This window comes from Lagenorhynchus albirostris, chromosome 9, assembly GCF_949774975.1.
Source record: "Lagenorhynchus albirostris chromosome 9, mLagAlb1.1, whole genome shotgun sequence".
Lineage (NCBI taxonomy): Eukaryota > Metazoa > Chordata > Mammalia > Artiodactyla > Delphinidae > Lagenorhynchus > Lagenorhynchus albirostris.
The window spans coordinates 100,762,522-100,884,417 of record NC_083103.1 but is presented as its reverse complement, the minus strand read 5'-3'; the positions used below and the strand labels follow the sequence as shown (position 1 = coordinate 100,884,417).

Here is a 121,896-nt window from a genome sequence, read left to right as displayed (position 1 = left end):
ACGTATCCTTTCGGACCATGTTTTTCTCCAGATACATGCCCAGGAATGGGATTGCAGGATCATAAGGTGGTTTTATTTTTAGTTTTTTAAGGAACCTCCATACTGTTCTCCATAGTGGCTGTATCAATTTCCATTCCCACCAACAGTGCAAGAGGGTTCCCTTTTCTCCACATCCTCTCCAGCATATATTGTTTGTGGATTTTTTGATGATGGGCATTCTGACTGGTGTGAGGAGATATCTCATCAGTTTCTCATCTTCATAACTGCCTGACACGGTTATCATGTGGGTAAATGGTTGTGAACACACCAGGCTCAGGGCTTGACACCTAACCCAGTGGCTCCCGACAGAGGTGATCTTCCCCCCAGAATAAAGTGCCCAATAAAACATATCTTTATCTTTTTATCTGCTAAATCTGGCAACCTTACCGCTGGGGACATGGGCTTGCCTTAGAGATATTTGGGTTGTCACAACTGGATGACTGGGGGCTACTGGCGTCTGGTGGGTAGAGGCCAGGGACACTGCTAAGTGTCCCATTATGCACAGGATGGCATCCACGACAAAGAGTTGTCTGCTCCATCAGAAAGAGAAAAACGAATATCGTATAACATCACTTATATATGGATCTAGGAAAATGGTACAGATGAACTTATTTGCAAAGCAGAAATAGAGACACAGACGTAGAGAACAAACTTATGGTTACCAAGGGGGAAAGGGGGGGTGGGATGAGTTGGGAGATTGGGATTGACATATATACACTACTACGTATAAAATAGATAACTAATGAGAACCTGCTGTATAGCACAGGGAACTCTGCTCAGTGCTCTGTGGTGACCTAAATGGGAAGGAAATTCAAAAAGAGGGGATATATGTATACATATAATTGATTCACTTTGCTATACAGCAGAAACTAACAGAACATTGTAAAGCAATTATAATCCAATAAATTTTTTTTTAAAAAAGAGTTATCTGCTTTAAAATATCCACTGGTGCTCAGGTTGAGAAATTCTGACGTAAGTAGCACCCAAGAAACCTGAGTTAGATGAACAGGTCATGAGGCAACGGCGCATTTTCTGGAGCAGGACCTCCACTGGTGTGGCTGTAAATCACCCTGGGACCAGCTCTTTAGGTTTTTCTGCTTTTCTTGAAAGGAAGAGTTTGGACAATTGTGTTTTAAGTAACTGAACGAACAGACTGAGGCTGAGTGGTACCAGGGCTGGGAGTCCCGTGCAAGAAGCAGGACCAAAGAAATCAACTATGAATCCAAGGAGCCTCAGAGACAACACAAAGCCAGCTCTGAGGTAAGAGGAAGGTGAGCCTGCATGAGAAGAGGCACCAGGGCCCAGCCGATGGTCACAGCAAGGCCACTGAGAGCAGGTGTCAGTGACTCCTGGATTGTGGAGAGGGAACCATACTCACACCTTACCGTTGACAGTAATAGTAATGGCATAGCTAACACTTGTACTGCGCTCTCTGTTCTAAGTCTCACAACAGCCTAGGGGGTAAGTACTATTATGATCCCCATTTTGCAGATACAGACCACAGGTAATTTGCCCAGGGCCCCGTCCTAGTAAGAGCCAGGATTTTAACAGAGGTAGCGTCTGAGGCTGGTCCAGCCGGGGAGCTGGTCTGCTGTGAGACTTCGCTGTCTTGCTGCACGGGAGTCAAGCCCTCGACTAAATGCCCTTGTGTCTGCTGAGGCCGCTGAGTGGTGCCCAGGCTGTGTCTGTACTTAGGGCTTTGGGTCCCCTACAGACAGCTAGAGGGCAAAGGGAAGACGGGGAGAGAGTCACCAGCCTGGTTTTGCCCATCAGAGCTCGTGTCTTTCACTGAACATAGGCAGTCTCCCCAACTTCCTAGGCCGAGGTGTGTGGGGGGGTGGTGTTTGCTGTATCCAGAGCTGCCTTCCTCATAGCATGCGTCTCGGGGTGGTGGTAGCGTCTTGTGCACTGCTGTGGGTACACAAAGGGCAGAAAGTCAGCAAACCAGACCATCCAGTGAGGGGGAAGATCAAGCCTCTCGCTCCCAGAAATCTTGGACCACTTTCAATTTGGCTTTCAACTCGCTGCAAAATAAATGTTTTGTGTTACAAGGACACGGAGATACTATCTCATCAGCCCTAGTTTAGCAGCACTAGTTTAGCAGCACCTCTGCCAACCTCTCACTCGACGTTTGGCAGGGGAAGGAGCGTGGAGAAAAACAGGACCAGGTTCTGTTTGCAAAACATTTTCATCAGTCAAAAAACTGCCAGGGTGGTGAATATTAAATAAACCCTGACTCACAGAGACGGATACCTTGCTTTACTTTGCTGACCGGCTGGGTAACAGAGTTAGGTTATTTTAGGAGTGACAGCGCTAACATTCTGCAGACTTCTCAGAACGGCTCTGGCTTTTTCTGAACAAAGAACAATCCACAAAAACGCCCATGGTTTTGCAATGCACAGGAGTCTGTTTACAGGACCGCAGGCTCAGGCCCTTTCCTTGGTCAAAAGGGACCCGGTGAGATCACCCATTTAATTGCCTTCCACCTACAGGTGGGGCTGGGTGGCCTGAAGGTCTTCTGCCAGCAGACTTAGTGAGAGTGTGGCCCAAGTGTCAGGCCCTTACAGTGAGTTCCCTACGGGCCAGTCCTGTTTTTTTTCCACTGCAGGATTTATAAGTGGGTTTGAAATGAGAGCACAGTGTTGCTTGGCCAGGAATAAAGATTTTCATTGTGTTTCAGTCACTAACCTAAGACACCATCATACAAGCCAGGCTCCGCGGTCCCCAACTTGAGCTAGTCCTGGAGTCAAAGTTCATCCAAGAACAATAATAATAATAGTATAACCCAAACTTACACTTACTACGTGCAAGGCATTGTTCTAATTCTCACAAAACCAGGCAGGAGGTAATCTTTGTACTGTCATTTTGCAGAGAAGAGCTTTCCTATTTTCTTTATTAAGTTAGGAGAGGCTCCCATCCTACCCTTTAGCTTCTCTTCAGATCTGCAGGTTATCTCCCTCATTCCGCACATGAACAAGATCTGCTGTTAGCCTTGAAACAGTCCAACCCAGCTCTTTCTGTGGTTCTCTCCCCAAGAACCATTTCTTTCTTGCTCTAACCCCATAACCTCAGTCTCCATCATAACCACTGAATGTTTGTTTCTGTGCTGCCTTGCCTGACTTTCTCATTGTTTTGGAGACACATTTAAAAGGTTTTAGAGCATAGGGGCAAAGTGTGTGGATTCTGAAGTTAGCCGCTCGGGTTTGAATCCAGCTCTGTCCTCTCTAGCTGTGTCACCTTGGGCAAGTTACTCAGCCTCTCTGAGCCTTGGTTTCCTCATCTATAAAGCAGGAATAATATGCTTATTTCACAGGAATAGTAAATGAGTGCTATCGAACTGTGCCTGGCACATAATAGGTACTACCTAAGTGTAATGCTATCTGGCCAAAAGAGACTAAGTGTCTCAAGGGCAGAGATGCTACCGTGTCTTTCTATAAGTGGCAAGTGAGTGATGAACAAGTAGAAAAAGCTTGATAAGCATTTGCCTGGGTCTTTATCTGCTCAAAGAAATGGTGAGAAGATACATGTATCTTCCTGGGAACCCCTCCCAGGAAAGCAGCAAAATAGGAAGTAAAACAAAGAAGTGTAGAAACGACATCTTTCTTGATAGTGTCTTGTAGGTGCTTAGTAAACGTCATTGAATAACTTCATTAACTTAATCAGCAAACTGATTAAAATTGAGAACTATGGCAGTTTCAGTGTTTAAAGGTAGAGAGAGAAATAAAGGAAAAGAGGGAAGCAGAGGGATGATGATAGATTTTATCTCCTTCGTACCTTTGGCTCGCTTTGCCAAGTGCTTGTTAAGCTCAGCACCTTCTGAACCACCTCTAGGGCAGCCGTGGGGTGGAACCATGCACTGATCCAGGCTCGAGAGGAAGCTTGGCGCTGAATCTCCAAACTGTGGCTGCTACTGTTGATAGAAAAAGAAGGTAGAGAATGACCACCTTCCTGGTGACTCCGGACAGGTGACAGGGCTCACCGACAGGAAGCCAGACGGTTGAACATCCCAGAGACGTCCTGAAATGTTTCCCGTGTTACAGGATGGTGAAACCAGCCCCTGGGCCTAGAAGGGGCCCTCAGGATTACGTGCCTCATGATCAGGAGTGAAAGACGCTGACGCGGGGAGAGAAAGGTAAACAGGCACTTTTAGAGCAGTGTGCCGTCTCTGAGCCATCCTCATGCATGGAGGCAGGGGCCTGGACCTGATGGGCACGTATAGTCCCCAGAGGCCTGGCTCCTGATGGCTGGTTAAAAAGAGAATGATCTCACTGTGGGAAAACGTCCTGGAGTCCTGACATTTTGTGTGGGTCTGGTTTATTTGGGGGCTTAAGTCTCAAGGCCCGCACCTCCATTCCTCCCTTCTTTCCTTCTTCAACAGGTCCCACAGCCCTCCTCCTCCAGCGTTTGTAAAGAATGTTAAGCACAGTCCTTTAATCAAGGTGGAAGCCCTTTGTGAAGGGGCCCAAGAAAAGTTGGGCTCCAGGAGGGGCTAACTGCAGAGTTGAGCTTTTTTTTTTTGCGGTACGCGGGCCTCTCACTGTTGTGGCCTCTCCCGTTGCGGAGCACAGGCTCCGGATGCGCAGGCTCAGCGGTCATGGCTCACGGGCCCAGCCACTCTGCGGCATGTGGGATCCTCCTGGACCGGGGCACGAACCCGTGTCCCCTGCATCGGCAGGTGGACTCTCAACCACTGCACCACCAGGGAAGCCCCAGACTTGACCTTTTGACAAATCCATGAAATGAATAGAGAGGAGTGGGCAAAGAGGTGTTCCTGAGTGCAGGTGAGGTCTGAGACGGACCGGAGGGGCCTGTGATGTGCTCTTCCAAAGGTCTTCTCGTGCCCCCTCCCAATCTGGGACCAGGTCGGGGGGGGGTTTGCTAATTTCAGCCCCTTACACACTGCTGGTCACCAGGGAGCTTGCTGGCTGTGGGGCAAGCAGAGAAAGGGTACTGGGCCTGAAGCGTAGGCAGCACAGAGCCAGACGTGTGCTGTGATCTGGATGGTGGAGACAGAAGATCCCCTAGAGCCAGAATATCTCCCTAGGTGTCTGCTGCTGCACCTGAGAGTCTGACTGCCCGGGATCCCAGGGTCCCAATTATAAAGCTGCTGTCAGTTATTGACCCCTTAGATTGAATTAGCCTGAAAACATGCTGAGAAGCCCATGGCCAGTTTACATGGGCATCTTGAAGAAGCCTGCAGAAAATCTGTCTCTTTCTCCATCACACTCCCCTCATTAACAAGGCGGTCCCTGGTGCAAGGAGGCGAGGGGCAGTGAGTAAGAACACGGTATAAATTGTTCTCCATCCCTGCCGCCCCTCATAAACTTCCCTCACTTGGGTACCTAGCTCCCAGGGGCTGTCTGCCTACTTGCTTCCCTCCCTTTCGGGCATAAATGTGAATGTGAAGGCTGAATCCAAAACTCGGGGGTGGGGGGCCTTCTCCAGTCTCCTATCTCTGTCCCAAGTGGCCAGAGTCCCAGGCTCTCCTCTCCTGGTGTCCTTTCTCTGCCCGGGCCCTGGTCCGCATCTCTCTAGCCCCCAGGGATAAGGTGATAAGGCTGAGATCGTAATGCAGAGTCAGAAACAAAGAGTTTCCATTTCTCCCGGGAAATGTGGTACCCAGAACCTCCAGGACAGGATAGACAGTAATTGGCGAGCAGCAGGTGGTAAATGAGCTGGACAGGATGTGATCAAGGGAAAGGATGGGACAAAGATGTGAGAACGTGGGGAAGCATAGTGGCCGGCACCAGACCTGCGGCTAGGGGAGACATAAGGACTCTTAGAGAGCTCTGTTCAGAACCGTGTGTCAGCACCGACGCGCTCTGTAAGTACCTTTAACCAACCTAGAGAAGAGAAACACTTGGTTATGTAGGGCACAAGCAAGGTTAAGGATAATGATTCATGAGCTCGCCTTGTCTTTCTATATATGTATGTGTTTATTTGGTTAACAAGCACCATAGAATGCTTGCCATGTGCCAAACTTACCTCAACCTTATAACGGTCTTCTAAATTTATGTCGTTTATGGATACCTGTTAATATGAAGAGCAAGGATTATCCTTATGACTAATCTGTGAATCATCAGAACACAGACCATTAATTCATGTGTGCTCAATCTTTCACTGCTCGTGTAGCATGATAGTCGTTCACAGCTAAAGCAGTGAGAGAAAACTTTAGACTGTAGGAGGAGAATTCACCATGATTTTTTACCATGATGATGATGATGATGATAAAAATAATAATAGTAGCTATTTTAAATTATTGATTATGCTTTTACTATTTATTATTTCTGAGCCCAGTTCTTTGTATGCATTATTTCACTTAATCCTCACCGCAGTCATAGAAAACAGGTACCATTATTACTGTTTCACAGATGAGAAAACTGATGCACAAAACATAAGTAATTTGTCCAAGAGGGAAGTTAGTTTTCATAACATTCTTTGCTGCTGATACAAGAAATATTGATAATTGATAAGGAACGTCTAAAGCGAGCTGGTGAGTAATAAGAGCCATCAGTACAGCACACGTATTCTGTGCTGGCCACAACACAAGGTACGTTATACACTTTAAATCCTTGAAACCACCGGGCAGCGTATGGTATCTTTATACCTCTTTGGCTGATGGGGAAACTCACCTGACTTTACACAGTGTGTGGACCAAAGGGCTAAACAGAAGACCTCCAGCATCTCCAGAGATGAGCCCAGTCAGAGCTGCCTTGGGTGTTAGAGATCCCGTCCCGAGGATTTGGAAAACCACATCCTTCAAGCAGCAGCTAAGACATCATGCCAAAATCTTTTTGTTCCGACCCATACTAGAGCTGTTAAAGTTGCCAGATTCTGCTCTAACAACACCAGCCCCTTAGAGACCTTGACATACTGTAGCTCATTTTTTTTCCTCTCTGGGAGGAAGAAAGGAAATTCTACCATAGAGATTAAGTGATTGGCCCAAGTTCACACAGCAGACAGTAGGCTAATGAGGGACCTGGGAATAAATCACACTGGACAGGTTTCCCATTCCTCAGTCCAGTGCTTTCCTATGAGGCCATCCAGCCCCAAATAGCTCATTCGTTAGCTGCTGCCCTTTGCAAATATCCCCAACCCCTCATCATTCCCTCTCAGGACTTTTGCTTTCTTTCAAGTCTCCGATGGGGCCCCTTTGCCGCCTGTAACTGAATGGCATGGAAGGTGGCATCCTATCTGTTCAGCCCTGACCTCTGTTACAGACCTGTCTTCTCTTTCCTGTAAAACGATCTCCACATTCTTTGCTAGTGCAAAGGAGATGTGTAAAGTCATTTTCTCCCGACCTGGTGTGTGGGTAAATTAATCTGGCATCACAAACCCAGTCACAGAGTTAGTTGATCTGTGTGTAATGGGTTTAGGCAGTGGGTCTCCAGAGCTTAGCCTGTTCAGCATAAAAAAGGCCATAGAAATCTCTCTCTCCGTGAAATCCTCTTGCACACAATTCAGGAAATGTACAAGACAGTGAGAATACAGTCAACCTATTGGAATTTCTTTTTGAAGAAAAAAATATCTCGCAGAGGAAAACCGTTGATTACCAACCTCTGAGCCTTGGTAGGGGAGTTACCCTGCAGTCATTAGACGTGAAATTCTAAAGGCTTGGGGGAGGGTCAGCTCACTTAATAACATGTCAATATTAAATTACATCGTAAATAATCAGAACTTCCTGCATATTTAATGGAAACTTTGTTGTATAAATTTGGAAACCATCCAAAGGGAGACAAGCGACTTTTGTTATTGTTTAGCCCTCTGGGCCCAACTTATTGTGGGATTTCGTTGTTGTTTTGAACTTTGGAACCTTTAGCAGAGAGAAAGGCCCTAAACCAATTGACTTTTAGATGATCATTTTTCCTTCCCTCTTTTGCTTTAAATTGGTTCATGTTTTTTCTTATGTATATAAGATCCAATAAAATCCAAAGCCATGACCAACATCAAAACATGTGAAATCACTGTTTAGTTTGAAAACCTTCAACAGACTGAGCCAGCTTGGTGATAACCAACTCCGACCAAACTTGCTCTCCCTAAAAGGGAAATTCCTTGACATTTGCCATGTCTATTAGGTCATTTCTAGCCCAAGAATATTTGAGAGGCTCATAATATTGATTTGGATTGGTATCAAATCCAACCAATAAGGTTTGATTTTCTACCATAAACTACAATACAAATATAAAATTCGTTACTCTTATGACCCAAAGAATAAAGTCTCAAGTTCATGATACAATTCAATCCCTCCCCATGTGCCCCAACTTTTCTACTAACTCCACCTCCCACTGTTGCTATGCACCACTCTGCTCTAATCCCCTGGGCCACTCTGTCCAGAGCCTTCCTTCCACCTGCCATTCTGCCCTCACAGCTTTGCTCCCCTGTGCCCCCCACTCCTCATTGGGAACCCTCCCCATTTCCCTACTTCTCTCTGAGTCTTCCCCAGCTTCCAGGATGAGGTCAAGTTCTCCTTCCTTCTTAAAGCCTTTCTACTTCCACTTCAACTGAGAGTTCTTTTTGTAGTCTCCGTTTTCTGAGATCCTACTATGTGTCAGGTACTATGCTAGGAATTTGACGTGGGTTATCTCATCTAAGCCTTGAAAGGAGGGTATTATTTTCATATCAAATTTTTGTGTTTTGTCTAATAATGAACTCCTGGGGTTTTTAAAAAATAAATTTATTTATTTATTTATTTTTGGCTGTGTTGGTTCTTTGTTGCTGCTCACGGGCTTTCTCTAGTTGCAGCGAGCTGGGGCTACTCTTCTTTGCGGTGCGCGGGCTTCTCACTGCAGTGGCTTCTCTTGTTGCGGAGCACAGGCTCTAGGCGCGCCGGCTTCAGTAGTTGTGGCTCGCGGGCTTCAGTAGTTGTGACACACAGGCTTAGTTGCTCCGCGGCATGTGGGATCTTCCGGACCAGGGCTCAAACCCGTGTCCCCTGCATTGGCAGGTAAACTTTTAACCACTGCGCCATCAGGGAAGTCCCACCTGGGTTGTTTTTAATCTGTTATAAGCAATGCTGCAGTAAATGACTTTCACATCAGCCTTTCACATGTGTGCAAGAGTGCCTGCAGGATAGATTTAGAGGCTGGGACTGCTGGATCAAAGGGTGAAAGAGTGCTAAATTTTTATAAATGTCCTCAAATTTTCTTGCCTGGAGATTGTGCCATTTTTTATTCTTACCGTCAATGTGTGAAACTACAACACAGGTCTCACTATACCTGTTTTATATATGAGGAAACCGAGGCACAGAAAATGCAAGCTCATGTAGTTAATGATACTCACGTTGGACTGCAAACTTGTGCTCTGGTGCATGCTGCTCATTTGGTATTTATCAAATAGTTATTTGTATGTAATTTATTTCATGCAGACATAGGCTTAATCCTTCTAAAGCTTTATGTAAATTCCTTAGGTTCAGAGACTCTCTGGTACACAGAGATTGAGACAACGAAGTCAATCCCAGGTGGGAGTGAGGGAGAAGGTGGACGGGGAGGAAAAGCTGGGAGACAAGTGCAAGGGGACGTGTTACCACGCTGGCCGCTGCTTTCTGACATGTCACAAGAGATACAGCTGGTCACTCACCAGGCATTCCAGCTTGGCCATGAGAGGTGTCTCCGGAGGAGATGTACTGAAAGACCACGCCTCTGAACAGGGCACGGCAGAGAAGGAACCTTCCTGTGGGGCTCCTGCTGTGTTCTCCTCACAATCGTGGGGGAGATAACACACCTGCACTTTTGGGTTCAATCACTTGGCTCTCTCAGCAAATGCAGGGAAGCCACATCCCAAGCTGTGCAGTGTCCAGGAATGGTGGGAGGTGCGCTGAGTGGGTCACTGAGGTGGCCGAGGGTCCTAGGGACAGTGCGGCCAAGGGAGCCTCAGGAGGCCCTCAGGTTTGTTTAATCCAGGTATTTTCTTATATCTCTTTATATATATATATATGATTAAACATATATTATTATACATATAAGATTATATATATAATCTAAGTTAAATGGCAAATAATTTTATTGGTGATGTACATTTAGAAATTGAAGATGTACAAAAAGTGCTATAAGTGATAGCTGTTTTAAAATTAATTATTTTTTATTGGAGTATAGTTGATTTACAATGTTGTGTTAGTTTCTGCTGTACAGCAAAGTGAGTCAGTTATACATGTACATATATTCGCTCTTTTTTAGATTCTTTTCCCATATAGGATATTGAGAGTATCGAGTAGAGTTCCCTGTGCTATACAGTAGGTTCTTATTAGTTATCTATTTTATATATTTTAGTGTGTCTATGTCAATCCTAATCTCCCAGTTCATCCCTCCCCCCTCCCCCTTGGTAATCATAAGTTTGTTTTCTACATCTGCAACTTAACTTACAAATTAATTAACTTAATTTGTAAGTTAATTAATTACAAACTTAATTTCTGTTTTGTAAATAGGTTCATTTGTACCTTTTTTTAGATTCCACATATAAGTGATACCATATATTTGTCTTTCTCTGACTTACTTCACTTAGTATGATAATCTCTAGGTCCACCCATGTCAATGCAAATGGCATTATTTTGTTCTTTCCTATGGCTGAGTAATATTCCATTGTATATATGTACCACCTCTTCTTTATCCATTCATCCGTTGATGGACATTTAGGTTGCTTCCATGTCCTGGCCTTATGCCTCTTTAATTCAGTGCTTTACATCTAAAAGGTGCTCAATAAAAGTTTTTTAATTGATAAATTCATTTGAAGTGATATTAATACAAATAAATATTCCTGTTATGGGGAGACATTAGTAATCAAGAGTCCAGCCTCTAGAGCCAGACTACCTGACACTGACTAGCTGTGTGATCTTTGTCAGGACACCTCGGGTTTCTTGGCCGCCCATATTCTCATTTGTAATATGGAACTAATGCTTAAAATGATAATTGGCATACAGCTAGTACCATAAAATCATTAACTATTATTCTAGCTAATTTTATTTAGTGTTTGCCATGTTCCAAGTACTAAGTGCTTCATCGTATCATCTCAATTAATCCTCCCAGCAACGCTATGAAAGTATCAAGTGGGTATATAAGGTATTAGTAGCATCCCTATTTTACTAATGGTGAAATCAAGACTCCAAGAGCTTAAGTAACTTGACCAAGTCAAATGAGGTGGTGTCAGAATTTGATTCAGGTCTGTTTCATTCAACTGTCTATTGTGTTATTCTTGGAGAACCAGTTTTAACATTTATTTTGTATTAGAAAAGCACCCGATTCAGGCCTAAAATTCATTGAATGTACATCTGTGTCACTTAGCAACCTTCCCAGCTAGTCACTATGGACTTGGGCTTATGGTATTTCTCTTAACAACCTCTAGGTCTCTTCAATGTCTGACCATCTCTCAAGGCCCAATGTCCCCTTATCCCATAAATTCTGATGACCTTAAACCTCTATACCACTTCATCCACCAGCATCCATTAGCGTGCTGGACCTAATAGTTACCTGGAACTATTCCACTTCGGAAATTGGGGATCGTAACTAAAGACCTCCTGGCTTTTTCACTCCTCAATCCTGAAACAAGGGCCCTTTAACCTCATAGAAATCTACTTTTATTCAACTTTTCATTTTATCCCAGTCTATCATTCCAGCTCAGAGCCTAGATTCTATGATTGATGATTTAAATTATTTTCTTACTAATACTGTGTATTAATCTCCTTCTTGCACATTCTCCAGCACAACTCCAAATCTGGATCAGTGTTATGCTTTCCCCTCACACCTAAGTGGTTAAATTTTGATAGAGAAAGTCACACAACCATGTAGACTCTGTCACTACAAATTCATGATCTCCAACCTCAGCCAGGCCCTCAGCATCACTCATCAATCCTGTGACTGCTTTTCAACTTTCATTTTCCAACTCTTGTTTTTCCTAATGACTATTCCAAACCCTCACCCACTTTCCCCAAGCGTCCTTTTCAAGTCCCACACCTTGAGTCCCGTAAACAACTTTCCCTCCAAATTCACCAGGATAATTGGGGGCTTTATATATCGGAGTTTTAGAGATCTATCCTTGGCCACAACTTTCTAGAATTCCACATTCTTCCTGAGGCTTCATTTCTGCTTTCACGGTATAAAAACTACTCTATGCTGATGACTTTCAAATCTAATACCTCCAGCTTGGACTTTTCCACCTAGTGGACACCTGTACTTGGAGGGTCCATGGGCACCTCAAATTCAAAAGTGTCAAAATTAAACACATCATTGTTCCCCTAAAATCCTTCTCTTATTCAGGGCATGACTCTCTTCCTGGCTACTGTGGGGGTAAGGAGATGGCCACCACCCTCTCAAGATAGAAGGCTTATGTCATCCTTGAGTCCTCTCTCTTCCTTACCTTCCACATGCAATCACGTTCCAAGTCCAGCCAAGATTCCCTCTTGTTTCTAGAATTTCCCTTCTCTTCTCTGACCTTGTTATGGTTGTCCTAGTTCAGTCTCTTGATCCAATTGGACTATCTGGATTCTTCAGAAGCTTCCACATTTTTTTATCTCAGGCTTGGCTCCCTTAAACCTGTCCTTTTTGTTATTTTTATTTTTTGGCCATGTCATGAGGCATGTGGGATCTTAGTTCCCCGACCAGGGATCGAACTTGCATCCCCTGCATTGTAGGCACAGAGTTTTAACCACCGGGCTGCCAGGGAAGTCCCTTAAATCTGTCCTTATGGCTGCTGCTAGGTGATATCTCTAAATATAAACCTGGCCATATCACACTCCCACTTAAAACTGTGCATTGACTCCCCATTGCCTACAGGATCGAGTCCCAACTTCTTGGAATGACACGCATAGCCTTCCGTGATCTGGCTTCAGCTTCTTCCTGCAGTGCCTTCCCTTACCAATCCCTACTTGGCCTCTCACATTTCAACCACAAAGAAGAGTTTGCAGTCCCTCTGAGCTGTCTTGTTTCTTGCCTCTGTTCCTTTGTTCATAATGTCCCCTCTGCCTAGATGGTCCTTCCACTCCTTCACCTGTACCTGGTTAACCCCTACTACCCTTTAAGGCTTAGTTCATGGGTCACTTCCTTTGGGAAGTCTTTCTTGACACGCTGCCGTCCACTCCCCCCAAACTCTAGCCTGGGTTGGCCACACTGCCCCTGTGCTCCCACATCTGCCTGTTCATTGCACTGAAGACGTCTCAATGTACTTATCCATCGATGTATCAGTATCACAATTAGATTGTGAGTTCTTTGAAGCTTGGGACTGTGCCATATTTCTCTATGTACCTTTTTGCCTAGCGGTGGCATAGAGTAGGTGCTCAATAAGGTTCTAAAATATTACTTTACACTTATAAGTGAACAAGTAAGTGAATGATTCATTAATGAAAAACTATTTGCCCCTGAAATGAATACTCCACTTTACAAGCAAGGCAGCAAGGCAGTAATCAGTATCCACAGCATCATGATTATTTCTCAGGTCTGATTATGAGTAACAATAGGCATAGTGATATTCAACTGCCACTGTGAGACTTGGGGGTGCCCAGAATCAATTGGGCCCCAAGAGAGGACCCTAGAAGGGTCTGTAGTGGAACTGCTGTGGTAGGGGACAGCTAGGATTCTTACAGATCGCCACAAGAAACCTGCAAGACTTCCATCCCATTCACACAAAACTCTCAGTTCAGATAAACTTTCAATGTTTTTCCTTCAATGTTTCCAGGACATTTTATTTACTGATTGAAAAATCATTTAATATACCTTAAGTTAATAACACACAGACTCAGTTTGAATAAGTAAAAATGGAACAATAGAGAACAAACAAGTAGAGTTCTTTTTTTCCCTCCTATACTGAATTTCTTAGGACCTTATACTTTCATAAAGACCCTGGATGTAGCTAAAGCAAAAAACTAAACTGTCTGAACATCACCACACTTTCAGAGCCTTTGCTTGTGAAATTCAAGTAAGAAGGTAAGGAGTTCTGTCATTTTTCTCCTGACGTTCAGTACTGAGTGTTTTTGAATTCCAAGTATCATTAGAGCTCTTTCTGTAGTTAAATAGTAAGTAATGATGATGATGGTAAAAAAATAAACTAACTGCTAATAATTATAATTATTAGTAGTAGTATATAGAAGTCACAGTCCCCAAATGTCCATGCAGTGGCAGGTGCTTTCCACTAAGTATCATATTTATGTTTCACAACAACCTTTTAAACAGAAATTATTTCTCCCTTTTCTGTTTGAACAACTGAAATTCAGTGAGATCAGATCACTTGGGGCACATCCAAAGGACGAGTTGGGAAGACTCTGGGGCCAAAGGTCATGCTGCTTGCACCAGGCGACAATGAGCCTCTCCTAGTCTCTGAGAAGTTTTGTTACCTGCCTGCGCGTATGTGAATGCAGGGCGGGTGTGATGGGAATCAGAGGAAACTGCCTAAGAATCCAAACACTGAAAGTGGTTTAAAAGCGAAGGTACCAAAAGCGGGAGGCTGGAACCACAAAGCAGATACTAGGTACGAGCCAAGTGAATGGATGGACCGGCTGGCTTCGCACACTACTTAGGTGGAGGGGTGAGGGGCCGGGCCTGGGCGGGGAAACAGGGGAACGTGTAGACCAGTAGTGGACCCGCCCCAAATGCCGCCTCTCCCGGGGAAGTAAAGATGAGGGGAAAGGGAATGAAGGCATTATGGGAAACTCCGGGAATTGCTAAGGCAGCTCATCCTCACGCATCCTAAACCAAAGCAGAGACTGACTTCTCCTTTCCTGGGGGAGCTCTCTCGTAGAGCAAGCAGGAGGGGGACTGGTAGAAGGACCTGCACAGAGCGCCCCCCCCTGCCCGTTGGTACGGCCCATCTCCCCCCACATGCCGCTGATCTGGCAGGCTGCGCGCGCACCCTCCGGCGGGGCGCGGGCCGTCGGGGAGCTGCGGCCTCCGCCGCCGGGTTCCCTCCTCCACCTCTTCGCGTGCTCCTCACTGGCCCAGCGCACGCCGGGTTACGCGCCCGCGCGCCTTGGAGGGGAGGAGCGCGACCGCGGGGGCGCGCCCCGGTGACTCCGCCCCCACCCCCCCACCCCGGGCGCCCCTCCCCTGAGTCCCGGGTGCCCGGCTCGCGCGGCTCGGTGCGAGGAGACTGGGACCCCGCGCCGCCCGCCCCCACGCCCCCGCCCCGGCGTGCGAGGCGCCGCGCCCTCCCGCTGCCCTGCCCGGTGCATGGAGGGGCCCGTTCGGATCGCAGCCGCCGCTGCCGCCGTAGCCGCCGCCAGCGCGCGGGGGATGACCTGGGGGTGGCTTTCGGAGCCGGCTGCCGCGCAGGAGGTCTTAGCCAGCCCTGCTTAGAGGTGCGGGGGTGGGGTCCCACCTAAGGGTGGGCGGGAGGGGTGGCCTGGGGACACCGGGCTTGGGCGCCACGAGGCTTGGGAGCTGGAGGTCCGGGGGCGGGTTGGCCGGAGTGCCCGGGAGGGCGTGGGGGTCCAGGCTGCGTGCGGGGTCTGGGGAGGGCAGCTGACGGATGCGCAGTGGGGAGCGCCTACGTCCCCCGTCCTCGGGAACTCTGAGCCACCTCGTGGGAAGAGGCGGGGTGAGGTGTCAGTGACACGATTAAATCTGTTTGACAATGATCCGCTGAGGCAGGTGAGATGCAGCATAGCCGGGAGCACGGGGCGCCGGCACGTTTTCCCAAGGGAGCGGGGTCCCTCGCCTCTCTCAACCTCCATCCCCGCAGAGCGCCCGCGAGAGACAGTGATTTATGTGTAAGGAGAATCAAGAGAAATTTCCTGCGCAATGTTTCTCTGCCTTCACAGACTTGGTGACTTCCCAGCCCCAGGGAGCGTATTTTTCCTTCTCCTCTGTATAGCTTTCTGTGGATTGCATTATCATTTGCTAAATACATTACAGCTCGCTATTTATTTCACTCTGCAGCTTCCAGACCTTTGTTGCATTCTCTCCACATCTAGGAATTTCAGTAATAAATCACCGAGGGGGCTAGAGAGGCTCTCTCGCCTTTCCCTTCATTGTTCTCCCAACCCCACCAAATCAGGTGGAAGGCTCTCCAAAAGGAGCTTTCTCCAGAATGCCTGCCTTTCCCAGTCCAGACTCCAGAGGGTGGCAGGTGCCTTAAGGGCAGGCTGCTTTCCAGTTGAGATCTAGAATTGAGGGAACCTCATTAACAGAACCTCTGTGTCCTGAATCAGACACCTTGAGAAACAGAAGATAGGACTAAAAGGTAACATGAGGTTTAGTCTCAGGCCAGTGGCCAGTAAAGATGAAAGAGGCCAATTCTGATTCCATGCCTCACTGATGCCACAACCCACAGATTCTCCAGCTGACTTTTGGAATACCTAGTGGACAGTGTCTGCTAGGAAAGGGTGGGGAAGGGGCTGGAGAATGAAATGGATTTATTCTCAGTATAATTCTAAACGTTCTATTACATTTCATAGCTCATTTTTGGGAGGTAGTCTATTTTAGCTGAAAATGCGGGGGTAGTTCAACTTTTAGGACAAGATGAAAGAAAACTCCAGAAAACTGTAAAATTTAAGTGAGTGCTTAGCTAGAAAGCATTCTTAGGAACCCAGAGAGGCACCAAATACTGTAGTTTCTGTTTTGCACATGTTGAAATGAACTGCCTCATACTTGAAGTTATATGAGAAGGATGGAGAGAAACAGTTTCATTTTGTAAAGGCGTTTCCTGGGTGTGTGTTTGGCAGTGTGTGGAGCAGACACATTTATATTTCTATAAAAAACACACAAGTGTATATTGTTTAACTTTCATGCAAAAACTCGGATATGGTATTTGGGAAATCTGTCTTCGTTTGAATAGTTCAGTCAACCAGGAAAATCAGTTACTAGAGGTACCATGCTATTGTTTGTGTAGTAACTCACTTGCGATGCTTTGATTGATTGCCATGGTTCTCATCAACCTCCTCTTCTGTGGAAAGTACTTAAACAGCTCTGACTCTCAAGCCGGGAAGTACAGAGAACCCTTAGGACTTGGAGCATACTGATCTAGCTTGTGTCGGTTGGCTTCTAAGTCAATGTTACTCCTTGCCTTCTTTGCAGGTGGTTTGACTGTGCATGGGAGGAATTAAGTTCACTTTAAGGTAGGACTTCCCCCACCTCTGCCCCCATCTGCAAGGTGTATATAAAGAGGAAGGCTTTATGTTGGATTAAGAACTTCTGCCATAGGGCTGGGCTCTAAAAAGGTCAGGTAAAACCTGTTGACTAGCTCTTGTGCTTTCTTCTTATTTTTCCTCTTCGCCTGTGTGCTTTCATGACTTTCTGGATGATTTCATTTATGGTTTTGTCAAAATGTAAGTTGAAGTAAGATGTGTCTTCTCTAGAAATGTTTCTTATGCAGGCATTTAGACTAGAAATTGGTATTGTTTCTAAGTAAAATCCTGGAGCAATGCTTTCAGGAATTAAACATTATTGTAGTGAAATCAGGCTGGAGATAGGAAATTAAAACTAATTAAGTGAAAAATCTGTTATTTTTAACACATCGTTATGTTAGCCACTGCCTTGTGATTAGCATTTGTACTATGAAGGAGTGCAGATAAGGCAACACATCTCAAGAGAAGATGAGCTGTCTAGAGATAGTCTTTCTTTAGATATGTGATCTTACTACTTAATAGAAACTAATTAGATTAGAAAGGGAATTTGGGGTCTGGTTGCTAAATAGATTGCTCCGAAGGACTTGATTTTACTGTGGTTTTTGATGGGTGCTTTTTTCAAGAAATTTTGTTAACTTGAATTAGAGAATGCTTTATTGTTTTTATTGAAATTTTATATTGTATGTAGACATTTCATTGATTTATAAACATTCCATTTATACATTTTTGTTGTGGATATGGTACTAACTCATTTTCAAGAGAACGGGGAGGAGGGCTTTACTTGATTCTTTTCAATTGCGATTAAGCGATGGTATATGGAATATACTTAATGTTACTTTAAAAATATTGGATTACAATTCAATGAAAAACTGGTTGTTTTTTTTTGTTTTTGTTTTAATCCTTCAAGTTTTCCCTCATTGTTTGTGCTCTTTCCCCCATTGTCAGGCTTAAAACATACAGTATCGTTGTCATCTGTCCCCTGAATAATGGTCCTGAGGTGATATTATTAATGTGGCTTTTTAAAATCAAACTAATTATACTTGCCTAAAAGAGCCACATGTGTGTGATTCTAGCTGCCTGGTGCCTTTTGAGAGCCCTGGAGACAAGCTAGTGAATAGAGCTGAAAATTCATTCTGTATTTGATTAAATGGGACAGACTTGCTACTCCTTACCCCAGCAGGGGCGATGAGATCTCTTGATCCCCGAAGCGGCTCCAAGACCCTGGGAATTCCATTAGCGAGCACCTGAGGAATTTCTGCCCTGCAGTGCCTTTTTTGTATGTGTGTATGTGCGTGTGTGGAAAGGGAGGGGAGCCGAGTGGTGAGGGGGGGAGGGTGGCGGGTGGGCGGAGAGAGGCTACATTAGAAGACTCCATATGTTAGCAGATCTAAAATCAAGACAGGACTTAGCAGCGTATCTTGTAAGAGAAGAGCCCAACCCAAAGGCAGATTGCTGGTCAGGACTTTTCTTACGAGCACGACTGTGGTGATGTGTCTTTACCCTGAAGTGCACGCCGCTGTAAGTACAGAAAGTCACTTTTCTGCTTTGCCTCCGAAGCACAAGCATATACACGTTGCAGCCTTGGTAAGTTTTCTCTGAATGATCTTTTGATAAATATGTAAAATCGTGTTACATTTAGGTCTTGCCTGTCAGGGCTGCTTTTATTGTTTTAATAACTTTTCAACCGAGAGGAAAATCAGCCTTTTCTATGAAGCAAAGTATTTTGCAGAGATGAAATGCTTGTTTGAATAGGCATATTTGAGTTTGCTCTTTTGTTTTTATATGACTTTTCTTGTGTTTTTGTAACATTATTATTACAGAATTTAAATTCATTTAGGGTATCTATCTTTTCTGTTGTCTTTTGAAGAATTCTTTCTGATTGCTAGTATTTCTTAAGGCATCGCTTCGCAGACTTGCCAGCAGCCGTGCGTAAATGAAAATATCTCTACCAAAAATATTCTGTAAAATCTTTGGAGCAAAATTTCTGAGAAACATCAGCGTGTCTTCCTCTCCCTGCCCCACCTCCCCTGCCCCTGAATACTTTCTGGATACAGACATTCTTCAGAATATGAGCCCAGTTTGATTCTTGTGTACTTTTCAAGGAAGAGCAGTTCTGAATCTTGGATGGTCTAGTTAATTGATTTTCCTCTTCTGAGAATAGTTAAAAATGAATGTGAATTCCAGTGCTTGTAGTTTTCAACTAGTGCAGAGTGCAGTAGCCTATTTGATGGTTAATTTGATGTATTTTGTTTCTGATTAAAATCATCTTGTGTGTCACAGTTCCCTCCATCCTATTCCCGTGTAGTCCTCTACCAAATTCTCCTTACAATACTAAGTGTTTAGAAAATAAAGAAGCCTTTGAGAGAATATTTAATTTTCTTCCCACCTTCATCCTGGGCTTGCCTTCTAGTAGTATGGCCAGATTGAAAGAACTCTGGAATGAATGGGAGTAAACACTAAAGTTAGCATTGGGCCTGCCTCGGTTCACAGTTGTTCAGGCACTTTGCTGTGTGATGTATTTTGATGGCCAGAGATAACAAAGAGCTACCCCAAAGCACATTTTGTTCTGCTACGTATCAGTTGGAATGTGAGTCAGGACTTCAGTTCTTGAGAACCAGTGATGTGCTTTTAACCATAGAATTAAGGAACTGTGAAGTTCCTTACATCTTACTTGAGAGGGGCAAAAACACACAGGTTATGTTACTGAACTTAGATATATTCTGCTTACGTTTTGTTACAAAATTTTTATATTGCGCTAATGTAAACATATAGCTTGCTTTTCAGCTATTCTTGACATAGACTAGCGCATCTCTTTTTATCCGTGTGAGCTGGGGCAGTGATCTTGACCTAAACCTTGGGTTCCTCATCGCTGAAATGAGGATAACCATAGTATCTGTTACCGCTGTTGTGTGGATTTCGTGAGATACTGAAAGTAAAGTGCTTGGCACATTATAAAACCCCTATGATTGCTAGCTGCTGCTACTTTAAGTAACTCCTCCTGTACATGTTAGTCTGTTACTTTGATCCAGAAATGATTTCTTTTGAAGATTAAATAATGAGGAATTCTCTGAAGTTAGTAATAGTGTGGGCACGTGGAACTGCTATAGTTTCAGTATGCTACAGTTCTCTTCATTTTGCAATTGAAACTTAAAAGGCACTTGGAAACAATATGTTGCAATTTTTTTTCCTGATTGAGGTATAATAGAAAAATGTACACAAGTGTACAGTTAATGTATACTCAGTGAGCAGCCAGATGAAGTGTCTATATGCACATGTGTGGTAACCATTAGCCAGATCGAGATGTAGAACATTTCCTTCATTGTGGAAGGCTCCCTGGTGCCCCTTCCCAGACTAGCCCACCACCCCCAGCAGACGACAGCCCTTTGGACCAGTCTCACCATACGTGAGTTTTGCCTGTTCCCGAACTTTATAAAAATAGACTCATACTATAAATACTCTTTTATATCTGGTTTCTCGCACTGCTCGTTACGTCGAAGACCCATCTCTGTTACTGTGTACGGTAGGAATTTATGCTTTTAAAATTGTTTTAGCATCTTTTGCCTGTTTTGAAATTCATAGTAGTTCATTTTGTTGGCACATTGGGCATGTGGTCATTGAGAAAACAAGAAAATAACAACATTTCTTCCTAAATTATTAGAAAATCAGATCCCAGTCACTATCTTAGAAAAATAACCATGACCTTCTTTTTATACATAAAGTTGGGTTGAAGGTAATATAATTACCTTCAGTGACAGTTCCATAAACCAAATCTTTTGATAACTGCGTTCATTTTGTGTGTGTGTGTGTGTGTGTGTTTTTAGAAGCGAAGGGTGGGAGCCTCGAAAGAGAGAAGGACCACCTAAGGTAGCTTATAACCTTCATGCTTAGGATTTAACACTTAGAATGGTAGAGAAGTAACCACTAGCTCAGCAATAAGTGTAATATTCCCTAAGAAGAAAACAAAACAACACGGTGTGTTCTGGAAAAAAAAAATCCACCAATAATGTAAGAAAATGGAGCAAGGATGTTGTTATCCTACAGGAAAATTTTGAAGAATGGGACCTTACGTTTATATCAGGAAGAAGAATTTTGGCTACTAACTTTCTGAACGGTTGCTGTCAAGCTGTGCTTATATGTTTGGAATTTCTGTTTGTATTGTTGGGATTCTCTGATATGCTAAATAAAATTTATTTCACTAAACAATGAAACAAGAATACAAGGTGGTATCGATGAATCCGAAGTGTGTTTTTTGTTTTTCACTTTGAAAGGGGCTGCGGTTGAGGTTAAGAGCTTTGCCATCATCATATTTCTGTTCTTGGAAATGTTGATGAAGGATTTTCTGGATGTTCTGCTTGAAGCCACTTCTCTCGTTGGAGACATTGTCTTTTTCAGCATTTGTAATTTTATTAAATCTTATTATTCATAGCTCCTTGACACAAGGTCATTCTTCACATACAGCCATGTGCAGGGTGGGTTCCTCTGGACTCCAGAGGGGGCAAGTTGTTCCCTTGTCTCTTAATTCAGAGCACCAGTGGCCAAGACTTCAATGGGGGTGGGAGGGGTGAAAGAGTAATATGAGATTCATCTTTTGTCCCAGAGGGGCACTCCAAAGATGCAGGTTTTGTTTCAAAAGAAGGAAGCACTGTTGACAAATAAAGCTGCCTCATGTTTGGAAAATGCTCCTTTGAAGGGGCATGAGGTCCTTATTACTAGATGTGTTGTAGTGGCATTTGCAAAAGATGGCGCAGTAAGAATCTCTTCCTTGGGTGAGAGTTGGGACCACGTGACCTCCGAGGGCCTTTGCCTTTTGAGTCCACTAAACAGGCTCTTGTGGGGGAGCTGTACTACTTAACCACCGCATACCCAGGGTTCCCTTGCTGCAGTTTCATTCCCCTGAGGTCAACTGCAGTCCAAAAATACTAAACGGAAAGTTCCAGAAAGAAATGATTTATAAGTTTTAAGTTGTGCACTGTTCTCAGTAGTGTAATGAAATCCCGTGCCATCCCTCCCGAGGTCCCCAAACCTTCAACATTGTTCTGCTCCTTACATCCAGCCATTCACTTCGTCCTGGCTCGGTGATCCAGGATCACCTGAAGCCGATGATACTGCTGACGTATCATCAGAAGGTCAATAGTAGCCTAACTACGTCACAATGTCGACGTCACTCACCTCACTTCATCTCATCCGGTGGGTGTTTTGTCATCTCACAGCATCATCATCATCATAAGAAGGGTGATTACAGTATAATAAGATATTTTGAGAGAGGGAGATCACATTCCTGTAACTTTCTTTTAGTTTTTACTTTATTATTTTTTCATGTAACTTTTATTACAGCATGTTGTTAAAATTGTTTTATTGTTACTCTTTTACTGTGCCTAACTTATAAATTAAACTTTATCATAGATATGTATGTGTTGGAAAAAAAACGTAGTATAAATAGGGTTCAGTACTATCCACAGCTTCAGATATCCACTGGGGGTCTTGGAATGCATCCCCTGTGGATAAGCGGGGGACTACCGTACCTAATTTTGGAGGGAGAAAATGTGTAAAAAAAGTTCCAAACGACCACTGGATAAATAAATTTTCTCAAATTTTCCCTAGTTTAAAGTTGAGGAATGCCTCTTCTTGTTGACCCTTTTCACATTAAATGTAATTTAGTTTATCACTAACAAGTAAATGTCAGATATTCTTTCTTTTTTACCTGAAGAGAGAACAGGGACCTTTCCAATATTCTATCAGTATCAGAAGTGAGAACACTTTACAAGTTTAGTATTTGCTACCTTTTTAGGTAGGTACACACCTGAATTTACTTGAAGGCCCTCTGTTGGCCGAGTTATTTATGCACTCCTACAGCAAATTATTTGTAAAGTAAAAATAAATAAATGTATGTCTTGTCTCTCTACCTTCTCTCCTCCACCCCAATTTTTCCACACTTGAATTTCAAGAGAGAAATAACTCACGGGGGGAGAAAGGCTGATACGCGTGACTTATCCAAGCAACAGAGCTGTATTCAGGACCTTTTCTGGAGTCCATAGTTATTTACTGTAACCAAGGTACACATCTTGTGTCTTTAGATATATGTTAATAATTTATGTTAATAATTGCTGTTTAGAATGATTGAAGGGAGTATAGAATCCTGAGTCACCAAAATAATATTTTGTCTATTTTATGAAGCAGAAAAGTATAGTGAGTTTTGTCTGTTTTGTATTACATGACGTATACCCATACAACCGTCTAAAGCCTCTTGTAACCTCTAAGTGGCTCTCTCTTTTCTCTGTCACCATTACCTTACCCTTCCAACTTCCTTTTCGAATTTTGGGAAGGGGATCAGAGAAGGTGAGACAAAATGTGAGACAAAAGAAATACCTTCGTGACTCTTTATTAGAGTACTGCCACCTCACCTCCCTTGTCTCCACTCTTGGTTTTCCCCACTTGCACATCATCCATTTTTCTCCATTTTGTCAGAGTAATGATCTTTCAAAAACATAAGGCTGATCAGGTGACTGCTCTCCTTAACATCAGTTTCTTCAAAGGCCCTGACTCCCTTATTAAAACCCAGGTCTTGAATAGGGCACACAGGGGTCTTTACCGACCTGGTGCTTCTGCCGTCCTCCACCTACCCTGCATGCCTTGAATATACCTTGCTTTTTCTCTTGCAGGCTGGGAACATGTCTCTCGTGGTGATGATGTTGTGTCATCATTTTGTACGTGTCTGTCTCATCCTTATCTTAATCCCTAAGGACAGACAATGGGATTTTCCCTTGTATGTATCTCCTCTCACCCCTTTCCTTGCATTATGCCTAACAAATACTAAACCCAAATGTCCCAAACGTATGAGTCCTAAAGTAGGGCTTCTCAAACTTTAATGTGCATTTGAATTTCTTGGGGCGGGGGTGGGAGGGATGTTAAGATGCAGATTTTGATTTCGTAGGTTGTGGGTGAATCCCAAGATTCTCCCTCTCTGACAAGATTCCACATCATGTTGATGACACTGGGTGGACCACACTGAACAGCGAGTTGCTAAACTGTCATCTCTAGACCCATGAATGATTTCAACACACAATTCTGCTCTTATAAAGCAGAAACTAACGCACCATTGTAAAGCAATTATACTCCAATAAAGATGTTAAAAAAAAAATACAGTGAAATCAGTGACTCTGCATGTCAAGTTCAGGCGTATCACAGCTTCAAGTAATGAAGGTTAAAAAAGCTTTAGATAAAGAAAAAAATAGTTAAATATTGAAGATACTAGGACATCTATTGTCACATTATTGCTGGAATGCTGGCCAAACATCTTACATATTTAAAATGCATATTTTCATTCTGTGCTATATTAGTTTGTGCCCAGAGAGCTGATGTCATGTTTCATCTGTTTTTTAAATATGCAGTATTAGAGGAGTTTTCCTGGATATCTAGGTATTAAAAAATGCATTCTGCCTTCTCTCTCTTGCCAGGGGAATTTCTGACAGTTATTGGCTTTTTAGGTATCAGAATAACAGCAATTAGTATTTTCTATTTTACTATCATTTGAAGTCTGTTTAGTGAGTAATTGTACACACTGTCTGATTGGAGGTGAAATTGGCAAGGGGGATGAATGTCTAATGGATAAAATACTACTTTTAATCAGGCCGTGAAATTACTGTAGTGACATCAGAATTTGGCAGCCTCTTTTATTACAATAAAAAGAAAGATAGCATCCTAAGCTAGGGATAAGATTTTTCTTGCCCATTTATTTTGGCTTATTTTCATGGTTTGGGCCTCAGGGCGTGTGTGCAACAAAATAGCACAGTGAATAACAGGCAATAAGAAGGAGTGAACATAGTTTCAGCTGGAACAGATGTACTGTTTAATCACTCATCTCTATTTCAGTCAACTTCCTCCCAGATTGGTGAGTATGAGGTTGTGAGAGTGGGTATGAGGAATCCCCATCTATGAAGTGGAGTTAAGCTTCATTACTTGGGTTGGTGTTACATAGCTTGCAATATATTGAAAAAGTTTGTTAATTGGCTGTTAAAATGGTCACGTGAGGGGGACTGTCTAAATGTGATTATGAATGGGGTTGTACTGTTTTGTAAATGGTCATGTGATTATGAATGGGGTTGTACAGTTTTGTAAGAAAGGTGCTATTTATTCCTCTTTATAAACACCAGTAAAGTAACATTGTTTGATTTAAACCAGTGTTTCCTCTTGGCCTGTTCACTCCTGTTGTGAAATTAGGCTAATTAGGCTTTTAGAGATTGCCATGATTTAATGAAAACTCATGCACCAGGATTTCAATTTGGTTTCCACGCATCTGGGGGGTTGTTCCAGTAGATCTTGGGACTGCTAAATCCTGAGAAGATATTTTTATGATTCTTAACAGATTATTAAAACTCCTGAGTGGAACCACACTGGTCTTACCATTGTGTTGTGCCCATAATTTACCTTTTGGGCTCTTCTTACTGTGATCACTTTTTTAAACAAGGCCATTTTATTGTTTCTTCCATTAAGTCTTAGATGTTCTTCCAAAATGAAATTTTAAGATTTGTCCTACAGTAAGGAGGATTATAGTACTGATGGGTTAAAGTAGATTTTAAACCTAATTCTGCATATTTACTTCAACTGAATAACATATCTTCAAGTCATATTATGATCTGATTAGAATTGGTTCTGATCGCTAAGTCGTTTCTTTTGATTTCTATCTGTTGACTATTAGGCACACTTCCTTTACTATGGCTGAGTCCTTTTTGAGATTAAAACAAATACAAATAGATCAAACTTCTACCCTGAGTTCCTAATTCCAAGCTCTAGTCATTAAGTTATTCATGTTTTGACTGTAGACCTATATAAGCTCTTTCATATAATTTTCATCATACATTTTAGAGCTAAAGATTTTTTTTTAACCCCATGGCTAACTAAAGCCAATTTTGAGTCATTCTAAGATGGGTTGTTAACTGTGGTCTCCTAGTAGGATAGGAAACGAAATTGTCATTATTTGTTATTCCTTTTGTGTTTAAGGATGCATTTTTAAAGAGCTATTGTCACAGTGGTTAGGTCTTAAAATAATTACACATTTGTCACTGTGACAGCAGCCGCGGTGGGGTTTTTCATGATACAGTACAGCTTGTGCAGAGATTTGATATCCATTTTTTGCATCAAATACATTTTAGCTCAGGGATTTGACTAGATACATCTTAATAATGTTAATAAGAGTCTTATAGCTAACTCCCAAAGTGGATTTCTAAATGTGAGCCTGGTAAGTTCAGGCTATATCCCACCCCACAGGAAAATAACAGTAGAAATTGTTTTAAAGAAAAATTGTCAGTGTTTTACTTCTTTTGGGATTTCTCTTCCAGATAGGTAGATTATTAGGAAAAAGATAAGGAAACAATTGGCCTTGTAGAACCAAGACTTTAACCCTTGATCAGATCCATGTTTTCTCAGCGGGGTGTTGTACACATACACAGAATACTTAATTAGTTGTGACTGTAGATGTCAGCTGGTCATGGAATCAAATTAACAGGCACCACATATTAAACTTCCAAGGCCTTCAACGACTAAGAATGAGAGACTGAGTTTTTCATTTGTGCAATTAAGAATTTTTTTCCCCCTTCATGTTGGAATGTGAGTTTTCTGGAAAAAGAATCCCTTCACTTGACATTTCCTAGGCAAACAGAGTCCCCACTCGCTTGTAAAAGCCCTTTCTAATTCACTGAGAAATACTAGCATCTTTTGTGCCTGACTCACCTAGAGGGATTGTACTACAGGTATACTTGGGCAATTTAACGATAAATAATATGGTGACAAAGGAGTGAAGTATTGCTTAGGCAAAGCAGGGCCCTTGTCTGTTTGAGTGCCCTGCAGACTTATCAGAATGATGCTTCCAGAGGATTGGGAAAGGAAACACTGTCCTGTCTGGCATTGCATGCACAGACAGGCACAGAAGGAACCAGGACCCTCCCCATGCTCACTCGGCTCCTAGCTGAGGAGTTGCTAGTTCAGTTACAACTCCTGTCTTGTGGTTCTTTTTATTCCATATACGAAATAATTTCCTCCTATCCTTTATTTCTAATTGTCATCATTTCTTAAATAATATTTTAGAGTCCTTTGTACTTTGCAGAGTGTTTTACAAGTTTTTTTTTTCTGTTTACAATAATGTATGAACGGTAAAATTTTCATGAGAATGGAAATCATGAAGACAATAATGATTGAGCATTGGTTTCACATACAAGAGTTTTAATGTAATTCAAAGTTGGGTGATGTTCAAAATATCTCTGCCTAATATTTGAAACTATAATCTTTCTTTTCAAGCTTTTTTTTAAAGTATCTATTTATTAAATGGCTGCGTTGGGTCTTAGTTGCAGCACGCGGGATCTTTCGTTGAGGCGCACAGGTTCTTCGTTGCAGTGTGAGGGCTTCTCTCTAGTTGTGGCATGCGGGCTTAGTTGCCCCATGGCATGTGGGATCTTAGTTCTCTGACCAGCTATTGAACCGGTGTCCCCTGCATTGCAAGATGGATTCTTAACACTGGACCTCCAGGGAAGTCCCTTTCTTTTTTAAGCTTAATTTAAGTTATAATTGCACATTCTTGAATTCTAAGGTTTTTGTTTTTGGCCACATCGTGTGGCTTGTGGGATCTTAGTTCTGCCACCAGGGATCGAACCCAGGCCCAGAACAGTAAAAGCATCGAGTCCTAACCACTGGACCACCAGGGAATTCTCTCTTTTGTTTTGTTTTTGTCTTTGACATTTGTAAACCACAAACTCTGCATTCTAGATTCTATTGACCTAATGGAAGATATTGAGATAGTGAATTTTGCCCAAGGTAAAATTGACTCCCAGATGTCTTGTATTTTTAAACCCTTTCCTCTTTAAAGAGGTCTTTTCATTTTTTTTTTTCTAGCCACAAGGATCCTTGCTTTCTAATACATTTCTTTAAGGCTGGTACTTGATGCTTAGAAATTCTTTAATAGTATATTCCAGCTGAAAGTGAAGTTTGAAAGCCCTTTCGAATTGTGTGACAGTAAGGAAAATAGCAAAGGGGGCTTTTTAGAAGTAAATCTCATTTTACATTTGTGTCTTTGCTCGTGGAATAAATATAAAATCAAATTGAACGCAGTTTCTCTTAACATTTGTTCCACGGTGCCCCTGTGTCCAAAGCATGACAGATGATGTCAACACTTAATCTGACTTTCTTGGATATGTTAGAAAATGAATACAAGCTTTGCAACTTTAAGTGATTCCTCTAGTCTCGCTTTTGTCAATCGTTAGCTATTTCTTTTTCATTTTATATCATTGTATCATATTGGCTACAACAAATGTTAATGCTACAGCATTTAAAGATAGCTCATGTGTTCTTTCAGTGTAGATCAAAATAGTCATTAGCTGTTTAATGAGATAGTTTAAAAGTAGTTTTGACGACCAGATTGAGAAGGAAAGAAAGAAAAATAATATTCTTAAAGGCAAATCTTGCCCCTCCTCTTGGGCTGGAGTGAAGGCTGAGTTGTAAGAGTGCAGAGTCCAGCGCGCAGTAAGAGGTGTGAGGCTGTTTATTTTCACTCTGGAGATGTATATACTACAGAAGGAAAACTCTGGCCTTGCTTAACCTAAGCAAGTCATTACTTATCTACGATCTGGCAAGCAATTTGATTAAGGTTGACACAGCTCATATAATATCAGAGCCAGGCTCTCCTGATGATTGATGAGGCCTGTCTGTAAGTTTTTTTTTTTTTTTTGAAAGGAGAAAAACAGAACAAGAACGAATACTGTTCAGATCTCTAATTGCCACGTATAAGCCAAGTCTATAATGTAGTTTTATCTGTAGTGGTTAATATGTATTAATTTGTATGCTGTTTTTAATGTTATAATGAAATGGCTTTAAAATAATATTTTTAGGTCAGCAGGTTAATTTAGCTTCTACAGGATTAAATTCTTGAAATTTTAGAGATCTTGCTTCATATCGTAACGTCTTTCTTATGGTTTTCTTTGATGTAATATATTCTTTTTTACAAAATTTATTTTAAATTTATTTATTTTTTTGGCTGCGTCGGGTCTTAGTTGTGGCTCGTGGGATCTTTGTTGCGGCGTGCAGGCTTCTCTCTAGTTGAGGCATGCGGGCTCAGTAGTTGTGGCGTGCGGGCTTAGTTGCCCAGTGGCATGTGGGATCTTCGTTCCCTGACCAGGGATCGAACCTGCATCCCCTGGGGAATTCTTAACCACTGGACCTCCAGGGAGGTCCCGGATGTTATATATTCTTTAGTCTAGTGGAATTTTTAACCTGTAAGGAATTTTCCTTTTTATTTTCTAATGAAATTGAGTTATTTGCAAATCTTTGGCTTTAACCTAAGGCATTTCAACCCCCCGCTTTCTCACTATACAGTCATGATTTGGACACTTGTAATAGCATATCATTGAGTGTTGCTGCTGACCTTTGCTACGTTATTTGTTCCTTATCTTATTCTCATTACCATCAGATAGATTCTGTGTGTGACTGGAATGTGCCAAATGTTCTTGGCAACACTTTAAATCATTAGTCTACATATAGTGCTGCGTCCAACCAAAGAAGATAATTTCTTGTTTTTTTATCATTCATACGCTACTTAGTAGAAATGGGTATAGGACCCAGAAGAACTCTCTCCGCCTTATTATTTTTTTTTATTTTTTATTTTTTGCGGTACGCGGGCCTCTCACTGTTGTGGCCTCTCCCGTTGCGGAGCACAGGCTCCGGACGCGCAGGCTCAGCGGCCATGGCTCACGGGCTCAGCCGCTCCGCGGCATGTGGGATCTTCCCGGACCGGGGCACGAACCCGTGTCCCCTGCATCGGCAGGCGGACTCCCAACCACTGCGCCACCAGGGAAGCCCTCTCCGCCTTATTTTAAGTAAATTGAGCATAAGGAATTTCCAGATTAGTGAAACGATTGAGTTGAGAATGAATTAGTTTTCTGTAAGTGGATTTTCTTAACCTGGGAGTTTTCAGGCTGTGGATCATACAGGTTTAGACTGGGGTAAACTCTGGAGTCAGAGTGCCTGGCGTCAAAGCCAGACTCCACCGTCTTCTAGTGACATAGCCTCTGTGTGCCTTAGTTTCCTCATCTGTATGCCTTCGTTTCCTCATCTGTATAATGGGAATGGCACCTCATTAGGCTCTGGGATCACCTCAGTGAGTCCTCACAGAGTGATTGGCACTTGGTAGGTGCTTCTTGAATGTGAGCGGTTGCTGTTGCTGCTTCCATGGCTGTTATGTTAGCAATAGTGACAAAATATTATAGCGATGTAGCTGAATTAGACACTGTCAAATATAAAATGAGGAGAGATTAAACTTTGTGGGGCTCTATGTGTGGCAGTAAACTAGAATTGATTATATGTTGTTGTTCTTGAGTTGGTTAGGACTTGGCTCCCATCACAGAGACTGGTTAGGTTAGGTGACTAATGTAATAGCTGCTGGGGGCACCTTTGGATGAATTCCCATATCCCCAAACAGCTGAATACCATCTTAACTTTCTTGCCCTAAATTTCAATTTTGTTTCTTTGAGATCTCCCCTTTCTCCTTCTCATCTCCCTAGACTCAATAGAAACATACTTTAGTACCAGGAAAATAAAATTTATTTTTAGGCATGAGATGTACTTCATACCTAGACTTACTGACATAAGTTTGCTTTTCTTCTTAAAAGCAAGGGATATTTGTTATTGGAACCCTTTGATAACTCTTCTTGATAATTTTCCACCAAAAGTACAAATGTTGCTATCTATGGGAAATCCCAGTGCTTTCTAGAATTTTGATATATATGTACTTAAATAACGAGTTTGACTCTTACGTCTGTTCTTCCACTTTTCCTATTTTTTCTCTTGGGCTTAGGTATGGTCAGAGCAGGTAAACACTTAACTGGGATTGGTAGCCTTGAAGACCGCCAATAAAGTACCATTCCCACGTTGTTTCAAAAGAAGAAAAAGAATAGATATGGGATCATCAGGTGCCAATCTTTGACTTGGAGAAAGGCCAGTTCTGCATACCTCCAGCTCCACGCCAGCCACTCCCCGGTGTGTTTCTCACTGGCCAGGATAAGCCCTCAAGTGACTGTTGAAGATTGAGATGTAGCAGTGGAGGGGGATCCAAAGAACTGGAGCCAGGAGTTGTGGAATCAGAACATGACAAGTGGGGCTGCATGCACCCCTTTCCAGCTGACTGTTGGCTTTTTGTCCTGCAGTTCCTTTCTGTCATCAGCAGTGACAGTAATAATGCTTCAGGAAGGAGATGTTTGTCTTAGTTTTTCGTTGTTGTTGTTGTTTTAAATATTTTTTAAGGTAAGTTTTGAGAATTCATCTGTTTCTTCTACCCTACAGGTTGGCCTCATTATTGCGTTTTTAACACTGGAATCTGGGTTTTCAGTACAGTAATTTTTGTAGCAATCATGAGCATGTTTGCAGGAGAAAACATTGTACCGCCACTCTAAAATGCACAGGTTTTTAAGATATTCCATCTGGGGCCTATAAAATAGAGAATAAAGCTTGGTTGAATTGCATTTATGAGTTTTCTTAAAGTAGTGGTCTTGGTGGCTATGGAATTGGGTAGCATTTACAAGATTCTTTTAAACTTTTTGATTTTGGGGAATGTGAATCTAGTATTTGAAACTATAATTCTTGTCCTGTCACACCCGTTCTCAGTTGAGATTTGCAGAGATGTGTGTGATCAAGGAAATAGCTTTGCGTTTGATTAGTCAACATCATGTCTTAACCGAGATGATAATGTCCTATATTTTGTTAAAAAGGGATAAACACTAAAACTTGAATAATGTGTGACTTCTTCAAAGGGAAAAATTCTCATAAACCCCAATGTTGATGAAATAATTTTATTATGAATCTCATTTAATTATTTACAAATAAACTAGATGCAGACTTTTTATAAAACTAAATTTTCAAATTGTGACAAAATCAATATAATTCAGAAATGTTAAATCTTAAAAAAATTTTTTTTTATGTTGTCAGTATTGAGTTTAATAGTAGGAAGATATTTTTGCTTATTTCATATTTCACATGTCTGTTTGATTTGATTCTTTTTTTTTTAAAACATCTTTATTGGAGTATAATTGCTTTACATTGTTGTGTTAGTTTGTGCTGTATAACAAAGTGAATCAGCTATACGTACACATATATCCCCATATCCCCTCCCTCTTGCTTCTCCCTCCCACCCTCCCTATCCCACTCCTCTAGGTGGTCACAAGGCACCGAGGTGGTCTCCCTATGCTATGCGGTTGCTTCCCACTAGCTATCTGTTTTACATTTGGTAGTGTATATATGTCAGTGCCACTCTCTCACTTTGTCCCAGCTTACCCTTCCCCCTCCCGGTGTCCTCAAGTCCATTCTCTACGTCTGCGTCTATACTCCTGTATTGCCCCTAGGGTCTTCAGAACTTTTTTTTTTTTTTTTTTAGATTCCATATATATGTGTTAGCATATGGTATTTCTTTTTCTCTTTCTGACTTACTTCACTCTGTATGACAGACTCTAGGACCATCCACCTCACTAAAAATAACTCAATTTCGTTTCTTTTTATGGCTGAGTAATATTCCATGGTATATATGTGCCACATCTTCTTTATCTATTCATCTGTCGATGGACTCTTAGGTTGCTTCCATGTCCTGGCTATTGTAAATAGAGCTGCAATGAACGTTGTGGTACATGACACTTTTTGAATTATGGTTTTCTCAGGGTATATGCCCAGTAGTGGGATTGCTGGGTCATATGGTAGTTCTATTTTTTGTCTTTTAGGAACCCCCATACTGTTCTCCATAGTGGCTGTATCAATTTACATTCCCACCAACAGTGCAAGAGGGTTCCCTTTTCTCCACACCCTCTCCAGCATTTATTGTTTGTAGATTTTTTGATGATGGCCATTCTGACTGCTGTGAGGTGATACCTCATTGTAGTTTTGATTTGCATTTCTCTAATGATTAGTGGTGTTGAGCATCCTTTCATGTGTTTGTTGGCAGTCTGTATATCTTCTTTGAAGAAATGTCTATGTAGATCTTCTGCCCATTTTTGGATTGGGTTGTTTGTTTTTCTGATATTGAGCTGCACGAGCTGCTTGTATATTTTGGAGATTAATCCTTTGTTCATTGCTTCGTTTGCAAATATTTTCTCCCATTCTGAAGGTTGTCTTTTTCTCTTGTTTCTGGTTTCCTTTGCTGTGCAAAAGCTGTTAAGTTTCATTAGGTCCCATTTGTTTATTTTTGTTTTTATTTCCATTTCTCTAGGAGGTGGGTCGAAAAGGATCTTGCTGTGATTTATGTCATAGAGTATTCTGCTTGTGTTTTCCTCTAAGAGTATTATAGTGTCTGGCCTTACATTTAGGTCTTTAGTCCATTTTTTAAAAATTAATTTATTTTATGTATTTATTTTGGCTGTGTTGGGTTTTTTGTTGCTATGCGCAGGCTTTCTCTAATTGGGGCGAGCGGGGGCTACTCTTAGTTGTGGTGCATGGGCTTCTCATTGTGGTGGCTTCTTTTGTTGCAGAGCATGGGCTCTAGGTGTGGGGGCTACAGTAGTTGTGGCTCGCGGGCTCTAGAGCACAGGCTCAGTAGTTGTGGCGCATGGGCTTAGTTGCTCTGAGGCATGTGGGATCTTTCTGGACCAGGGCTCGAACCCATGTCCCCAGCATTGGCAGGCAGATTCTTAACCACTGCATCACCAGGGAAGCCCTCTTTAATCCATTATGAATTTATTTTTGTGTATGGTGTTAGGGAGTGTTCTAATTTCATTCTTTTACATGTAGCTGTCCAGTTTTCCCAGCACCACTTATTGAAGAGGCTGTCTTTTCTCCATTATATAGTCTTGCCTCCTTTATCAAAGATAAGGTGACCATATGTGCATGGGTTTATCTCTGGGCTTTCTATCCTGTTCCATTGATCTATATTTCTGTCTTTGTGCCAGTACCATACTGTCTTGATTACTGTACTTTGTAGTATAGTCTGAAGTCAGGGAGCCTGATTCCTCCAGCTCCGTTTTTCGTTCTCAAGATTGCTTTGGCCATTCGGGGTCTTTTGTGTTTCCATACAGATTGTGAAATTTTTTGTTCTAGTTCTTTGAAAAATGCCATTGGTAGTTTGATAGGGATTGCATTGAATCTGTAGATTGCTTTGGGTAGTAGAGTCATTTTCACAATGTTGAGTCTTTCAATCCAAGAACATGGTATATCTCTCCATCTGTTTGTATCATCTTTAATTTCTTTCATCAGTGTTTTATAGTTTTCTACATATAGGTCTTTTGTCTCCTTAGGTAGGTTTATTCCTAGGTATTTTATTCTTTTTGTTGCAATGGTAAATGGGAGCGTTTCCTTAATTTCTCTTTCAGATTTTTCATCATTAGTGTATAGGAATGCCAGAGATTTCTGTGCATTAATTTTGTATCCTGCTACTTTACCCAATTAGCTGTAGTAGTTGTCTGGTAGCATATTTAGGATTCTCTGTTTAATATCATGTCATCTGCAGACAGTGACAGTTTTACTTCTTCTTTTCCAAAATGGATTCCTTTTGTTTCCTTTTCTTCTCTGATTGCTGTGGCTAAAACTTCCAAACCTATGTTGAATTATAGTGGTGAGAGTGGACAACCTTGTCTTGTTCCTGATCTTAGAGGAAATGGTTTCAGTTTTTCACCATTGAGAACGATGTTGGCTGTGGGCTTGTCATATATGACCTTTATTATTTTGATGTAAGTTCCCTCTATGCCTACTTTTTGGAGAGTTTTTACCATAAATGGGTGTTGAATTTTGTCGAAGGCTTTTTCTGCATCTATTGAGTTGATCATACGGTTTTTCCCCTTCAGTTTGTTAATATGGTGTATCACATTGATTGATTTGCATATATTGAAGAATCCTTGCATTCCTGGGGTAAACCCCACTTGATCATGGTGTATGATCCTTTTAATGTGCTGTTGGATTCTGTTTGCTAGTATTTTGTTGAGGATTTTTGCATCTATGTTCATCAGTGATATTGGCCTATAGTTTTCTTTCTTTGTGACATCTTTGTCTGGTTTTGGTATCAGGGTGATGGTGGCCTCATAGAATGAGTTTGGGAGTGTTCCTCCCTCTGCTTTATTTTGGAAGAGTTTGAGAAGGGTAGGTCTTATCTCTTCTCTAAATGTTTGATAGCATTCGCCTGTGAAGCCATCTGGTCCTGGGCTTTTGTTTGTTGGAAGATTTTTAATCACAGTTTCAATTTCAGTGCTTGTGATTGGTCTGTTTATATTTTCTATTTCTTCCTTGTTCAGTCTCGGAAGGTTGTGCTTTTCTAAGAATTTGTCCATCTCTTCCAGGTTGTCCATTTTATTGGCATATAGTCGCTTGTAGTAATCTCTCATGATCCTTTGTATTTCTGCAGTATCAGTTGTTACTTCTCGTTTTTCATTTCTAATTCTGTTGATTTGAGTCTTCTCCCTTTTTTTCTTGATGAGTCTGGCTAATGGTTTAGCAATTTTGTTTATCTTCTCAGAGAACCAGCTTTTAGTTTTATTGATCTTTGCTATCGTTTCCTTCATTTCTTTTTCATTTATCTCTGATCTGATCTTTATGATTTCTTTCCTTCTGCTAACTTTGGGGTGTTTTTGTTCTTCTTTCTCTAATTGCTTTAGGTGTAAGGTTAGGTTGTTTATTTGAGATTTTTCTTGTTTCTTGAGGGGGGATTCTATTGCTATAAAATTCCCTCTTCGAACTGCTTTTGCTGCATCCCATAGGTTTTGGGTCGTCGTTTCTTCATTGTCATTTTTTTCTAGGTATTTCTTGATTTCCTCTTTGATTTCTTCAGTGATCTCTTGGTTAGTTAGTAGTGTATTGCTTAGCATCCATGTCTTTGTATTTTTTACAGTTTTTTTCCTGTAATTGATATCTCATCTCATAGCGTTGTGGTCGGAAAAGATACATGATATGATTTCAATTTTCTTAGATTCACCAAGGCTTGATTTGTGACCCAAGATATGATCTATCCTGGAGAATGTTCCATGAGCACTTGAGAAGAAAGTGTATTCTGTTGTATTTGGATGGAATGTCCTATAAATATCAATTAAGTCCATCTTGTTTAATGTGTCATTTAAAGCTTGTGTTTCCTTATTTATTTTCATTTTGGTTGATCTGTCCATTGGTGAAAATGGGGTGTTGAAGTCCCCTACTATTATTGTGTTACTGTCGATTTCCCCTTTTATGGCTGTTAGCATTTGCCTTATGTATTGAGGTGCTCCTATGCTGGGTACATAAATATTTACAGTTGTTATATCTTCTTGGATTGATCCCTTGATCATTATGTAGTGTCCTTCTTTGTCTCTTCTAATAGTCTTTATTTTAAAGTCTATTTTGTCTGATATGAGAATTGCTACTCCAGCTTTCTTTTGATTTCCATTTGCATGGAATATCTTTTTCCATCCCCTCACTTTCAGTCTGTATGTGTCCCTAGGTCTGAAGTGGGTCTCTCGTAGGCAGTATATATATGGGTCTTGTTTTTGTATCCATTCAGCCAGTCTGTGTCTTTTGATTGGAGCATTTAATCCATTTATATTTAAGGTAATTATCGATATGTATGTTCCTATTACCATTTTCTTAATTGTTTTGCGTTTGTTATTGTAGGTCTTTTCCTTCTCTTGTGTTTCCTGCCTAGAGAAGTTCCTCTAGCATTTGTTGTAAAGCTGGTTTGGTGGTGCTGAATTCTCTTAGCTTTTTTTTTGTTTGTTTTTGCAGTACGCGGGCCTCTCACCACTGTGGCCTCTCCTGTTGCAGAGCACAGGCTCTGGACGCGCAGGCTCAGCGGCCATGGCTCATGGGCCTAGCCACTCCGTGGCATGTGGGGTCCTCCCAGGCCGGGGCACGAACCCGTGTCCCCTGCATTGGCAGGCGGACTCCCAACCACTGCGCCACCAGGGAAGCCCTCTCTTAGCTTTTGCTTGTCTCTAAAGTTTTTAATTTCTCCGTCAAATCTGAATGAGATCTTTGCTGGGTAGAGTTATCTTGGTTGTAGGTTTTTCCCTTTCATCACTTTAAATATGTCCTGCCACTCCCTTCTGGCTTGCAGAGTTTCTGCTCAGAGATCAGCTGTTAACCTTATGGGAATTCCCGTTTATATTATTTGTTGTTTTTCCTTTGCTGCTTTTAATATTTTTTCTTTGTATTTAATTTTTGATAGTTTGCTTAATATGTGTCTTGGCATGTTTCTCCTTGGATTTATCCTGTATGGGACTCTCTGCGCTTCCTGAACTTGATTGACTTTTTCCTTTCCCATATTAGGGAAGTTTTCAACTATAATCTCTTCAAATATTTTCTCAGTCCCTTTCTTTTTCTCTTCTTCTTCTGGGACCCCTATAATTTGAATGTTGGTGCATTTAATGTTGTCCCAGAGGTCTCTGAGCTTGTCCTCAATTCTCTTCATTCTTTTTTCTTTATTCTGCTCTGCGGTAGTTATTTCCACTATTCTATCTTTCAAGTCACTTATCCGTTCTTCTGCCCCAGTTATTCTGCTATTGATTCCTTCTAGAGAATTTTTAATTTCATTTATTGTGTTGTTCATCATTGTTTGTTTGCTCTTTAGTTCTTCTAGGTCCTTGTTAAACATTTTTTGTATTTTCTCCATTCTATTTCCAAGATTTTGGATCATCTTTACTATCATTACTCTGAATTCTTTTTCAGGTAGACTGCCTATTTCCTCTTCATTTCTTTGGTCTGGTTGGTTTTTACCTTGCTTCTTCATCTGCCGCATATTTCTCTGTCTTCTCATTTTGCTTAACTTACTGTGTTTGGGGTCTCCTTTTCACAGCCTGCAGGTTCGTGGTTCCCGTTGTTTTTGGTGTCTGCCCCCAGTGGGTAAGGTTGTTTCAGTGTAAGCTTCCTGGTGGAGGGGACTGGTATGTGTGTTCTGGTGGATTAGGATGGTTCTTCTATTTCTGGTGGGCAGGACTGCGTCTGGTGGTGTATTTTGGGTTGTCTGTGAACTTATTATGATTTTAGGCAGCTCCTATGCTAATGGGTGGGGTTGTGTTCCTGTCTTGCTAGTTGTTTGGCATGGGGTGTCCAGCACTGGATCTTGCTTGTCGTTGAGTGAAGCTGGTTCTTAGTATTGAGATGGAGATCAGTGGGAGAGCTCTCGCCAATTGATATTAAGTGGGGCTGGGAGGTCTCTGGTGGTCCAGTGGTTAGGACTCGGCGCTTTCACTGCCAGGGCCCAGGTTCAGTCCCTGGTCAGGGAACTAAGATCCTGCAAGCCTTGTGGTGCAGGCAAAAAAAAAAAAAAAGACAGATGTTTGGTAAGATGCATATATATATGTATATATGTATGTATGTATGTATGTATCTGTATTATATCTATCTATAAATGTATGTATTTCTACACAAAGCAATTTTCTGCCTAGTGAAAGCAAGAGGCAAGGGTGGCAAAGAGTTTCAGAATTCTTTGGCAAGGTTTTTCACACTGCATGTAGAGACCTGCTTCCTAAAATCATTTCCCAATGACCTGGGATTACCACTGGGAATGTATCATTACTCTCTTGTGCTGGGACAAAAAGGTGACTGAGACGTACTGGCTAAAACATTTGAATATTTCTCTGGTAGCTCGGATTTCAATACTTGTACAATATTTTTAATATCCTAATTTTATTATTAGTTATCCTAAAGACAAACTTATTTATTTGTGTGAATAAATTAGCAAGTTGATATTGCCTGATACTGACAGGGAATGACTAATCTACCTGACGTGTATGTATAAATCAAATCAGCGTTGCGGCAGGTTGCTTTAAAAAATGTATGTGGTTTTCCTTAGGTATTTATTTACCAAATTCTGGACCTAAGAAAAAGTGTTGACAAGATGTGAGACAGATTGACTTGATGGTTTTACGGAAATTTATAAACCTCTTTGTGGTTTGACCCAGTTAATTCGGCCAGTACTCTTTAAGTATATTTGAACTGTTTCCTAGAGAGTTATCTTCCTATTTAGAAATAGCATTGTGTGGTAGGATTTTGGTTACATGATTTTGACTATACAAAAGTTCATATCCCATTGCAGGAAACATGACTATGTACTATTAAAAACCTGATATTTTAGTCTGTAACACCGATCTCTGTCATAAGTGTGTGAAGAGAGTCTGCTGTATTTGTTTTAGCTACAAATCCTTGTGGCGGTCCTAAAAGTAAGATTTCCATTTACCCCCTGTTTAGAGTGCTTAAGATGAATATTTTGCTGACTACCGAGTCACTGCTGTTGGTGAGCAAAGTAACAGGGCTTCCAGTGTTAGCTCTAGTACCTTTTTTTCCTCTTAGATTTAAAAGGACCTCTTGATAACATGCATTATTTGAACTCTTTTCATTTTTGTGTATGGCTTTTCTGTACTGCTACATCATGTACTTTGATAGTCATTTGGCCTCAGTACCTGTCAAATTGTATGTTATATAACTATTAGCTATTGATTTTTAAAAATTGACGTCACAAAAGGTAAGTAAATGAGTGTTCGCTTCTGTAGAAGGCCAAATAAACTCAGTGGACAGATCATAAAGCTTTAGTGCTGATTCTCTTCAACATCTGTTTTAGAGTGTTAGACCGTTCCAATCATTTCTCTTTTGGTTTCCTAGAATGTTTTTAAACATATTAAATTAGTAGTGTGTTAAGACATGTCGTAATTCCTAGGAACTGTTGCTGCGTTTCTCTCAGTGTACGTTTATTCATTTATCGACATTCATTAAGCACTCATTTTGTGCAGGATACTTGCCAGGTGTTGGATATACAGCAGTGAGCAAAGTAGACACGGTTCCCTTCCCTCACGGAACTGACAAACTAGTGTTTAATCCAGGTCTGGTAGAAATTTTTTACATTTATGTCTTAAGTCTTTAGATATAAATATCTAGCCTAGTTCTTTTTTTTCACAGTATAATGCATCAGGTAAAACCAAATTCTGTACTTTCTCTGCATGACTCCTCCTTGGCTACAATGTTTACTCAGGAGGAATCAGATTAAAATGAACATCAAGGCCGTTACTGTATGAGGAAAGAAGTACGTTTAAGAACGATCTACAGAGAAAGCAAGGGGACGACGGGAATTTTGTGAGTTGAATGTAGGGATGTATAGGACAAGGTTCCCGCCTCTGAAACAACAGTTTCCCAATAAGTTCTAAAAGTTTGGCCTGTTTTGGAGAGGAGTGTTAATAAGGAAAAGTAGGGGTGGCACTGGGAGCAGGGGGTCTTTTTGAGTGGCAGAAACCTGTCAGTACTACGAAGAGTGAAAACACTCCTTTTGGGAAATTTGTTGGTTGTCATTCAGGATGAAAAGCTAAGGGATATCTACATTTAATGCTCCATTAAGGGACATGTGATTCAGCCTATTTTGTAACCAAATGTTGGTGATGACCTGTTATAACATAATCTACTGATTTAAGACAGTGAAAACTTAAGTCTTTAGATTGTTTCTCAACATTGCTCTTCAAACCAACGTGGTTTATAATGTTATATTTGTTTGGAGTAAAACGAGAAACAGCCAACCAAAAGACATGTAGTGATTACTTCCCAAAGCTAAATTTATTCTGAAATCACTTTTTGGCCTACGTTTTGTTCTGATCCAGTGAAACTATGATCGTAGATGGTAGTTCTTCTTTTCCTTTCTTTCTTTTTTTTTTTTTTTAACTTGGTAAATGCTCGGCACTCTTACATGGGACATCCTGGTGTTTGTTTTATTTTTAGATATTCCTGGTTATTGAAATTGAAAAGTCTGGGAACCATTGCTGTAGATTAAATTTAGTAAACTATCAGTGTACAATTATCCAAATTGGATATGGCTTCTTTGCTGTGTCTCATGCTAGATGTTTTTCCATCTGTAAGATTTATGCCCACGTGTTTAGGATGCATCAGTATTGAGTAGGATTCTCTCTCTGACCACAGCCTTAAAAGTTGACTTTTTATCCTTCCCCAACAGAAATGGAAAGGCCTCACTTAGTTTGACGTGTACCTTCATTGTTCCGTATACGGAGGTCAGGAGGCAAACACCTAAAAAGTCTCTCTCTCTATAAAAGCTGCTTTTTAGATGTTTTATTAGTCCTACTGTTGGTTATTTTAATTAGTAGTATGTTTTATTTGTACCCTGAGGCTGTTCAAGCAAAGAATGTAATTCAAATAAACAAAATAATATCTGATGTTTTGGAACACCCACACCTGCCATCTGGGCCTTTCCTCTTAAGTCCTTACTCAGGTTGGCAGGGAAGCTGGGAAGAGAAAAAGAAGACGATTATGTGGAGTTATGAAGCGTTTTAAATGTAAGTTCTTGGAAAGCTTGATGACGAAGTAGTTTTCAAATTGCCATCGCTGTTTGCTTCGTAACCAATGGTTCTTTGCTAAGGTAAACCCTGAGTTTTCGTGAGAAGGCCTGTCTTTTCCATTATGTACATGTTTTCTAGCAGTGGTTCAAGAATTCTGTGAAAACCTCACAGATAATTTGACTGTAAGATGGTGGGTGACCCTTTCACACAGCAGGAAGGTTTGCTAGGGAAATTTCTCTAGTTTCTTTACCTGAAAACAAAGTAAAGGGGCCGCGTCTCCAAGTTCTTACAATGAAATCGTAAACTAGTCTCCTGCTTCTTTTTCAACTTGGCTTTTTTTTTTTTTTTTTTTTAATAAGAGTGAACACGAACAGTCTGTTTTTTTGCTTTCAACCTGGAGTGCTGAACTATATGCTTTTGCCTTAATTTTTAGAGCTGAAATTTTGTTGATTTTGGATACCTTTGCTGTTTTTACTCCCCCTTTCCTCTTTCATTAGTTCAGTCATTTTGGGAGTCTGCCAAAGATGAAGCAAAACTAATGTGAGAGGTGCATACAAGCTTTTAAGTGATTTTTCATTTAAACACAGCACTTGTAAAATGTGTGTCATAGAATCCTGAAGCTGGGGAAAAAATTGTGGGTGTTTTTTTCTCCCCACTTGCAGACAGAACCTAAGCCACATTAAATTAGTAAATGTTCTAACTGACTAACATTCTCTAGGAGAAAGAAATACATCACTGTAGACCACCAGCTATTAATTTTAAAAAAATATATTTAAAATATACTTATTAAATATTTTAAAATACGTTATTTAAAAAATTCAGACTCCTGTCACTTTTGGAAACTTTTTTGTACCTCAAAAAAGTTTTAAATGCTATTGTTTATATGCAGTTCAAGAGTTAAAGATTCAGAGATTAAGAAATGAGACCTGGTCTGGTCTCTGTTATCTTATTCTACTTCTATGTTATCTCCCCTCCACCCAGCTACCTTGAATATATGTACTCAATATATTTTTGTGGTATAAATGAACAAGAAACTGCTTTTTGTGTTTTTAGACTACAGCTTCCAACTCCACTCATAATTTGTCTTAGAAAAAGGGTTGAATGAAGAGATTTTAGAAAATTAAGCCAAGGCACTCTTATACTTTTAAGCCCTAAATTAATCATCTTCATTATGTAAAGAATAAAGCACTCTTTACTTTTAAGTAAATCCACAGCACTCTTATACTTTTAAGCCCTAAATTAATCATCTTCATTATGTAAAGAATAAAGTTTTAACTCTCTTCTGAATCTCACCAACAAAACAAAAACTCCTCAAGTTGTGCATAGGAGCCAATAAGTCCTTAAAATTCCAGCTTACAAGGTACATGGATGTATCAACATATAACATGTATTCTACAAATGTCAGCTATGACATGAATAGTGTGATATGAAGTATTTAAGAAATGTATCAGAACTTAAATATTCAAATGAGAATTGTGTCTTTAAAGAAGTCCGTCTCTTCAGGAAGCTGTATATTTAATCTCACGTTGCTGTTATTGTACTGAGTAATTTGAGGTTCTTTTGGAATTATCTTTACTTCTTACGGCACTTTAAAAAAACTTTTGGTGTTCTTGAGTTTTTTGGAAATAACCATTAATGAATTCATTGGGTGATGCTGATAGAGTTAAGACTATGTGGGGTTAAAAATCAGGTGTAATTATAACCTAATGAGATTATTTTTATACCTTGTTTATACATGGACACTGAAAATGATTAACAAAGGATTTTCAGAAAAGTTTTGCAAAGAGGAGCATCGTTAGAATAAGTTCATCTGTCTTCCCGTTTGGGTCTATCTGCTGCTACGGCGTTCCAGTGGTATCTGTGTGTATTGTATATGTGTGTGTGTGTCTCCTGTATCAGTGTGTCCTTGAATCCTTTCTTTAGACCATCCTGTTTACTGTTGCCCAATATAATGTCACGAAGCAGCTGCTCTTGCTTGATACACGTGCAGCCCAGCAGAGTTGTCCCAACAAGCTTTGCTTCATTTCTGGTGGACAGGCTGGACCCAATGCTAAAACTGCGTCTCAGGCTCTCCAGTCGGACTAAAACTTCATGCTATATTGTGCTGTGTTTAGAAAGATATCCCAGTCTTAACTGATCTCTTTTTCTGTTTTCACTTCATCAAGGCATTGTATCTTGATCATTTCTTTGATTTTATCTGTCTATCAAAGCTTCCGGGAATGCAAGTTTTCTTTCTACTGACCAATGTGCATTTTTACTTATTTTTAGGTTTCTCAATCTGTTTGTGGGGATTGCGTACTAACTGCACAGGAATCTGTGACTGGCTTGTGTGCCAACTTATGAACGTGTTTGAAGAGTCCCATTCTCAGTGCTTGGTGCACAGACACGGTGCTGTGACAGCTTTGATGAAGCCGTGTCTGACCTAATTCCCATCACCAGCTTGAACAAAGCAGGCCTCCTGAGAAATCTAGACCCCTTCAGTTAATTTATGCAGCCAAGTTTAAAGATGGAAGAGGTACTTGGAAACTAGTATCGCTATGTTCCAGGTCTCTAGGAAACTCATAATTCAGCAGGTCATATAATATAAAAATCATCCTGAAGGAGGTCCAGTGCTCAACCAGCATTGATTCAAGTTTGTTTGCAGCAAAGATATTTTTTCTTAGATTTCTAAATTTTTCTTATTTTGCTTTTTCCTCAGTGTTTGTATACATTAGAATATATTTCATGGAAACGAGTTTCTCCTTCAGTTCTTATTTCCTTGTTATGAAAATGCAATCTAAACCAAACCCCATGAGGGTGTCTTTCATCATGGCCTGGGAAAATTTGTTCCATTTGGTAAGGTCTGAGCAAGGCATTGGCCTTATTAACAACTCTATTAATTTTATTACCTAACACATCATCTAGAGCTCTTCTTTAAATGTCGGCACTTTCCTCCTCCTCATTCTCCATCAAAGGCGGTTAGCCAGGTGTCTGTCTGGATCTTTATAATATCACCCTGTTCAGGGTTAGCTGGTTCCTTGCAAACTTAAGATTTTGCATTTGGCATGTGTTTTGCGGTTCCCGTCGCTCTCTTATTTTTTCCCATGAAGCCAATTCCGATGACAAACCTGAACATCTACTGAGAGTTGGATTTGTGGCAAGTGTTGATTCTGTGATGCTTGCAGAGTAATCCCCTTGAAACTTGCTGTATTCTGTGTTTTTAATAATCTCTCCCAAGTCACTTTTTAGAATTTCACTGTCTGTAGGCAGCTGTGCTTTTAAATATTTGTAATGCTCCTGTACAGCTCACTGTGGATGCCAGAATTATCTTATCTCCGCAATTCTTGGTTTCCTGTGCTCTAGAAGCAGGAAGAAATAGCCTCTTTGAAAGACAGTGGAACAGGAACACTTGACTTTTTTTTTTTTAAACACACAAATATTGTGAATAGAACCCAACTGGCTCTCACTCAGACCCCTTCCCTTTCGGAGTGTAATTAAGACCACATTGACTCCTATTGCAGCTGGCAGCCCCTCACTGTTGCCTTTTTCTGCTTGTGACCTTTGATCTCTGTGACCTTTCCTGGGGTTAGTCCTAGGCCCTTTTCATTGTGTTGGAGCTGAAGTGGCTCATGTGGAGTTGATTATTTCTTTGCTCGTTTGGCCTTTTTTGGTGCCATAACTCCAAGTCACTTCCATTTTCTTCCTTGACTTTTGATGGTCCACAGTGAAAGGAAATGCTTCTGCAAGCAGCAGGATCAGTGTGCATGCTTGGCTGACTTAATTGAGACTCAGGAGAAGTGGGGGAAGGTTGTGAAGTCTGTAGGTGTCAACGTTTTAAAAAATGTTCAGCCTCCTGACTGCGTGATCCTTCCGAGCTCGTGAAGCGGGGACCGCCGAGAGTGCTGCATTTCTCACGGCAAGGAGGACTGAGTTCTGGTGAGAAGAGAGTTCTGCCAGTTGTTGACCTGGCCTGGGTGTTGGACATTCTGCAGCTCTACTTTCACAAGATATATACGTTCCTCGTCCTGCGTCCCAGCTATGAGGCAGGTCGGAGGACGCATCTTTGTCAGTTGCACATGACTGCTTGAAGGGATTCTCTAGTCTCTAAAAGCACCGAGAATAGCCCCCAGAGATGAACATGCTGACTCTTAGAGGGTGTATTTGTTGCCACCGAACTTAGGAAAGCACTTTCTTCCCTTCTCCTTTCCTCCGCCTCCACCTGCCCCTACCCACGCCTCCAGTCAGACCACTGAAGGATGCCTGCCAGCTGTTACTCTCATTTCTCGGGACCCCATGTGGGCAGCATGAAGACTGTCACTGATCAAAGGCTTTAGTGAAGGAATGCGTCTGGTTACCCTACACTGTGGTACCTTTGAAAGGTATATGGGTGTGAAATTCAGCGACATTTGGAAACTCATTTTTAGGAAGTCTGAGTGTCTGATTCCATCCCTAGAATATCATTTTCTGTCTTTTCCTTTTTGGTTACAAAAATCTTTTTTATTAGTAGTATTGATAATATGAGTTATTCTGAGTGAGGAATGGCTACCCCTTGAAAGGCGATTGTATTGTATTTTATTTTTAGGCTTCAGCTCGAGGCCCCTCCCCCGCAGGGATAACAGTTCCTCTGTGTGCAGACGCCTCCCTCATCTCTCCTAAGCACTCAGGCTTCTTTCCGCTTGCCTGCCAGGTCTTTCTTAGAGTGTCTCTTCTCTCCAACTCAGCTCATTAGCTCCACACCTTAAGATGCATCCTCTCCATTCTCTGCTACCCTCCAAACAGCAACAACAAACCACGGAGAGCCCTGCTGCGTCTGTGCGTTTCCTGTCTTAGGGAAGGCACGGCATCCACGAACTCGCTTGTCCAAATGAGAGATCTGGACAGCAGGTTTCATGCCTTTCTTTATGGCCGAAGCAGTAGGGAAACAGAAGTGGACAGACGATGGATTCCAAAGATGTCTAAGAGATGTATTCCTTCCCAATGCACATCATTCACTATCCAGGTCCTATTCAATTCTACCTCCTAAATATGGCTACACAAAAATTCACCAATTTTGATAAGTCTTTTTTTAAATGAACGCTGATATGACAGCTGTCACGTACAATCTAACAAAATTGTTTCGAATGAAGTTAAAGACAACTAAGTGTTACTAGAGCCACCTTATGGAAAAAACTGGATGAACCTTTTGGCCAACCCAATAGCTTTTAAATATGTCCATGTCTTAACACTTTTTAAATCTTTTACACTTATCCCCTGATATTTCTCTAGTACAGGTCCCCGTTCTCTTTCACAGCAGCCTCCTAACCCTCTTCAGTCATCCGCCACATTGCAGTGTAAATGATTTTTCAAAGGCACAAGTCTGATCTTGTCCCTGGCCTGCTTCAAAGCTGTTCATACTCCTCTCTCAGGAAAAAAGCCAAGCACCCTAACCTGATTTATTTTGTTCTTTATGCTCTAGCTTCTACTCACCTATGTGCCTTACCTGTCACCTGTCAATCCCGTCCTTACTCCCCTCTCCAGCCCATTCTTCCTTGCTCTCTGCCTCTGGTTCTGCACGCAGACTCTTCCTTCTGCTTGGAAGACGTCCCTCCCCTTGCTTGTCCTCCCTCCTCCCGAACTTCTCCACCTGATTCACCGAATCATCGTTGCCTCTGGGAAATCTTCTCAGCCGCTGAGTCTTGGTTGGATAACCCTTCTGTTTTCCCTGCAGCACCTGTACTTGCTTTATTCTGGGGCTCACCTATCCCTTCCTCACTTACGCACTTTAATTCCTGAAAACCTTTATTTCCTAAAAGCCTTGCTGCTGCTGCTTTCTTTTTCGCCATGCCCTGTGGCTTGCAGGATCTTAGTTCCCCGACCAGGGATTGAACCGGGGCCACGCGGATCTTAGTTCCCCGACCAGGGATTGAACCGGGGCCACGGCAGTGAAAGCACTGTGTCCTTACCACCGGCCCGCCAGGGAATTCCACTAAAAAGCCTCGCTTCTTAGTGAAAGCCATTTTCATTGATTTTGGTGGAAAAAAAAATCATGTGTTCCCTCCCAAACCAAGAGAGCTGCACTGCTTTCACAGATAGAAAAATAGATCAGCTAAGCAATAAAAACAAATTTGTGTAGGTGATAAACAATATTTTGAAAGTAAATGAATAGTTTGTTCCTAAATATATTGCAGTGATTTTATTGTCCTCAGCAAAGGAGAAAGAGAAGACTTGAGGGTGGTGACTGGTGAAGGAGGGCTGGTGAGGAAGTCCTTCAGAGGCGGGGGAGTCGGGAAGTGGACTTGGAGACAGGAAGTCTTCTAAAGGCATGTAGTTATCTTGCAGTCCCATGGCACTTAAAGTTACAGCACACAAAAGCACCTTATGGTGAAATAAAGGCTAAGCGGCGAAGTGTTCCACCAGTTGTGGAAATGATGCATCCCCGCTGGTGGGTGTGTCTTTGACCGAAGCTGTAACATCAAAGTTCCATTGTTTAGTTTCTGATTGAAAAAGTTATATAAATAAGTTTATACCAAATAAAAAGAAGCCATCTGCAACATGGAATAACTTCACAGGAGCCCCTGTGGCAAAACATTTAGTCATTCTGTTAGGTGAGGCTGTGTTTGAACAGCTTCTTTAGTTGTCACCTGTCCTCACCCGACTCAAAACCTCCTGAAGGCAGCTACGCTGCCTGTTTTCTCCCTGGCTGAGTTTCCAGCATAGCACAGCGCCTGACACGTAGTAGGCAGGCACTAAGTATTTGTTGAATGAAACATGAATTCCTCTGCTTTGAATTCTTCTAATGCTTTTTACTGTCTCATTTACTTATTATCATTTTCTTTATTCCAAAGTTAATTCAAGCCCTCTTTTCCTGATTAGGCTGCAGTATCCTTCAGTTCAGGAATTATACCTTCCTCATCTTCCTCATTTTTGTACCCTCCCAGGATCTTGCCCAGAGTAGATGCCCTACGTATGGAATTAATTGACTGGATGAATATTTCTTGGAAAAAGTAAGATTCTTTGAGAAATCTGTGCAGGAAATGTTTGCTTCTTAGCTAAATTATTCAAATATTCAGAATGAAGAAAACTTTGAGAGGAGATTTAAAGCTGGATGTGATTAAGGTCAAGGTGGTTCAATAGGTTAAAAAAAAGTATATATTGTGTTGGACTTCCATAACTGAAATTGTGCTGAATTAATCAGTACCTAATAAAAAAAATTAGACATGCTTTATTTTTTCTTTTGTTTAGTTATTTCGGAAAACTCATTTTTTCTCAACAATTGAGAAATAGGATGTTTTGAAATAGAGGGTTTGAAAGTAAGAATCAATCTTTTTTTTTTTTAAGAAGGAAATTACTATTTCATGAAGAAAACGATGCCTTTAAAAAAGAAAACTAAGTTAAAGAATTTTCTATTTTGAAGAACAGTACTGATCCCAAAGCTGAGTTTTTGTTCACAAATTAATCCCAGTTATTCCCTAAGCCTCAAAGAAAACTATAAGAAAGTCTGATATAGGAGTCTAGGGAGGGGATAGTTCAGAGAGACAGCTTTGATCATCCTTAGGAAAGCAAAGGCGTTCCTTTAAAAACAGAGGAATCAAATCTAGAAATTCAGGACTTTCCCCAAAGGATTATTCTGGCAGCATGTTGAAAAGGGGTTATAAAAGCATGAAGTTCACAACCTGAACAATAAGTTAAGTAAATGTTAGGGAACTATTTCCTTTCTTATTCTGAGACGAGGCATACCTTTAGCTTCCCTTTGCCGACAGAAATTCTCTTAAGCCTGGGATGGCTTAAAAGTACAGTTTGTAATGCAAGACAAATTGCCTTCTCTGTAGGCATGCAGGAAAGGCTTAGAGAAAGCCCTGTAACTCAGGAGATACCAGCTAGTCTTTAGGCCAGGACTCAAGGAGCAGCATTTGGGCCATATGAGAGTGGGGAGTGGGGAGGAGAATGGGTAAAAAAAAGATTTTTACCGCATGGAGGAAAGAGTTATCCCCTGATCCTGATTTGTAGGTTGAATGGGATACTACACTTAGCTGTTCTTTTTCTTGTTTTTTTTTTTTTTTTTGTACTCTGAAGAGACTGTACTACCAGGTGCTTTCTTGGGAGCAAAGTGACCACTGAGCATCTTCTCAGACACTTAAGTCAGCCACTCAAAACTGCAGTGAAAATAATGGATGTTGGCCTTTAACTTCCTCTGAGTATAGGAAGGAGGTAGAAGAACTTCCTCATGACCATGTTAATTCCTTCTGAGACCAGTGAGTTGGATAAGCCTTGATGGTTCTGTTTTTCACATGGGAAATTGATCAGGCCTTTGCCAGTGTCCAGTAGTAAGACAAGATCAAACCCAATTTAAAGTCCAAGTCCTTGAGTTATTTTACTACCTCTAGTAGTTTAGGGAAGTAGGGGTATATATATGCTTAATGGACACGGAAAGCAGTAAGGAAGAGAGGATAATGGTTGGGAATGAATGGTAACTTACTATTTTGAACGCCAGCAAATATTGCCAGAAAGCGTCTGTCAGCAGTTCTTGCGTACAAATTGCTTTTCAGACAAATACACGTTATAAATTAAAATCACACAGTATAACAACATCAACACACAACCCCTTAACTTACTTGAAGTGAATTTTGGGTAAAAAGCAGAGATTTTTGTGTCCATGGTGTTTTTTTGTAATTGAAAGTTCAGAGATGGACAAGGTTTGATCAGGGTAGCCTGCGGTGTCCATTATTGTTATTCTTTCTGCAGTTACTTTCATATAAATTTCGAATATTGTTAGAGAAACCCCTAACAGATTAGACAGTGAATGTTGCTTTATGCCCTATAAAATATTTTAATTAATTTCTCAAATTCATGTTTGATATCCACACTTCGCTTACCTCAGTGTAAGGAAATAAACAGTCTGCTGGTGAGCAGGGGTCCCCCCACGTGCTGGTGGCAGTTGATGGGGACCAACTTGTGCCTTGTTGCCATCTTTTTGGACGACAACCTCAACCATCTATATATTTAGTCTTAAAAATGTTTTTACTCCTTGGCCCAATAATTTCACTTTTAAAAGTCAGTTCTAAAGACATGCTTAGAAGAGTAGCTAAAGATTTATGGACAGAGATACTCACAGCAGTATTATCTGTAATAGCGAAAAAACCCCACAAAACCAAAAATATACATATGCACGCACATATAAAAAAGTGGAGCCTAACCAATAGGGAATGGCTAAGCAAATTAAGTGTTGATACATACATTCAATAAGTATCTATAGCTGTTACAAATTATGTTTATGAAAAATTTTAATAAACATGATCATTAGATGATAAATGAAAAAAGCAGGATTTAAAACTATATTCCATATATATTATGATCTTCAGTTATGTAAATATACACCATATGAAAAGGATTCGTTGAAAATGGATTGAGATATTGATGTGTTATCTTTAGGTGATAGAATTGTCATGCTTACTTGCCTTTTTTTTTGTACATTCATTCCACATTTTTATGCTAAATGTGTAATTTTCTTTGTCATTGAGTATTTGTAGAAACTTTCTGTTAACAATTTTCTACTTGATAAAATAGCATATTCACTGTAGAATATGTGAAAGAAAACCTTGAATATTTTGTTTAGAATATCACCTGGCATTATGTTAACCACATTGGATGCTTAAAAAAATATTCTAAATGAGAAAAACACTGCAGTCTGAAAAATGGCAATGTAATTTAAATCAGAATTCTGTTTTATCTGATATGATTTAAATCCAAATTCTGTTTTGAATTTTTACATGAGAATATTTGAATGGTACGTATGCTAGAACAGAGGTCAGACAGACCTTTTCTCTGCTGGCCACTGTTTCCAGATCAGAAAAGGAGGATGGGATAACAGTTTCTATGCAGAGGAAATTAGGGCTGTTTTCTCCCTTGCCAAGGTAAATTTTTGTGGGTAAGAAAGATGACATACGTGCTAAGGCCACTGATCTGTGTGTGAGAAGATGGCAGGAACCTTGTTCAGTTATGATAAACTTGGCCAAACAAATTGTTCATTTGCGAGCAATGCAGGGAAATGATACATATTTATATGTATGTGTATATAAATTAAAAATATATAAAATTTGTATATACTTATATACATTTATAGTATACACATATATTTATGTATAGATGTTAGATATGTATGTTAAAATATATTTTTTGTTTTCCAATAACTTAACTAGTCAAGTGGCAATAGCACTAATATTATTAAGAAGTTTCCTCTTTCGACAAATATAGTACTTTTGAAAGTGACATAGTATTGAATAACTTTCCAGCAGTGCTAATGCATATACCCTGATTTATACATCCTCTAACCCTCCTTACGGTCAGGGATGTTTGTTTGTGAGGTTGGACCTAGGTTGCTCTTGGTGGCTGTTGAATATAATTTCAAGCCACCTGACCCGTAGAGCAACAGAACCCAGGTTGTTGTCCTGAATATCACAATTTTCTAACAAGCTGAGCAGGCTTGCCACAGAGAAATATAAACCAAGTCAACAAATATTTAGTCAGTGACTGTGAGGGTCATAATTTCTTTCCAACCTCTCAGATCAACTGACAGCACGTTAACCTAATAGAAAGATAGGCACATTCCTGTGTGATAATATTTAGGTAGCAATAATGAGCTGTGATGTTTTAAAGGACAGCTGTAAAGTAACTCACTAGATCACGTGCTGGGGTTAAAGTTGACTCTGGAATTTGTTTCACTGCTTTTCAATAAATAAATAGTTGAGGAAAGATTTGGCAAAAGGAAGAAACTCTCTTCCTTGTCCTCAGGAAGGTGCCTCGTGTTAACAAGTTGTTTGAATGTTTACTCTGCCGTGACTGCCTAGCAATGGTGTGTCAGTTCTTACCCTTGAACCAAGGGAAGAATTCAAATAAACCAAAAAGGTTTTCACACAGCTGGCCCCTTCTGCCAGCGGGTGGTACCAGAGTATTTTCTCCCACTTTTAAAAGAGCTCAGCAAGGGCTTCCCTGGTGGCGCAGTGGTTGGGAGTCCGCCTGCTGATGCAGGGGACACGGGCTCGTGCCCCGGTCCGGGAAGATCCCACATGCTGCGGAGCCTGCGTGTCCGGAGCCTGTGCTCCGCAACGGGAGAGGCCGCAACAGTGAGAGGCCCGCGTACCGCAAAAAAAAAAAAAGAAAAAAAAAAAAAAGAGCTCAGCAAGAAAACATTTAAAAGGCATTCCTCGAACTGATAGTCCACGATGTAGATAAACTTGAGTTTGCAACTTGGAGATTTTGGAGCACCTGGTGTAGAGAAGTGAGCAGATCCTGGGAGATATTTGATTTCTTCAAAGCCATACTTACGGTGCCTTACTTTGTATTACTACCCAGTTTTATCGATGGTTAGAATTAACCTTTCTTGTCACAGATGAGTACACACGTAGAATTCTCATTTCTAAAATGTCATTAGTGTAACTCTGGCATTACATTTTGTTATATTCTGTAGTCAGATTCTGTGTCCTGGCCAAGCAGGAATGTAGGGGAGAATTTGTCGACACAATAACCACTCTTTGGATCTCTAGCCTAGCATGGTGCCTGGCATACAGTAGGTGCTTACTTTATGTTTGCTAATTTTTGAAATCATATATATGAATGCATAAGTGAATGAAAGAATAAAAATATAGCTAGGTTACACTGAATTCAGTAGAGATAACAGTTCTCATTAAATACTACTCTCTAAGGTACTTCTGGGAATTACGTTACCTTAAGGTATTCCTTTCATTTTAAGAAACATCAAGTGCCTCTTTTCTGCTAGGCATTAGAATTTGCAAAGTTGGATATGACATCATTCTTGCCTTCAAAGAGGACATAGTTATGTAACCAGGTAAATTGCAGAGCACAGTAGTGAGTGCAGTGGTAGACAGTGACCAAGGTGTAGGAGTAGCACAGAGAAGGAATGAACCATATCTGGAGGATGGCATGGACCTTGTGAATATTCCTAATTTATTCATCTTGTTTACTTTCCATCTCTCCCACAGAATGTAAGGTATACATTTTTGTCTGTTACTTATTTTTACTTACATATATATTTAAGTGCTCTATCTCCAGCTCTTAGAATAGTACCCATCATATAATAAAGATTCAGTAAATATTTGTTGCATGAATGAATAATTTTCCTTCCAAAAGGAATTTACCAATTATATTTCACCAACGAGATATTATAGTGATTTTTACGCACATCCTTACCAGTGCTGGGTTTTGTGAAACTTTTTTTAGCTTTGTAAATGTGTTATATTATCTCTATATTAAAAAAACACATAAACAAACATTTCCATGGCTGCCATCCATCCATCCCCAGCAATTCTCTCTGTTTTTCTGCTGCCCTTTTATAGCAAATCCTTGAAGGAGTTTTCTGTGCCTGTTTCTTCATTTCCTCCCTTCCCATCCTATCCTGAACTGATCAGACTTTTGTCCCTTCTCCACTGAAACCGTTCTTGCTATATCACCCATGGTCTTCTTCATGGCTTTCTGATGCCATCTTATCTTACTCTGTTTCTCAGCAGTGTTTGAGATGGGTTGATTACTCTCTTCTTCCAGAAATATTTTCCATTTTTCTCCCTAGATGCAACATGCCCCTGGATTTCTTCTTATTTTGTTGGCTACTTCTTCTTAGTCTCCATTATTACTTCTTTCTCCTCTATTCAGTGTCTAAAGGTTGGAGTATCTTTCCTCCTCTATCATATTTTCCTTAGTGCTCATCTAGCGCCAAGGCTTTAGTACATGTAACATCTGCATTTTCAGCTCTGACTTCTTCCCACAGCTCCAGACTCCTATATGCACCTGTCGACTAGTTACTGGTACTCGGATCCCTCACAGATCTCAGACTTTCCATGGCCAAAGCACAGCTGTTGAGCAGCCTCCTCTTCAGCCGTTTCCCCTGCTCGTCTTCCCCATTTCAGGAAGCAGAGCTTTTACTTATTCTGTTACACCAAAAACTAAGAGTTGTCTTTGATATAGCTCTTTCTCTCACACTTTTTTTTTTTTTTTGCGGTACGCAGGCCTCTTACTCTTGTGGCCTCTCCCGTTGCCGAGCACGGGCTCACGGGCCCAGCCGTTCCGCGGCATGTGGGATCCTCCCGGACCGGGGCACAAACCCGTGTCCCCTGCATCGGCAGGCGGACTCCCAACCACTGCGCCGCCAGGGAAGCCCTCTCGCACACTTTTTATCCAAACCTTCATCAGCTTGGTTTAAGCTTTAGTGTATGTTCTGAATCCGGTGATTCTCCTCAGCACCTCCACAGCTGACTCACTGGACTCACCCACCACGTGCTCATCTCTCTCCCCAGCGATCTCGTAACTTCCCACTTGGTCTCCCTCCTCCATCCCGGCCCCACTTCAGTCTAGTCTCCATCAGCCAGTGATCTCCTTAAAGCATAATGAGATCCCATCCCTCCCTTCTCTAAGTCCTCCAAGGGTCTGCCATCGCATTTAGAATAAATGCCAAAACCTTCAGCGTGGCCTTTGAAGCTGGGCAGGGTCTAGCCCGGCTTTCCTGTGTGCTCTCTACTTGGCTCATCCCACTCTCACCACAGCGGTCTTTGGATTTCTGCAGACAAACTCGATCCCCACACAGGCCTGCCCCTGGTATTCTCTGCACAATCCATGAGTCCCCCATCTGAAAAAAGGGAAGAAAACCAGGAGTACCTGACTCATAGGCTTGTCGTGAAGGTTCAGTTAATATATGAAAAGCACTGAGATGGCGTCTGGCTCGTACAAGCACTATATAAACGTTAGTTATTATTTTGTTGTTATTGTTTCTGTTTTAAGGAACATAGAGGAGGAATGCATCTGAGTTGTGTTGGGTTTTAGATGGTTGTGAGATGTACAAAGAAAGGCGCTAAAGGCCGTTATGTATTCATTTGGAACGATTGGTTCTGTGTAAAATAAGTGTCTTAGTATCTTGGAAGAATGAGCAGAATTTCTAACTTTAATTTAACGTCTAGAGATTAGCTTGTGAATTGGGAAGATGTGGATCATTGAATGCCTTGTATTTGACACACTCTATGTGGAGCTTTCAAAATAGAGGGCAGCCACTGTGTTCATAACTCGGGCTGGCTATTCAGATAAAAAATTCCAACTGTTTTTGTACTTTAGAATTTCTTCCTTTTTTTTTTTGATGTCTTTTAGTAAGCTAAGGCCTGGATTTTGCCCTGGAAGTCTGTCCTGCCCGCTTCTGCAATCTGGCGCTATGCATCCAGTTGCTGGACCCTTACAGACACTGCTGTATGTTACTCTCCCGATTCTGTGCTCTTCCGTGAGTCCAGGTAAGAGGAGAAGAATGGTAGTTTGGGCCTGAAGCTTTTCCTCATCTTAATCCTATGAAGAACTTCGACTTTAATGCTTCGACGATAGTGATGGTTTCCAAAGACGTTTCTAAGATTTGTTTGACCAGTGGAATGATTTTAAAACTGATTCATTAAGCAATTTAAGGATCTCTTAGGAGTGCTTCTGGGCACTCGCAGGCCTTCCCATCATTGTCCGTATAATTTATTCCTTTTGTTGTCTTGAAAATAAATATTTTCCGGACATGCTTTTTTTCAGTGAGGATATGTTACAAATCTCTGAATTTGGAAATTATGATAGGAATCAAATGCTGACTACACACCACCAAAGAGGAATTTTAGAATCCGTATGTAAGAGTACTCAACTTGGAGTGAGAGAACTTGGTTCAAATCCCAGGTCTCTCATGATCTTGCCTAATTTATTATCTAACTCTGGGTTACTAAAAAGCTTAAATGTGTTTATTATTAAATGTATATGTAAGCCTGAGGCTAATTCATGGCCCATATGCATTTCTTTTTATTTTAGATATGTGTGAAGATTTATATAGGAGTATATACAAATACGGTGATGTTTATTTATTAAGTAATATTTGTTTATTATCCTTGTTAAAAATACTGTATAACTATACTCGACTTAGTAAAGGAAAATTGATTTAGTGGTTTTTGTTTGTTTGTTTTTTGCGGTACGCGGGCCTCTCACTGCTGTGGCCTCTCCGTCGCGGAGCACAGGCTCCGGACGCGCAGACTCAGCGACCATGGCTCACGGGCCCAGCCGCTCCGCGGCATGTGGGATCCTCCCGGACCGGGGCACGAACACCGTGTCCCCCGCATCGGCAGGTGGACTCTCAACCACTGCGCCACCAGGGAAGCCCGATTTAGTGGGTTTATTTCTGGGGTTTTTTTTTTGGCTAAATAGCAACCTCAGATTCAGTCAAGGCATTTCCTTTCATCTTTATTTCTGGTAAAATATCCTATAATAGTAGATTCAGCAATTTATTATTTTTTTCTTTTAACTATTTTATTACACCAGATTATTAGTATCCCTGTCCCCCGCCCTCATTTTTGGGTGGAGGAGAGGAATCTGTTTTGATACTTGAACGCAAGAACCCCTGTCCCCCAAGTTACTGGAGGAATAGACATAACAAGTGAAACTATTCCAAACACCAAATAAAAATATGACGATTGATACCCCGTTTATCCTCATATCCCCAAAAGGATAGACTTTGTATTTCAGTGTGGCTTCCTAACTTTCTACTTCTGCGTTCTTAAAAGTTGAACATTACTTATATTAAAGGGAAGTAGTCAAATTATTTTGAGAAAATAATTTGCTCTTAAAGTCAAACCCTGTTGGTAATACGGAAGAGAATTCTTTTGATTTTGAAAGTCATCTTCTCTTTTTCAGATTCTTAATTTCCATTTTTAAAAAGCTACTTCATTAGAAGAGCGGTTTACCATTTCTCATTTATAGAATTAGTATTTTGTTTTATTTATATCATAAGGATTCTCATCTGTGCTGCCCCAACTGTTAAGTTCTCCATTGGTATGTTGCCTTCTTTCTTCCAAAATATAACAATGTTCCTAGAACTCTTACAAGCTCTAAGGACCGTAACGTATAAAGTAAGGGATTGCCTTTCGTTTTGTAGATTCAGATGAAGTATATTAAACTTGCTCTTCTTTCTCTCTCCCCTTGTCTCCTCTTCTCTCCCACTCCCCCCACCCCTTTGCACACGGGGACTGTTCCCTTGTAGACTTGGCACCTTATTTTATTTCTGAGCCATTGTCTGCCGTCCAGAAACTTGGTGGACCTGTAGTACTGCATTGTTCTGCTAAACCTGTGACTGCTCGTATCTCATGGTTGCATAATGGAAAAAGATTGGACAGAAATGTGGAACAGATTAAGGTTCACCAGGGGACGTTGACTATCCTTTCTCTTAACCCCTCCCTTTCGGGTTATTACCAGTGCATTGCCAACAATAGCATTGGCGCCGTTGTGAGTGGTCCTGCAACCATATCCACTGCAGGTGAGTCTGATTTTGTCCCTGTTGTAGATGCTTTTTTCCTGAAATTACTGTTAATACTTGCATTTTTTTGAGTACTTGGAGGAGAATGGGCTTTGGAGTGAGACACGTATGCGTTCTCATCCCAGCCTTGACACTTGCTGTTTGTTTAACCTGGGGGACGATACTTGAGCCTTGCTTAGTGTCTTCCTCTGTATCAAGGGATCTGGACATTATTTTGTGCAGCGTTAGGACAATTTTCTAACGTGAATCTGAATTTCTTTGTGAGTATTTAAAAGTCCTTAATATCAACAACAAAAAAAGCTGTTGTCCGCTTTGACAGTTATTTCATGCCATCCTTTATCTTTTTTGCACATCTAATTGTTTTATTTGCCTTGATTACAGAGTGATTTTCATTTCTTTAATTGAAACCAGGCTAAAGAAGTGGGGTAGAAAAATAACTGTAAGGAAAGGAATGTTGAGTATTGAACTTACGGAAAAATCTGGTATGTGTGGTTTTCTTAGTAAGTTTGAGCCATCTGCCTTTCAAACGGTGATGGCTTCCAGTAATGGAAAACGTCTTTGTGAGGGCACCCCTATTTACAGAACAAATCTGGATTCCCCAGGAGTAGTGAGTTTGTCATAACTGAGAAGAGTAAATGTTTTGGTAGAGCTGTGACCCGTGGACAGCTCCAAGCCACACACTGGAGGGCTGAATTCCTAGGGGCAGGCTGCAGAGTGCTTTCAGCACTGGCAATAATAAAGAGTCCTTCCATGCAGGCTCCAGCTGTAGTCAACTTAAACCGAGAGAAATTGGGACCTAGTTAGTATATTCAGGTAATTCAAACGATACACTGCTTTTTTTTTTTTTTTTGATATCCTAGGTTCATTCTTGGAAACCCTTTTATTGCCATGTGAGTAGCTACTAACAGAATAAGGATGCATAGGGAAAGTGAGTTTTGATGAGAGACTGGATTAAGAAGGATTTATCGTGGCAGAATGGGAACAATTAGGCTTTATAGTTCTCCCTAATGTTTCAAGAACAGTTTGCTTGCCTTGTAGTCTCCTGGAAGCATTGTCTTCTGGAAAAGAGTGCCATGACTAAGCCCCAGCTCTCAACCGTGCACCCCTACCCCAACTGCTTTCTAAGATAAAAAGACCCTGCTACTTTGGGAACTGGGATTAGCTGCCACAAATGGCCATGGTGCAGATGTTGTTTCTAGCTTTACAATTTCCTTTGGGAAAGAGAGTTCAAATTTACATTTATTGATTGATCTATCTACTTATTTACTTATTTCTTTTAGTTCTTGGTGATTTTGGTTCATCAACAAAGCATGTTATTACGGCAGAAGAAAAAAGTACTGGTTTCATTGGCTGCAAGGTACCAGATAGTAACCCCAAAGCTGAGGTGCGCTATAAAATCCGAGGAAAGTGGCTGAAACATTCCACAGGTGAGACCTCTTACGACAAGCCAATGGCACCCCGGGAACAAATGGGATTAACCAACTACCGTTAAGCTCTGTGTGCTAGGGGCTGTAGACACAAAAACACATAAGATATATTGTCTCTGCTGTTGGGAGTCAAGTGGAGTAGTTTAGACACATGGTTACAGTATGAAATAGAACATAGTATAGAAGACAGTACAGAAATGATTACAACCCCGCACCCCCAAGGCTCACTCCTTCAGCTCATTCAGGAATCTACCCAGATATCACTTCCTTTGAGAAGATCGCCCTCATGGCACTATCTGAAATGATGTGCTGTGTTGCTCTGTCCGCTTTATTCAGCTTCGTTTTCCGTAGCCCTGTGTCGTACGTATGACTGTCTGCTTGTTTGTCGTTTGTCCCTTTCTCTGCCGCCTTGTTCCTGCATCGGAGCACTGGCAGCATGAGTGCAGGGCTTGCTTTATCTGCTCGCTTCATTGTTGTATCACTTGTGCACAGGCCATTGTTGGCAGAAAATAGGGTCTCAGTACATATTGTTGAGAAGAAATGAATGAAGACGTGAATGACTACTGGGTGGTCAGTGCTGCAGGCAGGGGTTTGCCCAAAGTGGCAGCTGTGGTCGTTGTATCTTTGTCTAAATATGTTTCTTGTGCTGTGGTGTTCTCAGGGAGTGATCTGTTGCCTTGGGGCTCTGATGGGTTTGATTTTGTTACTGTAGTGCTGTTGACTTTTTTTGTTCTGCTTTGACTTTCCTTTTCCTTCATTTAATGAATTTTCCCCGATTGCTTATTTGCTGCTCATGTCACGTCTACATTTAAAGCATAACTATCAACCTTTGTTAGTCTTAACTTGTGTCCTTCATAAAGAGAGAGGCCTAACTGCATTCCCTTCCTTCCTCAGAGAATTACTTAATCCTTCCATCAGGGAATCTTCAGATTTTGAATGTATCTTTAGAGGACAAGGGATCATATAAATGTGCAGCTTTTAATCCTGTCACACATGAATTAAAAGTTGAACCCATTGGCCAAAAGCTCCTTGTGAGTCGTAAGTATTTGGGGGAATCGTGGTCACTGGGAAGAGTCCTCAGAAGCATTTCTCATAAAAAGTTGGGAAGCGGGAGTTCCTTTTTCTTTCAGATCCTGTTTGTTTATCATGAGAAAGTCTTTACATGCATAAGTGCATTATAGCATAGTACTGTATATGTTTTAAAAATATAATGACTTCTTAGAAGAGAATTTTGGTCAAGGTGACAGGATAGAATTCATGTGGAGAACTTTGCCCTTTGCTCAAATAAAAAGAAATTAGTGAGCAAATATCACTTTGTATCAGTGGTAATCAAATTGGTGGCTAACTGTGAATTACAAAAAAATATTTATCTGTTCTCTTTGAGATACGATAAGTTGTAGTAGCACCAATAGTCAAAGCATAGTTAAGTAACAGTCCACACACTTGTTGAGAAATTCAACATTTCCAAACTGCTAATTCAGGAGTAGCTCTAAAGGATCATGAAGTCTTTTAAATTTAATTCTCAACTGAAAATGATTTAGTTACCAAACAGGACCTCATAGTGTAAAGAAGAATAAATGGGAAGATGGGGAAGCTCACAGCTTTGCTAAGGAAGAGGGTGGAAGTGAATACATAAGAATAATGATTTTTAATTTTCCCTTCTTTCTCCAGGCCCTTCTTCAGATGACTTTCACATTCTTCACCCCGCCCTTTCACAGGCATTAGCTGTTCTCTCTCGTAGCCCTGTGACCCTGGAGTGTGTGGTAAGTGGGATCCCAGCTTCTCATGTGCACTGGCTGAAGGACGGTCAGGACGCTGTGCCGGGAAGCAAGTGGAGAAGGTTGTATTCGCATCTTGCCACGGACAGCATTGATCCGGCGGACTCCGGCAACTACTCCTGTGTGGTGGGAAACAAGTCTGGGGACACCAAACACGTGACTTACGTGGTGAATGTACTTGGTAAGATGTTACTTGTTAAGTGTTTTTTCAAGTCAGGCTATTTTTCTGGTCTAACTGATGTTTGAGTGTCTATTTGTGAGCCATACATGGAATAGAGACTACCTAGAAATAGCTACCCCAGTACCAAAATGAGCTTCATTTCTCTAAAGGACTGCTGGGTTGGGCAGTGTTTCTGGGTGGCACAGAGCGTTTCACCTGCGATGTTCTTGGGAACCTCACCCCCAACCTGGTTACACAATACAGTAAGTCCCCTACATACGAACCTTCAAGTTGCAAACTTTCAAAAATGCAGACGTGCGTTCGCATGTCTAATCACGTTAAGTTAGTTCACGTGTCTGGTGTACATTGTCACGTGTGTGCATCCTCTACAAGTGGCTGTGCTTTTGTGTACTGTACAGTACTGTATAGGGTACAGTAGTACAGTATCTTTATTTCAAGCCCAGGATGTCCTGAAGCAAGTGTAAAAGCAGTGGTGGTGTAGCTGGTTCTATACTATATAGCCGATTGTTAGTAGGGTTCCTAAGCTAACTTTGTTGGACTTATGAGCAAATTGAACTGACGAACGCACTCTCGGAATGGAACTGGTTCATATGTAGGGGACTTATTTACAGAGCTGGTTCTTCCTTCTTGATGACATGGAGGAAAGAGACTGGAATTCAACAGGATGCAAGATTCTGGGCTGTATCAGTGTGTAGTGTCCAGTAATTGTAACTAAGACAGAGTACTGACCAGAAAATGTCATCTCAAAAAGAAATCATTTCATTTTATTTTCCCTTTTGGAATGCTTTCACTATAGCTGGCTCATAAAATTTGTGTTATTTTCACCCATATTTCTATATATACTATTTATCTCAAAGCTATTCCTTTCTTCCAGCTACCTATCTCACTGTCATGTGTAGCAGCAAAAATGTTCTCCTTTATCAAAACAGATTTTCATGAAGACTGGAAAAAAAAAGTTTTCATAGTAAATATAGTTTTTGTAAAGCTTCTACACCTGTTTACGTGCAACAGTGGCCTGACATAGGTTACACTGGAATTAATACAAGTGTATGGCGAGTGGGCTTTAAATTTAATGCTAATTAGGACTAGATTAATATGCATAGTCATTTAATTTGGGCATATGTTACAAATGCCGATACATGATGTACTCTGTCCAGGTAATAAGTGACTTGATGCAGAAAGAAAAAGACAGATACCGTATGCTAACACATATATATGGAATTTAAGAAAAAAAAATGTTATAAAGAACCTAGGGGTAAGACAGGAGTCAAGACACAGACCTACTGGAGAACGGACTTGAGGATGTGGGGAGGGGGAAGGGTGAGCTGTGACAAAGCGAGAGAGAGGCATGGACATATATACACTAACAAACGTAAGGTAGATAGCTAGTGGGAAGCAGCCGCATAGCACAGGGAGATCAGCTCGGTGCTTTGTGACCACCTAGAGGGGTGGGATAGGAGGGTGGGAGGGAGGGAGACGCAAGAGGGAAGAGATATGGGAACATATGTATATGTATAACTGATTCACTTTGTTTTAAAGCAGAAACTAACACACCATTGTAAAGCAATTATACCCCAATAAAGATGTTAAAAAAAAAAAAAAGTGACTTGATGGATACTAAAGGAAAATTTTTGCCCAGAATACATGTAACCTCAAAGCAGAATTGAGCATAAAAAGAATTTAACTTCCAAATAAGCATTCTTCTGTTTTGGCTGTTGCGTAGTGTGAAATCCAGGGAAATGATTACTTTATTTCAAACAGATCACCTGGAACAAACGCTCAGAGAAGCCAAAGATTAGAAACTCTGCATGTATGTATGTGTGTGTGCATTTGTTGGGTTGGCGGAGGGTGGTTAAGTGGGAGGAGAGATCTATAAAAAGAGGCTATAATGTTTTAGTAACATATGGTTTATCCTATTGGAGGAAAGTAAATACATTTCTAATTTTTTCTTGATGACCATGGTGGATGGGAGAATGTGAGGAAATAATACAATTCGGTTTCAACTAGTTATTGAGGAGAGTTTGTATGACTCGTGTGATAATTTAAAAAGTACATCTTGAGGGCTAGACTTTAATTTATGTTTATTTTATTTTTTATTAATTTTTTACTAGAGTATAGTTGATTTACAATGTTGTGTTAGCTTCTGGTGTACAGCAAAGTGAATCAATTATACATACGCATGTAATCCACTCTTTTTTAGATTCTATTCCCATATAGGTCATTATAGAGTATTGAGTAGAGTTCCCTGTGCTATACAGTAGGTTCTCATTAGTTCTTATTCGTTTTATTTTTAGAACATGCTTCCATTTCTAAAGGACTGCAGGATCAGACAGTGTCTCTGGGTGCCACAGTGCAATTCACGTGTGAAGTTCATGGGAACCCAACCCCCAACCGTACCTGGTTTCACAACGCACGGCCCATTCGTCGTTCCCCACGACATCTAACTGTGGGAAATGGATTGAAAATCAGGGGTGTTACCATGGAAGATTCTGGGCTGTATCAGTGTGTAGCAGATAATGGGATTGGATTTACGCAGTCTACTGGGAGACTGGAAATTGAAAACGGTAGGCTTTTAGGTCATGTAATCATAGGAGATTTTACTTTACAGATGGGGTTTTGTTCTGGTTAAAAATTAAATCATTTTTACAAAAAAGGAAATAATCCTATCACCATAACAGAGCAGTGTTCATTTTCCGTGTTCCTTTCTAGTTGCAGGTAGGCATTTCCATGAAGAAGCAACCTTATTTAATCACGCTCATTTAAAAAAATTTTTTATAATATTTTTTCAACAGATACTGCATAGTTTTGAAAAGGCATAATTTTGAAAAGCACATGGTAAAAGTCTCACTCATGTTCCCCAGCCAGCCAGATTTCTCTTTAGAACTAACTAGTTTTATCATTTTCTTGAATATCCTTGTATGCATGTATATAATCAATTACATATAACATGTGAGCTTGTGTGCATTTAATAACAATGTCTGTTTTTTTTTTTGAACGTAAATGGTGGTAGCATTCATATAAATTACCTCGAAGTTTTTCTTAAAAATTTTTCCTTGAATTTTACCTTAAAAATTACCTTGAACTTTTCACTTCACACATATCTTGGACATCTTCTCATATGGTACATTAAAGAGTATTTTCATTTCTTTTTAAAAATGGCTGCTTAGTCTTCCGTTGTATAGTTGTGATGATTTGACTAGTACCTCATTGATGGCTGTTTCTAATCCTTCACTATTACAAGAAGTCTACAGTGGATGTCCTTCTACATAGATTATTTTGCACATGTGTGAACATCTCTAACATAAATTCCTAGAAATGAACTTGCTGAATAAAAGCATGTATGTCTTGGTAATTTTGATAGATATCACTGCTCTCCAAAATAGTTACTAGTTTACACTCCCACTAGCAATGTTTCCACATATCCTCACCAAGGTGTGGTGGTGTCAAAATTTCTGTTTAGTCTTTGCCAATCTGATAGGTTTTTAAAAAAGTACCTTTTGGGGCTTCCCTGGTGGCGCAGTGGTTGAGAGTTCGCCTGCCGATGCAGGGGACACGGGTTCGTGCCCCGGTCCGGGAAGATCCCACATGCCGCGGAGCGGCTGGGCCCGTGAGCCATAGCCACTGAGCCTGTGCTCTGCAACGGGAGAGGCCACAGCAGTGAGAGGCCCGTGTACCGCAAAAAAAAAAGTACCTTTTGATCTATATATTTTTTATTATTATGAATGAAGTTGGGCATCTCATCATGTGTTTATGAGCCATTTGAATTTGCTTTCCTGTGTATTGCCTGTTCATTGTCTTTTGCCCATTTTAAATTAGGTTGTTGGTCTTTTTTCTTATTTATAGGAGTTCTTTATATATTAGGGAAATTAATCTTTTGTCTGAGAGTTATAAATATTTCAAATTTCAACGAATCAGGATGATAGAGACCAATTCTCTGAACTTGGTGCAATTAATTTAGATGTTAATAACAAAAAATAATTTTTAAATGGCATGTATTTGGAAACTTAGAATTATATTTCTCAATAGCTGGGTCAAAAATCATAATGGAAATTTAAAATTCTTTCAATGATAATGAGTGTCAAATTGTGTGGGATATAGGAAAAAGGAACATAGAATTTATAGCCTTAAATGCTTATAAAAGAAAGCTAGTAAAACTGAAAATTAGTGAACTACGTAAAATAAGAGAATAGATTTAAAGAAAACAGAAGAAAGGAGATAATAAAGATATGGGCAGAAATCAATTAAATAGAAAATGAAGATAAAATAGGATCAGTAAAGATAAAGTTTAACTAAGGAGTTATTCCAGTAATCAATCAGAAAATTTAAAGTATTATTCATCCTATTTAATGAATAAAGGAGAAAAACAATATGATTATCTCCATAGAAGCAAAAAAAATCTGACATAATTCAGTATCTATGATAGACACTTTTAGGAAAACAGAAATAGAAGGAACTTTCTTAACTTGATAAAGAGTATCTAACAAAAACTCACAGGAAGCATTCCCTTTGAAATCTCTTTTAGTTGTCATCATAGTGGAGATTCGCATCAGTACAGAATGACAAGAAAAAGAAATGAAAGATGTAAGGGTAAGAGAGAAAGAAAACTCAGTCGTTATTCATTCACAGCTGCTATGGTTGTCAATATAGAGAATCCTCAATAGTTTGTTGGCAAATTGTTAGAAATAATAAAAGCTTTTAGCAAGGTGGCTGGATAAAGACCAATAAACAAGAATGTTGCCTTTCTATGTACGAGTGTATTAGCCAGGTTTCTCTAGAGAAACAAAACACAAGAGGATCTATAATATACACATAGGAGGAGATTTATTATAGAAACTGGCTCACACAGTTATGGAGGACAAGTCTGCCATCTACATACTGGAGAAGGAGGGAAGCCAATGGTGCAATTGAGCTGTGGGAGGAGGAGTGATGGTATAAGTCTCAATCTAAGTCCAAAAGCCAGAGGTCCAGGAGCACTGATGTCCAGTGTCCTAGGGCAGAAGAAAGATGGCTCAGCTCATAGAGAGAATTCGCCCTTCCTCTGCATTTTTGTTCTACTGAGGCCCTCAACGGATTGCATGGTGCCCACCCACATTGAGAGGGCCATCTGCTATACTCGGTTTACCAATTCAGATGCTAATTTCTTCTGGAAACACGCTCACAAACACAGCTAGTTATCTGGGCATCCCTTAGCCCAGTCAAGTTGACACAGAAAATTAACCATTACAATTAGCAACAGACAGAAAAAGTAATTTAAAAGACACTCTAAAAGAAGAAGAACAAGAAAGTGGGGACCTTGCTTTACCAGATATTAGAATATACACAAAAATCTATAGTAATTAAGACAGTGTTGTATTATTGGTGCAGGAACAGACAAATAGACTCTTGGAACAAGACAGAGACCACCAACAAGGATTTGCACTAAGGATTTGACTTAGGTGGCATTGCAGATCACCAAGGGGAGGATATCCATTTCAAGAGTTGATGTACGATAATTGCTTATCAAAATGGAGAAGAAATTAAATCTCTAACTCACATTGTACACAAAGACAAATTTCCAGTGGATTAAAGACCTATATATGAAAGGCAAAATGGCAAAGTTTTTGAAGAAAATATAGAATAATATCTATATGATCTGGGTAAAACTTTTCAACAAGACATTTGAGGCTAATTTTTAAGAAAAGATTGGTATGACTACATTAAAATTAAAGCATCCTTATTTTTTAAAGATACCATTAAAAATGAAAAGCAAAGCAATAAACTGAGAGAAGATACTAGTAACATATGTAACTAGCAAAAGAGCAGTACCTAGTACTTACAAAGAATTCAGAACCATTACAAAAAGGATAAAGGATCCGATAGAAAAATGGACAAAATGCACTTGACAGAGGAGGAAAAATGAGTGGCAGATAAATACGTGAAAAGATAGTCAACCTCATTAGTACTGAGGGAAATGCAGATTATGACCCATGAAAGCATTTTACACTTCTTAGATTAGTAAAAATTCAGAAATCTGATCATTGTTGATAGACTTCGTCAAACACAGGAAGTAGGACTGGAAAAGGAGAAAGATGTGCTGGAGAAAATGTCATTTGTAATCGATATTCCATTGTGAGATCACTTGAAAATACCGCCCCCCCCCAAAAAAAATACCTGAGACCAGAAGGAAAGAGTCGGTGCCACTTGTTTAGGAACAAAAATTTGTTCGTGTATTTGGTCAGAAATATGTTTGTCAACCGTAATTCAGAACAGGTTTTTCTCCCAGGATTTTTGGGATCAGATTTTTGCGCCCTGGAATTGACTGTCTTTTTGAAGGACTATTATTTAGTTTTATACTTCTTTACACCTTTTTCATGTTAAAGTCTGAGGTTTTGGCCTCACGTGTTCTGGATTTACAGTGGTCAGATGCGCTGAGCATGCAAACTGGAAAACTCTCTGTGGATTCCTTTATATACATTCCTTTCTTTCTGAAGGACAGGCAACCTATGTGGGAAATGTCTAGGAGCCCACACGATGAAAAATTCTACTTTTGATTGACTGCTTTACTTGGTGAAAGTTGAGAAGCGAACTAACAAGGAAGGAGATATCTTTGTTCTAATTGTGACTATGATCATTACTACTTGCTAACGACATTGCAAGCACTGTTCCTTCAGTGAATGCACATGTTCACCACACTGTTCTGCATGTAAAACACTGTTTAGAAACACACACATAAAAGATGTTTCTAAGACAGCTACTTGCGCACGACACAACATTTACGTAATAGGATGAAATTATTTTGCATTGTAGATACTATAATGTTCTTAATTTACGTGAATTACTTTTTTTAACAGACAGTGGACTCAAGCCTGTTATAATTACGGCACCAGCAAGTGCAGAGGTGGCCTCTGGAGGCTCCGTGACTTTCTCCTGCAATGCCTCCGGGGTGCCGGTTCCAGCCATTCGTTGGTACGGCAGGCATGGACTGATAACCAGCCATTTGTCTCAAGTTCTTAGATCTAAATCCCGGAAACCACACTTATCAAGACCTGGGGGTTCTGACCTGGAGCCTGTGTACTTCATCATGTCCCAGGCTGGCTCAAGCTCTCTGTATATTCAGGCTGTTACTCGGGAACACGCTGGGAAGTATACCTGCGAAGCTGCAAACGCACACGGCACCACACAGTCGGAAGCCGTCCTCACTGTTGGTGAGTTGCCATTAGTATCTTTTCCCAGGTGAATGGTTTCCTTTGACAGTAGGGGATAAAGCGATTTGAAGTAGATTTCAATGAGTGTAGCAACCTCTAAATATATATGTATTTACCAACAACAGTGAAATGTAGAATTGCATTTTTTGGTATTTGGTCTTATGCGAACCAGATGAACTTTGGTCTCCACTTCTGGTGGGTTTGTTAAGCTTGTAGTTGTTCTATAGGACACTTTCATTTGGGAGCAAGCCCAAGGTATGACCTCTTTGGGGCATTAATACTTTTGGTTTTCTAAGCTACAAATATCGTTGCAAATATTTTCAGGTGGGCCCTTAGTAAGGATAGTATTCAGTCTAAAGAGTTGGCTTTTATTGGGAATGTTGAGTCCTGTGTACTGTCAAACAACACCCATCTGTATATTTGCCTCAACCGTATTCAAAGTTATTGTTCTAATAGGGTGTATAATATAATATTCTTTTTTTTTTTTTTTTTTTTTGTGGTACGCGGGCCTCTCACTGTTGTGGCCTCTCCCATTGCGGAGCACAGGCTCCGGATGCGCAGGCCCAGTGGCCATGGCTCACGGGCCCAGCCGCTCCGCGGCATGTGGGATCTTCCCGGACCGGGGCACGAACCCGTGTCCCCTGCATCAGCAGGCGGACTGTCAACCACTGTGCCACCAGGGAAGCCCTAATATTCTTTATATTTTACTGATTTTGAGTGATGATGACTTAATTTGGAGTACTGGTATATAGAATATCAGTATTATTCAAATTAATTCAAATTTGACTTAATCCACATCCAAATCTTATATCAGGGGGCATTGGTGAGGGTGCCCCACTCATAGGGCTGGTGTGAAGATTCAAGGAGTCTGTACCTGTAAAGTGCTTAGAATGATGTCTGGAAGTAGAATGCCTTCAATAAATACTACGTATTAAGTTACAATTATTACCATCTAATTATTATTAAATTATAATTACCCCTTCTGGTAGTGTTTAGGGAAGAAGAAATCGTTACTGTTACTAGTAGACCTTAATAATCCTTAAATAATGAAGGTAGTTAAGTGTTGCATAAATTTATACACGCATATGGATGTGTATATGTATGTGTATGTGTGTGTTTATATATCTGTTCTGCTAAGCAAACATAGGAGTGGCTCTGCTCAATGTTGTTAGCCGTAAGACAGCTGTCATGCAGGCACTGCTTGGGTATCATTTGGCTGAAATGATTTTCTTTTAAATTTTTTATTTTTTAAAATTTATTTATTTATTTGGCTGTGTCGGGTCTTAGTTGCGGCCTGCGGGATCTTTCGTTGTGGCATGCGGGCTCTTCTTTGCCGCACGTAGGCTGCTCTCTATTTGTGGCGTGCAGGCTCCAGAATGCGTGGGCTCAGCAGGTGTGGCGCGCGGGCTCAGCAGGTGTGGCGCGCAGGCTCAGGTGCCCCGCGCCACGTGGGATCTTAGTTCCCCAAACAGGGATCGAACCTGCAGCGTCCCCTGCATTGGAGGGCAGATTCTTAACCACTGGACCCCCCTGAAGTGATTATTTTATGTAAATAAAGGGTAAAGGGAGCCATAGACATCACAGTCATAGCTGATGGAACTAGGTAAGTATCTAGTCGTCTAACTGCCTCACTTTATTTATTTATTTTTCAAATTTTATTTATTTATTATTTATTTATTTGGCTGTGTTGGGTCTTCGTTTCTGTGCGAGGGCTTTCTCTAGTTGTGGCAAGCGGGGACCACTCTTCATTGCAGTGCGCGGCCTTTCACTGTCGCAGCCTCTCTTGTTGCGGGGCACAGGCTCCAGACGCGCAGGCTCAGTAGTTGTGGCTCACGGGCTTAGTTGCTCCGTGGCATGTGGGATCTTCCCCTTCCCAGGGCTCGAACCCGTGTCCCCTGCATTGGCAGACAGATTCTCAAACACTGCGCCACCAGGGAAGCCCCTCACTTTAAATATGAGAAATCTGAAGCCCTTAGAAGATACATAACTTGTTTAGATTCGATCTTCCTAGATCTTTAAGATCCCCCTACTCCCAGGATTTTATGTCTTGATAAATACCATTTTTTATGTATAGTAACCCCATGAGCTACATCCTACCTGAGTGGTCCTTCGTTGCTTCTTTTACATGCTCTATAGTAATTACTGAAGTCTAGCTGAGTCTATTAAAGCTCAGAACAGCACATAACAACCCACTTCTTCCCATGGGAATCTGAGCTTATTATTAAATTCTAGCATGCTGGCAGCCTTTACTTTATTTGTTATGAAGGAGGGGGGGTAAGCAAGATGACTCTCTCCCCCACCTTTTTTTCTTTCCAGAGACCTTGGGTTTTTGAGGTCCTGGATGTACAAATATTTGTAGAGTGAGTTGTAACTTTTCAAAACTATAATGGGAGTTGGCCTGGGGTCCTAAATAGTTTAGGGTGGGGTTGCTGGTTTGAGTGGGCACAGTGGGAACAACTTTGGCAGATCTGGTTCCGTTCCCTGTTGAACTGGTTTCAACTCAGAGTCATTAATTCATAGACATTACCATAGTTATAGTACTTCGAAAGCCAGAGTTTTATCAATCTGTTTTCCAATTCAAAAAACATTCTACCTTAAAAAATGCTAGATGTCTCTCCTGACCATTTCACAGAGTTATTTTGAAGATAACTTGAGATCATGTATGTGAAGAACCTTTGGAAAGTACTGTGAAGGCCTTATGAATTGTATCTAGTATCTGTGAGTGCTCAAATTCTGTTATCTGGAATAGTAGAAGAAAATTAATTGAATTCCCGTTTTGATAAAAGTTATGGAAAAGTCTCATTGCAGCCTGAACACAAGTGGAATTTTGATACTTCTGCAGTAGACACAGGCTGTAGCATAACATTTTTTCTCACGCCTCTGTATAAACTGAGGCGTGTGGTATTCAAACTCTCCTACAGCCAAATACCACTTCCCGGTGGTGACCTGCCCAGAGGATCCATGAAACACTAATGATAAAAAGGTCCTTGTCCACTGCCCTAAGCCACAGCTAATTGCCTCTACTTGCTAGAGTCCATCTCTTCATTAACAGGCTCTCCACCACACCCTTCACATCCAGCCCACATTCTGACTCACTAGATAAACACGACTGTTCCAGGAGCAGTATTTGGAAGCTGTGTCAGTGACCTTAATTAGTTTTCTTCTCTATTATTTTCCCACTAGCTTCTTGTTTTCTTTGACAGAGGACGCTTCTGGGACACCTTTTCTCTCTTTCAAACAAACAGAGAACCAGAGAACCGATCTGCCACTGTTAGTCCTGTTTTTTGGTCGGTTCTCTGTGAAACTGCAGTAGCTCTCCTAATACACTCCCACCTTTCACCAGGAATCCGACTTCATTGTGGAAAAGAAACTCTGCCGTTGTTTCCTCAGCTCCCTTCCTCCACAAAAGTAGGAGACTTTTCATTGCCAGTATTAATAGTGCTTTAGAGGAACTAGGCTGTCAACCCTCGGGTTTTATTGTGCTGGAAGTTTGTTTTCATAAATTGCTCTCTCCTCACCATACGTGCTCACCCACGTCCCCTCCCTCTCCCTCCCTCCCCCTCTCCCCCTCTCCCTCCCCCCCCCATCACCCCTCTCCACAGCTAGCTTGGGCATCTATCTGTATGTGGCAGCACTACAGTAGGGGTGCCAGGCCTTCTTAAAGCTTAAGCCTGGAAGAGGGCAGCCTCTCTTGGGCCTGGCGTCAGTTAAAACGAGTCACAGGGCAGCTGGGATTCAGCGTGGGAGGGGACTGCTCAAGGGTGTGAATATTGAGATATCTTTGGAGACTAGCTACCCAGTAGGTAATAGCCTGACTCTTGACCTTTTCTTTACTATTTATTTTACTTTTTTCCCAAGGGAATGCATTACTCATTGTGTTTCGTTTACCAACTAGAGTTAAAGTTGTTCTCCAACTTAAAATCTTCTGAGGTTACACTAGCAAATTGCTGTTGTAAAAGAGGGAATGCTGGTGTCGAGCAAGGAAGAATGGCGTCCTTTCAGCTACTAAACTCCTGCATCATAGAACTGATTTTTCAGACAATTAATTTGCTCCTTCATGAATAAGAGATGGCTACTGGAGATTAGATGTTTCCATGAATCATAAATTGAAATGTTACCTACTTTAACTTCTAGGGCTCAAACCGTGCTGACAGTGTGTTAGATCACTGTATGAGAGACCCTGAAATAATGAATTTCTTCTATCTCCTCTTTTTCTTTCTCCCTTTCTCTGCAGTTCCTTTTGAAACAAATACAAAAGCAGAACTAGTCACACCTTCTGATCCCACTCAGAATGACAAAAGTGATGGTTCAGAAACTGGACTATTGAGCTCATTTCCATTGAAGGAACATTCCAGGGCTACAGAATCATCATCAGAGAAAAATGCTAGTGGTGCCTCTGTCCCCGATGCCCCCATCATTCTGAGCCCCCCACAGACGCACACACCAGATACGTACAACCTGGTCTGGAGGGCGGGGAAGGATGGCGGGCTGCCCATCAATGCCTATTTTGTGAAGTATCGAAAGGTAATGTCTTCTCATTTATCATCTTTCCCTTCCCACACCTTCACATCCTGTGTATAACACATGCTTATTATCTTTCACATTTGTGGAGTGGCAGGAAACAGGAGTGTCCCAGGATGATGAGTTTGGGAGAGAAATGCCAGCAATCATGCTGGATTTACCAGTCTTATAAAAGCAGTAAGAATGAAGTACAAATAATTTCCCCTCAAATTGGGATTCTAAGAACCCAGTAGCTTCTAGACATTTTTAATCAAATATTTTAACCCCTTGGGTATAAAATTCTATAAACCAATTTTTAAAAAGTAATTCCTTCCCTCTCTGAGATGGCAGAATGCAGTTTATTTAGTAAAAAAGCAGTTTCTTATTAGAAATAACTGTTTGAACAAAGTTGTCCCTTATAATCTCTGACAAATGTTTTCATTTCAAGTTCTCTTCTTAATTGTATTAAAACCTTACATTGTTTGGTCATTTATTATGATGAACCTTGATTGTCTCAGTTGATTTTTCAGATGATGTTTTTCATCCACAGTCTTCTATTAAAGCAAAATGAAAAAAAATCTCCCCTCTTTGTTTAATGAGACTAAATGAAATGGGAGGAGATGCACTCATATTTAAAATAATTTTCTATGTTCAAGACATTTTGGTATCCATCATTTAACAGTAATATTTTTTCTTTAGGTATTTTTTTATTGAAGTATAGTTGATTTACAATGTTGTGTTAACTACTGCTGTACAGCAAAGTGATTCAGTTATACCTATAGATACATCCTTTTTTTCATATTCTTTTCTATTATGGCTTATCACAGGATATTGGATATAGTTCTTTGTGCTATGCAGTAGGACCTTGTTGTTTATCCATCCTGTATATAAAAGCTTACATCTGCTAACCCTAGCCTCCCACTCCATCCCTCCCCTTATAGTAATATTTTTAATATCTGGAAAAATTAACATGGTGATATTTGAGAGTTTATTCACCGTTTGTAACCTGATGGTTCTAGATGCGGATAGTTTCACTTGTATTCTTATCCACGTGAAACTTCCCATGTAATGTTGGCTCTTGGTTCCATTAATCGAGACCCAACGGATTGGATCTCTTTCTGTTTCCTCGAGCTCACATTGAACAGTGTCAAGACATGAAGCAAGACTGTTGGAAATATATAATGAATAATTATATAATTTATAGACATACATAATATATATTTTGATTTATCATATATCATGCATAATATATACTATCATTAATACATGTTATTGTATACTTATTTAATTCTCCCATTAGCCCAGTAAGAAAGGAGCATTGTTTCCATTATAAGAAAAGGAAACAAACTGGGTGATCAAATAACTTGCTTGAGGCCGTAAGTTAGTGGCAGCTAATGGAGCAGGAATCTTTTCACAGTGAGAATCCCTAAGTTCTTGCTATAGGGCTCCTTCTATTTCTTAATGTGGAGAGGTGTTACATCTCTTTCACTTTTGATAGTGTATTACTTCCCAAAATTCATCTGGAATTGAATGATTTCTAGTTTTTATCTAGTTGGAATGGAAGATTCTTCTGCCCTGTATCTCGTTTTTTTTTAAAAAATGCCTTATTTTCCCTTGAGTAGCTGGAAGGTGGTGTTGGCGTGGTGGGAAGATGGCACACAGTTCGAGTCCCAGGAAGTGAAAATGAGCTCCATTTAACGGAACTGGAGCCGTCGAGTCTCTACGAAGTTTTGATGGTGGCAAGGAGTGCAGCAGGTGAAGGACAGCCTGCCATGCTCACCTTCCGAACCAGCAAAGGTGAATATAATCTTCCTTAAGTGGAAGGAGTTGGCTGTCTTGATGTCACTTTAATAATAAGTGTCTTTTGGGGTAGTAGAGATTCTTGTTTATAGTGCTACTAAATAAACCTTTTATAGTAACTTTCGAAGCCACGTTTGGATGGTTGTATTCTTCTATTCCATCCAGTATTTCACAGATATTTTTGAGGGCTTGTTATAGGTAAGACAGTAGGGTAGGTGACGCAGGGAAGATGAAGATGATCAAGACAAGATCCATCCTAATGGAGCTTCTGCTTTGTTAAGAAAGGTAACATATATGCATAAATACCAACTCAAGGCAAAATTTCAGTTCAGCTAATATTTACTGAATGGCTTCTCTGTGCCAGGCAATAAACAAAATAGACAATACTACTTTGCCCTCATGGAGCTTCCATTCTAGTTGGGAGAGATACGTTATAAGAACATTAGTAGGTGGTGAGTGTTAACAAGAGAAATAAATTAAGGGATGGGTATAGTATAGGAAGTCTATGAGATAGCAGTTGTCACAATTTGAGCAGGTGGCCAGAGAACTCCTCAATGAGTAGTTGACAGCAGAGCAGAACTTAAAGGAGGTGCGTGAAAACCATGTGGGTATCTAGGGCAAGAACATCCCAGTAGAGAGGATAGCATGTGCAAAGGCCCTGGGGTGGGTGTACTTGGTGTGCCCTAGGAACACTGAGGGGCCATAGTGATGGGAGTAAAGTACGTGGGGAGGGGAGAACGCTCAGGGAATTGGCAGAGTGGCCAAAGCACTAAGTAGGTTGTCCACCCTGCAAGGACACTGACTTTGAACCTGAGTGAGCCAGAAGCTTTGGAGGGTTTTGAGCAGAGTTGTGACACAATCTGTTGTGTGTTTCAATGGGACATACTGGCTGTAGGGTAAGGATAGGCTGGAGGAGGGCAAGGGAATAGGGAGAGAAACCAGATCTGACAAGGACTAGGAAAGACTTACAGGGAAGATGCCAGAGGATAGCCTTTCTGTGGGGTAGCTTGTGAGGGTAGCTTGATTGAAAAGATGCCATTGCAGGTTGGCCATAAATGAACAAAAAGACTTCAGTGAGCAGAGATGGGAACTGGAGAGAGGAGTATTCTTAGGGTGGCACAGTATTAAAAAGGAGTTCTGATGATTGAGAAGAAATTGTCTACTGGCTTTTGAAAAAGATCCTTTCGGACTTCCCTGCTGGTGCAGTGGTTAAGAATCCACCTGCCAATGCAGGAGACACAGGTTCAAGCCCTGGTCCGGGAAGATCCCACATGCTGCGGAGCAACTAAGCCTGTGCGCCACAACTGCTGAGCTCGTGTGCCACAACTACTGAAGCCTGCGCACCTAGAGCCTGTGCTGCACAACAAGAGAAGCCACTACACACCGCAACAAAGAGTAGCCCCCGCTCGCCGCAACTAGAGAAAGCCCGCGCCCAGCAACAAAGACCCAGTGGAGCCAAAAAAAAATTAATTAATTAATTAAAACAAAAAAAAAGAAAAAGACCCTTTCATCTAATTAGTGAGTCTGGCCTGAAAAATAATGAGTATTTCTTATTTGAAATGTATTTTGAGTTAACTTCCGTAATTAGTCCTTAGTTGTTTATAAAGTCTGACCTACAAATACTGAATAGTAAGTATGTATTTCAGTTTTAAAACAATCACCCAATTTCACTTTTTGCCTCTTGAAATTTTAAAACTTAACATGACAGCTTTCTCGTGAAGAAGCTTAACAGAAGCTCTTAAATAATGAATTTATGTGTCAGAATTAAGAAATATGTACAGTAAAAAGAAAAATGAGTGAATAGTTTGAAAACCTTCACTCTAGTCATTTGGCTTTTTCGCTTGTGTCATTTTCTCTATGTGTAAATTAAAGCTAGCCTGGTGAAGAAAGACACATTTTAGTTATAGGTACTACAAAAAGCCAAAGTAATTTTTAAAGTTAATTCCTCATATTAGCTAAGTAAGTACAATGTAGGTTTTAATTTTAGACACTGTAACGATAAGTTTATATATTTATATCTATATGCCAGGTGAGTTTCATAGTATCTTTTCTTATTTATACATAGATGCTTATATTATATTATATTATTATTGTATCTTTCTAGAGAAAACAACATCATCCAAAAACACTCAGGTCTCCTCTCCACCTGTCGGCATCCCTAAGCGCCCTGTTGTTTCAGAGGCTGCAGACAACTTTGGAGTGATACTCACAGATCCTTCCAGGCACAGTGGAGGTAAAGAGAAGACCCTTCATTTATTCATTTTGCTTGTTTTCAGATGTAACTGACCTGTTTCAGATTATTTGGGGGTGGAGTGGCACAGGGTGTTTGTTTACTATTCAGATTATATACTACCATACAGCTCTTTTAAGTTCTGTTTCAACCATTTTTTAAATGTCCTATATTCAGATCTTGGTAACCCAGTACAATGGTTTGTATTTAAACTCAAAATCAAAATGTTTTGGTACTAAGTTTTTATAACTCACAAAAGGAAGTTTTCTGTCTCCTCTTGGCAAGGAAACCAAATTTACATTTGAACTCTGAACATCTGACTTTTTAAAAAAAAATGATTTGTCAAAATGTATGATGGTACCTAGAGTAAGATTTAGTTTTTTTAATTGAATGGACTACATGGCATACTCAGCATTATTGTTATATCTTACAGTTTTTAGATGCCATAGCAGTAGAATTTTCAAAAGACTTCTCTTTAGTACTTAATCACACATGAATTCTACTGTTACAACATAATGTGCTTTTCGTGATCTAGGGAAGGCTTAACATTTTATTGCTGAGCTCTAAGAATTTTCAAGCTTCTCTTCCCTATTTTTATAGTCTTCCATGCATTGGTTTCAGACAAAAGCAAGCCACAACATTTGAACACCCCTCTGGAGCACCTCTGCATCTTCAATATCATGAGCTGCTTTTTCTTGAGTCCTTTTACTTCTGAGGAACCTTTCCGCTTCCTTAAGCAGATATAGGAGTGTCAACTTCATAGGTATAAAACTGACATCGGAAGAACAAAAACCTTATGACTTAACACATTGTACTAAATGCTGGAGCAGCAGAAATAAAATAAGTCTTGCCCTTGGAGAAGTTTACAGTATAGTGGATGTTACAGACAATTAAACCAATACCAATATAGTAGGGAAGACAGACAAATTAACCCACAACAGTGATTTTGATTCCACCCTTGTTGTTGTGAGGTCAAAAGAGAAATATCTAAATCACTCACTTGCTATGAAGGAGGCCCAGTGGTGATGAGAGGCGTCCTGATCTAAGCCTCAACGATAAGAATGTTACCGCTGGATGAAGAAATAGGAGACGGAGTTCTAGGCAGAGACCCCTCCTTGTGCAGAGACAGATGAATGACATGTTCTATTTCATTTAGAGATTCAGAGATCTTATTGAGCGTGACTGGTTGCTGTGTGAAGTGATGCTACAGTGGGGAGGTGGGTGGGTGCCGTATATGATGTACTTAAAAATTTAGTCTTTCCCCAGAAGCTATAAAGTAGCCTGAAGGATTTTAGAGACGGGATAGGAGGAGTGGCAGCAGGTAAGGCTTAGAAATAAAGATAGTGGCAGTGTGAGTGGAGAAGGAGGACACGGGTGAGAGATAAAGGGAGTTGAATCTACACTGAATGAGAGGAAGAACTATGGTGCCTTGGGCTTGGGCAACTTGGACCATTTACCAAGATAGGTAATAAGAATCTTTAGGTGAAGATGGTGGATTCTGTTCTGGAAATCATGAGTTTGGAGTTATCCAAGCAGAGATAACCATAAAGAAGTGATTTATTTAATCTTCACAACCTCCCTGTGAGGAAGGTAGCGTAACTATTTTACAAATGAGGACACTGAGACTCTCAAGGAGGTTATGCAGCTTGCCTAAGGTCATCCAGAAAGGTCATCGTCACGCACCATCCAGAAAGTGGTGGAACTGCTGTTCACAGTCAGATATTTGAACGCCAAGAGCAGTATTCTTTCTTCTATCTCCTAACAGTCACACACTATTTCTTTTAGGTATTGATGATATTCTCCTCAGTAGAGATTTTCCCCTAATAACTTTCTTTTTCTGTTTGGTCTGTGGTATTCTTTGATGAGTTTTAACCTCACGTGAATCAACATAGGAAGTTGTTTGGTTATCTGGTATTAAAAAAAAAAGAGGTTCACTAACACTTCTATTCATTCTGTTTCCATTGCTTTCTAACTTGAAAGGAATACAGTAAGTATCATGCCAAGTTGCCTGCTTTGAATATCTTCCTCTTTTTATCCATTAAGCAGTTTATTTTTAAAATGCCACAGTTTTCTCCATGCAGGTACCATATGCAACATTATTTTGTGCTTGTGTATTGGTAGTCAGATTGAAGAGGTGTTGAGACAGAGGGTTGTTGCTTGAGGCCAGGCCCAGGCTGGACAGAGACAGGGCTCCCGGAGTAATTCACCAGAGTAATGTAACCATGGCCCAGAGTTGGTCCTCCTTGTTTTAGCTCTAGAAACTTGATTGTTAGCATGCCAAAGGAGAGTTGGTCTCTTGAGAACCAGCTCACGCTTACAAAATTCACAGGTGATTAATGTAAACTGAAGTGGGCAGTTTAATGTCACTGTCATACAGACCAGATTGTTTCTATCTGCATCCTTTCCTTTAGGAACCAAATGGGAAGCCCCTTATAACCACAAGATTGCTTGGTCAGCAAGAAGTGTTAGGTACACGGTTTAAATGACTGATGAACTCACTGCTGAGGTTTCCACCTGCCACAGAACTGAAACCTTCCCATTTGGGGACTAGGACATACCCTCCCTTTGGCAGTGCTAACCGAAAACCGCCAGACATTAGCTCTCTGACCCCCTTTTCCTACAAGGTCATGTGCGTGATCACGTGGATTACCAGTTTCCTGATAGCACTTGTCTCTTTACTTAACTGCGCATCCTGCCTTCCTGCTTTCTCTCCTCCCATTTTTATTAGTATTGATATTATTGGTTAAGTTTTATCCCTATTTACTGCTTGCAGTCTGTTTTTTGGAGTAGCATTCCTACAAAAGTAATAGCTACATTACTGATTATTGATAGGCTACCATAGTAATAGCTAATATAATAATCTGTAGATCGTTTGCTGAATATGTTTTCTGTAGCTTGGATGGGTAAAGAAAAACATTTAAGTAACACATCATTTTGAAAATTTACCGTAAATTTTAACCACAGTCAGACTTGAAGCACCAGGGAATAATGACGTCTTCACTGTTTTAGCCAGGAATCCAAGATAGCATGGTCATAATGATCATACTCATTAACTTTCAATGTTTCAGAGCTAATTATCAAATTTATAAATTTTGGGGCTTCCCTGGTGGCGCCGTGGGAGAGGCCCGCGTGCCGCAAAAAAAAAAAAAAAGAATAAATTATTTCACTCTTTCTTCCTTCTGTGCTGTACTTGGAGATTTCATTGCCCATTAGCTTTTAACAGAGGACTGGAGGGTAGTCATAATACTGTTAACTCTGGAAAGAAGTTTGGTGAAGAGCCGTTAAGACAATGATGTTTGGGATTTATCCCTTGCAGTCCATTTGAGTCATTCTTGTCTCTGCTGCCGCGGGTTATTGAAATGAATGTTTCCATTTCCAGTCCCAGAGGCACCTGATCGGCCCACTATCTCCACTGCATCAGAGACGTCCGTCTATGTCACTTGGATTCCTCGGGCAAATGGGGGGTCTCCAATCACTGCCTTCAAGGTCGAATATAAACGGATGCGGACTAGCGATTGGCTGGTGGCAGCTGAAGACATTCCTCCTTCCAAACTCTCTGTGGAAGTGCGTAGTTTAGAGCCAGGTAGTGATATGCAAACATTTTCTTTTAAACTATCAGTGCTGACTTTAGATGCAAATTCTTAATAATCTCATATTCTTCTAATTGTTAAAGTAATATGAGCTTATTGTATAAAAATTTGAAAATAAAATATAAAAAGAGAATAGTCACCTGAAACCCACCCATCCAGAGATAACCATTGTTTATATTTTCTTGTATTTCTTTCTAGTCTTTTTTCCTTTCTAATACAAACCAGGATCGTGCCATAAATATTATCTTGTGACCCCTTTCCTCTATATTATATCATATGCATTTTCCAATATCATTAACAATTCTTCAGAAACTCAATTTTTAATAACTGTGTATCTACCAAGTAAGTACACCATGATTTTCTTAACCATTCATCATTTCTGGGCTTTAGATTATTTCTAACTGCGGATAAATAGAAACAGTGTTGTGGTGACATCTTTGTATGTGTGTGTGTGTGGGTCTGTTTTGCTGTGAATGAAGATTTTAAGAGAAAAATTGCTTATTTGACTAAAATCGATCTGATGATGCATCTGAGCATGGTTAGACCCATTGCTTTATTTGAAGCAGTGAAGACGAGACAACACTAACACCTCTTTGTTCTGTAAGTTTTGTTTCAGCAGCAGGGGATTCCCCCAGCCTCCCCAGTTTATGAAAGAAATTAAACTGTAAAAGAGAAAAGCAGTAATCACAAGTCAACTTTCTTTACTTTTATTTGTTTGGGTTTCATGACCATTTTTGTTGATGGACTTTTAAATGTACTTTAGTAGCAAATACCTGTGTTTGTCTAAACAGGCAACATGAGGAGCCCAGGAACATGTAGGTACAGTTGGGAGAAGATGGCAGTTTTAAATATGGGCAAAGCTAAGGAACATTTTACAGACAGAAAAGACTGTCTTCAGATGTCCAGGGGTTATTTTTGAGCTTTTAGGCAACTTGCTTTAGGAGTCTAATTTATTCTTTAGATTCAGATTTTCAGAAACTCACAATCCTTAGAGGTTTTTTTAAGTTCTTAATATCTAATCCAAACAGATACCTTCTGTTGTAGCTTAAATCTGCTCCCCTTATCCTATTATTAGCGGGAGCAGAGTGACATCTGCTATCACCCACACAGTGCCTCTTCACAAACGTATTCACCGTATTAAACTTCGCTTCAGTTGTTTCTTTCAAAGGGAAAAGAACCTAGTTTTGAGCACAGATACACCAGCTAGTCCTGTATTTGATGGGTATGACTTCAGAACAGGATGTTGAAAGAGTAACGTGCTCTTTCCCATTTTCTCCCTGCCCCGTTCCATGACGGACATCATCCGTCTCTCCCAGTGACTCCCAATAAGGTCTTGTAATCTTGAACACGCTCAGTGAACACATGCAATACCAGTGAATAGGAGTTGGCAACTGTGTTGAAATCTATTCACCATCTAGGCTTTCGAGGATGTTGTTGTTATTGTAGAGAGATACTTAAGCACAATTGTTGTATTTTGAATATTGTCCTTTCAGATGTCTTATTATAGCTTTAAAAAAATTATGGTTTTCTTCCCCCCCCCCAAAGGTTCAACATACAAATTTAGGGTCATTGCTGTCAACCATTATGGTGAGAGTTTTCGGAGTTCGGCCTCTCGTCCTTATCAGGTGGCTGGGTTCCCCAATCGTTTTTCTAACCGTCCAATAACTGGACCTCACATCGCATACACAGAAGCTGTCAGTGATACTCAGATCATGCTCAAGTGGACGGTAAGTAAAACATCTTCTCTAATGAGAAGAGTTTCTGACTTGGCCATGTTAATTTAATATCTTGTGACACAATACTATGAACGGCAAATTTTTGAACTTTCAAGTAAGGGGAAATTGAAGGGCACAGATATTTGTGTAAGAGCATATGTTATAAGAGGGGCAGGTTTAAAAATAAAATGATTGTCTCCTCAGCTCTCATCCAAGTGTTAACTTAATCGCCATTTCATGTTTTATTCCTTTGGAACCCAATGTACTTTTATGTCTTTGAACCTGGTGAGATATATTGCTTTATTTTTGTTTAGCCCTGCAGTAAGCTAAAATGCTCTTAATACCTCTGAATACCTTTAAATTAAATTTAAAATGGCCATCAAGGATGTTTGCAAAATGAAGCTAAAAAAATATTGCCACACAGATAAATAAATCTTAATGGATGTGGAAGTTATATTTATTTTTGTCTTTGACAAGTCTTTGCTTCTCTTTTCTAGTACATTCCATCAAGTAACAATAACACTCCCATTCAAGGATTTTATATCTATTACCGGCCAACAGATAGTGACAATGACAGTGATTACAAGAGGGATATTGTAGAAGGTAAGTTACAAGGACAAGTGGGAGTCCTAATAAAGGAGCTTTGGAGGGAGAGGGTTTATAAATATTATGAAAAACATTATCCCAGGTTAAGATAGAGTAAAAAAATGAATTGGTATATGTACTATTACTTTGAACTATTCCCAAAGAAAGATAATTTTTCCAATTTAGTGCAGTGGACCCTTGAAGAATGGGGGCGTTAATCCTCGTATAACTTACAGTCGGCCCTCCGTATTCAGGGTTCCTCCACATCTGCAGGTTCGACCCACCACAGGCTGTGTAGTAGTGTAGCATTTACTATGGAGTATCTGTGTAAAAGTGGACCCACGTTGTTCAAGGGTCAACTGTATATATACCGTCTTACATTTGCTTAAAGAAACAGTCAGTTACAAAAGAGTGGGGGAGATATGATTTGTCAGTAGTTCGTCTGAAAAAAATTTTTTCTGTTTTGTTTAAATGAATAGTGGCCTGAATATAAAAATCAATTACAACTTCTAGCTATATTAAAAAAAAAGAATGTCTCAGGCAACAGTTCCATTGAAGTCTGTCCTAGAAAGATCACATCTTGAGCGTGTTACCCATTTTTAGAAATGCTGAGAAGTTGAATATATGTAGAGAAGAAAACAGCTGAGAGCACAAAGCGTGTTGAAACTGCCTTTTGACTACATTTAAAATATAATCCAGGGACTTCCCTGGTGGTCCAGTGGTTAGGACTCCGCACTTGCACTGCCCAGGGCCCAGGTTCAACCCCTGGTTGGGGAATCCACAAGCTGCACTGCACAACCAAAAATAAAAATAATTAATTAATTAATTTAAAAAAAAGAAAGAAAGAAAAAGAAAATATAATCTGGAACTTTGCCTGTGGTCTGAGGGCCGCACGTGGTCTGGCTGGCGCCTGCCTCACCTCCACTATGTGTCACGCACTCTCCCTTTCTCACCGTGTCTTCCATCACGCATGGGCCTTCTTTCTGTCTCCTCGTGTGCACCAAGATCTTTCCTGCCTCGGGATCTTGGCACACGGCAGTTCCAGCTACCTCCCCCAAGGCTTCATCTAGGACCTCCACTTCTGTCTGTTGTGTGCTTGAATGTTCCTTGCTCAGAGATCCCCCTCCCGTTGACAGGAGATGCCCTTGTGATTTCTAACCATGCGCTTTGTGTTTACTTCATACAGTTTATCCTAGTTTAGTTGTGTGTATGTGTGTGTGTACGGAATTATTTGCTTAAAGTTTGTCTCCCCCACTAAATGTTAACCTCCTTGTGGGCAAAGGGCCTTCTTTCCCACAGCTGTGTCCCAAGTCCTACAGCGATGAGATGTTTGGTGTTTATTGAATGAAGGAATGAATGAATGCTTGGAGTCCAGAAAGAACAGTGGAGTGTCTGGGAATGATCAGATTGGAAAAACGACAATGAACCAGCAACAGGACAGCTGTCTCCAAGTATTTAAGGACTAGGATGTTTAAGAGGAACTCAACCTGTTGGGGTGGGAGAGGGGGGCTACAAGGGAATTTTTTGAAGAAGAACCCTCCAATACTGCATTTTTAACATGGTTCTCTCACAAAATAATAAGCTCCCTAATTTGGGAGGTGTTCAGTAGAAGCGGGGTGCCTGTTTCTCAGTGATATCTTGGAAGGGATTCTTAGTTTGGGAGGAAAGCTTCTTCCAAGGTCTTTTTTTCCCTCCAAGATTCTTCTTTTTTGAAATATTAATCTCCTAATGGATTGTGTCAGAAAATCGTCCCAGGCCAAGGTTTCTTTCCTCTGAATTCTTGACGTCAAATACTGCCACATAGTTTTTTGTTACAAGTAGTCTTATAATAAATTACTTTTAATATGCACCATCACATTTCTTGAAATATCGCAGCATTCCTTTTACTGTTTATCCAATGGAATTACTTTTGTAATATGATGAAAAATTTATTGTCTAAGTTTTAATACCCAGCATAGTTTTTGAATGAAAGAGTGATTGTTTCTCTTCTTAATCTGGAAAAGTAGGAAAGAAACGAGTCCCCCAAATCTGCTTTAGACGTTAAGAATTGGGGAAATGTGGAAAGATCATTGTTAGTGGCAAAAGGATTCTGTGAAGTTGAGATGGTAGCTGCCTTGAGGGAGCAGTGGCGGGAGGAAGCATGATGGGGATGGGGGAGCCAGGACCCCTCTCTCTCTTCGCCTGGGTGCTGGTCCCATGGCTGTGTTCTGCTCGTGAACATTCAGCTGTACAGTGATGGGTACTTTTCCATAGGCATATTTTACTTCATAAAAAAGCTGTTTAAAAAACGAAATGGAAAGAATTGTTAGTGACTGATCTACACTTTAGTCCTGGCTCGGTCTTCATCTTAGTTTATCTGGGTTAGGCGAGTGGGGCTCTCAGATTTTTTATTTTTAAAATCTTTTGAGAGAGGCTACACTTTTGTTAGAAAATCGTTGTAAACAAGGCAAATGTCAGTGAAATGAGCATCCCTCTCTGTCTCCATCTGTATCACTCTCTTCCCCACCCTTCTGGGTTTTACTCTAGAAACAATCCGCTGATAAAGAGTTTCTAAACTATATTCTCTAGTTAAATCTTTGAACTTTTGCAGACTTGAGTGATGTGACTGTTGAGTGTGGAACTGGGAAATTGCTCTAAAGAAGACTTTGTTTTCACTGCAAGCATCTGTACATGTGAGCTTTGCCTTGTGGTTCACAGAGAACTTGTTTATGACCGTAATAGATGGAGCCGTTAGATGTTTAAGTGGGCTTCACTGTGCTGTGTAATTCGCTCCTTCCTTATTTTCAAGTTTATGCACTTGAAATTCTTTTTGTGGCGGTTGGAAACTATTGGCTTGTTTTCCCAAAGCGAGGAGCAGGAGTATTTTTCCTTTGTACCTGAAGTTTTCTTTAAAGTTTTAGATTACTTATGTATATTGACTCAAAATTGTTTAAGCTTTGAAACACAGTTACATTGTTAAAGAATACAGTAAGAGAAGAGCAATTATATTAAGTTAGCCTATCTTCTGAATTAGGTTCCACGTTTAGATAAACTCAACGTTTCCAACATACCATGTTTTCGTGATGAATATTTTAATCTTGTAAATTAAGTTGAGTTCCAGGTAAATCAAACTATCAGTCATCCTGATCTTTAAGCCTGTGCTTTGGTTTTTTACCCTTTCTAAAATATTCTTGGAGAAAAATCTGCTTGCTAAGCAAAGGATATGCTGGTTGGTTGATTTTAAACCTAATAATGCACTTAGGTGTCTTATTCATCAGTGAGCCATAAAACTTTCTCTTTGCCGATATTTCCTGTAATTGGAATAATTACCATAACACGGGATGTTAATCTAACAAAATATGTATTACTTTATTCTCTCTTATTAGAAACATATCAGAAGTTTAGTTTAATTCCATTTTTTTACTAGTGCTACGAAAGGAAAACTTCAAATCTAGTGTAATAATTATTCAAGCGAATGGTGATAGGTGAGTGGAGGGCTGGGAAAGACCTAAAGATACGGAAAAAAGTTGAAGTCTTTTAGAAAAGATTTTGGAATTTAAAGATAGATCTGTTCCTATCTCAAGTAGATTTTGAGTCAAGTTTCTTTTAGGGTCCTCTTTACACTTATAAGTGGGGCATAGGATTCAGAATTCCTCACTTCTTGAGCTTTTCATAGTCCCTTGATCCTAAAACAAGCAGATTCTCTTCCTTCTAAAATATGGGGCTTATAAAATATGAACGAGGGGCTTTGTGTTGGTGTCCTGGAAGGGCGTCAGGGTGCTTCCGGGTCAAGGTGTTTTTGTCTGTGTTGACTTAGAAAGGATCCCAGAGCTATTGGTCCTGTCAGCCAAGTAGATATGACTTGTGTGCGTGGATTGGTTTGGTTTTGTTTTTCTTCCCCTTTAATCGACTCTTAAATCAGTTGGTGGTATAGTTGAGTTTCTAAGAAACAGTGGAAACAGGTTGAAGAGGTGTTTTCTAAGAAGGATTAAAAGTGCTTGAAGAGTTCATTGAATCTGGCAGAAGTGTCCCTGTTTATTAAAGTTTGTCACAGGTCCACAGAAGTAAAAACGGAGAGTCATTTATACTGGAGTGTTCAGTTTAAAAGCGTTTCTAAATGAAATGCTGGCTGCGCACCATGGATAACAGAATCATTCTGTTAGAGATGCTTGTGTGGTTTGGAGACCCTGGTGCAAAAGAAAAGAAATGGTGGGAGCGGTAGCCAAGAGTTTCCCATAGTAGACTTTGCTTTCTGACTGTTCTTGAATTCGGGCATTCATTTATATGTTGGATCATGTTGTGTCTATTACAGTGGAATTGAGAGTTTCATTGAGGCCTGTCTTGTAAGTGGTCACTTGTTCTGGGTTAGACACCGTTTTCTGACCTCATACGTGGCGTTGCTTTCTGGTTAGGTGGACAGAGTGATTGACTTGCTGGGCTGAAGTAGGGGATCAAAGGACTTGAGGTGGTTTTTTGTTTTGTTTTGTTTTACTTATGCATAAAATTAACATGTATTTTATGAAGGACTTACTACTAATTACTTGTAATGAATCAAAGTCTGCCCACACACAGGTAGAGCTTTAATTCAGTTTCTCTCTTCTCTTTACCATTTTTTCATGCCATGTAATAGAAATGCTATCTATCTGTTGTGCATTGCTAAAATATTTATATGAAGTACACTTTTATCGCACAAACTGACTATGTGCTGATGGCCGCTGCTCCAACCTCATTTCAAAATTACGAAGTGATTTTATTGACAGTGTTGCTTAGGTTGTGGGTTGTAAAGCTTATCTTTTATTTTTCCTTTCTAGGTTCAAAGCAGTGGCACATGATAGGCCACCTGCAGCCAGAAACCTCCTATGATATTAAAATGCAATGCTTCAATGAAGGAGGAGAGAGCGAGTTTAGTAACGTGATGATCTGTGAGACGAAAGGTAGGGGAGGGGTCAGAATTAGTGCTTTTCTCCCTGGGCAGAACTAGAATTCTGAACTCTGGATTATTCCTCCTGACTGTCGATATATTTACTAAAGAAACTTTGGACCATTTTTTAGGTGCATCCATTTAGACTGTCCCAACAGTCTAGCCTTCTGTCGGCTAGAGAACTTGCCTTAAGAATAGTTTACATAAAGGCTTCCCTGGTGGCGCAGTGGTTGAGAGTCCGCCTGCCGATGCAGGGGACACGGGTTCGTGCCCCGGTCCGGGAAGATCCCACGTGCTGCGGAGCGGCTGGGCCCGTGAGCCGTGGCCGCTGAGCCTGCACATCCGGAGCCTGTTGCTCCGCAACGGGAGAAGCCACAACAGTGAGAGACCCGCGTACTGCAAAAAAAAAAAGAATAGTTTACATAAGCGTTCATTGTATTCATTAACTTCTGTGTGACTCTGAGTAAGTCATTTCTTTTTTTTTCCTCCATGAAGGAACAGAAATATTTGCTGACTAATTATCTGAGACTGCTGTGAGAATTAGAATCCTTAAAAAAAAAGTATAAAGGTGTTTAAGGAAAAGCACTATGTACGTTTAAAGTGGTTTCTTGAATGACAGATACGTATAACACTACCTACTCGTTCAATGAAGCGTAGTAAAGTTCAGAATTAGTCGATAATTCTAAAGTGAAATTCTCAGCTCTGCCTGCAGACATAGATTAGCTGTAAAATATTACCATCGTTGAAAACAGAAGATACCACACTTGGATAATAGAAATAGCCAAAGTAGAAACAGGCTCAGAAAGATTGAATTATAAAGCTAAGACTCGGTTTCCTTGTTTAATTCTGAATCATGTGTCTTCCTGCTGCAAAACCCACATATTAAATTCACATTTAAACATATATACACACAGACCTGTAGACTTACCTTGAATTTCACTTGTTTAGCATATATTTGAGTACCTTTTTGTACTGAACACTGTGATATGTTCATGAGCATTTCTTACTTGCCTCCAGAGTGCTGTGAAACCTGGAGCAAAATTACATAAAAATGAAATTTCTCATCTCTGTTCCCAAGACATTTAAGAGTCTAGCCAGGCGGAACATAAAACACAGACAATAATGTGCTAACTGTGCTGTTTTTAAGTGTTATTAATTGACTTTGCTGGGGAATCAAAGGTTCTACCTACAGACTTTCAGATCAGTGAAAAACAAAAAACTTTAAAATGTTAACTGTTCATACTGAATGAGTTTCTAAAATGTGTTACACAGTCCCAGCCTGTTTAAGTAGAACATCTGATGCATGATTTCTCCTTTTAAAGAAATGACTCAGAGTTCTTGCTATGAACAGCAATTGTCTTATCTTTAGTAATTCAGTACATATTGGAGGCCAGCCTCTTTCCCCCACCCTTAAAGATCATAGACTGTCACGACTTTCCTTTCGTTCTCTGCTTTCTCTTTATGGTTTTCACCTCACATTGCTCATGTCATGCTCCTGCTGTCTCTTCTTATTCATGTTAATGGGACCGTGTCCCTCACCATCCACTGAAAAAGTTTCTGACATCAGGGAGAGGTTGGCAACTGGTCCTCAAGCTTGGTGGAATTTTGAATACATTAAGAGTAAATAAAGAGTGAATAAACCTGACGGACTTCCCTGAGTAATCATGGTATTTCATGTGCGATCTGTAACACCCATTTTTGTCTCAGAAACTTATTTGTTGTCTTTGGAATTGTCAGGGACCTTAGAATTGTATAATCCAACATACCACCCAAAGTAGAAATTTCCTACAGAGACTCTCTGCCAGGTATTCTTCCAGCTTTCAGTGATGGAGAGCTCTTTCCTTGGAAAGGCAGCCTCTCGTTGACTGATTTCCAGCCCTGTTCTGCAGAGTTGAAGTTGCTAGAAAAGAGAACCCCAATAGAATGTTTGTTGAAGTAGATTTTTTTAAAGACAAGAGAACCCCAATAGAATGTTTGTTGAAGTAGATTTTTTTAAAGTAGATTTTTTTTACACTCTGCTCCTGTAAGTTATTAGGATAACAGGAAGTATACTATAGTAACTAATAATAATGACAAAATGGATTGAACACTGCCCCGTGCCAGGCTCCATGCTGAGAGCTTTACTCTTCATGACAACCTATGATGGGGCTGTTATTATTATCTCTATTTTCCACCTGCAGAAACTGGTTCATGGAGGTCAAAGTCTTACAGCTAAGGATAAGTGATGGAACAGGTTAAAAACCTGGGCAGTCTGGTTCTAGAGATCCGGCCATCAACCACTATGCTCTCCTGCTTTTCTATGACAGTTAAAGCATCAAGGGCGTGTTATTTGGGGACAGAGAAAATGGGGTTTGTGTCCCACCATTATCCAGAGGACCAGTGAATTAGGGAAGAGCACTGCGTCTATGTGGACTCCAACATTTTTGGGTTTGGGAAGTTTAATATTATGTGTGAGGTTTTCGGAACTGTATAGAATTGTTCTAGTAGTCCAGAGTCATGTCTTCTAATATTATTCACAATCGAGAGACATAAAATATCTAATTGTGAGTCTCATTCAGCTCAAAGTATATCAGATCGAAAGGAGTTTTTGTCCCATCTGTAAGTTGAAATAGTTTTATGTCAACTCTTTGGGAGTCTTCTGCAAGTACAATTGAGCAGATAATCATATAGCAGCTTGGGTTAGACCAAGTGCATCTGTGTCTCTGATCTTATAATTTCTTTAGAATTCGTGACCTAAAACCTTGACATTAGATTTTTAAACTTTTGAGTCCTCTTTGTGACTCACTGGTGGTCAGATCATCTCAGTACCAAGCGTAAACAGACTGGCTTGGATTCCTAACCAGACCTCCTTCGGAGAGTAAACCATTTCATAGAGTCTGTCTTCACTCTGACATCATGTTATCCTGTATATTTCAACTAGTGAAACGGGTTCCTGGAGCTTCTGAGTACCCTGTCAAAGACCTGAGCACCCCTCCAAATTCTTCGGGGAGTGGAGGAAATGCTGGGCCTGCAAGCAGTCCCGCCAGAAGCAGTGACATGCTGTATCTGATCGTCGGCTGCGTTCTGGGTGTAATGGTGCTCATCCTCATGGCTTTCATTGCCATGTGCCTGTGGAAGAACCGCCAGCAGAATCCCATACAGAGTAAGTCATCCATCAGTGTCTCCTTCCCTTTTTCTAAAGATCAGTAGAGAAAGATTGTCAGAATAAATATTGATTTCTAACACGTTCACGTATGAGTGTCGTGGTATAAAACACATTCGATACTCTTCATTCAGTGGAGGTGACTTTAAAACAGTTCTAGCTGTAAACCAAAGTAAGTGGAGCATCAAATTAAATTGCCCAGGAGAAATAAACAACAAAGCCCAAACTAAGCAGGTCTCTATGTAAATAGCTGACTTAGTGCTGGGAAACTCTGGCTCTGTCGGACCACCAAAGAGGAGGAGGACTTGAAGCGTGAGCTTTGGAATTGCTGCAGGAGCCCCTTCATACGGGTCCAAATCTTGTCAGCGAGGAATGGAAAAGGCATGATGGAAAGGAGGGTAGTGAAGACTTTTCTAAGTTACTGTCCTGGGATGACACAGATGAAGGTACTACAGTCCTGATTCGGTACTTAATGTACTAAAACTTCTGCAGAGTGGCGTCCCCACCCGCAAACGTGTCCAGTAGTAGGAGTGTCCGAGCTGTCAGTGATGGTGCATTAGAACCCTGTTCCCTTTTCTTTCCCCATTTTTCTTCCCCTCACGTTCCTACCATTTCTCTTCCCTCAGCTATCATAAAAGAGCACAGTCAGATCAATCAGAGTCTTTAGTCTCTGCTGGGAGGAAGTATTTTGGTTTCCTCTTTGGCCCCAGGAGAAAGAGATGAGAAAAGAGCAGAGGAAGACCCCAGCCGTGACAGGCACTCGAGCAGCTCTTAGCCGGTTCCTGCCCGTGGTCCCTTTTTAGTGAACAGCTCGGGGTGGGGTGGGGCGGGGAAGGGGGGTAGAAAGTGATGTATTTTTATTGCCTTGGCGCCTTCCAGGAGATAGACAGGGAGAGAAGTGGTGGCGGTACCAGGCTGAAAGAGCTGGTCATCCCTTGATTGGGTCTTTTTCTAAATGGTTTTAATGTCATTGACTCTGAGTGTGTGAGAGTGCGCTGAACCATTAAAAGAAGAGTATTGATCTGGTTGTCTGAGCGAGATTAATCTGGCTAAAGTCATTTTCCTTTGTGACTTGATAACATGTTGAAAGATGGGAATTCATGACGGTAATGTTCATTCCGTCGTTCATTCAGAAGATACTCGTTGGCTCTCTCCTGTGTGCTCTGCACTGTGGTGGACAGTGCAGATATAATGCCCTCTCCTTATAGTTTAGTGGAGAAGAGAAGCAGGTATACTGATAATAACACACCTGTGATAATAACACACCTGTCATAGGAAGAGGAACACCTAGTCCAGTCTTGGCGCCTCCAATACCTGTGAAGAATCGATCGAAACTCTGACAACGAATCCTGTGCAGTTTAGATAATATACTTTCTAAAGGACATTTCACTTTGTCTAAATATATCTGGTAGGTGTGCCTCTGGGAATCAGATATTTGAGGTAGTTGTTGAAATGCTTTTAATATAAGGAAAGGGAATAATTAGCCTTTTGCCGTTGGTGCCTCAAAACTTCCAACTTGGCTGTAATAACCAAAGAACTATATGAATAGTGAATGTTTCCCCAACCCCATCCTTTTACTTAAAAGTGGTGTTTATTGCTTTTTGAAATATCCTACCTAAACTTATCCTGTCGTTGTACAATTTCTTTCAGCACTTGGAAGCACAGGGGAATTTAAACACCTTTTTGTCGTGTTGCCGTTACTTTGATAGTTTCAGCTTGCATAGTTTACTAATTCTGTTTTGAGTAATTTCTCTCTGGTTAATTTCTCCTCCCATTAAAAGAGTCATAACTAACTTACAGTTCCTGGCTGACTCCACCCTGTAAAGGAAATAACAGCAATAATTTTATTAAAGCATATCTCACAGGGAGGCTTTAAGCGAACACTTTTTTAGAGTATTTTATTTTAGTATAGTTATAGTTTATTAAGGGTTTAATTAATAAAACTTCCTAAGCAAGAAGAATTGTCCGTTTCCGTATCTTACCTTTTCTTTTTGTTGTTCTCTCTCAACAGAATATGACCCACCAGGCTATCTCTACCAAGGGTCAGATGTTACCGGGCAGATGGTGGAATACACCACTCTGCCTGGCACAAGCCGAATAAACAGAAATGTTCATGGAAGCTTCAGCAATGGCTGCTCCCATCTCCACCATAAGCTCCCCAGTGGAGTCAGCGGGAGCTTAAATGGAGGACTCTACTCTGGGCGCACGAGCTCTCTAACCAGGACACGTGTGGATTTTGAACATCCTCGTCATCTAGTGAATGTAAGAGACCCAATTATAAATAAAAGCGCCCCTGTGCCCCACGGTGCCAGGATACAAGAACAGGGCCAGCATGCGTGGTTTTTCCCAATATAGAAACCTCACAGGTTCACTGGAGTGGACGTAGCATGTATCACCGGCAGCCCCTTGATCCAGAGTCATGTTTGGAAGCTTTCTATTATCAGGCAGGAGTTATATTAATCAATCTGATTTATATTTTTTAATTATTTGGCACTGGAAGTACAGGACCAGTAGCAAACAGACTGGAAGTTATTCTTGCGATGAAGCGGAAATACCATTGAGCGTGGACCAAACCAAATACTTTAAATTTGATTTATTTAGAGCAAACTCTGAAAGCTCATATGCTTAGACGAGTCAGGCAGATCTTGAAACTGAGTGAAGCAAGTTGGGGATGGGACAGAAGCGGTGGAGGCGTGGGAGAGTTGTGCACTGTCTTAAAGCAAGGGCCCGGTTCAGCGCCCATTGTTTGTAGGCAGAGCTGAGGGCCCCGTGTGGCCTGGTCTTCTGATTTTTCACGACATCCGTAAATCTAGGTGAAATCACCAGATTTTTTTACACGTTGGCAACTAATTCCGGTTTTAGAAAGCGTTGCGTGGGCCATGCACAGCATGTCTGCAGGCCACCAGATTGTCACTTCTGACCCCCTGTGAGGTTTTTTTGATTTGTTTTGCCCCATGTGTATTTCTGTGGTTTACGTTTTACAATATTAGTATTCTCTAGCCACAAGGGGTGATAAACCTTTAAAACTACTATATTTCAGGGATAACCAGCTGATAGAGTTTAATTTTTGAAATGAGAGTAGAATGACGGACGTACTTTAGATTTGTGCTGGTGAAGGAGATTCTCTGCACTAGGCAGTTTGATTTATTACATTCTTTGGATGTGCATCCACATTATTTTTCAGTCAGATAATATGTTTAGTTGGTCGATTAGGCACTCGTTTACGTTTTTGTCATTGTTCTGATTACAGATATATTTGCCCATAACCCACAATGTGCTAAAGTTTGGAGGAGTTTAGAGAATTTTTTTTTTTTTATCTTCAACAGTAGTAAAGGTTTATTAAAATATTACCTTTGGACAACAAAACTATAATATATATTTGTATCTTAAAGCTAGAAATCTAATGGCTTTGCTGTGACCTAGCTTTAGTATGTCATAGAAAAAATATTCAATTTGCTTTAGTGCATCTCATTACCAAACGAGAATAATGATTTCATTATTTTGTGTGGAAAGACATGGCTTATATTCAGACTTTCTAAACTTTTTTTGTCACCATTCCTAGTCCAAACTACTAACATTGTCCAAGAAACTGAAGGAGAGAGCATGACGCTTTGAACAGCACATGCTGTTTCCATAAGAAGAAAAAATAACTCTGATGCTTGCTTTAGTATTTGAACACAGTACTTTGTGTTTTTTGAACAATGAGTTGCTATTTAAATAAGAGTTGCCCCGTTAAGTGTACAATTTTAGAGGTTATCCTCTGTGATCTTAACTCATTCATTTTCTTACTATTCTCTTTTGGGAAGGTGGGAATAGGGACATATTTTATCTATTTATTTTATTATTATTATTATTTTTGCGGTACGCGGGCCTCTCACTGCTGTGGTCTCTCCCATTGCGGAGCACAGGCTCCGGACACGCAGGCTCAGCGGCCACGGCTCACGGGCCCAGCCGCTCCACGGCACGTGGGATCTTCCCAGACCGGGGCACGAACCCATCCATGTCCCCTGCATCGGCAGGCGGACCCTCAACCACTGCGCCACCAGGGAAGCCAGGGACATATTTTAAATGCTGTTGATCATAAAAATGATTGAATTAACTGTAATCCGTTTAGTGATTCAAATAAATGCATCATCCTGTAGGTTGTTAACTTCATTTTTTTCGGAAGCTTTGGAGTTTATCCTCATGGACTGAATGTAGCATAGGAATATTCTTTCAAAGTTTTCTTAAAAATTCCTATTGCTAGTTGGCTCAGGAATGTTGAGAGAAATTTTCAGTACTTTTGGTTTGCTTCTATTCTGGCTGTTGTTATGAGATGAATGGAAGTGGAAAGTGTTCTGGGGAGAAACGATTGCCTGAACTTTTCCTAACCTTGAAGGCCTGTTCTGAGTCTGGGTGCAGTGTAACAGCCTCCCTCACCCTTATCAAATTCAGTTCTGCTGTTTTGCTTTCGAAAGCAGAATTTTGACTCTGACCATAAGGCTGGTTCAAGCCCTAACTTCAGTTTTGAAGAGCTCTTGCCATCGTATATGTCAAGTAAACATTTTACAATGAGGTATGTGTTAATCTGGGCATTTTTCTTAATTGCTGGGCAGTTTCCGCCAAAAGCAACAGCAAAATATTAATACTTCACTCCAAGTCACCGCTGGCTGAGAATCTGCTCCATCTGGAAAAATATAACATGTTTTAAGACTTCGTCTAGTCAAGTGAACAGACCTAATCGAAATAATTACAGGAAAATGAAGATGGGTTTATCTTGTGACATCATTCAAACAGATTTCCACCCTGTTTCTCCAACTGGCATCCCATAAAATTTTTCCATGACTGCTAGGAAGGTAAAAATGGATAGGAGGTTATAACGTATAGAATATTTGGGGCCCGTTAGATTTGAAACACTGAAGGGAAGTGACTAAACTTCTCCCTTCATTTACTTGCCTCTTTCCAGTACAAACATACATGCAGAAAACATAGGAGTTAACTTTTTGGAGAACACTTTTAATATTGTGCAGCCCTCATTTGTGAATACAAGTAAATAGTGATAAACGTAACGTGGCTCAGGGAGATGGTTAAAATATACGACGTAGCCATTTATTGTTGGGGCGGCTTTTACATTTGAGATGATGTGGTTACGAGTCTATGGCACCTTCAGCACTCTCTCTTCTTCTCTTTTTCCCTGTACTTGCTTCCTGATAAGGGTGGTGGCCTGTACACGGCAGTACCTCAGACTGACCCGATGGAGTGCATTAGTTGTCGAAATTGTCGGAACAACAATAGGTATGTTGCTGTGTTTGCACAGGTGGTTGTGAATAGTTCTGTGGCTCCCTTTGTCATTCTCCCTTCAGCAAAGGAAGTTCTTACAATTTTACCTAAGTTATAAAATCTCAGAATGTGGAGTCTTAAGTTTAAGGCTGTTACTCAGTTTTTGCCCCAGCTTTATAATTTTTACCTTTCTGTACTTTGGTTTCTTTAGATATATTGACAATATTGATGACTTTATTTCTCACTGAGATACTTTTAAGAGGTTTGATGTTTTTGAAATCTTTGAATTAGTGTCATTCTCTGCATACAGACTTTATCTTTTCTCACCTGTTCTATTTTCAGTAGAGTTCTTTCCTATGCTATGTGATACTTTCTACTCTATATTCTGGATGAGAGCATGTTTGAATGTTAGGGGAAAAACCCTGTGTGTATGGTAATGTTTTTTCATAGTAACATTACTGAAATTTTCGTATCAGATTATTCAATTTTTAAAAAATTCTAAAACCTTAAGATAATTAAGTAGCATAGTCTTGCTTTCTTTTAATTTCTGTTTTTCTAAATTAAGAGTTATATGTACTCACAATACTTCAGACAAGATAAAAATAAGTAGAGTGAAATGTACATTTCAATTTTGACAGGATATTCAGAAAGCTTTCATGCTAGTTCTCTATGTATTAATCCCAAAGGATTATCAAATATTTTGTTGTACTGAAGTTGCATCTGTCAGAAATCTCAGTTCTTTCTCTTACATAATGATGGTGTTTGATTACATGGTCTCAAAAGTCCTTCCCAACTCTAAAGCTCTGCAACTTAAAAATCATATTATAGTTAGTACATAAAATACCTGGAGTATGGACTGGAGTTTGGTTATTTCATTACTGAAATGGGATTTGACCCATATTTTCTAAAACGAATTATGAAGTTAACAGTTGCATCTGGGAGTTATCAAAACCAGAACTTGAAGAAGGAATCGGTCGACCATTGAATTAAAAGTACATTGTTTCATCATGTGTTTTGAGAGTTGCAGAGCAAACGCAATAAAGCTTTCTGGAGATTTTTTTTTTTTAATCATTTACTTAACCCATCTTAGGGTTTCTATATTAGCAAGAGCCATCTGCCTGTCTTGTGTACTAAGATTTGCTTGTTACACTTTAAAATTCTGTGTGACCCTAGCTAGATTTTAAGATGCTCGTAACAGTGAAGCTACAGTTTTGTCCTGAGCTTGTCAAAGGCTTTATCACAACTTGTTAGGAGCATGCTAAAGAACTGGTAAAGATGGTTTATACGCCTGGTAAGTAATCAGATGGACTTAATTGAAACACATCCTTTGTGGTTCCTGTGGCCATCAGCAAATGTGATTCAACCCAGACGTTAGAATGATGGAATGAGCGGACCTCAGGTCTAAGAATAAGTAAACATAGGCTTTGCCACTGCTTAAATCTATGATCTTGGGAAAGTTATGTAATCTCTCTGAGACTATTCCTTATCTGAAAAATGGAGAATTGTCCCAGATAGTGTAAACATACTCATATAATGAGTAATATGAGTAAACATACTCATATAATACTCATATTATACTCTCCCAACATACTCTGATTATAGATTTTGGTAATTTGCTGCTCGTCATCTTTATAATGAGGTATCATACCCTAGTACCAAAAATACATCCCATTTCCTTAAAAGAATTTGAATGACTTCTGCCATCTTGCATTCATGGCCATTTTTGTATGTGTGAGCCTGTGTGTATGTGGCATTTGGGGGGTTTATTATACATGTTTTTTTTTCCTTTAAGACAGTGGACAATTATATTTCTATTGGTTTTCAAGTTAATGGCCTCTTGCATTTCATGTATGGGGGTTTTATCTGGGAGCATAGGTGAATTCTCTGCAGCCTGAGAAAGCCAGCTTCTGTTTCTCCCTGGCCTAAACCTTCTTCCTACCTCAGAGTCTACCTGTTTAGGGCAAACCTTCGCTTACCTGCCTTGCCTCCGAGGTTAGCCAAGTGGCTCATCTGGCTTCCAGGAGCGCTTATGTGGTTTTGACACAGATGAACATCAGTAAGTACCTATCTTCAACTCTGCCAAATTGGAATCATTAAATCGAAAGCATCTAACTCATTTAACGTTGCAACTGAAAACAGGTATCCCCTCTCAAGATCCCCAAGATGGCAAAATTTGTAATAAGCTTCTAATACTGAGAGGCAGGTGATATATCATGGGCTCCCCAAATATGCACAATTTTCGTCAATTTATACTTTTAGAATGTCGACATTATCGCTAAGACTAAATTTGCGTTTCCTAATGCCAACTGAAAAGAGTGTGTACACAAAAAGAGGTATAATTTCAGTTATGACATATGAGGGCTATCCAGGGGATATTTTAGAGTTTTTCGCTCTTCAGTCAAAAGAAACATTTACACTAGCTACTGGAATAGGTTCTGAGGTGTTTCCAGGCAGAAGGAGGAAGGATAATGCTTACATGAGGGTAAATAGTCTAGTTCAGTGGTTATCAAACTTCAGCACACACTAGAATTAACTTGGAGCACTTGTAAAAACACAAATTATGAGGCTCTACTTCTAGAGTTTGTGAGTCAGTAGGTCTCGGGTTGGGACGGAGAATTTGCCTTTCTGATGAGTCCCAGGGCTACTGGTGCTGCTGGTCCTGGGACCATGCTTTGAGAAACACTGACATAATTTAGCTGGAGAAATACAAATAGAGGGAGCAGGATATAAAACTGGAAAACCAGTCTGAGTTTATATCATGGATGACTCTTACTGTCAGGGTTTACTAGTTTATTTAATCAACATTTATTGAGTGCCCACCATGTCCTAGGTACTGGCCCAAGCCCTCCCTCCAGAGAACCGACAGTTAATAATAGTGACTCACAGCCAGAGCTTGAAGTATAATGAGTAGAGTTTGAAGAAGCACATTGAATCTTGTAGTTTTATATTTAAGGAATAGAAAAAAATCCCTATTGTTTCTGTAATATACAATACAGGAGGGATGTGAGATTTTTACATTAATCAAAAAGGGGGATATGGGTTAAGTGTTGAGAAACACTGGGCTTAGTGGCACAATGATGCTTTTGAAGATTTTTAAGAAAGGGAGCCATCTGTGCAAGATGTGTATAATAAGCTGGTTAATGGTAGTAGGCAGGACGCTGGTCGGATTGGAGGGAGGAGACCAGTGTGACTACATGTGTAACGAAGGCCTTAGCTTCACGCGAGGAATGGGGGTGGAAAGGAAGAGAAAAGTGAGATTCTAGAGCTGGAATCTTTAGGACTTGGCCATTGACTGATTGGGATCTGGGAAAAAATGGGAGGTTCAAATGAGTAGAAAGTTTCAAACACGAATGACGTGGTAGTTGCCATGGTGATAGTCATATAAATAAGAAACTTAATAAAATGATATATGGAGGAAAGTTGATGAATTTGGTTTGGGGCTTTTAGAGTTTCAACTGCCAGTTGGGTATCTAAGTCAAGGGGACACAGGAAAATGCTGGTCTTGGGTTCAGGGGGTAGATTGGGACAATGATCTCTATATTTCAGAGTCATTTGTATCAAAGTGATAGAATTTAAGAATAGGTGAGATCACCAATGGAGACAATAACCGTGGCAGTTTGATTATTTTTATATATTTAATTATTTAAGGTATTTGTTTGCTTTATTTCTTAAGGCTTTTTTTTTAAGCTTTTTGATGTGGACCATTTTTAAAGTCTTTATTGAATTTGTTACAATATTGCTTCTGTTTTATTTTTTTTGGCCCCGAGGCATGTGGAATCTTAGCTCCCCGACCAGGGATCGAACCCACACCCCCGGCACTGGAAGGCGAAGTCTTAACCACTACACCACCAGGGAAGTCCCTATTTCTTAAGTATTTAAAGTGATTAGACATCTTTTTTATAATCCTCTCTTTTATTATTTTTTGCTTATTGCCTTGATATATCTTCGAAGAGATGAGGAAAGGGGTGTGAAAATCAGGAGAGTGAAAGGGAAAGAGGATTCATTCATTCATTTATTCATTCAACGGACATTTGTTGACGGTCTACAGTGGGCCAAGATAGGTGCTGAGGCTACAGTTGTGAGCAAAACAGGCATTGTCCCTGCCTTCACTGAGCTTATAGTTTGATGGGGAGACATGTCTTTTTAAAAAATGACATAATAATCATAAAAGTGAATATAGAATTAAAACTGGATGCTTTAAAGACAAAGTAAAGAATGTAGTAGAAAGGAAAGACTTCCCTTTTGCTCTGAAGAATTTGGAAAACTAGGTAAAAGAGGATGGGGATAGGTTTAAAGCTTTCCAGGCAAAGGCAAGGTACCATTTATGCAAAATCTTTAAAGCAGAATGCCGGAATCCTCACAGAACTTAAAGAAGGCCAATGTGGCAGGAACCTCGTAAGCGAAAGGGTCAGAGGTAGAAGATGAGTGAAATCAGGTGGTACGGAGCCATGGCGAGTCAGTGAAAGATTTTAAGTAAAAGAACATTGTGATAGAGCACTCCTGGAGGATAGAGTTCGGAGAATCCATTGGATGGCGCAGGAAAGGATACAGGGGACCAGTTGGATGGCTGTGGCAGTAGTCCAGATGAGAAATAGTGCACTAAGATAGCTACAGTAGATACAGAGAGAAGTAGGTGGGTTGGAGAGTTTTAGGAGGTGCAGTTTTTAAAAAAGACATGAGTAATTGTGTGAGGAGGCAGCAGAGGGGGAGGTGTCAAGGATGGCGCCCAGGTAATTGGATGCCGTCACTGAACGAGGAAACACTGCAGGAAAGAGCTTATACCTGTCTACCCCTCACACACCTGGGAGTCATCCCCTTAGACCCCGGGGGTGCCTCATCAAACTCACCTTGACCCAGGGCAGCTGTCTTAGTCCACAGGTGCCTGAGAACTGACGAAGGCCTTTCCACGTGGAATCTTGCCTGCACTGTGTCTTGCCACCCCAGTTTGTTTTTTTCTGCCTTCTTAGGTTTAAACTTGAATGTATTTCTTAGAGTGGGCTTTTAAGAAGCAAGTCATTGCCAACCTTAGGCCCCTTTTCTCATCCTTCTATTTTAGTCATAGAAAAGTTTGCTTTTCTTGTCTAAACTGGCGCATTGACATGCAGATTTGACATCAGATAAGAGGGGCGTGTGCACTCCAGCAATCTGCGGAGTTTTATTTGCTTCTAGGGCTTTTGTGGCATTTGTAGAAGACTGCCTGCCTCACTGGGTTCAGTCCATGTGAGCTTCTCAGGTTTGAGAGTAGCATGTAATAGCTCCCTATATGAACAGCTGGAAAGAAGCATATTTAATGAGGCTTTTCAGGGAGCCAGCACCCTACACAAGAGACTCAGCTGAGAGTCTTGTGCAATTTGGGCACTGCAAGAGTTAAACAGATTTTAATCAAATAGCTTTCTACCCACCTCCTCTCCTCAATTCAAAAAGCAGTAGTGCAGTTCTGGATATGTAATCAAACGGGGTTTGTCAGTTGCTTGGCTAGTTTAAGGGGAAGGGATTGACATTAAATCTGCTCTGTTTACCATCAGTCTTGATAATCTGTGAGAGAGTAGAGGGGACACTGATGAAATTCACAGATGAACAGAGAGGTCCCATCAGGAGGGAACAAAAAATTAACTTTAAGGGTCCTAGAGAGATTGGAAATGGGCAGGAAGTAGCCAAGTAAAAATCAGCTTGGAAAAATGTATATAATCCATCTGGGAAAAAAAGTACTACCTATACCTGGCTGATGGTCAAGAGGAGAAATAAAGCTATTCGGAATAGTGCTTTAGAACACATAGATATAAATGACCTCCAGGTTTTTACATAATGATCACCTTAAAAGTCTGTGTATTGTTGGGTTTGGGGGTGCTCTTTCACCAACTTGAAACCTTCCACTGCTGTCAGATATACGCAGGTAAAAATAGTGTCTGGAGATGAATATGAAAACATTTCATTATAGCCGTAGTTCTTTCAGACCTAGAGTTTGGTCTGCCCGGTTGGTTTGTTAAGTATGAAAACAACTGCTTATCCAGGACTCCTGGACTCCTTTCCTGCAGCAGGTTAATTTGTTATGACTAAACCCATCTCCTGTCCCTGTCCACTCAGCTACTTCAGAACTAGCCATAAAACCAAAGGAAGGAAACACGACAAAGCCTAAGATTTGGATTCTCTTCCATCTATGGTAATCAGCCTGATTCCCTAAGAACAATATTGAAAGAACTATGTCTAATTTCTTTAACTGATCAGTACCTTCCTTTTGAGTTACATATCTCCTGCTTTTGATACGGAGACCCAATCCTGTTGTCAGGGAGTCACTTGGTTAGACTAGTACTTTTGGTCTTTTATTTGTAGGATTGTGTGTGTGTGTGTGTGTGTGTGTGAACTTGCCATGTTCAGTAATGCACTCAGTCATTTATAGTCACCCAACATGTTGTTGGGTGACAGTCACCAAGAAGCTAATTCCCAAAAGGAAATTCCCACTGCAACATCCAACAAAGAGTGTACGGTGAGAATGGAGAACCTTTATGGGCCCTGGAGGAATGTCATCAGGGTTCTGTTGCACAGTTACTGATGACTTCCCCAAAATAAGGGCTAGGTCAGCAAAATAACAGACACAGGGGCAAGAGGAAACAGCAGGGGTGAGCCGAATATTAAAACAAACCACCACCAAAATGAAACCGTTTCGGAAGAAGTTCATGAAGCACATTCACGAAAAGAAGTATCACACATCCAAGAGGCTCATGGGTAGTTAGTCCGTGCCCTCCAGGGATAATCAAAAGAGGAAACTTAAGGCAAAATGTATATAATTATCTAATCAGAGTTATTCTGCACATAATCATGCTTAACAAATATTCAGCTGTGTAATCAGAAATGGGATACTTCTCGGCAAAATATTTTAGAGGTGCTGTGTAGTTTTACTGGAATGTCCAAAATATGTTTAGTCAAATACTAAAGCAATGTATTCTTTCGAGAACAATCCTATGCTGCTATTCCAATTTCTTATTTCCTAGTCTGTGCTATTCAGATGGTTGGTGAAAGAATAGTTTATTTTTATGACACTATAATAGTCATTCTCCTATCTTACAGCTTGGTCAGACAGGCCTCTCCTGTTTACTAAAAGATATCTTAGTAATAAACTAACAGGTCCCAGACTACCTGAATTCTTGCAAAACAGCACAGATTTTTGTATGTGGCATGATGCACAGAGTTCTATTTACTCAATGTTTTAAAATTAGGAAAAGTCGTTTCATTGAGCCAGAGACAACTTAGTGAAAACTTTCACCCCACTTTAAGCCAATAATAACTGCAGTTGAAAGATTGTTTGAGAAGCCTAAGATAGTAAAATTACAAGCTCTTTGTATCGTGTAAACTGTAAGATGTGCATTATAAGAGCATCTTTTTTTTTTTTCTTTTTTTCTTTTTTTTTTGCGGTACGCGGGCCTCTCACTGTTGTGGCCTCTCCCGTTCCGGAGCACAGGCTCCGGACGCGCAGGCTCAGCAGCCATGGCTCACGGGCCCAGCCGCTCCACGGCATGTGGGATCTTCCCGGACCCGGGCACGAACCCATGTCCCCTGCATCGGCAGGCGGACTCTCAACCACTGCGCCACCAGGGAAGCCCCTATAAGAGCATCTTAATGAATGTGATACATTTGCAGACACAGACATTTGCCCTTTTCTCTCTCTCACTTGTTATAGATTTGGGTCTCTTACATTTATGTATATACAGGTATTATTTTTGTGATTATCTGATTGCTTTAGAAACTTTAGGGACTTCCCTGGCAGTCCAGTGGTTAAGACTCTATGCTTCCACTGCAGGGGGCATGGGTTCGATCCCTGGTCAGGGAATTAAGATCCCGCATGCCACGCAGCAAGGCAAAAATAAATAAGTAAATAAAGCCACAGTTTTTTAAAAAAAAAAAAGAAATTTTAATTAAAGCATTATCAGTAAAAGAATTGTTTTACATGTTATATGCCTAATTATATTCAGAACAGGTATTATGTTCCTTTTTTATCGACTATGATCTCTGTGCTTATATCTTAGCATGTAGCCCCCAAGTTGAAGCCATTTTTATGTCAACACATGTAGACATCCAGAAATGAACTAAAAGTAAGGTGACTGAATTTTTTATATTTGGTTATCTATGTGGTTAATTACTGATGATTATGAGTTAGGGTTTGGCATACTAGAAAATTTTAAGTCAGTTTGGTTTATCATGTTGAAATTTGGGTTATAATCATGTTAACAGTCTAACTCAAATGATGGTGTTACTACCAGCACCACCCTGTTAATTGAGAGTCACAGTTCAGTTCGGAATAAAAGTATGCACTGCTGTGATTTTCTATATCACTTACCTGAAAAATAGCTGCTAAAGAATATGTAATAGGAAATTGCACTTTTCTCTTGCTAAATATCTGTAATTTCTTTTAAAACATATGTGTATTCTGCTTGTTAACTCCCAGCACATAAAACCAGGTGACAGTATCAGCTCTCTAATTACCATCCATCGTAGTTGGCCCTGGCTCTTCTGTCCTGACCATCCCTCAGTCCTGTCCCATCCATGTAGTTCACCTTCATTCTCACGAAAGTGTTCTACACTCAAACTGTTAGACTGCCCTTAGATTTCCTTTAAAAATCTCGTCCTTTGCTTTAAATTAAAGAAATGAGCAGGACAGAAAAGAAACTAAAAGGAACAAAACAACAGAAGAACTTAAGGCATCTTATTATCTGGTGAGTCTTCATTATTTTATGTCAGCATTATGAAATTAAATTCATATTAGATCTATATAAGCCAATTATTAACTTATAATATCTTGTGTTTAGGGAACTGCCCTGGTGTTTCAAATCCTGGCAAGTATATTTTTTTCCTACACCTTAACTTTACTTTTTTAAATGAAAACTTCTCTTTCTGACCTGATCCTCTTTTGTCTTTCAGGTTTCTAGCACCTTTGTATTACTTCCAGATTCCTGCAGAGAAATGGAACATCAAGCCAGAAGCTCACTTAGTTTGTTTTACATCATGATTGGGGATTTCATTAAGTGCCTGACTGTGCTCCATTGTGTCACTAAGAGCTTTCTCTGCCACCTAGGCCAGGCATTGCCCGTCCTCCAGAAGACTGAATTTTAAGCCAGAGAACTTTGAAGCCAACAGGTAGAAGAAAGATCGAACAACAGAACTAGTATGGAACAAGGACAGAGATAACTACTATTGTGTTACAAAAATCTTAAGGGGTAAGTGTATGGTTCACTCTCACTTTATTTTTTTGGCCGTGCCGAGCGGCATGCGGGATCTTAGTTCCCTGACCAGGGATCGAACCTGTGTCCCCTGCAGTGGAAGCATGAAGTCTTAACCATTGGACCGCCAGGGAAGTCCCATGGTTCATTCTCACTTTAATCTACGTGTATTATCTTAGTTTTAGGTATGGTCTGTTATAAGGTATCTTGACCAATTAGTTTAATTGTTGCTCCTTGATAATAAATTTACTTGCTTACAGAAAAGGTATTTAAAAAGTCTGATGTTCTAATGTTTATTATTTATTCAGCATTTTTGAGGTCATACGATATGCCATTTACTGTGTGCTTGGTGCTGGACATTATGATCTTAATTAGAGTCTAACATGCATTAGTACTTTTATTACTTCCTAGACAATAAAATACTTTAGAACATTTTAACTCCAGTTCCTTCCCCAGTGTTTTGTTATTTTTGTCATGTGGTTTAATTCTATAAATATTTAAAATCCTTTAAGACAGTAGAGTTACTGTTTTTTGTGGTCGATATTTAGTCACAATTCCCAACATTACCTTTGTTGCTATTCATCCCTTCTTTTTTTTTAACCAGTTTTTATTGGAGTATAGTTGATTTACAATGTTGTATTAGTTTCAGGTGTACAGCAAAGTGAATCAGTTATACATGTATATATAACCACTCTTTTTTAGATTCTCTTCCCATATAGGTCATAACAGAGTATTGAGTAGAGTTCCCCATGCTATACAGTAGGTTCTTATTAGTTATCTATTTTATATAGAGTAGTGTATATATTTCAGTCCCAATTTATCCCTACCCCCTTCCCCCCTTGGTAACCATAAGTTTGTCTTCTACATCCGTGACTCTGTTTTGTAAATAAGTTCATTTGTACCATTTTTTTAGATTCCATATATAAGCAATGTCATACGATATTTGTCTTTCTCTGTCTGACTTACTTCACTCAATATGATCTCTAGGTCCATCTATGTCACTACAAATGGCATTATTTCATTCTTTTTTATGGCTGAGTAATATTCCATTGTATATATGTACCGCATCTTCTGTATCCATTCATCTGTCGATGGACATTTAGGTTGCTTCCATGTCCTGACAATTGTACGTAGTGCTGCAATAAACACTGAGGTGCATGTGTCTTTTTGAATTATGGTTTTCTCCAGGTATATGCCCAGGAGTGGGATTGCTGGATCATATGGTAGCTCTATTTTTAGTTTTTTAAGGAACCTCCATACTGTTCTCCACAGTGGTTGCACCAATTTACATTTCCACCAACAGTGTAGGAGGGTTCCCTTTTCTCCACACCCTCTCCCTCATTTCCTGTTTGTAGATTTTTCTGTATTTCTTCCTGTTGTCTGCTGGTACTCATTTTCCCTCAACTTGAAGAATTCCCTACAGTATTTCTTGTAGTAATGGTCTGGGGGTTACATATTCTCCCAGATTTTTTGTCTGGAAATGTCTTCAATTCATCTTCCTTTTCAAAGGGTATTTATTACTGTTCATTAAATTCTAGGTTGGCATTTACTTTCTTTTTGTGCTTTAACAATGTCATTCCATTATTTTGTTTGCTTCTGTTGTTTCTATTGAAGAATCATCTATACAGCTGTTGTTCCCTTTCAAGGTGATAATGTCTTTTTCTTCTGGCTGCTTTTATGATTCTCACTTTGTATTTTTGCTTCCAGCCGTTTAATTATTCACATTTGAAAGTATAATTTTCTTTGTATTTATTCTGCTTGGGGTTCATAGAACTTCTTAAATCTGTGGCTTGAACTTTCATCAGTTTTAGAAAATTCTTAGCCTTTATCTCTCCAGATACAGCTTTTATCCCATTCTCTCTTTTCTGTCCTCCAGAGAGATGCCAACTTTACAGGCATACCTTGGAGATATCAAGGGTTTGGTTCCAGACCACTGCAATAAATTGAATATTGCAATAAAGTGAGTCACATGAATTTTTTGATTATGTCCAAAAAAAATGTACATACCTTAATTTAAAAATACTTTATTGCTTAAAAAAATCCTAACCATCATCTGAGCCTTCAGTGAGTCATAATCGTTTCACTGGTGGAGGGTCTTGCCTCGATGTTGATGGCTGTTGACTGATCAGGGTGATGGCTGCTGAAGGCTGGAATGACTGGCAATTTCTTAAAATAAGACAACAGTGTTTGTGGCACCTCAAAACAACTACAGTCAAAGTTCACTGATCACAGATCACCATAACAAATATAATAATAATGAAAAAGTTTGAAATATTTCAAGAGTTACCAAAATGTATCACAGAGACAGAAGTGAGCAAACGCTGTTGGAAAAATGGCGCTGATCAACTTGCTTGACACAGGGCTGCCACAAACCTTCAGTTTGTATAAAACGCGTTATCTGCGAAGTATAATAAAGTGAAGCATAATAAAATGAGGTGTGCCTGCATATATTTTTGAGCTTTTTTCTATGCCTCGTATGCCTCTTTAGCTTCTTTCTATATTTTCCATTCTTTTGTGTCTGTGCTTCAGTCTGAAGACCGTGCAGAGACACACTTCATGTTCAAACCTCTAGTCATCTGTGTTCAATTTGGTCTTAACTCCATGAATTGAGTTCTTCGTTTAGGTATTCTACTTTTTAGTTTAGAAATTCCAAATAATAATTATTATTAGATTCTAAGTCTCTGTTAAAATTCTCCATCTTGTCACCTGTTTTCTTGAATATGTTCATCCAGTTCTTTTAAAATCTTTGTCTCCTAACTCAATGTCTGAATCACTTAGTTTTCTCTTGTTTCTGTCTCCAGAAATGCCACGTAATTTTTTTACTGAATTCTGGACATTGCATATAAAAACTCATAGAGTCTCTGGACGATGTCTTCTTGCCCCAGAAAGGATTTACTTTTGCTTTTGGCAGGCAGTTAGGCAACGGGCAGATCATCTTAACCCAATCAGCGATTGAGGTGATTTAATGCTGACTTTCAGTCTTTTAAAAAGCCTTGTCTATTCCTGCTTCACTGTTATTTTTACAATGTAACCCTTCAAGGGTCCCAGTGAAAAGCCTGGGGGGGTTTACGGAGCCTCTTCTCTTTGGTAGGCTCTGAGCTCCAATATCTGTCTTCCCAGCCCCAGGAAACTGCCAGAAGTTCTTCTCAGCTCCTTAGCCACTTCCTGCTGACGTCTTAGCGTTTCATCCTGCACTGAACTGGGCAGATGCCTCATGAGGAAAAGTGGTGCTGAAACTCACATTTACCTTCTTTCTGGAATCTCAGCCACTTAAGTGCTGGAGTAGCTCTCTGATGATTTTGACAGATTTAAACTAAAATTTCTCCATCGTTTTTAGTTGCCAAGTTGCTTTTGGCAGGAGAGTTGGTCTGATATAAACTAATCGGCCATAGCCAGAAGCCAGGAACTTAATTTTTAAGAATGATTTCCAGCAAATCATGGTAGCCATATAGATTCCCCTGACCAGAGATATTTATGGTTTTTTGAAATCAGAATCCTTCTTACTCTCTAATTCCACAATTGCCATCTACTGTAATTTCCTCAATTATAAGACGCTTGAGTCTGAAATAGCATGGAGGAATACACACTGGTCTCTAGCTGGAATGTGGGAAGTACCCTGTTCTCATCAGCTATACATCTATAGCCCATCTCAAAGTTGAGCGCTCCCAGTGTCTTTTATACCTTCTTATATTACACTTACTACATTATATTGTAACCATTTGTTTACTTTTTCTCCTCTGCTAGACTGAGAGCTGGAACCTGTTGTATTTATCTTTATACTCTCAGTGTCTACCACAGTGTCTGACATTTAGAAAGTATCAGCAAATGGTTTTAGAATAAAGGTTTCTTCTAAGTAACATTATTTATAGATATATAATATCTATTAAATTCTCATTAGTAGTAGTTTGAATGCAAAAAGATTTTTCCAGGAGTTCCCTGGTGCTCCAGTGGTTAGGACTCAGTGCTTTCACTGCTGTGGCCCCGGCTTCAATCCCTGGTCGGGGAACTAAGATCCTGTAAGCCATGCAGCATGGCCAAAAAAAACAAACAAAAAAAAAAAAACAAGAAGATTTTTCCCCTGGACTTGCCCCACATTTTGGGTGAGCACCCTGTTTACAGTCTGTGGATTCTCATGAATTGAATACATTCAAGGGGATTTTCAGATTCCCTGGGTGTTGCGACAGTGGAAGAGACTAATGAAAAAAGAGACTGATAACATGGACATTTTTAAATGGATGTCAAGAGATTCGTGTTCACCCTCGTCAGCACCCCGGAAAAAATTTTTAAGTTCAGAGTTGAATAAAATGTACATCAGACCAATAAGGAATGCCACGCTCTCCTGGAGTCATGATCTGTCCAGCGCAGTGCTTTGATTCTGACTCCAACGAACTTTCTTCCACACCAGTGCTCCCTCCACTTTTGACTGCCTTAACACTTGCATGGGAACACAGATATTCTTTCAATCAGGTATATATCTTTCCTGTACTATTAAAAGTTAAAATTACAGTCATATTAGATAATGCTGTAGTCAAATTATTCTGTGCAGATGAATACCTGACAGACATACTTTGCTTTCATGCCAGGTGACTGGTATCTGAATTCTACTAAGTGTAGAGTGAATATAGTTCTCTATTTGAAATTAAAGTTGGACTTATTTAAATTAAGGATTTGGTTTCCTGACAGATGTCTTATTCTCTTCCAGGTTCCGAGTCTTCATGCTTAGGATTTGGTATTTCTAATAACTTGAACCAACAGAAATGCTGGTAACAGTTGCATGGACTTCCTTTTACTGATTTTCTTACACTCCAGAAACATACCATCCCATGTTCAAAGGATGGAAGTCCAAGGAATTCTTATCTTTATTCCCTAACATGCCTAGCTCCATCATACTACTGGTCAGTACTGTGTGTTTCCTACCTAACAAACCCAGATCAAAGCCAAATGAAATGTCTTCTCCAGACTTTTCTCACTCCTAATTTTATAAATAAAAAATATTTTTATTTTTTATATAAATACTTCTTAGATTCCAGTTTCTGTTAATGATGGACTAGCTTGATCATCCACAGGTAATAATGATGAAATTGGACAATTTGAAAGTATTGTAGAGTAACCAGAAACAGGCAGAAACTGAATAAATCTAACCTTGAAAGACAATGGGTGACATTTGTTTATGGGTTTTTGCCTGAGGGCATTCTCCAATCTTGGGTCAAGAACACAAAGTGAAGGTGTTGAAGGATGGAGGTGGAGGCCAACAGATCAACCAGAAAATCAGAGGGAAAAATCCAGTTAAAAAAATTACTATACATGTAACGAAATAGGAAAATGTGATACTTACTCAAGGGAAAAAAATAGTCAATAGAAACAGACTCTGAGATGATCCAGATATCACAACGAGTAGACAATGACTTTAAAGCAGCTGTTACAAATATGCTCAAGGACTTGAAGATATACACACAATGAATTCACATGGGGAATTTCATCTGAGAAATAGAAACAATTAAAAAGATCAAATGGAAATGCCAAAGCTGAAAAGTATAAATAACTGGAATGGAAAGTTTACTGATTGGGCTTAAAATCAGATTGGAGAAAACAGAAGCAAGAGTCAATGAACTGGAAGATCAATAGAAATTATCCAATCTGAAGAACAGGAAGGAAAAAAATTAGAGAAAACGCATATCTTGGATGAAGGCAAGAAATAAAAGTAGGGCAGAATTGAAGTGAATGCTCAGTACTAATAAATTCTAGCAATTAATTCTTCAAAGAAAAAAATTGAAAAATAAAACCTGGATTTGGGGTGTCTAGTTCTTGTAGTGTTTTTTCCAAGAGTGAGAGGGAACATATCTGATTTCAAAACTGTGTGTTTTTGTTGGCTTTCTTTCATAAGGTCATTTGTCTCACGTGACCAAAGTTTCTTAGCTTTCTGTCCTCTTCCTCTTTTTTCTTTCATTCCTTCCAGTGTGGATGGCCTTTTCCATCTGTGTGCTACATTCTGGAGCTATTTAATTATGAAGACAACTTCTGACAGCAGACGAGGGCAAAGGAAACATGGGCTAGGTCATCATATACAGTTCCATTCTTAATTGGTTTGCTTTTTGATGCATTCTCCTGTTGTATTTCACTTTAACTCTAAGTTTTGATATTTCACATCATAGTGAATCATTTAGTTATTTCTAAGCATCAATCTTTCTTAAGAATCTGTGAATACAAAATACCAAATGATATTTCAAAATGAGTGACTTTTAATTATTGATCCCTCTAGATACGATTCTATTTCTTTTGGTTTACCCTTTATAGGTGTTTCACCAAAACCAACAGCACTTTCAGCAGCAGCCCCCTTCCTGTGGTCCCAGTGGTAGCACCTTATCCTCAGGATGGTTTGGAAATGAAGCCCCTCATTCACATGAAGATGCCTGTATGTCTGGCTTCCACAGTCCCCGACTGTGGTCAGTCACCTGAGAAGGGCGTCAAAGATGACAAGGCACGAAGACCTGCTCAGCATATTTGCTGTCAAGACAATAGAAATGAGACCAGCTCTGATTGTGTGGAAGTTGCAGCAGAGTTCAACAGAGGTACAGCAAGACATTATAAATCTTAAGTTTCTAGATAGTCTTCAGTTAACTAAGAACTGTATCAGGAAAGGTGATGCTTTCAGAATGTTCTCTCTGTGATCAACTCACATATTTCTTAGATATTGGGTGGGGGTGGGGTATTGGATACTTAAAAAAAAGTTGACTCAATAAAGAGTTCTTTGAAATTTTGTTATGCACACCATTCATCTCAGGTTGTTCATCCTGAGAACATTTTGGAAAATAAATCCAAATAGGCTTTGATTCAGTTTGTACCTGAAAGTAGACTTGCTGGGATGCATTTTGTGATCCTGAGCTTTTTCATTTGAATTGATTCTGGAGTTGTAGCCTCTCTTTAAGATGGTAATTTTGGGGCTTTTAAGGGGTTTCCTTTAACCCTGAGATGAATTGTACAACTGTTCATGAGAGCTCAACTTTATTTTAAACCTTTTAAACCTACTGTCTCCCTCAAATTCAAACTAAATGTAACTGGGCTCTGATTTTGCTCATGATTCTTTCTTTATTGCTCAAGGTAATGTTTGTAGACTGCTTTGATAAAAATCAGCCTTTATCATTTCCAAACCTTTGTTTTTCAGGAGACAGCTGTGTGCCTTCAGAAACAGAGAACAAAATTTTAAGTTGGAATCCTCTTATTTTGCCACCTGTTTCAAAGGACTGTGCTGAAAAGACACCATGGTCTCCTCCTGGCATTCCTGTAGACAGCCCTTCAGGGGTCCTTCAGCAATCCCAGGAAACCTGAGGATGTGTCGGTGCCTCGTCATGTTTCCACTTCAAGCCAGTAACTGCACAAAACAGGCCTGGGGATGGACTGTGTGAAGGACATTAATTCAATTCAGAGAAAAATCGTTATTTATTTTTTGTAGTAGTAATGTCATATGAATGTATCTTAAAATGTGTGCCCTTTTATATTATTTATGCCTTAAAAGTTTCCCTCCCTATTTCTTCCTCCCCCTCAGTAGTAAACAACCTGGTTTGGCATAGTTTTCAATCATATGAGAGCAGTGGGGTCATTCCACGTTGTCCAAGAGCCTCAGCGACAGTAAGAGCCCCTCCTACAATGATCCCACCTATTGGCTGACTCATCTAAGAGAGAATTGCACAGGCCATTGGAACTTTTCAGAAGGAAAGCTGTCTTTCACTGTCATGTTATCAGACTTTCTGAGAACATTTGTAGTCAACCACAGTTGTAGCCTGATGTTTGTAATAGCAGATGTCTTGTGAATTTGATGAGTGCCTTCCACAGAAGTGATAGTTGACCTATAGACCATCTGCACATGGGCACAAGTTATGTCCAGCTTTCTAGGCACTAATCACAAAGAGTGTCATGGACATGGTGGTGGTTAAGTCTGGTTGGGTTATTGCAGAAGCAGAAAGGGAGCCAGGGCCAGAGAGAAAAAGAATGCCTACTAAAATTTTAAATTGCATTTGTTTATAATATGGTCACCATGGGGCTCTTTTTGACTGTTTCTAAGAGTAGGAGCAAGATAAGACTTTCAAGTAGTGACTGGAAGAGAAAGATGTGCATTTTAAGAAAAAAGGGAAGGTTCCAGGGGGACTATCTCGGCAGAAGCTCTCCCATTAGTATAGGATGTGTCATGGTACCACAGCCCCTGAAAATCGATGTTTTCTGATTTCCAGCTTGGGCAATACCTGGAAGATGGGAGCGTCAGAAAAGAATCTGGAGGTTTGAAGTTTCCAGACATTTTTTTCTGCATGTCATCATTGTAACAGGCACCTAAAGCTTCGATTAGCAGAGCTCATAAATCACAATTGTTGCCGCCTCTGAGTGACGAGGACGTTTGCAGCTGTCGTTGGAAGGCTTTTCTTCTCCACATCTAAAACAAAACAAAACAACACTCTAAGTGTATTTAATAGCTTGAGTCAAGCTTTACGGATCACTGCTCTTTTCTGGATTGTGCATCCCTTTGGGGAAGAAACAGACCCTACCTAAGAGTCAAGCAATTCCAGCATAAGTGGAAAACGTTTACAGTTTCCCAACAATTGCGGTGAAATAGACTAGCATACTGTACTAATCGACTTTCTATATAAATGCATCAATATCCCCTTACATATGTCTATATACTTTATAAATAGAACTGTTAGTGGAATGTGCTTTGTGAGCTGGGTCACTATGCAAGGATTACTTTGAGTAGAATGTAGTAGGTATGATTTCCTAGTCGGGTATCAGGGATGCTGCAGTCAAGTTCTCCATTCCAGACGTCCATGCCTGTAGTATACTGGATTTATTCTTCACGTTGCTTAGATGCAGTTAGCTTTGGAGGGGGATAGCTGTGTCCCTTACTTCTGTGGCTAGCAAAGGACAAAGTCCTAGCACACAGAATATAAAGACATACCCTGTGTTTCCAGTCAAGTTATGGCAATACAGTCACAAAGGGAGTTTTAGAAAACTGGGGAGTAAATGTTTGTAGGCAGTCATTTTGATTCAGGAAACAGAGGTGTATTAGCATGAGCCTTAGGTCATAAACTGCTTTTAAAGATTGACTTTGAATACGGGATTTGTCCACTAGGAAGAGAAAACAACTTTACCTTTAGGGCAATCTCATTGTGGACTGCTTTATTTATATTATTAGTAACGCTGTTTTAAGTGTTATCCCTTTTATTGTATTTTATTTATAAAAAATGCCTTTATATATTGAGATATATAAATATAAATATATATATAATTGCCTTCATGTTTAGGAGTTATGAGTGCTCTCTAACCGTGAGTTGTTCTGAACTTCTAGCCCTGCACAGTCACCCAAAACAGTCCTACCTAAGTCACTTGCCAGGAAGTCAGAGGAAAGTACAGCGTGGGCGATGGCTCTAACATTTGTGAAGTAACTGCTGTGTACCAGGCACTGTGCTGGTGCTTGTTACTGCTATCTCAAATCTTACTGTTAAGACACATCTACAAAGTAGGTGGTAAAGTCCCCAGGTCACACAGGTGAGCCAGAGAGCCAGCATTTGAACTTACCTGGAGCTGTAATCTGAGCTCCTTCCGGTTTTTCCATACTGCTTTCCGAAAGCATTGTGGTTCACTCTCCTGATGGAACTGGTCCAGTTCTGTAAGCCCTGGCCCGCCCCGCCATGGGATTCCTCGGATGCTCTAACTCCACAACGAGAGAAGCAGCCTCTGTCCTCCATGGGCAGAGCTCTGAGCCTATTGCCTGGTCTTCCTGGAGCCCTCATTTCTCTCCATGACGCCCCCTCACTACCATCCGCGCACGGGAATTTGACCTTCTCTCAGCGTAATAGTGATCCTGTAATCCGTCAGGCCTCTCTGTGTTTCTTCTCCTCTTAGAATTCGCTGTGAGTCTTTGTTTTCGCATAAAACTCCCCCCACTCCTACTGTATTATTTCACTAGCTCCTTTTTGCCTTCTTTTGGTTACGCACTGATCGTCTGGTGATGGGTGCGCTACAAGATGTAAGTGAAATGGCAATGTTTTAAACCTTTTGAAGTGGTCTTCAGAAAAAGCATCTCTTTCTGGGTTTTGTTTTTGTTGAATGAGTCCTCAAGGGCCAATACATCCTTACTAAGCTGATTGTGATGCAAATCTCATTCCAGCTACAGTACTGCCAAGAAGTTAACTTTATAACTGAATTTCATCTGTGTTGCTCTCTTTTAAAGCAATGACTTTTAAGATGCATGTTTTTGTATCATATTGAAAAGTATGTTTTATTTTCCTTAAAGTGGTAATGTTTGAAATTGTACATATTTTAAATGATGTAGCTTCGACAGGTTTTATTTTGTTGATTTGATTTTATATTAAAAGAGAATGCTGCTTTCATGTAGAGTAGCACGTGAAGATGGGGATCCTCTGATTGCTCCCTGTTTGTGTAAAGCTGCTTATAGCCTGTGATTGGGGTGGGTGTACATCTCACTCTGACATTTTTGGACCCCTGTCCTCCCCTGAAAATCCCCTATGCACATCCCAGAGCCCAGTGAGTTAATCCATTCTGTTCTGACTGCAGAGATCCAGGCCCCGAAGGAAAAAGATCCAGGACAGGTATTTTATGGGAGGCTGGGAAAATACGTGCACCAAGGAGCTCTGTCGAAGCAGGCAGACTCACTTTGGGGAACTCAGTATTTCTTTGGAAGGAAGCAAGAATTAGGAGAGAAGCAGCAGGAGAGTGAGGAAGAGGGGTCCCTTCTGAGACCTCACCTATTTTTACCATTTACCTATGTCCCTATGAACCCCAGGGTAGAAATTTAGTCTCAAGAAGCAGCTTTGCTTTACTGCCCTGAAAAACTCAAAGTGTCTGGGCTGCTTAGACCAGAAAGCCAAGAGGGACTTTTGCACGGGGTGGGGCCGCCTTGTTCTGCTGTATTCCCCAGATTTAAAAGAGCCTTCCTTGAACCTCAGCCCCCGTCCTGAGAGCTGTGAGGGAACTCGAAACCCCTCGTCTAATGAAGTCTGAATCTGTGAGAACCTAAGGAGAACTTAGTTTCTGTCAGTTTTCCGTCTCCTCTCAGGCGCCACTTTCCTGATTCCTGGCAGGATGATCCCTTGGCTCTCTCGCGGTTTCTTCTCATCTGAGTCCCCTGCGGAGGCAGCTCTGCTGACTCTTCCAGGCAGTGGAACAAGCACGCATTTGTGTTTCACCCAGATGTCAGACACACACGCTTGGAGTCAGTGAGTCATGCTGGCGGCTGACAAAGTGTGACTTTGGCTTGGCCGGGTCCCCTCTCAGCCAGCTCCCCAAGCCTGGTGGCAAGAACCCTGTCCCGTCTCGTTGGCACGGACTCCGGGGTCTAGCAACTGTGAGGCCCTTTGCCCACGACAGGCTCGGTGCTATTCCTACATGAAAGGTGAAAGGGAGACAAAGGCCCTGGGCACCTGGCTCTGCTACCAGCCCTGATTCAGCTGGTCCTACAGTAGAAGCTCGTGTTCTTGGGGAAGGAACTTGGGATGTGGAAAGAACTAGACGAGCACATCTCTTGCTAGAGTTGAATGAAGGGCACACACGCCTGCAGATCTTGCTTCCCATCCCCTAGTTTCCTCCCAGTAGGGAAACCTGGAGCCCAGCTGAAGCCAGGTCAGCCTTTCCCTGGGGGAGCTGCAATCGGAATAATCCACTGGTGAGAGCATCACGTGTGATTTATCGAGGGATTTCTCAGTTCACGGACTTGGTGTGGAAGCAGGCAGCTCGCTCCTACGGCACCAGACACTGGTCCCGGCACCGTGGTTCTCACTTGCCCTCGGACAGCCGATTCGTCTTCTCCCCAGTCGTGTGTCTTCCTCGTCTTTCCACCTCTGTCTTCCACAAGCTGGGCTAGGACTTGTCTCATAATCAAGTCATTTAGAGGCCCTGCAGTTGAGCCTCGTGCTGGTTGTAAAAGCCGGATATTCAGTGGGAAGGGGTAGTGGGGTCTTAGCTACCTTGGCTTTAACACTCAGTATGACCGAGGGGATGTTCCCGTCCCCACCTTCTCCCCTAAGCGTGTTGGCACCTTCCCCTTGAGGCCTTATGGTTTGGCAGTCACTGTGATGGTGATGTTTACTGGAGCCCCCGGGGATTCTTGTGCAGGATGCGAACCTGGGGTGGTGGGTAGTGGTTCAGTGCCTACAAAGAACAGACACAAGCGAAGGAGAAAGAGATGCCCTGGGGGTGCCCCAGATTGTTCCCAGAGGACAAGAGAGACTGAGCATCACGCATGAAACTCAGGACTGTTTCCTGGCTTTGGGGATAAAATCGAGCTTACCTGTCATTGCCTCGGGGCCACCCCTTGAACCCCGATATTGGTGACTTTGCTCCCTGAGGGTGAAGTGTGAGAGTAAAGTTAGTGGCAATTGCACTCTCCCAGCCTTCCTGACCTCCAGAATGACTGGGCTTCCATACTCACCTGGGAACAGGCAACCGCCCAAGGCCGGTAGGAAGAAAAGGAAGAGGTGCATTTCTTGAGCAACCAGCACAGGTGTTGGGAGAATAACCCTCCCTTCCCTGACACTCAGGAACCCAGAAGGGGGTGGCCCTAGATGCCCGAGGTTGGGGGTTGGAGCCCTGATGGACATCTAGCACTGGGGAGAGGTCACAACTAAGGAAGAGCCTAGATTCCTTGCCCAGGGGAGTCTATATCTTATGGGGCCACCTTACAGGGTCAAGCAACCCTGCCCTTGAGCTTCCCACTCACAGGGGAAGGTGTCCAGGTGCCGGGCAGCATACTGGAACACCAGCAGAGAGGTCACCGTTGCCACTACCATTCCTGTGTCTGCCGCATCCAGCACTGCAGGATAGGCGCTGAAGGGGGTGGTCCGCTAGGCGGGGTTGCACGGGATAGGTTTAGAGCCGCTGCTGAACTTGGCAACAGTGGCTTATAGGGTACCAAGCAGGCTGTGCCCTGCTCATCCGGTTCCCCCTCCACCTGAGGTGGGTGATCAAGAGCAAGCCTTGACACAGAGAATCTGGAGACCAGGTCTCTCCCCAGGAAAGCGATGCTCTGCGTGCCTGTATTCTTGAGGTTTTGAGTCCCCAGCCAAGTCCCCTACATCTGGCACGGGAGGCAGCAGGCCAGTTATCTCGGCAGCCTGGGGCTGAAGGAAAGGATGCCTTAACGCAAGGAATTCCCAGCGTGGAGAAAGAGCAGCAGGAAGCCAAGAGCCCACCTCTGTCCCAGGAGGTGAGACTGAGGCGCAGAGTCAGGCCCCCATCCTTATTTAATCACCAGCACCTGCACCTCCCCTTTTCCTATTTCTTCTGATTCAAGCCGACTGTGGCTCCCACCCCTAGGCCTGGGCCTCCAGAACCTCCCCGGGAGGGCACGGAGGGGAGAGAGAGCAGTGGGGGTCACCTGAGGGGAGGGTGCAGAAGAGGACAGAGGCTGGGGGTGGAGGGACTCAGGAGGAAGGAAGCGAAGGGACAGAGTCGGGGATGCCGTGGGGACAGGAAGATGCCCCCGGGTTCGGTTCGGTGGAGCAAACCTGGGTTGCTCCACGGCGCTAGCCTTACGGCACCTGGTGTCTTCACCTCAGAGGGGTATCCAGCTGTGCGGTGATTCAGAGCCAGGACGTGGAAGGCATAGAGGACCCTCGGGTCCAAGCCCCCCGGCCGCCGGCCACTGCTCTCCGGCTCGATGTCACCAGCTGCGGTCTCCCAAGCCCCAGGAAAGAGATGCTCTGCGTGCCCCCGGGCCTCAGACGGCCCATGGCAGCTGCACCTCGCTCTGGCGTCTCCCGTAGGTCAGGCGGCTGACGGTGAGGTGACGTTGGGGGTAGCTGGATATCCCGGGGCGAGGGTGGGTACACACACAGGCGTGTGCGCACCTAACAATCACCATGTCCGCGCGCGCATGCGCGCGCATGCTTATTACGGTTTTGTTGAGAAAAGCTGGTGACGTGCAGATCGGGGTTGTAGCGTTGACCACTTCCGTGTAGTTTTAGTCTGTGTTACCCTAGACTTACACACTGGCCTCAATTTCCTCCTCTACAAATGGAGGAACAGGAGATTACTCTGACTGCGTGGCGTCCTTTTTTGCCTGAACTCAGGTGCATCCGATTCACGTTCACGTGGGGCTTGTGCTTTCTGAGGCCCTGTGTCTGAGAAAGGTAACGCCTCCAAGTTTTGGAGCAGGGAATCGCTGTGCCTTTCCACCTAGAGGGCGATGGCTGGAGGTTCCCCATCCCCCCCTCCACACGCACGCCACCCCCTCACTCACTCAGCACCTACAGCAGGATGCTCCGACTGCTGTCGCCCAAGGCATTTCGGGCCTTGCACTGGCAGGTGTGGCGTGCTGGGTGCGCATCCCGGACACCCAGGCGCAGCTGGGCACCCTCAGGGTGCAGCATGAACCCCGAAGTGCCTGGCTCCACCTGCCGTTGCTGGGATCCCAGCCAGAGGAGCTGGGCAGCTGGCGTGCCCCCGAGGAGGGCACATCCCAGCCAGGCGTCTCCACCCCTCCAGCACTGACACCCAGGGCTCAGCCACTGCCAGCTGTGGGGCTTCCACAGGGACGGAGAGGGTAAGGCTAGAAGGTGCCCCCTGTGTCTGGGCTAGTGGGGAGGCTTGGAGGTGAGGTGCTGGCCGGCAGTGGAGGAGATGGTGGGGGACAGAGGAGACGGGGCCTGTGGGGTTGACAGTGAAGCCTGTCATGGCCCGGTCTGCCTCCTCTTACAGGCTCTCATTCTATGCCGAATTCCTGTCACCATCTGCTCCAGGCTTTACTGATAGCAGCTGTGTTCCTCGATGCTCCTCTCCCACCCGACCACAGAGCAGCTCCTACAGGTGGGGCCCCTGCCCTATTCACCTCTGCATTAAGCACCTCCTCCTAGCACATGGCAAAGGGCCTCCTTCCCCCTAAAGGCCCACAACCTCTCCACCAGGGCACAGGACCGGACCCATAACAGGTGCTCAGTTTTTATGGACTGACTCCTAGAGACCCAGGGTTTCAGGTGTCCATGAATCTCCTATGATGGAATTTCCAGTCCCGAGACTGAGTAAGAAGGGAAGGAAATATTTTGAGTGGTGGACCTCCCTGCAAACATGCTAGTCACCCAACGTTTGGAAACCAAGATATGAATCATTTTGTGAGAATTGTTCTATGTGACAGCTCTGCTGCTTGCTTTTCTGAAATTTTTACTTCAATATTTAATTCTTTTTTTCTTGAGTTGGCAATAAATAGGACTGCCAGGGCCAGACAAAGACAGAGAAAGAAATCAGACCAAAAACGAATAGAGGGAGTGGGAGAGGCAGAGAGAGACCTCTGGCACCTGAAACATTAATGCAAGTCAAGAATATAGTCAGACACATTTCATACAAATTGATGCAAATGAGGGTGACAGAATCCCTCATGGTCTAGATGGTGCTGTCCAGTAATGGCTCCCCCCTCCAAACACACATGGGCCTATTTAGCACTTGAAATGTGGCCAGTCCACGTTGAGATGTGCTGTCACTATAAATAAACACACACCAGATTTTGAAGACAGCACGAAAAAAAAAGAATGTAAAATATCTCATTAATAATTTTATCATTACATGTTGAAATGATAACATATTGGATATATCAAGCTAAATAAAATGTTTCACTGTTTCTTTTTACTTTTTTAAGTGTGGCTACTAGAAATTTTTAAATTATATATATATATATATATATATATATGGCTCACATTATATTTTTATTGGACAATACAGGCCTAGACCAAGCCCCCTGATTGTATGGATCAAAAACTTTGAGTCCCTGGGAGGTGAGGTGACACAGTGTCTTGACTTACTTTGCATTCCAGCACAGCTGTCCCCCAGAGCCCCTCATCCTGATTCCAAAGGGCTGCTGCTCCCACCCTGCCCCAGAACCGAGTCTCCAGCCCCCACTCACCTAGCTGGAGCCGGCAGAGCGCGTCGGGGACCCTGAGTGGGCGAGTGCCCAGGCACGTGAACTCTCTGCCAGCCAGGTCGTCCTGGGCCTGGAGGAGGTGGACGGCCAGCGAGGAGCGGCTGCTGGTGCCGAGGTCGGCTGCCATCCATCAGACCAGCTCGGCACAGCAGGGAGCTCCAGGCCACTCACAGCTCAGCATGATGAACTGGTCTCTGATTGTGGCCATGGTCCAGCAGGTGGGGCTCCAGAGGGGCTGCCCTAGGTAGGGAACACGGCTCGGCATGGCCCTACAGGAGGAGGAGTGGCCGGCAGGCCTACCCATCCTTCCCTCCTTCATTTACTGTTTCACTCACTCATTCCTCCATGTACAGAGTCACTCAATCATTTATTCATTCTCCATTTATTGAGGGCCGACCATGTGCCAGGGAAATAGTGGGAACAGATGCTAAGCAAACAATTGCAATACAATCTGATGAATGCTAGAGTACAGGTAGAAAGACAGACGCTCTGGGGCTTCAGGGAGGAGGACTTTGAAGACAGGATGACATGTAAACTTGGTCTTGGTAGACGGGTAGGAGTTTCCAAGGCAGAGAGAAAGCCAAAGGCATATTTCAAGACCAACATGCAATAATAGAGTGGTAGAGGTAGAAGGTCAGGTCGATGAGCGCCTCCCTGGAGGCTGGGAGACGGTAAGGAGGGTGTTGCAGGGCTCTAAGCCCGGACTGAGGACAGGGCACAGTGTGGGTGGAGACCGGGGCTGGAGAGGAGAGAAAAGCTGGGAGGTGGGGACTGAGCAAGTGCTGTCACCTCCTCATTACATGGCAAGTCCTGGAGCTTGTGGTCTGGAGTCCCTCCCCGGATCCCAGGGTCCCACTGGTCTGGCCCCTGTCCACTCCT

At 41.0% G+C, this 121,896-nt stretch overlaps 2 protein-coding genes, 1 long non-coding RNA gene and 1 other non-coding gene across 4 annotated transcripts in view; 3 read left to right on the top strand and 1 right to left on the bottom strand.

Annotated features, from left to right (window-relative positions):
• The first annotated feature begins 18,636 nt into the window (after positions 1-18,636).
• Positions 18,637-115,480, top strand: CDON (cell adhesion associated, oncogene regulated). Its single transcript, XM_060160733.1, has 20 exons — positions 18,637-18,664; positions 55,426-55,562; positions 57,329-57,601; positions 58,882-59,028; positions 59,923-60,066; positions 60,700-60,987; positions 63,282-63,551; positions 67,818-68,171; positions 72,406-72,695; positions 74,294-74,468; positions 76,576-76,704; positions 80,081-80,284; positions 81,837-82,018; positions 82,504-82,609; positions 87,382-87,504; positions 90,412-90,633; positions 92,645-92,895; positions 95,828-95,907; positions 111,399-111,673; positions 112,267-115,480. Exons 2-20 carry the CDS (start codon positions 55,487-55,489, stop codon positions 112,428-112,430), a joined length of 3,753 nt encoding a protein of 1,250 aa, XP_060016716.1. The 5' UTR covers positions 18,637-18,664; positions 55,426-55,486; the 3' UTR covers positions 112,431-115,480.
• Positions 83,296-83,368, top strand: TRNAA-UGC (transfer RNA alanine (anticodon UGC)). The gene has a single exon. It is a non-coding gene; the product is annotated as a tRNA-Ala (tRNA).
• LOC132526421 (uncharacterized) lies at positions 109,247-110,117 on the top strand. Its single transcript, XR_009542564.1, has 2 exons — positions 109,247-109,571; positions 109,807-110,117. It is a non-coding gene; the product is annotated as an uncharacterized LOC132526421 (long non-coding RNA).
• A 1,679-nt stretch (positions 115,481-117,159) lies between the features above and the next one.
• The window catches only part of VSIG10L2 (V-set and immunoglobulin domain containing 10 like 2), an 8,506-nt gene continuing 3,769 nt past the window's right edge, over positions 117,160-121,896 (bottom strand). The window contains 9 exon segments of the mRNA XM_060160901.1: positions 117,160-117,257; positions 117,397-117,449; positions 117,789-117,949; positions 118,641-118,797; positions 118,799-118,906; positions 119,343-119,584; positions 119,586-119,629; positions 121,000-121,257; positions 121,622-121,721. Of these exon segments, the coding sequence (XP_060016884.1) occupies positions 117,160-117,257; positions 117,397-117,449; positions 117,789-117,949; positions 118,641-118,797; positions 118,799-118,906; positions 119,343-119,584; positions 119,586-119,629; positions 121,000-121,257; positions 121,622-121,721 (1,221 nt within the window).

What these genes read in the sequence shown, in the direction of transcription:
- CDON (XM_060160733.1), top strand. Translation starts at nt 55,487, where the DNA reads ATGCATCCAGTTGCTGGACCCTTACAGACACTGCTGTATGTTACTCTC. An exon ending in GTGGCTGAAACATTCCACAG is followed by an intron (nt 59,029 to 59,922) that starts GTGAGACCTCTT and finishes TTCCTTCCTCAG; the next exon opens with AGAATTACTTAATCCTTCCA. An exon ending in ATCCTCGTCATCTAGTGAAT is followed by an intron (nt 92,896 to 95,827) that starts GTAAGAGACCCA and finishes CTTCCTGATAAG; the next exon opens with GGTGGTGGCCTGTACACGGC.